Source organism: Pipistrellus kuhlii, unplaced genomic scaffold (genome assembly GCF_014108245.1).
Source record: "Pipistrellus kuhlii isolate mPipKuh1 unplaced genomic scaffold, mPipKuh1.p scaffold_m20_p_4, whole genome shotgun sequence".
NCBI lineage: Eukaryota > Metazoa > Chordata > Mammalia > Chiroptera > Vespertilionidae > Pipistrellus > Pipistrellus kuhlii.
This window is the reverse complement of record NW_023425540.1, coordinates 90,196,197-90,317,743: the sequence shown is the minus strand read 5'-3', so window position 1 is coordinate 90,317,743 and position 121,547 is coordinate 90,196,197. Positions and strand designations below refer to the sequence as shown.

The 121,547-nt window shown below is 53.4% G+C and overlaps 6 protein-coding genes, 2 long non-coding RNA genes and 1 pseudogene across 30 annotated transcripts; 6 read left to right on the top strand and 3 right to left on the bottom strand.

The window, feature by feature from the left end:
- The first annotated feature begins 4,873 nt into the window (after positions 1 to 4,873).
- Positions 4,874 to 21,841, top strand: FLYWCH2 (FLYWCH family member 2). Of its 7 annotated transcripts, none has more exons than XM_045571396.1 (4): positions 4,874 to 4,992; positions 13,624 to 14,046; positions 15,834 to 16,043; positions 16,161 to 16,426. In XM_045571396.1, exons 2-3 carry the CDS (start codon positions 13,713 to 13,715, stop codon positions 16,037 to 16,039), a joined length of 540 nt encoding a protein of 179 aa, XP_045427352.1. In that variant the 5' UTR covers positions 4,874 to 4,992; positions 13,624 to 13,712; the 3' UTR covers positions 16,040 to 16,043; positions 16,161 to 16,426. The 7 variants fall into 7 exon arrangements, with proteins under 7 accessions (XP_045427352.1, XP_045427353.1, XP_045427349.1 ...); XM_045571397.1 differs by lacking the exons at positions 4,874 to 4,992; positions 15,834 to 16,043; positions 16,161 to 16,426 and adding exons at positions 12,555 to 12,654; positions 15,498 to 15,502; positions 21,831 to 21,841 and having other exon boundaries at positions 13,624 to 14,166; XM_045571393.1 differs by lacking the exon at positions 4,874 to 4,992 and adding an exon at positions 12,555 to 12,654.
- A 1,157-nt stretch (positions 21,842 to 22,998) lies between these two features.
- On the top strand, positions 22,999 to 59,444 carry FLYWCH1 (FLYWCH-type zinc finger 1). Of its 8 annotated transcripts, none has more exons than XM_036409840.2 (11): positions 22,999 to 23,330; positions 25,504 to 25,619; positions 41,860 to 41,965; positions 42,686 to 43,115; positions 43,339 to 43,785; positions 46,904 to 47,320; positions 47,458 to 47,721; positions 51,625 to 51,888; positions 52,911 to 53,183; positions 54,265 to 54,337; positions 57,823 to 59,444. In XM_036409840.2, exons 4-11 carry the CDS (start codon positions 42,788 to 42,790, stop codon positions 57,833 to 57,835), a joined length of 2,079 nt encoding a protein of 692 aa, XP_036265733.1. In that variant the 5' UTR covers positions 22,999 to 23,330; positions 25,504 to 25,619; positions 41,860 to 41,965; positions 42,686 to 42,787; the 3' UTR covers positions 57,836 to 59,444. The 8 variants fall into 8 exon arrangements, with proteins under 8 accessions (XP_036265733.1, XP_045427338.1, XP_045427339.1 ...); XM_045571382.1 differs by having other exon boundaries at positions 41,860 to 42,021; XM_045571383.1 differs by lacking the exon at positions 25,504 to 25,619.
- Positions 32,050 to 39,418, bottom strand: LOC118703704 (annotated as a pseudogene).
- On the bottom strand, positions 42,096 to 64,555 carry LOC123651181. Its single transcript, XR_006739715.1, has 3 exons — positions 64,544 to 64,555; positions 60,400 to 60,404; positions 42,096 to 42,228 (listed from the first exon to the last, which is right to left on the bottom strand). It is a non-coding gene; the product is annotated as an uncharacterized LOC123651181 (long non-coding RNA).
- KREMEN2 (kringle containing transmembrane protein 2) lies at positions 62,781 to 67,251 on the top strand. 2 transcript variants are annotated; one of them, XM_036409875.2, is made up of 9 exons: positions 62,783 to 63,075; positions 63,339 to 63,513; positions 64,534 to 64,625; positions 64,733 to 64,857; positions 65,031 to 65,184; positions 65,594 to 65,926; positions 66,023 to 66,148; positions 66,233 to 66,329; positions 66,663 to 67,251. In XM_036409875.2, exons 1-9 carry the CDS (start codon positions 62,943 to 62,945, stop codon positions 66,871 to 66,873), a joined length of 1,446 nt encoding a protein of 481 aa, XP_036265768.1. In that variant the 5' UTR covers positions 62,783 to 62,942; the 3' UTR covers positions 66,874 to 67,251. The 2 variants fall into 2 exon arrangements, with proteins under 2 accessions (XP_036265766.1, XP_036265768.1); XM_036409873.2 differs by having other exon boundaries at positions 62,781 to 63,075; positions 65,594 to 66,148.
- Positions 67,252 to 68,189: 938 nt separating this feature from the next.
- Positions 68,190 to 82,830, top strand: PAQR4 (progestin and adipoQ receptor family member 4). 4 transcript variants are annotated; one of them, XR_004982940.2, is made up of 5 exons: positions 68,190 to 68,716; positions 70,070 to 70,291; positions 70,432 to 71,036; positions 82,637 to 82,643; positions 82,818 to 82,830. XR_004982940.2 is itself a non-coding variant. In XM_036409910.2 (3 exons), the coding sequence occupies exons 1-3, from the start codon at positions 68,551 to 68,553 to the stop codon at positions 70,863 to 70,865; spliced, it is 822 nt and encodes a 273-aa protein (XP_036265803.1). In that variant the 5' UTR covers positions 68,190 to 68,550; the 3' UTR covers positions 70,866 to 71,457. The 4 variants fall into 4 exon arrangements, 2 of the variants coding, with proteins under 2 accessions (XP_036265803.1, XP_036265804.1); XR_006739710.1 differs by lacking the exons at positions 82,637 to 82,643; positions 82,818 to 82,830 and adding an exon at positions 71,311 to 71,432 and having other exon boundaries at positions 70,432 to 71,195; XM_036409910.2 differs by lacking the exons at positions 82,637 to 82,643; positions 82,818 to 82,830 and having other exon boundaries at positions 70,432 to 71,457.
- PKMYT1 (protein kinase, membrane associated tyrosine/threonine 1) lies at positions 71,669 to 82,594 on the bottom strand. Of its 6 annotated transcripts, none has more exons than XM_045571389.1 (8): positions 82,578 to 82,594; positions 82,027 to 82,161; positions 76,069 to 76,561; positions 74,458 to 74,951; positions 73,688 to 73,794; positions 73,173 to 73,584; positions 72,017 to 72,097; positions 71,669 to 71,932 (listed from the first exon to the last, which is right to left on the bottom strand). In XM_045571389.1, the coding sequence occupies exons 3-8, from the start codon at positions 76,414 to 76,416 to the stop codon at positions 71,821 to 71,823; spliced, it is 1,554 nt and encodes a 517-aa protein (XP_045427345.1). In that variant the 5' UTR covers positions 76,417 to 76,561; positions 82,027 to 82,161; positions 82,578 to 82,594; the 3' UTR covers positions 71,669 to 71,820. The 6 variants fall into 6 exon arrangements, with proteins under 6 accessions (XP_045427345.1, XP_045427347.1, XP_036265764.1 ...); XM_045571391.1 differs by lacking the exon at positions 82,578 to 82,594 and having other exon boundaries at positions 73,173 to 73,330; positions 73,412 to 73,584; positions 82,027 to 82,261; XM_036409871.2 differs by lacking the exon at positions 82,578 to 82,594 and having other exon boundaries at positions 82,027 to 82,262.
- Positions 82,831 to 92,303: 9,473 nt separating the features above from the next.
- Positions 92,304 to 92,868, top strand: LOC123651180. The gene is made up of 4 exons (XR_006739714.1): positions 92,304 to 92,339; positions 92,442 to 92,474; positions 92,586 to 92,645; positions 92,771 to 92,868. It is a non-coding gene; the product is annotated as an uncharacterized LOC123651180 (long non-coding RNA).
- Positions 92,869 to 95,079: 2,211 nt separating this feature from the next.
- On the top strand, positions 95,080 to 116,171 carry GREP1 (glycine rich extracellular protein 1). The gene is made up of 41 exons (XM_045571388.1): positions 95,080 to 95,107; positions 96,355 to 96,387; positions 96,496 to 96,531; positions 99,032 to 99,061; positions 99,136 to 99,168; positions 99,506 to 99,535; positions 99,615 to 99,647; positions 100,182 to 100,211; positions 100,286 to 100,318; positions 100,664 to 100,693; positions 100,772 to 100,804; positions 106,243 to 106,278; positions 106,660 to 106,689; positions 106,765 to 106,797; positions 107,338 to 107,367; positions 107,447 to 107,479; positions 107,589 to 107,624; positions 108,648 to 108,677; positions 108,752 to 108,784; positions 109,132 to 109,161; positions 109,240 to 109,272; positions 109,382 to 109,417; positions 109,770 to 109,799; positions 109,876 to 109,908; positions 110,539 to 110,568; positions 110,663 to 110,695; positions 112,467 to 112,499; positions 112,582 to 112,611; positions 112,703 to 112,735; positions 112,840 to 112,875; positions 113,098 to 113,229; positions 113,489 to 113,533; positions 113,788 to 113,829; positions 114,303 to 114,335; positions 114,751 to 114,813; positions 114,912 to 114,941; positions 115,038 to 115,097; positions 115,243 to 115,356; positions 115,608 to 115,652; positions 115,742 to 115,795; positions 116,003 to 116,171. The coding sequence occupies exons 2-41, from the start codon at positions 96,369 to 96,371 to the stop codon at positions 116,026 to 116,028; spliced, it is 1,569 nt and encodes a 522-aa protein (XP_045427344.1). The 5' UTR covers positions 95,080 to 95,107; positions 96,355 to 96,368; the 3' UTR covers positions 116,029 to 116,171.
- Positions 116,172 to 121,547: the final 5,376 nt, after the last annotated feature.

Here is a 121,547-nt window from a genome sequence, read left to right as displayed (position 1 = left end):
GACAAAGGAGCTACGGGTATGAAGGGAAAGCTTCATCCATGTTCATCACTCAGGATTTGGAAACTGACTCCCCAGAGTCACGGTGTTACAGAAGACCAAAGAAAACCAAGCACATTTCCTAGAGAAAGTGTGCTTCTCTATAGACAGGCTATCTCCATGTTTTTTTCTTTCTTTCTTTCTTTTTTTAAATATATTTTATTGATTTTTTATAGAGAGGAAGAAAGAGGGGATAGTGAGTTAGAAACATTGATGGGAGAGAATCATCGATCAGCTGCTTCTTGCACACCCCCTAATGGGGATGTGCCCGCAACCAAGGTTCATGCCCTTGACCGGAATCGAACCTGGGACTGAATGGGACCTTGCAGTAAGCAGGCCGACGCTCTATCCACTGAGCCAAACCGGTTTCGGTTCTCTCCATGTTTCTTCACTCTGATTTGGAAATCACATGCAGAGAGCCTGTCTATATATGTCCTGCTGGAGGGGTCTTTGTCTTGCAGACATGCCTCCTGCCCCCTTCATGGCCCTGCAGGAAAGCCCCCAGGTGTCAGGCCACATCCAATGGCACCAGCATAAAAACCCCACCCCCACCCCACCCCACCCAGGGCAGTGCATTGTTCACAGTTCCATGGCCTCTGCATTTATTTTTTTAAATATATTTTATTGATTTTTTTACAGAGAGGAAGGTAGAGGGGTAGAGAGTTAGAAACATCGATGAGAGAGAAACATCCATCAGCTGCCTCCTGCACACCCCCCACTGGTACATGCCCCTGACTGGAATCGAACCTGGGACCCTTGAGTCCACAGGCCAACGCTCTATCCGCTGAGCCAAACTGGCCCTGGTTCTACACTCCTTTTGACCCTGAAGCCCCAGAAAATCAAATCAAGGTCCATGTAGCCTTGTAGGTCAGGCTCAGCCCAATACAAGGAGAGAGCTACAGAAGCTTGAAGGATTTGCAGGGGGAAAAATGTAACCAAGCTGACAGAAATAGCAAACAAGGTTTTCAGCATCCTAGACAGGGCACCTAAGGAGGAAACAGAGGAGAGACTGAAAAAAAAGCAACCTTGATAGCGGCGGCTATTCAGGAATCAAGCTCCCAGGCAGATAAGAAAGGGAAACTACAAGGACCCAGGCCAGAGAGGAAGAAGGGAGACGTTACACCTCCCAGTCAAAGGACTCACCATTGGGGCCTGAATTAGAGGAAGAATTCCCTGCTCCGGACGGAAGGAAATCCCCCTGGCCCGGCCAATGACCAGGCCCCAGTACTCATTGACTTGAAGCCTGGGGCATAGCCTGTCAAAATCCACCAATATCTGATTCCAAGGGACGCACTGAGCCAAACCGGTTTTGGCAGTCACGACTTTTAAACGCTTATACCCTCTGGCTGAAAAACAGCCACACCGTGGAGGTGGCAGCCTCTGCATCCAGTGGTTAACAATGTCAGGGGTTCTTGGACACACCAGAGGGGGAAATCAAGAGAGTCCACCACTCATACACACAAAATATTGCCCTAGTTCACTGGTCACAGTGTCAGCCTGAGGACAGAAGGGTCGACTGTTCGATTCCAGTCAAGGACACGTACCTCAGTTGCAGGCTCTATCTCCAATCAATCAATATGTCTCTCCACATCAATGTTTTTCTCTCTCTGTCTCTCCCCTTTCCTTCCACTCTCTTTAAAAATCTGTGGGAGCCGAAACCGGTTTGGCTCAGTGGATAGATGTTACTCTCTCATCGATGTTTCTAGCTCTCTATCCCTCTCTCTTCCTCTCTGTAAAAAATCAATAAAATATATTTAAATAATTTTTTTTAAAAAAAGAACAACTCTGCCCAGCAGGTGTGGCTCAGTGGTTGAGCATCCATCTATGAAACAGGAGGTCACAGTTCAATTCCTATTGTGCTGGTTGTGGGCTCAATCCCCAGTAGGAGGTGTGCAGAAGGCAGCCAATCAGTGAGTCTCTATCATCATTGTTTCTCTCTCTCTCTCTCTTCCTCTCTGAAATCAATAACAATTCTATTTTAAGAAAAGAAAAAATAAGAAACTCAAATTGGAAAAGACCATTAGATTCAACTCTAGAAACAAGCTGTGGACCCTGAAAAAGAAAATACCTACTAAGAAGGGCTTCTGATGGCTAACTGGGCTCAACTTTTAGAAACAGTGTCTTGCCAAAACCGGTTTGGCTCAGTGGATAGAGCGTCGACCTGTGGACTGAAAGGTCCCAGGTTCGATTCCGGTCAAGGGCAATGTACCTTGATTGCAGGCACATCCCCAGTAGGGGGTGTGCAGGAGGCAGCTGATCAATGTTTTTAGCTCTCTATCCCTCTCCCTTCCTCTGTGTAAAATATCAATAAAATATATTTAAATAAAATAATAAAAATAAAAACAGTGTCTAGCAGCCATTTCTACATGGTGGCCTCTCATGCAAACTGCCTTTCAGGGAGAAACCTGCACTGAACTACCTGCCTCTGAACCGAGTGGCCTGCCTGTACTTCGTTTCTGCCATCTGAACCAGCCCTTATAAAGGAGTTCCTGGAACCCTATTTCAACCAATAGCACTGAGGTTTTCCCCATCCAATCAGAGCTGCCCAGCTATATCCCATCAGCTTCTTCACTGACCAATCAGAATGGCTCCATTCTGACCAATCAGAACAGGGCCTTTTGGACCAATCGAACTTTGAGGATTTGGAGTATCATTTGCATGAAGATGGACCAATCAAGAGACCAGGGCAGGACTTCTATCTATATAAATTAGCTCCCCTCTAGTTCTGGGAGAAACATTGATGTGAGAGAGAGACACATTGCATGAAGTGTCTTGTTGTTGTTGTTGTTGTTTTAAATTTTATTTTATTGTCACAGTATTACAAATAGTAGTATGTCTCCCTTTCTTCCCCATTGACCTTCCCCCGGGCCTCCCCCATCCCACCCCCATCCCCGACCTCTCCAGGGAGAACACTTCCTTTTCCACTGACCACTGCCTTTCCCTGGCTAGAGCTGAATAAGAGCAGAAACACTGAAGATGAAACATTGGATCTGGAGAGGGCCTGGTCCCCGGGCCACCTTGCATCAGGGCCTCCAAGCAGCTGTGCTATTTTTACAGCTGTGCTGTGTTACAGTTGAGCTGTTTGCACTGAACAGATTTCTTTTTTGAAACGCTTATGGGTGTTGAATTAATGCCAATGACCTCCATACCTATAATTCCAAACCCCTCCACAAATGCAAATGCTATTCCCCTCACATGTGGAGTGGTAGGATTAATCTGAGTTGAATAAAAAAGATTTCTTAAATCTGTAAGGAACTGATCAACCTAGTAGAAAACTGGATAGCACAGAAGCTCTCAGTGTGGCTGCCCCCATGTGGACACAATATTGCTGCACAAGATGGCCAGCAGGGGAGGGCGGTTGGGAGGGAGGCAGAGGAAAGGGGGGTCAAGGGAGCGTGGAGTTTCCTAGAGAGGAGCTTGCCAGGCTTCCATCGTCCCCTAGTCATGTGTAAGACAACCAATCAGTGTCTCTCTCTCATCAATGTTTCTCTCTCTGTCTCTCCCCCTCCCTTCCATTCTATAAAAGTCAATGGAAAAATATTCTTGGGTGATGATTAACGACAACAAAACAAAGCAAAACAAAAAACAGGAACACAGAGGGGAAGTATCGATAATTGCTCATGCAGCTAGCAAATGCCAGGACTGGGCTATAAATCCAGGCATCTGACCCCAAGCATATGTACATCCTTTGGCAACATGGTTTAAAAGCCTTTAAAATAGTCACCTTCTTTGACCTCTTTTCGGAATTTAAAGAAAGAGATGTCAGAAGTTTACATAAAAAAATGCTTGTGAGGTGCCTGGTGGTGTGGCTCAGTGGTTGAGCTTGGACCTGTGAGCCAGGAGGTCATGGTTTGATTCCTGCTCAGGGCACATGCCCGGGTTGTGGGCTTGATCCCAGAGTTTCCTAGAGAAAAGCCACGTGGCAGTGTCTTCCCACGTCGCACACGACGAGGCCTTGCAGCCAGAAGACCCAGCCCTCCGCCCGGCGAAGGGGAGCGGGTGGATGGAGGGATTCCGCGATCCGGAGAAGGTGACCGAAAGCGGCGGGAAGGGCAGGGGACACGGAGAGCCAGAGGGAAGGCGGGCAGGGCCTTAGCGCCTGGGCGGCTAGGTGAGCGTTAACTCCGAGGATGCTGAGGCCGCCGCGCCGCCACCTGCCGGGCGTGCACGAAAGCAGCTCCATGCACCGAGCAATCCCCGCCCCCACCGCACGGGGCGGGACGGAGAATGACAGGTGTGCAGGGGCTGTGCGAGGCCCGACGGCTGGACCGAGGGTGAGGCCGGGACCTCTGAGCGACGGCTGGACCGATGGGTGATGGCCAGACCCGTGGACGAGGGCTGGGCGGATGGTGAAGGCTGGGCCGATGGGCGAGGCCCGAACTTATTGGCAAGTGCTGAACCGATGGACAGGGGTGACTAGTGGTGTGGGAGAGACCGACGTGCGAGGGCTGGACCTCTGAGCGGGGCTGGACCTCCGAGCGGGGCTGGACCAGCGGGCGAGGGAGGGACCGACCCCGAGGATGCTGCGGTGCAGGATGCTTCGCTGAGCGGAGCCGGCGGCTTCGAGGAGCGGAAGGGGAGAGGCCGGAGTGACGAGGCTGTAAGTCGGGGCTCCCGCCGCCTCGGCAGGGTCCGGGGTCACACGCTGGGGGAGGCCGGGGGTCTGGGCTCAACCCGCCCGCTCGCCGGGGGCTGTGAGTGACAGGCCGCCGCGGCCCCGCCCCGCGCGCCGATTGGCCAGGTGGCGCGGCTCGGCGTCGCCCGGAGAAAACCCGGGAAAGCGGAGTTTGCCCAGGAATGGGGGCCCGAGCGCGACTGCGCATGCTCCTGCCGTGACCCCAGCCTGAGGTGACGGCCGCCGCCGGCGGGGGCGCCGGGCGCAGGAGCGCAGGGACCCGCGGCGGCTCTGTCCCGGGGCGGAGGGTCCCGCTGCGCACGCACCGCGGCCGGTGCCTGGTAAGGACGGGCCCCAGCGGGCCGGGGAGGGTCCCGGGTCCCAGGGCGTGGATGCTCCTCTCCCCATCGCGGGGGTCTTTCCGAGTTCCTCAGGACTGCTGAGCTTGGGGTTCCCCCTGGCTGTGCATCCCCGCGCTCAGGCCACCTCCGTGTCCTTCATCAGCGATTCACCTCCTTTTTCCTCACTCCTTCACCCCATCCCCACCGACCCCGGGACTGAGCCCAGACAGACACCCTAAATCTGGGAGCCCCACAGTAGCCTGCTTCCCGTGACCCCACCCAGCGCTGCTTCCCTCCCGCACCCATCCCCAACCCCGTCCCACCTGCAGGGATGGCAGAGTCCGAAGCGGGAGGTCCTGGGTCCGGGAGACGCTCAGGGGCTCGGGCTGCGAGCGATGGACACGACTTGAGAAGAGAGGAGCAGGGGCCACTGGGGTGCAGCATCGATAGGGCTGATGTCAAACTACAACGGGGAAGGAGGAATAAAAGTAACTAATGCTCCGAGCCGTGGTGATTAGTGCTATGACATGAAATTATTAAATAACTTTGTTAATTAAATAACTTTGGGGAAGCTCTTCCCTGCAAACTATAGGGTAGCAGTTCTTGGACCATTTGGGGGTCATTGCTGCTTTGTAAACCTCCCTGTAAGGCTATGCACCGGCACAGTCATCCCACCAGTGATCCAGTCACCGCCCTCCATGAAGCGCACAGGACAGAGATTGTGGGAGGTGGGGGCAGCTGTCAGCTTTACTGGAACTTTCTAAAAAACAACCACTTCACCCTTCCCCTATCTGTTTTTAAATATATGTTGATTTCAGAGAGGAAGGAAGAGGGAGAGAGAGATATAAACATCAATGATGAGAGAGAATCATTGATTGGCTGCCTCCTGCATGCTCCCTACTGTTGTGGACCTCTGAGCGGGCTGGACCAGCACGCAGGCATGTGCCCTTGGCCAGAATGGAATCTGGGACCCTTCAGTCCGCAGGCCTACGCTCTATCCGCTGGGCCAAACTGGCTAGGGCACCCCATATCTATTTTTAAGAAGCCCTGCTAAATTCACCACTATCCCCATTACACAGGTGTGACCAGCCCAGAGAGGTGTCGGTGGGCGTTGCTGGTATTTCTCTTTCACATACATGAAGGTCATTCAGCTGCTCCATCATCAGCCGCCAGGGAGGGCTCCCAGCTTTCAGAATCTCACACAAGGGACTGGACCTCCCTTTAGTTTCCTATTGCTTCAGCCACAAATTAGCACAGATTTAGTGGCTGAAAGCAGCATAGCTTTGTAACAGTCTTACAGTTCTGGGGTTCGGAAGTCTGATACAGGCCTCGGTGGTTTCAAATCAAGGCGTATGCACAGAGCTGTATTCCTTCCTGAGGGCTCTAGAATTCCTTGGCATTCGAGCCAAGGAATTCTAGAGCCCTCAGGAAGGAATACAGCTCTGTGCACACGCCTTTTCCAGTTTCTAGAGGTCTCCAGCATTCCTTGGCTCATGGCCCCCTCCCTCCATCTTTACAGCCAGCAAGGTGGAATTTCTCTGACTCTGTTTCCATCAGCACATCTTTCCCTGACTCTCTTCAGCTTCCCTCTTCGGCTTTTTGGGATCCTTGCGATTGGCCCCACCTGGATAATCCAAGCTAATCTACTTAATTCCATCTGAAAACTTGGTTCTTCTTTGCCACGTAAGGTAACACATTCACAGGTTCCCGGGGTTGGGAGCTGGACATTGTCGGGGGCCATTATACTGCCTCCCAAAGACCTGATGATAGCTCAGAGGCTCCTGCCAGTTCCTAACGCTGTGTGAGCTGGGCCTTGCACAGGTCATCTTGACGCTGCTGGGGTTCCGTTGTGCAGACCAATCTCTTGACAGCTGGTTGGGGTAAGTGGGTGTCTGGAGGCCACAGCAATCTAAAACCACCACTTTACACAATTAGGGGAAAGGTGTAAACTGAGCCAAGTAAGGTAACTGTTAAGCTTTTTGATCTTTTCATTCATTTCTATTTCACTTTCTAAAATTATGTTTATTGATTGAACTTTTACTGAGTAAAAATTTAATTTTCAAAACGTACACATTTGGCTTAAAGTAGCTAGCTGCCTCTCAACCCTTCCCTTCACACCTAGTAGGTAAATTTCTGGAAGGGTGGGGATGAATCTGGCTGATGTGCATCCTAGTGGTGGTAAGTAGTATCTCATTGTGGCTTTGTTCTGCATTTCCCTTATGACTAATGATGTGGGACATTTCATGTGCTTACTAACCATTTGTATATCTTCTTTGCAGAAAGGCCAATTCAGAGCCTTTGCCCAATATTAAATTGGGTTGCCTTTTTATTTCAGAGTTAGAGTTCTTTATAAATTTCTGATACAAGACCCTTATCAAATATGTAATTTGCAAATTTTTCTCTCATTCTATGGGTTATCTTTTAACTTTCTTTAAAAAAAAATAATTTGATTTCCACCCCACGCATCCCCCACTGGTGTTGATCAGTGGTTAGAAGGTTGACCTGCAGACCAAGGGGTCATGGGTTCAATTCCGGTCAAGGGCGTATACCTGGGTTGCAGATTTGATCCATCCCCAGCCCTGGTTGGGGGGCATGTGGGAGGCAACCACTTAATATGTCTCTTTCACATTGCTCTCTCTCTCTCTCTCTCTTCCTCCCTCCTCTATCCCTCCTCCTTCACCCCTTTCCATTCTCTAAAAATCAATGGAAAAAATATCCTCAGGTGAGAATTAACCAAAAAAAATTTTTCTTATAAAAATAAAATCGTTTATTGACTTTTAGAGAGAAATGAAGGGAGAGGGAGAGAGAGAGAGAAACACCGATGTGAGAGCACAACATTGATCGCCTGCTTCCTGCACAACCCCTGAAACTGCGGCATGTGCCCTTGACTGGGAATCTCCTGTGCACCAAGCAACTGACCTGCACTGGCCAGGGCTCTTTTAACTTCCTTCATTTATTTTTTTATTTTTTATTTTTAAAGGTATTTCTCTCTCTTTTTTAAAAAAAATATATTTTATTGATTTTTACAGAGAGGAAGAGAGGTATAGAGAGCCAGAAACATCGATGAGAGGGAAACCAACCAGCAGCCTCCTGCACACCCCCCACCGGGGATGTGCCCGCCACCAACGTACATGCCCTTGACCGGAATCGAACCCAGGACCTTTCAGTCCGCAGACCGACGCTCTACCATTGAGCCAAACGGGTTTTGGCTTTATTTATTTTTTTAAAATAAAATCTCTGTGGGGTCTTTTTTTTTATATATATTTTATTAATTTTTTACAGAAAGGAAGGGAGAGAGATAGAGAGCTAGAAACGTCAATGAGAAACATTGACCAGCTGCCTCTTGCACACCCCCTACCAGGGATATGCCTGCAAATAACCTACATGCCCCTGACCGGAATCGAACCTGGGAGCCTTCAGTCCACAGACTGACGCTCTACCACTGAGCCAAACCGGTTTCGGCTCTGTGGGGTCTTTTTAAAAAAATATACATATTTCATTGATTGTTTTTCAAAGAGGAAGGGAGAAAAATAGAGTTAGAAACATTGATGAGAGAGAAACATCAATCAGTTTCCTCCTGCACACTTCCTACTGGGGATGTGCCTGCAACCAAGGTACATGCCTTTGACCATAATCGAACCCAGGACCCTTTGTTCTGCAGGCCGACGCTCTGTCCACTGAGCCAAATCGGTCAGGGCTCTTTTAACTTTCTTGACAGTATCCTTTGACTCACAAAAGTTTTAAATCTTTTTCAATTTATCTGATTCCTATTTGTTTGCCTGTACTTTTAGGTGTCATATTGAAGAAGAAAAAAATTGCCAATCCAAGTGCATGAAGACTTAACTGCTATCTTTTTTAAAAAGAGTTTTATAACTAGCTTTTATGATTTATTTAGAGTTAGTTTTTGTATATGCTGCGAGGAGGGGTCCGTCTTCATTCCTTTGTATTGGATACCCAGTTGTCCCAACATTCAACATCTGTGAAAAGTATATCCTTTCCCCCGTACCAAGGTCAGATTTAACCTTCACCTCCTAAAGGGGAAGTGTTTTTGAAATTCTTCAAAAGGATTTGTCCTTCCTCCCCCATTTATATCAGTGTGGGCTTACGGGTATGCGTTTTATTCTTTGGGTTATATCCCGAGGACTTACTCTGAAGTCCCGGATGCAGTTTCCTCTGTAGATGGCGTTTAGGAGTGCTGGAGGGGCAGGGTGCATATTCTCTTCCTCTCTCTCTCTAGTTTAATTGTACTCATTTTACATTCTAGTTGTTTGTATTAATCTTCGTTTTCTTATATGACATTATGCTGCATAGGAATGGAGACCTTTTTTTTTTCTAAGTAGTTGACTAAAAGGAAAATTACCAGCTCAGTAAGTGTATCTTATTTTTTAAATGTTAAATATTCTCCCATTGTAAAATTAGTTCATGCACATTATAATTTGGGGGAAATTATAAAAGAAAATGAGCAAAAATGAAATCCCTCATTCTCACCACTGCTAACAGTTTGATGAATACTTCTTAGTTAGCTTTAATGCATCCTATCTAATAAGAGCCTAATGTACTAAGTGTCTGGTCGTCTGGTGACCAGTCCACTGTTCAACCAATCAAAGCGTAATATGCTAATGATATGCTAAGGCCGCTCAACAACTATGACATGCACTGACCATCAGGGGGGCAGACAGTTGACTGGTCAACCAGTCACAATAATGTGCACTGACCACCAGGGGGCAGATGCTCTAATAGGTTAGCTTGCTGCTGAGGTCCAGTGAATCCGGGACTCAGCAAGATGGGCCGGATCTGTCCTGGAGCCCTCCCGTGGTCCCTCTCTGGCTGGCCAGGCCCAATCGGGAGTGGGCTAGAGGGGGCCAGACATGCCCTGGAGCCCTCATCAGTTCCTCCCCAGCCTAATCGTGCGCTGGTGAGTCCCTTGTCCTGGCCTGTGCCCTCTCGCAATCCGGGACCCCCTCAGGGGGTCGGAGAGCTCGTTTCAGCTGATCCTGCAGGCCACTCCCCTCGGGAGAGCACCGGTCGCAGTGCTCCCGGCTGGCCAGCCCTGCTGCAGCAGGGCGAGTCTCTCCCGGATCCGGACTGATTTGGCGTGATTTGACAGCAGCAGGCACAGTGGGGCCGGGAGCGGGAGTGGCAGGTAGGAGCTGCGGGCAGCATTGGACTGCGGGTTTGGGCCCGATCCCCTCAGGCCCCACAGAGGGGCCTCCACCCATCCACAAATTTGTGCACTGGGCCTCTAGTTTTACTATAATTCTTTGAAAACAGACTAAAAAGCACCTGCTTTCTAAGTTAAGAATGGGTCAAATAAAATTAGTAAGTGCATGATAAATATGACTGGGATGGAGAATAAATAAAAGGAGAGACAAGTGGATTAAGAGAGAAAGACACAAGACAGGGATCAAAGTTCTTGATCTTTTTTTTTTTTTTTTTTTTTTTTTTTTTTAATGCACAGTTGTTTAGCCGAGAAAAGATCGTCTTTGCTAAATGTGTTCACTGGACTTTCTAACAATGTTTTTTTTGTAAACCAAATATAAACACTTCAAAACCTTCTATCCTTTTTAAACCTGTGTCCTTTTTTTTCATCTTGGAAAAACGGTTCATTTTAAGGAGCAACATCGATATCTTGTGGCCTTCTAGAATATTGTTGCTTAAACTTTAAATGGAATTTTCTACAATTACAGGGTAAATTAAATTTTGTTCTGGCACTTCCTAGGGTTCTTTCCATCCGGCCTCTAGGCTGGTGGTTTCTACCCTGATAAATGGAAAGAAAACAGAAATATGATTATTTGAAGGCTCTGCTTGTAGCTGTGAAAAAAATGTATGTAGAAAACAGTGCAGAAATGAAAGCAGTTTGTGATAAGAAGTGCGATTATACAGATTTACTGTTATTGTTTAATGAATTCAATATTACTTTTTCAATTAAATACTTCAAAATTTAAAAACAGCCCTAACCGTTTTTGGCTCAGTGGATAGAGCGTCGGCCTGCAGATTCAAGGGTCCCTGGTTCGATTCCGGTCAGGGGCATGTATCTTGGTTGCGGGCACATCCCCGGTAGGGGGTGTGCAGGAGGCAGCTGATCAATGTTTCTCTCTCATCAATGTTTCTAACTCTCTCTCCCTCTCCCTTCCTCTCTGTAAAAAAATCAATAAAATACATTTAAAAAAATTTTTTAAATAACCTCAATATAATCTATCTCTTTGCTTTCCTTTGGTGAGAAAACTAAATCCGGGTAAATTAAGAGTGCTGCCAGCCACATAGAGGAGCTGTTTATTGTGCAGGAACATGTTTTCAAATGGGAAGATCTTGATGAAGGTGGTTTTCACAAGCATTTTTATTTTCTTTTCTTTTTTAAAATATATTTTATTGATTTTTCACAGAGAGGAAGAGAGAGGTGGGGAGAGTTAGAAACATCAATGAGAGAGAAAAATTGATCAGCTGCCTCTTACACCGCCCCCACTGAGGATGTGCCTGCAACCAAGGTTCATGCCCTTGACTGGAATCCAACCCGGGACCTTCCAGTCTGCAGGCCGACACTCTATCCACTGAGCCAAACTGGTTTCGGCACAAGCATTTTTCATATTTTTAAAATTTGGATGGTGACCTACAAGGGGGAAAAATCCATACAAGCCTATGTGGCTCCCTGCATGACAGGCAGAGCTTTTGGAACTGTGGTGGCATTTGTGCGAAGATCCAGCTGGCATGAGGGCTCCTTACTGAGAAAATCGCCTCTAGTGTCATGCACAGGCCCTGCATGCTCCTGCCTTCCCGGAGCACGCTCTGGTTTGCATGTGCATGGAAGTCTGGGGTCAGGGTATGGAGCTACCACACGCTGTGATCTACCAGGCACTCACCATGTTCGGTGCTGCTGTGGGCTGAACTGTGCCTGCCCCCAAACCCATGTGTTGAAGTTCTAGCCCTCAGGCCTCAGAATGTGACTGTGTTAGAGATAGGGCCTTTCAAGAGGTGATTAAGGTTAAATCGTGTCACATTGGTTTGGTTTGATCCAATCTGGGCAGAGTCTGTAAGAACATATTAGGCCGAAACCGGTTTGGCTCAGTGGATAGAGCGTCGGTCTGCGGATTGAAAGGTCCCAGGTTCGATTACAGTCAAGGGCATGTACCTTGGTTGTGGGCACATCCCCAGTAGGGGGTGTGCAAGAGGCAGCTGATCGATGATTCTCTCTCATCGATGTTTCTCTCTATCCCTCTCTCTTCCTCTCTGTAAAAAAAAATCGATAAAATATATTTTTTTAAAAGACCATATTAGGATGTGGACACACACAGGGACGACCACGTGAGGACACAGGAGAAAGGAGACGGTGAGAACCGAGGGTGCCAGGAGGCATGTGTGGGCTTTGCCGAAGCCTGGGCCTGGGCAGGGTGGGCAAGATGTCTCCCCAGGCTGTGGCATTATTTCTGGCTAGCACGGTAACCTGGGAAGACCTGCCATCCGCTCACCACCTACTTGCCCCCAAAACAAAAAAAGGCCACCCATGCTTATGCCCCATGGCCATGGTCTTTCCCTGTAATCTGTCCTTTCTGCTTCTCCAGGCCAGCAGCCAGGGAGCCCTCAGTGACCACGGACCCTCCGGACAGCTGCACAGCCGTCCCCGCCCCGCTGCGGCTGCGACAGAGCCAGCGCCAGCTCCAGCACAAGGTCGCTGCCTTCAGGGGGCCCTGGCCCCCCGCCTGGGGTGGGCACAGGATCCAGCTGTGAGTCCAGAGTCCCGCCTCTCAGGGCCAGGAGCGCTGTGGTCTGCAGAGCGTCAGGGCGAAGGGGCGCTGGCAACTCCGGGAAGGTCGGTGACCTGAGCTCATGTCCCCAGTGCTTGTCGCTGGTGCTGGGTGCTCAGGAACGCCAGTGGCTGTCATCCTGGACACGGTGTGCCGGGCACCGTGGGGGTGGGCTCCAGCTCCTCCCCAGCCGGCCTCCCAGCTCTGCGGCTCCCTGGCTGTGCTGGCCGCCCTGGCAGCTCTGTGCCCTCACCTGTAACCTGGGTCGGTGAGAATGGCGGACTTTCATAACATGGGGCGGGAGCTTAAATGGAAAAAACATGAAACATGTCACTTAATGCTCAGCACCCATGCACCTGGGTTTGCAGTAACAGTTATCAGTATCTTTATATATATAAATAAAATATATTTTTTTATCTTAAAATATATATATATATATTTTATTGATTTTTTCAGAGAGGAAGAGAGAGGGATAGAGAGAAACATCGATGAGAGAGAATCATCGATCAGCTGCCTCTTGCACACCCCCTATTGGGGATGTGCCCACAACCAAGGTACGTGACCTTGATCGGAATCAAACCTGGGACCCTTGAGTCCACAGGCCAACACTCTATCCTCTGAGCCAAACAGGTTTCGGCCGTTATCAGTATCTTAATCCCCAACAGCCTCCCCGCCCCCCGCCCCCCCAACGGCGGGACTTAATCGTAAAAGCACACTTACACGTGGGGAGGGGAGGTTTGGATGGAGGAGGTGATGTCTGGGAAGAGAGGAGCTGGCCCCTGCTTCTCCAGCCCCATTTGGGTCCTTGCCCATCGTGGTGCCCCAAACGGCGCCCCAGACCCATTCTCCTCCAGCCCCGGCTTCACTGATGGGGCTTTGCTTTCTCCTTTAGGACAGAGCCCCAGGACTGCCAGGAAGAAGGAGGAGAAATCCATTTCCTGGAGCCTGAGTGTGGCCTGGGGACCGGCCGTGGGTCCCAAAATGCCCCTGCCTGAGCCCAGCGAGCAGGAGGGCGAGAGCGTGAAGGCTGGCCAGGAGCCGCGCCCACAGGGCCCCGAGCCGGGCACAGATGTCGTCCCCACGGCTGCTCCCAAGAAGCCCAGGAAGTTCTCCAAGCTGGTCCTGCTGACAGCGTCCAAGGACAGCGACAAAGTGGCCGCGGCCAAGCGCAGAGGGGTGCACTGCATCATGTCTCTGGGGGTGCCCGGCCCCACCACCCTGGCCAAGGCCCTGCTCACGATCCACCCCGAGCCCCAGCGCGCCATCGAAGCGGCCCCCCAGGAGCCCGAGCAGAAACGCAGGAAGCTGGATGCAGGTGAGGCCCTCGGCCCAGCGAGCAAAACCGAGCGAAACCTCCCTGGGCTGGGGGTCCCTGACACGGCACCTCCGAGGGGACAGGCAGGCTGGGCTGCCTGTGCTGGGAGCGTGTCTGCATGTCTGCGTGTCTGTAGCCTCCATGCATGTGTGTCTAGGGTTCTATGTATTTGCCTGGGAAAGTATGTCTCCGTGTGTGTGTCTTTGTGTGTCTATGTCCTGGGCCTATTTTCTGTCTGCTCTTTTTTTTTTTTTTAATCCTCACCTTTTCCACCGATTTTTATTTTTATTATATTTTTTTAAACATTCTATTGATTTTTTACAGAGAGGAAGGGAGAGGGATAGAGTTAGAAACATCGATGAGAGAGAAACATCGACAAGCTGCCTCCTGCATACCCCCCACTGGGACTGTGCCTGCAACCAAGGTACATGCCCTTGACCAGAATCGAACCTGGGACTTTTCAGTCCACAGGTCAACGCTCTATCCACTGAGCCAAACTGGTTAAGGCTCCACTGATTTTTAGAGAATTGAAGGGAGGGAGGAGGGGGAGAGAGAGAAAAAAAAAAATTGATGTAAGAGAGTCACATTGATTGATTGCCTCCTGCACACACCCTAATCCAGACTAGGGATCGAGCCTGCAACCGAGGTATGTGCACTTGACGGGGGATCAAACCCACTGCCCATTGTCTGCTCTTGTGTATTTGTGTATTTATGGGGGTCTGTGTGTGCATATTTTTGTGCCAAAGTCTATTTGAAGCCCCAGACTTGTTGCCAGTGACTGGAACATGGGAACCTGAGGGATGCCTGGGGGAGGGGATGCCTAGTAGCTGGGAAGGAGATGCGCTGAGGTTTCTTCCCAACCAGAAATAGGGTCTGCTGTGCCCTAAGAAGATAGAGAAAAACCCGCCGCAGCTGGCCCTATTTGCTGCCTATGCACGGGCGGCCTCCTTGGAGTCAGGGCACTGGGCTTGGTAGCCAGTCCGGGAAAGGGGAACCAGAGCTTCCTGGTTTCCATCAGGTAGCTGGCAGTACAGGGACCTCTCCTCGTAGATGGGAATAGTGGTGAGTGCTCTGAAGCCAGGGGAGGGGGCCCTACTGCTTCCCCAAGGTTGAGACATTAAGGCTCCTGAGATGGGGACTCTCAGCTACAGGCCTGAGGACCCCCTCACCCTCCATCCCCTGTTGGATAGGAGCTGTAATCAGGCAATTGGGGATCCTATCTCCCCAGAACCTGGAGGCCCCTCTGCAGTGTGCCCAATGCACCCTGTGAGCACCTGTACCAGCCAGTTCTGGTTCGGGGCCTCCGTGTGCATACCTGCTTCCTCCTGCCGGCCCCAGGGGGAGGAGGGTGCTGTCCCATGACCTGTTGGGAAGCAGGATTCAGAGGCCAAGTTTCTACTCTGAGGCCACAGCGGGTCCCTGCAGAGGGTGAAGGGGGACATCGGGCTCAGAGTCTGTCTTCCCACTCAACTCAGTGGGCTGGGCCAGCTCCAGGGTCTTTCCTCCCGCTCTGAGACCTCAGCTCAGGCATCTGCCAGGTTCTGCGGCCAGATAAGCTCTACCCCATACACGCTACTGTGAGAATTCGAACCAAAGCCACCCTCCTCAGATGGAGAGATGGAGAGCAGGTACTCCTGACCCCTCCCTAGCACCCCGTGCTGCCCCTGCTGGAGGAGGAAGGGAGGAACCCCAGTTCTCCTCCCACCGGAAGTCAGGGGCCCCTGGAGGCCCCCGGCCTCAGTTGCTTCACCACAAGTGGCCCTCGGGGCTGTCTCTCTGCCCCACAGGCTCCCTTGCAGGTACTGCAGCAGGTCAACAACCCCCTCAGCTGCCATCCCACCTTCTCCCACTCTGGCTCCATCCCTGGCCAGGCCCTGGGCATAGCATCAGCTTCCTACTCCTCAGCCCAGATTTGGCCCCGAGTTTCCTGGAAGTGACTTTAGCAGCCTCTGTGGCCTTTGGGAGCGTGTGTCTGCAGTTGACAATGTTCTAAGTCGGTAGGTGGTGCCCAGATCATTGCCTGGTGGGCTGAGAGCTCAGGGAATCCGGTCTGTGCCACACCCTCACCCCTTCTTTCCCCCTGAACCCTCCTGACCCACCCCATTCTCTTCCAGAAGGAAAAGAAGACAGAAGGTTGGCAGGGGGGCCCGCTCCCAGCCCCACAGTGGGCGGGGAGGAGTCCTCCGTGGGGCCCAGCGAGACTCCGTAACCCTGGCAACGGCCGGCAGGCGTCCTTGATGGCTCAGTGAACTTGGCTGTGACTTCTCCTGCCTGGGGCCCAGCCCCAGCTGATTTTCACTGACAACATTGTGTAATGTTTTTCAGCTCAAGCTCAAGTTACTTTTGTAAGCAGAATGAAAGATTAAAATAAAATAAAATAAAATAAAATAAAATAAAATAAAATAAAATATATGCTAGATCCTATCATGAGCAGGTTGTAAAAATTCCAGGATTTTGGGTCCTTTGAGGCCCAACTCCAACCCCAGCAGCCCTCACATGGTCCTTCCCCAGGGCTGCCCGGATTGGGCTATCTTTCAGACTCAGGGGGGCTCTCAAGGGCCTCCGTCCCCCAGACCCTCACACCCCGGGGCTCCTTCGATCTGGAAACCCAGCCCCTGGCCAAGAGATCACGTGGGTCTCTGAGGTTCCCTTCCTTCTGCCTTGGTCTGAAAGGGGCAGTGGGACCTCCAGCCCTGACCCCCTAGGAAGCTGACCAGCCACCGCCCTGACTCCCTCCAGGCCTGTCCCCTCGCTGGAGCCTCAGGAGGCCCACCTCCTCCAGGCAGCCGCACTGGACTGATAGCCCCTCACACAGGGGCTCTGCCATCACCGCAGCCCCGGGTTCTGCTGAGCAGGGCCTGCAGTCTGGGGTGTGGTCCCTGATAAAGGTGTGGTGCTCCCATCATGTTCCTTCTAGGTGGGCTGGGGGCTGAGAGATGATCAGGAGCCTGAACCCCTCCCTAGCCCCTGGTGCTGCCACTGCGGGAGGAGGTGGGAGGTGAATTCCACAGTTCTCCTCCCACCGGAAGTCAGGGTCCCCGAGAGGCCCCCAGCCGCGGTTGCTTCACCACAAGTGGCCCTAGTTATTTGCAAACTGCCACTGGGCACAAGAAATGGCTTGTTTTTTAGAAAAAATTATTTTTATTGATTTCAGAGAGGAGGGGAGAGGGAGATAGGAACATCAATGATGAGAGAGAATTGTTAATTGGCTGCTTCCTGCACGCCCCCACACTGGAGATTGAGCCCACAATCCGGGCATGTGCCCTGACTGGGAATCCAACCGTGACCTCCTGGTTCATAGGTCGACGCTCAATCACTGAGCTACGCCGGCTGGGCTTACTAGTATTTGTAAAATAGGGTTTAGAGACCTTATGTTTTAGAACACCACTCTCTAAATGTAATCAATAGCTATTGCACCATCTTAGGAGAGCTAGTTGCTCAGCACGTTTTCCTTGCCAGCTCTCCACTTCGCTGTTTTATTTTTAGAGCATGTTTGTCTGTAACATTTATATTCTGCAACCATAATTTGAGATGTCCTTTTGTCTTACTGCTAGATTTAGATAGGTTCCTACCCACCAGTTCCTCCTTTCCTCCGTTCTGAGTCATCCTTTGGGGGGCAGGTTCTGTCTGATGGTAAGAACGTAGGAGGAGTTGCTCAGGACCTAACGTGTGATGGTGGAGTGCCGCCTGGGAAGCAGGAGTGCAGGAGAAGAGAGGAGAGGAGAGGGGAAGAGAGGAGAGGAGAGGAGAGGGGAGGGGAGGGAAAGGGAGGGGAGGGGAGGGGAGGGGAGGGGAGGGGAGGGAGGGGAGGGAGGGACGGGAGGGGGGCAGGCAAGGCGTGGCTTCATCCCACTCAGCCTGGTGTCTGGGCAGGCCCAGCCTGGGCGGGGAGAGAGGAATGGCCCGGCCTGCCCACTCCCTTCAGTGTGGCATCATGGACCCCTCCTGCTGCTGCCAGGGAGCTTCAGGCTGAGTGGGCACTCATGTCCCCAGTGAGGGGCCTGGCTGACTTGGGGGCCCCGGGTGAAGGCACAGCGAAGGCACAGCAAAGGCCCATCTCCCTCCCGAGTGGCCGTCATCTGCCTGGAAGATGTTCAGTGCCATGGGCTGAGCCACGCCGGGAACACACAGTCGGGCCAGCAGTGTCAAGATTTTCTTTGGTTTGAGCAGGGACCGGTTTAGCTCAATGGATAGAGCGTCGGCTTGGGGACTGAAGGGACCCGGGTTCGATTCCGGTCAAGGCATGTACCTTGGTTGCGGGCATATCCCCAGTAGGGGGTGTGCAAGAGGCAACTGATCGATGACTCTCTCTCATCGATGTTTCTAACTCTCTATCTCTCTCCCTTCCTCTCTGTACAAAATCAATAAAATATATTTAAAAAAAAAAAAAAAAGATTTTCTTTGGTTTGAAACATTTCAAGTTCCTATGCAAGTGTCAACGCTAAAGGAGCAGTGCAGGGGACCTGGTCTGACTCACCCAGGCTCAGCCTCATTTCTCCCCCCTTTCCTCTCTCTCCTACCACTTTCTGGCCCTTCCACTTCCTTAAAGTCTGTCCAGGACAGGGTGTCTGGGATCTAGTGATAAACAAGTCACAGCGCTGGCCTCCCAGGACCAGACAGGAAACACAGAACTTCCTGACCGGTAAGTCCATGAAAGCTGGGGCAAAGGGCCGCCCACGGTGTCTGGCAGGGGCCTGGCTCCATGGGCTCATGGAGGGCAGCCTGAGAAAGCCCCGAGAGGGAGTTGAAGGGGGAAGTAGTGGGGGGGAGGGTTGAGCCCAGGGCCCGGATGGAGCTGGGCAGGAAGACCAATAGGCAGGAATGGTTAGCAGAGGTGGGTGGCTCAGGGCCTGGAGGCCACAGTGCGGGTTTCAGATTCATCACAGGTGGGAGGTCGGGACGGATTCATGAAGAGAAGGGTCATGGTCGGCATCATTACACAAAACTCCCCCCGGAGCTTGAGGATGGACTGGTAGGGTCCAAAGGGGGGCTGGAAACCCACTGAGGAGGACAGGGCCTGTGGGGAGAGTACCAGCCTTCCCAGCTGAGAGGACAGTGCCACGTACCAAGGGCAATTAATCCAAGGAGAAGGTCAGGGGAAAGTGACGCATTCTGGTCCTATGGGAGGCAACCGATGGGTGTTTCTTACAGGGGTATTTCTCCTTCGTCTCTGTCTCTGTCTGTCTGTCTGTCTGTCTATCTATCTATATTTTAAATCCTCACCCAAGGATATTTTTCCATTGACTTTTAGAGAGAGCGAAAGGAGAGGGAAAGACAGAAACACACCCACGGGTTGCCTCCTGCACGGACTCCAAAGGGCCTTTGACCATGTTAACGTAAAAACCATTCAGCCCTGTGAAGAATGTTGTGAGTTTATTTGAGCCAATCTGTCGACAATTGCCAGGAAGAATCTCAACAGATTGGGATATGCTCTGGAGAATGGGGAGTTCATACTTTGTTGTTTTTTTTTTGTGTTTTTTAAATATATATTTTTATTGATTTTTAGAGAGGAAGGGAGAGGGAGAGAGAAACATCAATGAGAGAATCATTGATTAGCTGCCTCCTGCATGCCCCCTACTGGGGATGGAGCCCTCAATCCCAGACATGTGCCCTTGGCCAGAACTGAACCTGGGACCCTTCAGTCCGCAGGCCAACACTCTATCCACTGAACCAAAAAAAACGTCTAGGGCCGTACTACGTTTTTATAAATTACCATCAAAAGGAATGTTACATGAATTCATTGGTGATAGATTAGGGAGGTGGGAGAAAGCAAAGCGGGAAACCTCTGGGATAGGATAAAAAGTGAAATGATGGACTAGCTTCTTTTATGTAGATGGATACAGGGTGGTTAACACAGTTAGCAGTTGACGATTAACATGACAATAACAATGAGTGAGTGCCATTTGTTGTGCCCTGGGGGGTCCGGAAAAAGGGAAGTTACAAGTTACCCAGACATTTCACAGGTACGTTATTTTATTTTATTTTTTAAAAATATATTTTATATATTTATTTAAATATAATTTTTACAGAGAGGAACGTAGAGGGATAGAGAGCTAGAAACATTGATGAGAGAGAGAGACATCAATCAGCTGCCTCCTGCACACCCCCCACTGGGGATGTGCCTGCAACCAAGGTACATGCCCTTGATTGGAATCGAACCTGGGACCTTTCAGTCCGCAGGCCAATGCTCTATCCACTGAGCCAAACCGGTTTCGGCACAGGTATGTTATTTTAGATGCAAAAAGACAAAAGGCTCAGCAAAGGGTCTTTGTCAGGGAAAATACTGGTCCAGGACGAGACTACCCACCACAACCTGCTTATAGTTAAAGATTTAATTTTCAGACCATCCTTCGTGGTTGTTTTAGGCCTTGAGTTTACACAACCGCCATGCAGGCCTTCCCTGAGCTAGTCAGGTGAGCACATGGCCCCTTTCGTGCGCAACCAGAACCGAACCCGGGATCCTTTGATTTAGTCCGCAGGCCCAAGCTCTACTCATTGAGTAAACCCGGCTAGGGCTAAATTTTAGACACATATGTATCCATTTTTTTTCCTCGGGTGAGGATTAGAAAAACGGAAATACTAGCACCCTCCACTTGTGTGCACAGCTTATGCGTGTTTTCTCCTTGGGGTTGTATTTCCCTTGGTTGCTTTTCAGAGCTGTCCTGGGAGCCCAGGTTTCCCATCCGCCGCGACTTCGCAGGGCAGCCCGGAGCAGGCGGGGGCGGGGAGGGGCCGCTGACCCAGTGGAGACCCAGGCGCCTCCCCAGTACCCGGGCGGGCCGGGACGACCGCTGTCCTGCAGCCTCAGTCCCTCCTGCAGACCCGGGACGCCCAGGACGCACACCCGCACCCTGAGGACCGGGCAGCGGCTCTGAGAGGCCTTCCGCAGGCGGAGGGGATGGGCGATGGCCCGGCAGGTGGCCCAATCCCAGGAGAACGCGAGCGACATCCTAGCTTCTTTGTCATCTTACTACCTAAAGTCTAGCACCCATTGCAGCCACCCCTCCTCCCCGTTTTATTCCTCCCATAGCAATTAAAAAATTTTAATTTAAAATGTGTCTTTCATTTACAGTTTACATTCAATAAGCATGTACTACTAAGACCATTAACCCAGAGTTTGTGTCCACTGCGTCCTGCCCCGCCCCCATAACAGAAGCTCAATGAACACCTCCGAGGCGGGGGCTTTGTGGGCGGTGGTCTCCGAGGTGCCGGGTGAGAACAGGGAGGGCGGGCAGCGAGGGGCGTGGTGTGGGGGGCACGGGGCGCCAAGGGCAGGCGGAGGGCAGAGATCGGAGCTGGGCGGAAGACCTGGAGGTGCGGGCGGAAGGCGGAGGCCTGAAAACGTCAGGGTTGGAAAGGATGCGGGGGAGAAAGAGACGCCATGGAGCGCGCGGAGGGAGCGGAGAACATGGAAACCGGGAGCGCGCAGGAGACCCAGGGCTGGAGGGCGCCGTGCGTCCTGCACCTCCACCTGCCGGCGCCAGGGGGCGCTCCCAGCAGCTGCTTCCGAGCGACCGGAGGGAGGGGGTGTCTGAAGAGCGTGGAATTTCTTAGAAGCAGCGTCTTCAATCTGCAAACTCCGAGGCCGAGGCCGCGGCCGCGCCGCTGGAAGACTGGGGGAGGGGAGCAGAGGGAGGGAGGGGACCCAGGGAGGGGGCTGGGAGGGTTGCGATGAACGAGGGGCCGGGACACCGAGCAGAGGGGAGGGGAGGCGCGTGGGGACGACGTGCAGGAGCTTCGAGTCTGGGGCCGCTCCTGCTGCCACTCGCCAGGTGCCCACGCAGCTCCCCACGCTCGGCCAGTCCCGGTCCCCACGCACAGGGGGGTCGGAGAATGACAAGTGTCCTGTGGCTGTGCGAAGGGAGGCCGCTGGACGAATGGACAAGGTCGGGACCAAAGGGCCAAGGTTGGACCAATCGGCGAGAGAGGGTCCGATCAATGCGGAATATGTGTTTTCCTCCCCGGCATGTCGAAGGGGTGGTTATTTTTGTTTGTCTGACGTTTTATTTTGACATAATCCCACACCCAGAGAAACATTTCAAGCAGTGTACAAAGGATTCCCATGTATTCTTCACCAGATTCCCCAAATGTTAAGAATGATGCCAGCCACAGCAGCAATATATTTACATAGATTTAGAAAAGAGATGCCCGCTCAGTGGATATAGCGTCGGCCTGCGGACTGAAAGGTCCCAGGTTCGATTCCGGTCAAGGGCATGTACCTTGTTTGCGAGCACAACCCCAGTAGGGAGTGTGCAGGAGGCATCTGATCAATGATTCTCTCATCGATGTTTCTAACTCTCTATCCCTCTCTCATCCTCTCTGTAAAAAATCAATTAAATATGTTAAAAAAAAAAGAAAGAAAAAGAAACGAGATGCCCAATAGGAAAATAAATTAAGGAGGCAATCACATGTAAAATAAACTATATATATATATATATATATATATATATATATATATATATATATATATATATATATTGAAAATATATATATGTATGTGTGTATATATATATATATATATGTATGTATGTATGTATTTGGCTACCTACTACAAGCAAGAGCTTTTCTCCTCCCCATTTACTTATTTACATCGGTATTGACTCATAGATTCTTACTCTATTCAAGGTTATAATCCATTATTCCTATTCATTTTGAATCTCAAATTGGCCCAGCTTGGGGAGGAGCATAAGCACCTTCCTTCTGCTCCCCCTTTGTAAGCGCGAGGTCAAGTCCCGGGGAGGGGGGTCCGGGGTTCCCAATTAACCCCTCCGCCCCCCTCCCGCACCCACTAGTCCGAGACCCGCGAGCTTCGGACCCCCGTCTGAGGCACAAGTCCCGCTGAGGCTCCGCCCACACGCCGCCACCCAATCCCGGGATTTCCCCGCCCCTTTCGAGAGCCCTGGCCCCGCCCCCCTCGCCGATTGGCTGGGCGGCCCGCTTCGCGCAGCGCACGGAAGACCCGGAGCAGCGGATTCGGCCTCGATGGGCGCTGCCGCGCGGGCTCCCTGGGAGCTCGCCTAGGCGTCCTCCGAGGCCGGGCCCCCCACCGCCGCCCCCCGCGGCTGACGCGCTCCCCGCCACCCCTGGGCCGGCGCGCGGGCGCGGGGCTCGCCCCCGGAGAAGGCAGGTGGGGGCAGGGATCCGGAGCTCGTGCGGCGCCGGCCTGAGGGGCCTGGGCCGCAAGGTGGACGCCGCCGCGACTGCAGCGGCCGAGGCCCAAGGACCCGCCGCGGCGCGGCCCCGGAGAAAGAGGCCCCGCCGCCTCGCCACCCGGCCGGTGCCCGGTGAGGACGGGTACCAGCGGGTCGGGGAGGGTCCCCGGTGCCATGGCGCGGACGCCCCTGTCCCCGCGGCCCCCAGGGCTGCTGCTGCTGGGGGAGGGGTCCCCAGGCTTTGAGTACCGGCGCTTAGGCCGCCTCCTTGTCCTGCTCCCGGGATTCGCCTCCTTACCTCTCGCCCTTCTTTCTCCAACACTCCCCACCCTGGGGCTGAGCCCTGACACCCCAAATCTGGGAGCCCCACATTTGCCCGTCTCCCCCGGCGGTGTCCACCCCACCGCACCCTGCCTCCCTCCTGGCACCCATCTTTGCGGCTCTGGCGGTACCAGTGAGTGAGTGACCTTGCACTTTTGCTGTGGCTGCATCCCTCCTTCCCACTGTTGGTTATTTATGTATTGTAGATTGTCCACTGTGGCTTTCAACCTGTATTCAACTTACACTGAGAAATATGTTTTACACGCAGACCCTGTGCCTGTAGATGTAGACTAAGGAAAGATTACTTTTAAAGGGAGATACTTCACATTCCATTCCGTTCTATTCTATTCTGTTCTATTCTTTCCATTCCAGAAAACCATTGCTAACCCATGAAATCGATTCCAGTGCCTAATCCGTGTGACCGTGGTTCAAAATGCTTGTCTTAACCATCCGTCTTTCACTTCCGTTAGCCGCTTTGGCCTTTGGAGAATGCTGAGCTCCAATAATTAGAGAATCACGTGTAACCGTATTATTTTGACATTTCTGGTTCTCAAGGCCAAAAGCATTTCCAGGATTTGGTTTGGATTTTCTGGCTTGATTCAATCAGGTTTCTCTTGTTCCTCTTCCAAAAGCCCTTAGTCAGACGGGGATGTGGGGAAGGGGGGAGAGTGAGGGGGAGAGAAATAGTGTGTGAGGTTGGTGCTAGATTGTGGAGCTTTTATAACAGAGACAGATGACTTTTATTGGAGAGAGGAATGATTAAAGTTGAACTTTAGGAAGATTAACCAGTAGGCACTGCATTGCGTAGGGAGAATTGGAAGGACCTGGAGCCAGAGGGGAAGGCCATTGGGGCAGGGGCGGGGATTGAAGTCCTCAGAAGACATGGAAGGTGGAGAGAGAATGAGATGTGAGGACTCGTTAGGCCTGGTGAGAGAGGGCTAAAACTAGCTAAGGTTCTGACGGGGGTCGGGGGTGGGAGTACGTTGGCTGCAATCTCTCTTCCTATAGGGTGTCTCTATGTTGTTTTGGAGCAGTGTTTCCCAGGGGACATTTACAATGCTGGTTGTCGGGATTGGGAGGTGCTCCTGGCATCCAGCAGGCAGAGGCCTGGGTGCTCGTTAAATATCCTTCGTTGCCCAGGACTGCTCCCTCAACAAAGAATTATCTGGCGCAGGGAGATAAGAGATCAACCGAAGACTTGTATGCATGCATATAAGCATAACCAATGGACGCAAATTCTGGGGAGGGAGGGCATGTATGGAAGAGGGGGGGAGGGCGCAATGGTAAGATATGTACATATATAATACCTTAATTTAAAAAAAGAATTATCTGGTGCAAATACCACTGGTGCTGAGCTTGAGAAGCCTTGCCTTAGAATAGCAGTTCTTACTCTTGATCACTGCCACCTGCAAGCTCTCCCGAGAATAATGTCTATATACACCGAGAGTGGTGCCTATAGTCATAGGAGGGTTCTTGGGCCAGCCAGTGTGCACTGTAACCTGCAAAGCTCATCAGTAGGGGAAGGTGGGAGGACAGCAATTGGAATCATCCAACTGATTTTAGAGAGAGGAAAGGAAAGAGAGAAGCATCGATTTGTTATCCCACTTATGTAGTATTCACCGGTTGATTCTTGTATGTGCCCTGACCTGGGATCGAACCCAAAACCTTGGCTTATCAGAATGATGCTCCAACCAATTGAGCTACCCTGTTTCCTCAAAAATAAGACAGTGTCTTATATTAATTTTTTTTCCCCCAACGTTGCGCTAGGTCTTATTTTCGGAGGATGTCTTATTTTCGGGGAAACACGGTACCTTGCTAGGGCTCATCCAGGAGCTTTTTCAGACATCATTCTCTCTTCTCTTCCTACTCTTCAGGACCCCTATTGGGGCCTGTACAGAGAATACCTTGTTCTTGTGCAGAGGTTTACAGTTTATAGGAGAATTTGACATACACCGTCTCATCTGCCTCTTTTCCTGTTTCACAGGAGAAACCAGCTCAGAGGATTGGCGGGATTTGCCCCAGGTGTCCCACCCAGCAAGCCAGCGCCAAGGACCTGGGTGTTGGCACCTGAGGAAGTAGTTGTCGCCCTCTTGTATGAAGGTAATTCTGTTGATCCACCATCAATTGCTGAGCCAGGCTCTGCCTTTCAAGATCTTACTGATTAAGGCTTGGACGCAGGGATATCTCCTAGTGTTAGTTTTAAACAGGCCTTTGTAACCACCAGCAGGACAACATTTTCAAAGCAGGCAGTCTGAATACTGCCCTCAAATTGCTCTGTACCTTGGTTTTGGGGGAAGGGGAGAAAGGATAAGAGAGTGATCAACCATAAATTATGAAGCTCTTGAACTTTCCATTTACATCTGTCTGACTTAAAAACATTCTAGACACTCAAGAAATCCCTATTGAGTGAAAATTAAATACTACAAAATAAACATTAGGGCCCAAGTATTTACCTCAACACCATGACCATCCATAGTAAAACAAAAAAAAGTGAGTCCACTAGGATAGATATACATATGTCTAACAAATAAAAGTTTTATATGATAATGCTCATTTTTATTATATGCAGTAGAGATTGGTATGGCTGATGTAATTTTTTTAAATTGCTGACTGGTACCCAAAGATATTAAGACCAATGACCAGGGCAATCTAAAAAGCAGAGCCTTAGACCAAAACAAAGGAAATAAAACTCATAATTCCATACAGATTTGAAATGAACACTTGTGAAAGCTTTTACTCGACTCCTGAATAAAGGAAGCAGTAAGATCTTACAGCCAGTTTGCAAGAGAACCCAAGGAAGATTCTAGAAGACTACAGATCAGGAATATTGAAATGGATGTGCAGATGGAGGCAAAACTGGTTTCTTCCACAGTCGGAAAAATCATTTACATGTCCATATTTATTTATGTGGAGAGAGGGAGTTTATTGTCTGTAGACTATCAGTTCCTAGTTCTCATTATTCTCTATAATGTATAGAGTTGTAAAAATAGCTCAAAGGTACTGAAAGGCTAGATTTATATAGCCTGGAAGGATGTGTTCTAGACAATGCATAGTTTTCCACTGAAGAACAAATTTTCCTTATTCTTTCATAATCTCAAAGATATTTTTGATAATGAAATAAGGCTGGTCTCATTAGCTTTGGCTTGATTATTTGCCTATCTCAACGAAAGATATTTTTGATAATGAAATAAGGCTGGTCTCATTAGCTTTGGCTTGATTATTTGCCTATCTCAATGAAAGATATTTTTGATAATGAAATAAGGCTGGTCTCATTAGCTTTGGCTTGATTATTTGCCTAGGTGCAGTAAGTGTGTTAATTTACCATAGAGGCTTTCTTGAGTTTGCTTTGCTGGAAATCTTCATAAGGAATCTCAGATTGAATTTTTTAAAATCTGGTATTTGCTGTCCTGAGGTATGGAAGCCATTCCCAGGAAGCTCACCCCACCAGAATTTACCTGAACTACTTATAAATTTGCTCAAGTTACTCTCCTCTTAAAGTCCCCACAATACCCCAAAGTATCTGAAACTTGTTATATGATATGTTAATGGATTGTTAAAGGATCATTTTTAAATAGATGACATCATGGCTTTCCAACAGATATATAGTAAACAGATATTAATGATTTTATTTAACACATTAATGAGGAAACCTGTAGAGTATGACATATTTTTAAATGTTTTTTATTGATTTTAGAGAGAGGAAGGGAGAGGGTTAGAGGGAGAAAAATTGATGAGAAAAATTGATTGGCTGCTGCCTGCACACCCCCTACTGGGGAATTGAGCCCGCAACCTGGGCATATGCCCTGACTGAGAATCGAACCACTGATCTCTTGGTTCATGGGTCGACACTCAACTACTGAGACACACTGGCTGGGCCTGTGTGACATATTTAAATGAGATAATATATGTAAAACATTTCCCATGGTGCTGGAAGAAAGAAAACCTCGGGTCTTTCTTAAGTTGGTCACTTAGCTGTAGACCATTTACTTCTCAAGAGCATCTATCCTGTTGTGTCTGAAAGCACAGTCTACAGTCCACCAGTCCTTGTTCAAAATCCAGATTCTTGTTCAAAATCCAGATTCTTGAACCCCTCCAAAATTTTGGGTGTGGAATCTAGGCACCTGCATTTTTTTTAATTTTTTTTTTCCTTTTTGAGAGAGGATGGGGAGAGAAACATCAGGTAGTTGCCTCCTGCACTCTTCCAACCTGGGATTGAATCCACAACCTTGGGTATATGCCAGGACCAGGAATTGAACCTGGGACCTTTTGGTGTATGGGAAGATGCTCCAACCAACTGAGCCACACTGACCACCTGCACTTTTGTCAACAGCCCTAAGTAATTCTTATGGAGACACGAATTACACATACGAATAATTAAAAGTTGCATGTAAACTATACTTAGCTTCATTATGTGGATGCTCTCTTTCTATTCTATTTTTTTAAAATTAAATTTTATTGTTGAAAGTATTACATATATCCCCCTTTTCCTCCATTGATCCCTTCTAGCCTGCCCCCACCCCAGGCCTTCACCACCTTATTGTCTGTGTCCATGGGTTATGCATGTATGCATACAAGTTCTTTGGTTGATCTCTACCCACCTACCCACCCTCCCCCTTCTTCCCTCTGAGATTCCACAGTCCGTTCTATGCTTCTATGTCTTTGGATCTATTTTGTTCATCAGTTTATTTTGTTCATTAGATGCCACATATGAGTGAGATCATGTGATACTTGTCTGTCTCTGACTGGCTTATTTTGCTTAGCATAATACTTTCCAGGTTCCTCCATGCTGTCTCAAAGGATAAGAGACCCTATTTTTTCTAAACTACTGCATAGTATTCCCTGATGTAAATGTACCACAGCTTTTTTATCCACTCATCTACTGATGGGCAATTGGGCTGTTTCCAGATCGTAGCTATTATAAATTGCACTGCTATAAACGTAGAGGTGCATACATTTTTTCTGATTGGTGTTTTGGGTTTCTTAAGATATATTCCTAGAAGTGGGATCATTGGATCAGATGGCAGTGATTTTTTTCAGAAAACTCCATACTGTTTTCCTTAATGGCTGCACCAGTCTGCATTCCCACCAGCAGTGTACTAGAGTTACCTTTTCTCCACATCCTTGCCAGCACTTGTCATTTGTTGATGGTAGCCATTCTGATTGGTGTGAGGTAATACCTCATTGTCATTTTAATTTGCATCTCTCTGATGATCAGTGACTTTGAGCATTTTTCCATATGCATCTTGGCCATCTACAATATATGTCCACTTTGGAGAAGAGTCTATTTAGGTCTTTTGCCATTTTTTAAAATATATATTGAATTCAGAGAGGGAGAGGAAGAGAAATATAGAAACATCAGTGATGAATGCCCCCTACTGGGGATCAAGCCCACAACACAGGCATGTGATGTGCCCTTAACCAGAATTGAACCTGGGACCCTTCAGTTCACAGGTTTCTGCTCTCTCCACTGAGCCAAATTAGCTAGAGCTGTCCATTTTTTAATTGGATTGTTTGTCTTCCTTTTGTTAAGTTGTATAGATTTCTTATATATTTTGGATATTAAAGCTTTATCAGATGTATCATTGCCAAATATGTTCTCCTGTACAATGGGCTCCCTTTTCGTTTTGTTGTTAAGAAGCTTTTTATTTTAATGTCGTCCCATGTGTTTATTTTCTCCTTAGTTCCCATTGCCCCTAGGAGATGTACTGCAAACATATTGCTACGAGAGATGTCTGAGATTTTTCTGCCTATAATTTTTTCTAGGATTTTTATGGTTTCATAATGTACGTTTAAGTCTTTTATTACCCATTTTGAGTTTATTCTTGTGTCTGGTGTAAGTTGGTGGTCTAGTTTCTTTTTTTTCTTTTTTTGGCATGTATCTGTCCAATTTTTCCAACATAATTTATTGAAGAGACTGTCTTGACTACATTGTATGTTCTTGCCTCCTTTGTCAAATATTAATTGGGTCAATTTCTGGGGTCTCTGTTCCTTTCCATTGATTTGTATGCCTGGTCTTGTGCCAGTATCAGTGGCTTTGTTGTGTAACTTGATATCTGGTATTGTGATCCCTCCAACTTTGATCTTCTTCCTCAAGATTGCTGTGACTATTAGGGGTCTTTTTTTGGTTCCATATAAATTTTTGGAGTATTTGTTCTGGATCTGTGAAATATGCTGTTGGTATTTTAATAGGGATTGCACTGAATCTGTAGATTGCCTTGGGTAGTATGGACATTTTAATGATGTTAATCCTACCAGTCCACAATCACAGTATATTCTTCCATTTGTTTATATCTTCCTCTATCTCTTTTTCAGTGTCCTATAGTTTTCCAAGTACAAGTCTTTTACCTCCTTGGATAAGTATTCTAAGTGTCCTAACTTTTTTATTACATTGGTAAATGGGATTGTTTGTTTAGTTTCTTTTTCTGAGAACTCATTATTGGTGTATAAAAATGCCATAGATTTCTGGGTGTTAATTTTGTATCCTGCTACATTGCTGGATTCCGTTACTAAATCTAGTACTTTTCTGGTGGAGTCTTTAGGATTTTCTATGTACAATATCATGTGATCTGCGAATAATGACAGTTTTACTTCCCCCTTTACATCCAATTTGGATGCCTTTTATTTCTTCTTCTTATCTGATCGCTGTGGCAGGACTTACAGTACTGAGTTGAACAGGAGTGGTGAAAATAGACATCCTGTCTTATTCCTGTTCTTAGAAAAATTGTTTTAGTTTTTGCCCATTGAGTATGATGTCACTGTAGGTTTGTCATATATAGTCTTTATCATGTTGAGGTATGATCCCTCTATTTCCACTTTGCTGATAGTTTTTATCAAAAATGGGTGCTAGATTTTGTCTAATGCTTTTTCTGCATCTATTGATATGATCGTGTGATTTTTTTTCTTTTAGTTTGTTTAAGTTATGTATCACATTTATTGATTCCAGCCTTGCATCCCTGAAATAAATCCCACTTGGTAATGGTGTATGATTTTTTAACATATTGCTGGATCTGATTTGCTAATATTTTGCTGAGGATTTTAGCATCTATGTTCATCAGAGATAATGGCCTGTAATTCTCTTTCTTTGTAATTTTTTAAAATATTTTTTATTGATTTCAGAGAGGAAGGAAGAGGGAGAGAGAGATAGAAAGATCACTGATGAGAAAGAATCATTGATCAGCCACTTCCTGCCTGCCCCCTACCAGGGATTGAGCCCACAACCTGGGCATGTGCCCTTGACTAGAATTGAACCCAGGACCCTTTAGTCCGGAGGCCAACACTACCCACTGAGCAAACAGGCTAGGGCTTTATAGTGTCTTAATCTGGTTTTGGAATTAGGATAATGCTGGACTCATAAAAAGAGCTTGGAAGTGTTTCTTCCTCTTGGAGTTTTTGGAATAGTTTGAGGAGTATAGGAGTTAATTCTTCTTTGAATGTTTGGTAAAACTCCTCTGTGAAGCTATCAGGACTATGGCTCTTGTTTGCTGTGAGGTTTATTATTATTATTATTATTATTATTATTATTACTACTACTACTACTTCCATTTCATCAGTTGTTATTAGCCTATTTAGGTTTTCTGATTCTTCCTCATTCAGTTTTGGGAGATTGTATTTTTCTAGGAATTTGTTCATTTTATCCACCTTATCCAGCTGTTGGCATATAGTTAGCTGTTCACAGTATTTTCTTACAATCCTTTGTATTTCTGTGGTTTCAGTGATTACTTCTCCATTTTTGTGTCTGATTTTATTTATTTGGGTCCTCTCTTTGTTTCTGGATGAGTTTGGCTAATGGTTCATCAGTCTTGTTTATCTTTTCAAGAATCAGCTCTTGGTTCCATTGATTTATTTTTAGTCTCTTTGTCATTTATTTCTGCTCTAATCTTTATTATTCTCTTCCTTCTACTTACTCTGGGCTATATATATAATTTTTATTGATTTTTTTACAGAGAGGAAGAGAGAGAGAAACATCGATGAGAGAGAATCATAGATCAACTGCCTCTTGCACACCCCCTACTGGGGATGTGCCCACAACCAAGGTACATGCCCTTGACCAGAATCGAACCTGGGACCTTTCAGTCCGCAGCCCGACCCTCTATCCAAACCGGTTTCGGCCTCTCTGGGCTTTTTTTTTTTATTGTTCTCTTTCTAATTCTTTAAGTTACAGAGCTAAATAGTTTTGTTTGTTTTTTTCTTATTTTTTGAGGTTTATTTGTAGTGCTATAAACTTCCTTCTCAGGACTGCTTCTGCTGTGTCCCAAAGATTTTGGACTCTGTGTGTTCATTGTCACTTGTTTCCAGGAAGTTTTTAATTTTATTTCTTGAGTTCATTGGTAACCCATTTATTGTTTAATAACATGCTATTTAGCCTCCAGGGGTTTGAATGTTTTTGAGTGTTTTTTGTAGTTAATTTCTAATTTCATTCCACGAAGATCTGAGAAGATGCTTGATATGATTTCAATCTTCTTTTTTTTAACAAGCCAGTGATTTATTGCAAAGCATAATTATATAGCATATTCCAAGGAAGGTGAAATCATTTCAAAATCAAAATTTTAAAGTTAATGGTATAAGCCATAGTCTGTTACTTTTTGGAGATTTCAGAAATAGTAGGGGTGGAAGAATGCTTTTCCTTTTTTCTCTTCTTTTTTTCTTTTTTGTGATGTTTCCCCTTTTTTGACTTATTCTTTTTTTCTTTTTTCTTTTCTTTCTTCTGATATTTTTGTTTCTTTGGTTTTGAGGTGTCCTCTTCAGCAGAACTGGATGAATAAGACCTTTTCCTTTTTTTTTTTCAACTTGATTTTCTCTTTGCTTTTTGCTTTTTTCTTCTCCTCTTCTTCATTTATTCTTTTTTCTTGTAGTGCCTGCAATTTATTCAGTTCCTTATTCTCTTCGTCACTCTCTTCACTGCTTGTGCTGCTGACATCCAAGACTATGTCCCTCTTGGGGTCTACTCAGAGGAAATTGTGGCATTCAAAAGTCAGGTGACCAGGGTAGCCACATTTTTTACACCCTGCTCGAACACTATCCTTGTTGCAACCTGCTCCTTGTAAAGCCTCCTTCTGAAGCCCCAATGGGCGCTCCTCCTCTGATTTCAATCTTCTTGAGCTTGGAGACTTGTTTTGTGTCCTAACATGTGGCCCATCTTTGAAAATGACCCATGTGCATAGAGAAGTAGGTATATTCTACAGCTTTGTGGTGAAACATTCTATAAATATCAATTAAATATCCAATGTGTAAATTAGATTCACACATTGTTAATTTTTTCTCTGGAATATCTAACAGTGACATCATTGGGTTGTTAAAGTTCCCTACTATGACAGTATTGTTGTCTTTCTTTCCCTTTAAGTCCTCTAGAAGTTTTTTTTTTAATATATATATATTTAGGTGCTCCTATATTGGGTGCATATATGTTTACCAGGGTTATATCCTCTTGTTGGATTGATTCCTTTAGTATTATGTAGTGGCCTTTGTTGTCTTTTGTGATGGCCTTCATTTTGAAGTCTATTTTGTCAGATCTGAGTATAGCTACCACAGCTTTTTTTGGTTTTCATTACATGGGAAATTTTTTTCCATCCTTTCACTCTCATCCTTTGTGAGTCTTTTGTTTTGAGGTGAGTCTCTTTTAGACAATATATAATTGAGTCATGTTTTTGTATTCATTCAGCTACCCTATGTCTTTTGATTGGAGCATTTAATCTATTTACATTTAAGGTTATTATTATGTTTTTAAATATATTTTATTGATTTTTTACAGAGAGGAAGGGAGAGGAATAGAGAGTTAGAAACATCTATGAGAGAGAAACATCCATCAGCTACCTCCTGCACACTCCCTACTGGATATGTGCCTGCAACCAGAGTACATGCCCTTGACTGGAATCGAACTTGGAACCCTTGAGTCTGCAGGTTGATGCTTTAGCCACTGAGCCAAACTGGTTAGGGCTAAGGTTATTATTAATAGGTACTTACTGCCATTTTAATTCTGTATGTCCATGTTTCTCTCTCTTCCTGTTTTTTTCTCATTACGGCAGTCCTTTTAGCATTTCTTGAAGTGCTGGTTTGGTGATGATAAACTCTTAGTAATCTTGGTTGTTGTTTTTTTTGTATTTTTAAAAATGTATTTTATTGATTTTTCACAGAGAGGAAGGGAGAGGGATAAAAAGTCAGAAACATCGATGAGAGAGAAACCTCGATCAGCCGCCTCTTGCACACACACACACACACACCCTCCACTGGAGATGGGCCTGCAACCAAGGCACATGCCCTTGACCGGAATCGAACCTGGGACCCTTGAGTCCGCAGGCTGACGCTCTATCCACTGAGCCAAACCAGTTTCGGCAGTAATCTTGGTTTTAAATCCTTGCTTTTCATTACTTTGAATACCTCATGCCATTCCCTTCTGGCCTGTAGGATTTCTGATGAGAAATCAGCTGACGGCCTTATGGAAGTTCCTTTGTAGGTAACAAATTGTTTTTTTCTTGCTGCCTTTAAGATTCTCTCTTTGTCTGATTTTTGGCATTTTAATTATAATGTATGTGGGCATGGGCCTGTTTAGGTTTTTCTTCTTCTTTAATGTATATTTTCATTGCTTTCAGAGAGGGAAGGAGAGGGAGAGAGATAGAAACATTAATGATGAGAATCATTGATTGACTGCCTCTTGCACACCCCCTACTAGAGATAAAGCCCGCACACCCAGCATGTGCCCTTGACTGGAATCGAGCTCGGGACCCTTCAGTCCGCAGGCCAGTGCTCTATCCACTGAGCCAAATCAGCTAGGGCTGTTTGGATTTTTGTTTGGGATTCTTTGTGCCTCATTGGACTTGTGTGATTTTTTTCCTTCACCAGGTTAGGGAACTTTTCTGCCATTATTTCTTCAAACATGTTCTCTATCCCTTGCTCACTTTGTTCCCCTTTAGGCACTCTCATTATGTGAATTTTGTTACATTTTCTGTTGTCCCATAGCTTCCTTAAGCTGTCCTCCTATTTTTTCATTGTTTTTACTTTTTAGTTTCTCTAATTGAATAATTTTTTCATACCTTGTCTTCTAATTCACTGATCTGATCCTCGGCTTCCCCTAATTTGCTGTGCATTTCTTCCAATGTGTTCTTTTTAAAAATATATATATATTCGTATTGATTTCAGAGAGGAAGGAAGAGGGAGAAAGAGAAACATCAATGATGAGAAAGAATCATTGATTGGCTGCCTCCTGCACACACCCTCACTGGGGATTGAGCCCGCAACCTGGGCATGTGCCCTTGACCAGAACCGAACCTGGAACCCTTCAATCCACAGGCCAACACTGTTCACTGAGCCAAACCAGCTAGGGCTCCAAAGTGTTCTTTATTAGTGCTGTCATTCTTTATTTCCAACTTGTCTTTTTTATAGTTACTATATCTTTTCTCATGCTTTTGAGCATCTTTTCCATCATTATTCTGAACTTTATATACGATAACTTTCTTATCTCCATTTTGTTTAGCTCTTCTGGAGAATTCTCTTGTTTCATTTGGGGGTTGTTTTTTTTGTCTCCCCATTTTGGCTGCCTGTTTGTGTCTGTGTTTATGTATTAGGTATATTACAAGTGCAGGACAATGTCAGATGCTGTTTCTGACTGGCCCTGAATCCCTGTTTGGAGCTATCAGCAATCCACAGCTTGTGGCTTACTCTGCTGGGCCTGGCTGCCTTTGGAAAGGACCAAGATGTGCCCTAGGGTTTGCTTTTCCTAGCCCCAGGCCCAGAAGGAGATGAGGTAAAGACTCAAAGCTTCCAGAGATCTACCTGGGCCTGCAGTCTGATTGTATTCAAGTTTGATTAGCCTCAGGCTGTTGATTGAAGGGTGAGGCAAGAGTTCTTCCAACCGGCTGTGCCTCCCCCCCAGGCAAAAACTGCCTGGATAACAAAGACGTGAGGGAATGACTCAGCGCAGGAAACCGGGGTGGCTGCATTTCCAGCCATCTCTGAACGGTGGGCAGCAGCCTTGCTGCTTTTCACAACCAGATGTTCTGTGGGCACCTTTCTCAGTTCTGGTGCGCTGGGCTGGGAAGCCCAGCTTGGGGTTCAGACCGCAGAATTCTCAGTGGGACCCCGCACAGCTGAGATGTGCCTCCGGACCTTCAGTTGTTATCTGTGGAAGCCTGGTCAGCCCTTTCGCATCGCAGCTCTTGCCGCCGGTCTCTGCAGTTTCCCCTCGTGCCCTTGGTCGGCAGGGCTCTCTCCAGCTCGCCTTCAGTTGATTTTTCAGGGCGGTTTTTCTGTATTTTAGTTGTATTTCGTTTGGTCCTAGGAGTGTCAGTATAGCTTCCACTTACTCCACTGCCACTTTTAAGACCTCTATTTTATTTACTTATTTACTATTTTATTTTTTATTTTTAAAAATATATTTTATTGATTATTAATTTTATTTTTTATTTTTTACAGAGAGGAAGGAAGGGGGATAGAAAGTTAGAAACATTGATAAGCTGTTTCCTGCACACCCCCTATGTGGGATGTGCCCACAACCAAGGTACACGCCTTTGACTGGAATTGAACCTGGGACCCTTCAGTCTGTAGGCCGACTCTCTAGCCACTGAGCCAAACCAGTTAGGGCTACTTATTTATTTTTAAAATGTATATTTTTATTGATTTCAGAGAGGAAGGGAGAGGGAGAGAGAGAATCATTGATCAGCTGCCTACTGCATGGCCCACACTGGGGTTCAAGCCTGCAGCCCAGGCATGTGTCCTGCCTGGAAATCACACTGTGACCTCCTGGTTCATAGGTCGATGCTCAACCCTGAGCCACATTGGCTGGGCAGTCTTCATTTTCTTGTATGACATAGGAATGTTCCCTGTGAGTTATGGAGTTATAGAAAAAATTACTAAGCAAGGAAATACAGCTTATCTTTATAGCATTTAATATTTTTCCATTGTAAAAGGAGTTCGTGTACATTGAAAACAATTTTGAAATCTAAGGAAAAATAAATTGCTATTCTTACTACTTTTAACATTTTGAGATGTTTTTTCCAGTTATTTAAGGTAGTTTTTTTTTTTTAAGTTATGGGTAAATAAACTAAAATTAGTCAATAAATAAAAAATATGACTGGAGTCAAGAAGAGATGGAAGAAAAGTGGGTTGAAAGTTAGGTAATGTCATTGTCCAAATAATACTGTAGTCTTTTTATTTTTTTTTATTTTTTATTTTTTTTAATATATTTTATTGATTTTTCACAGAGAGGAAGGGAGAGGGATAGAGAGCCAGAAACATCGATGAGAGAGAAACATCGACCAGCTGCCCCCTGCAAACCCGCCACCGGGGATGTGCCTGCAACCAAGGCACACGCCCACGACCAGAATCGAACCCGGGACCCCCCCAGTCCACAGACCGATGCTCCAACCACTGAGCCAAACTGGCCTCAGCTACTGTAGTCTTTTTAAAACACATACACACACACACACACACACACACACACACACACACACAAAACCTTAGCTTGGAAAAAATAATTTTTGTTGAACTTATTAATTGGATTTTGCTTTCTAACAACTTTTGTAAATAATTTTTTTTTTAGAAATTCTTCTTGAATTATTTTTGTAACACGTTGAAACTCCCAAATTCTTGTTTTGGAAACGCTGTGCCATGCATCTAATTTCTATCATGAATGTTGCATAGTACTTTCATTTTTAAGAGGTAACATTGCCATCTTGTGGTTTTCTAGAATATTGTTGTTGAGGATTTAGATTTTGTTTTCATAACAGGGGCTAGGTTACATAATACTTTGGGACTCCATCTGGTCTGCAGGTGGGGATTCCCATTCTAATGTGGAGTAAAATAGCAAACTACATGTAGAACACAATGTGCAGCAGAAAATAAAGTGTCCAAGATACAAATACAAGAGTGTAAATAGCTGTGCATTCGAGTGGCAGGATTAGGGGTGATTTACTACTGTTTTGTTCAGATATTAGCAACATACAAAATATCTCTGCCCCTCTCCTTTGATAAAGAAACCAAGCCCACGAGTGCGAAATCTGTTTATGATGTATTAAACTGGTTTTTATTCAAGTGACTCTGGGGACCGGAGTCATACCTATAAGGATTTTTTTTAAACAGCTTCATTTGGATATGATTTATATACCACACAGTTCCCCCATCTAAAGTGTACAATTCAATGTTTTGAGTGTATTCGCAGTGGTGTGGAATACAACCATCACTACAGTCCATTTTACATTTTCATTACCCACGAAAGAACCCCCACACTCTTTAGCATCATTCCCTGATTCCTCCTCTATGTTCTATGAAACCACTAATCTGCTTTCTGTCTCTATGGATTTGTCTTTTCTGGACATTTCATATGAATGAATCACACAGTATGTGACCTTTTGTGGCAGGCTTTTTTCACGGAGCAGCATGTTTTCAAGGTTCATCCACATTGAAATATGTGTCAGAACTGTGTTCCTTTATTGCGGAATAAGTTCCGTCGTACAGATAGACCACATACGGGCATGAGCAAGTGTTTCAGAGGGAGAACATGGTTTATGGATGGAGCGAGCCAGTGCCGGTCCGCATGGTGACCAGGGCGGAGAATGGTGTCTGCAGAGTTCAGGGGCAGCCACCAGATGACCAGGGTGAAAAGGAAGGGGTATGTGGCTGTTCTTGCAAAATGAAGTCATTAATTTTGGTTCATGTTTTAAGGAGGGGGTTTTGTCAGGTTTTGTTTTAGGACACAGGAGCCCTAAAAACCTTGATCATCCAAATGCAAAGAACCAGCAGAGACAGAGACTTGGTGACCGGAGAGAGCAGAACATGATGGTGGAGAAAGGGCCCTCGGGGGGAGGGAGATGTGCCCAAGGGATGGAGACACTTCATCTTCTAAACCAGGATAAAACGGGTGTGTCCTCCTTTTCCAGAAAGTGAGGACTGATGAGAGCTTGTGAAGATCTCTCTCCCAAATGGATAAATTGTGAAACAGATAAAGTTGTAAAATTCTGAATCATGGAGGGATACCTTTATTTAATCAGATATTAGGTAAACGGGGCATTACTGCATATAATTTGTTACAGATTTATTTATTTATTTTGGCATGTGTGGTCAAATATACACACAAAAAAACCTACAGCTTAAATCATTTAAAAGTGTACAGTTCAGCCGAAACCGGTTTGGCTCAGTGGATAGAGCGTCGGTCTGCGGACTGAAAGGTTCCAGGTTCGATTCCGGTCAAGGGCATGTACCTTGGTTGGGGGCACATCCCCGGTAGGGGTTGTGCAAGAGGCAGCTGATTGATGTTTCTCTTTCATCGATGTTTCTAACTCTCTATCCCTCTCTCTTCCTCTCTGTAAAAAAAAAATAAAAAAATATATATATACACATATATATATATATATATATATGTATATATATATATAAGTGTACAGTTCAGTGCATAAAGTACTTTCACAATGTTGTGCAGCCATAACCACCATCCATCTCTGTATCATCTCAAACATCATCCAGTATCCGTTACACAACCCTCCCATCCCCTATCTCCCCACCCCTGTCAACCGCCATTTGACTTTCTCTATCTCTCTCTCTCTTTTTAGTTGGTATATTTGATTTACCCAAATATAATTATTTATCTTCTGGTTTGTTGAAGCAATAGGTCAGACAGCATTTGCTACAATAATGTCTGTCCAAGTATCTGTCATAAAAACTCCAGCAAAAGATCTGATTTTACCATTCTTGTCCACTGTGTAGTATTTCAGGACAGCCAGCTTAACCTTCTTTTTCTTACACTTATTCTTCTTGGGGGTGGCGTAAGACTTCTTCCTTTTCTAAGCAGCACCATAAAGTTTCAACACAAGGTGAAGAGTGGACTCACTGAATGCTGTAGTCAGACAATGAACATCCGCCCTCCAGTTAGTTGCTTACCAGTCTTTGCTGACCAGGAGGAATTCCTTCCTCATCCTAGTTCTTTAATTTTCTGTTGTATCCAAGGGTTTAACCTTAAAGGTGATGGTCTTACCCATTAGGATTTTCACAAAAATATTTATATTGGCAAGGATTCCACCACAGATAGCAGATCAGCATTTTATTTTCTGACTCTGTAAACTTTCATCATTCTAGCTACATCATATACTAATAAGTGGAATCATATAATATTTTTCCTTTTTTGATTGGCTTATTTCATGTTAGACGTTTTCAATATGTAATTCTCATTTGCTATCCTTTATACTAGGGGTGTCGAACTCAATCAGAGAAGGGGCCAAAATCTAAAATCCAGCCTAAATCGCGGGCCGAATGGTTTACTGAACAGTCATAAACTGTCATTGTGATGGAAACGCAGCGGAGTGCAGTGATGACAGCGCGGTGCGGGCCACATTGCAAGGCCTGGCGGGACGGATTTGGCCCGCGGGCCTTGTGTTTGACACATGTGCTTTATACTTAATATTTTTGTTCCTTTCACTGGATTACCAGCCCTTTAATGCAATCATCTGAGGGATTTAGCGTTTTTGTAGCATGGCACCTGGAGTTCAAAAGCGCTTTGATGTCAGATATTTCAGAACCATTAGTGTTATTCATCAAAAAGCTAAAATCCATGAGGTTCAGTCACTTGCCAAGAACTGCTGTGTAATAAATGATCTCTGATCTTACTAGCTTAAATAACAGTAGTTTATTGTTGATCAGGTAACAGATAAAACTGTAAAATTCTGGATCATGGGGTGGCCGGGCTGGGCCTATACTGGTTTTCTCAGGCACCTTCATATGCTTGTACCAACTGGAGGGCAGGTGGGCTGAGCAGTGCAAGATGGTCTTCCCCGTTCCTGGCAGTGCCCCTGTCCCTGCATGTGGCCTCCCCTACCGCATCCTTCCCCACCAGCCTCAGGGCCATTGTCCCCGGAGGGCAAGGCTTTCCACCCCCACAGTGAGTGCCTGGCACACTCAGGTTACACGACGAGGATCAATCTGGGCCGGAGGCCAGTCCAGATTCAAGACCACAGTGCAAAGGGCCTGCATAGCTTTCCGGGAGAATTTGTGGTCATTAAACAACCTACAGTGTAAGGGCCTTTAATGGTTGGGAATGGGAACCGTCTATCAATCCAATTAAATTCTGGTCCTTGGAGGCCTTTCCACGGCCCGATGGTCAGCCGTGGCTCAAGGTCTTTTGTCTTCCATTTCCTCTGGGACGCGAGGCCCTGGATTGAAACCGCAGTTGGAGTTGAGAGGATTGCAGTGGCTCCATGACAACGCGCTCGGTTCCACGGGAACGCGGGTCCTTGCCATGCCCCCCTCCCGCCCCCATTGGTCTTTGTTGTCATGTCCACCAGCTGGCCTGGAGGAGGGGGCTCGGCGGCTGATCCTCTGAGGCCCAGGCGTCGGTGTGGGGGCTCCCTGCAGCCTCCCTCCATCCCCCTGTGTGGCGGGACCCCCTGCCCACCCTGGGGGACGTGCCTGCTGGCCGGGCAGTGCGCGCGCCGTCTGGGGCCGGGGTGTCTGCCGGCCTGTGGGGAGGCCGTAGGGGAGGGCACGGGGAGGATTTGGGGTTGGGGACCGGCCACTTCCGTTCAGGGACCGAGAGCTTGCGAGCCCTGGGGGCGGAGTGCGGGCGGAGGGACTCGCACGGGAGCCAATCACACGCAGCGGCGGCCTGTGGGCGGGGCCTCAACTGCCGCCAGGCCTGTTCCCGGGTCTCCGCCTCCCCCCTCCCCTCTCCCCTCCTTCCTCCCCCTTCTGTCCCCCTCCCCCCTCCCCCCCTCCCCCTCTTCTCCCGCCTCCCCCCTCCTCCCTCCTCCCCTCCCCCAGCGCCTGTGGGGTAGGATGGACAGGGCGGGAAAGGCCCACATGGGAGAACCGGAGATTGGCTTGTCTGGGAGGAGCTGGACCGGGAGACGGAGGGGTGAGGGTGACGCAGGTTAGGCAGGGACTCCTACCAGATGTCCTGGTTCCTGGAGGATGTTTTCCTGGGTCCCGCCCATCCGGACCGGGCTTTGCTGCTGCCGAGGCTGGGCAAGCATGTAGCTTTGGGAAGCCCTGGGGAATGCGGGGACTCTGTGTGTGTGTGTGTGTGTGTGTGTGTGTGTGTGTGTGTCCCGGCCCTCCACACACACACTTGGGGTGACCAGGGCTTGGGGAGCTAATGTGGGCACCCGCCCAGGGAACCTCCTAGTAGGAAAGGGGAACCAGGAGGGATTGGAACCACAGGACTCGGGGTGGGATGACCGCTCACAGTGGGGAAGCCGGAATGTGAGGCGAGGCGGCAGTCTTGTTTCTGGACTGAAATGGGAAAGACCCACAAGGTGCCCACCACCCAATGCCCCGAGAAGACAGAGAGACCACCCTCCCTGATGTCCCTCTGCGGGTCTCCAGGACACCCCGGTCCCATCGTCCATTCTTTCTGCTTCTCCAGGCCAGCAGCCAGGGAGCCCTCAGTGACCACGGACCCTCCGGACAGCCACACAGCCGTCCCCGCCCCGCTGCGGCTGCGACAGAGCCAGCGCCAGCTCCAGCACAAGGTCGCTGCCTTCAGGGGGCCCTGGCCCCCCGCCTGGGGTGGGCACAGGATCCAGCTGTGAGTCCAGAGTCCTGCCTCTCAGGGCCAGGAGCGCTGTGGTCTGCAGAGCGTCAGGGCGAAGGGGCGCTGGCAACTCCGGGAAGGTCGGTGACCTGAGCTCATGTCCCCAGTGCTTGTCGCTGGTGCTGGGTGCTCAGGAACGCCAGTGGCTGTCATCCTGGACACGGTGTGCTGGGCGCCGTGGGAGTGGGCTCCCCAGCCGGCCTCCCAGCTCTGCGGCTCCCTGGCTGTGCTGGCCGCCCTGGCAGCTCCGTGCCCTCATCTGTAACCTGGGTCAGTGAGAATGGTGGACTTTCATAACATGGGGCGGGAGCTTAAATGGGGGGAAAAAAACATGAACACGGCGCCCTGTGGGCCTCAGTTCACAGTAACTCACAGTTACCAGTATCTTAGTGCCCAGACAGTCCCTCGCAAACCACCCTCCCTCCCCCCAGGAGCCTTGTATGTGGCACATCACACGTGGAGAAAGTGAGGTTTGGATGAGGGCGGTGACATACTCACTGTCGCCAAGGGAGGAACTGGCCAAGCAGAAGCACAGCCTGGGTTTCTCCAGCTCCCTTCGGGTCCTTGCCTAGCCTAGTGCCTCACTGCCCTGCCTGCCCCCCGATCCACTCCCCTGAGCCCAGGCCTCTCCGCTGACGGGGTTCTCCTCCTCCCTTAGGACAGACACCCTGGACTGCCGGCTTCCTCGCCTGGGACAGGGAGGAGAAATCCAACGACTCGGGCCTGAGTGTGGCCTGGAGGACGGGCCGTTGGTCCCAGAATGCCCCTGCCTGAGCCCAGCGAGCAGGAGAGTGAGAGGATGAAGACCGGCCAGGAGCCGTCCCCTGAGGCCGGCACAGATGCCGTCCCTGCAGACCCCACCGACCCCAACGACTCCAACGACTCCAACGAATACTTCAATCTGGTCCTGGTGACGATCTGCAGTGGGGACGAAAATGGCGTGGTCTCCCTGGCCAAAGACGTGCACATGACCCTGGAGATGCCTGGCCCCAACACCCTGGGCGGAGCCCTGCCGGCCGAGGAGCAGGGGGCGCCCGTCCAGCCAAGCCCCCAGGCCCTGGAGCAGAAACGCAGCCAGCCCGACACCGGTGAGCCCCCGGCCTGCTGACCCTGACTCTGCATGCTCAGGGAGGGGTGACTTTGCCGTCCCATCCCTGCCCCGAGCCAAGCCTCCTTGTCTTTAATTAAAACCTGTCCCCGGCTGGTATGTTCTTCATCCCTGTCCAACCTCACTCCCCCCAACCCTCACAGCCACGTACCCGGTGTCCTGTTTACTCCCCTCAGCTAACCCAGCCCTCCCCTTGCCCTCAGCGGCCCCCAAGCCCCTGGAGTTCCTGAGGACCCCGTTCGGGGGCCGCCTCCTGGTGCTGGACTCCTTCCTGTACAAGCAGGAGAAGGCCATGGGGGACAAGGTGTACTGGAAGTGCCGCGAGCACACGGAGCTGGGCTGCCGCGGCCGGGCCATCACCCGGGGCGGGCGGGCCACGGTGATGCGGGGCCACTGCCACGCCCCGGACGAGAAGAGCCTGGAGGCCCGGCGCCTGAAACAGAAGCTGCTGCGCCCGCCCGAAGGCCCGGCGGACCCCCAGGCTCCCGGGGGCCAGGGGGAGGAGCCCCTCACCGAGGCAGGCCCAGTGCCGGCCCCCGAGGAGCCGGAGGAGCCTGACCCTGAGCCGTACTTCTTGAATCGAAGCGTGACCCTGCTGACCTTGCCTCTCAGGAGTTTGCCTCTGAAGAAACGCCGACTACTGATGATTGGTGAGTGTCTCCCTGCCCCGACTCCACTCTGGGACAGGCATGCACTGGGGCCCTTTCTTATGCCCAAATAGAAATGTGAGGTCCTACACGCTTTATAGAATGTGTTCCAAGTTAAAACGACTTTTAAAAACATTCACGTGTCCCCATAGTCCTTAAGCTCATAGGATAGAAGCAGAGCTCCTAAACCAGTGGTCAGCAAACTCATTCATTAGTCAGCAGAGCCAAATATCAACAGCACAACGATTGAAAGTTCTTTTGAGAGCCAAATTTTTTAAACTTAAACTTCTTCTAACACCACTTCTTCAACATAGACTCGCCCAGGCCGTGGTATTTTGCGGAAGAGCCACACTCAAGGGCCCAAAGAGCCGCATGTGGCTTGCGAGCCACAGTTTGCCGACCACGGTCCTAAGCCAAGGCACCCAAGTCCGTGCAGAATTTCTGACATAGCAGGGTCCGGTATGAGGCCCGAATCATGAGTTTTAACGGGCTCCATGGGGTTCTGGCAACCCGGGCAGTTAGGGAAGGTCACCTGGTGGGAGAATGTTGAGCTCTGGGTCCCAAGTTCAAGTTCCAGCCCCATCTCATGTAGCTGGGTAGCCTCAGAACATTTGCTGAATTTCTGCAGTTTTGGGGCCTTTGTCCTAGGATGGATCATAGTCTAAATATCAGGGCGATTAGGTGTTTGACATGTGGGCAGTGCTCAGCACTGGCCCAGCATATGGTGGCTCTGAGGAACTTGTAGACGGAACTTTTGTGCAGTTTTTATTACCCACAACTCGGTGGTGGGCTTGGGCCCAAAGGCTGGGTGCCTCCTAACCTGGAAAGGCGTTAACTGCTGTTCAAACAACTGCTGTTCTGAGTCCCTGGGGCAGGGCGAGAGAGAGGGGCTTGTTTTTCATTGTGTATCTTATGGTACCATTTGTATTTTATGGCATGTGCAAGTATAAATCAAAAATTAGATAATATTGAAAAAAACAAGATGGTGGCCTAGGTAAGCGCCTAAACTGCCACCTCACACAACAATCTGAAAACAACAACTAAAAGACAGAACAGACATCATCCAGAACCACAGGAAAGCTGGCAGAGTGGAAAAATCTACAACTAGAAAGAAGGAAAGAGGCTCATGGATCAGGGGAGCCACAAAGCGCTGAGGTAGGGAGACGCATGCGCAGAGAGGAAGGGCAGCCGAGTGCCTGGCTGGTGAGAGGGGAAAGAAAGCCCCAGGCGAAACTCTGTGGACCCAGGCTCATATGGGTGGAATCTGGACTGTAGAGAAAGGCACATGGAGACTCAGAGACTGGGAGACTTTGGGGAGCTGGGAGCTGCAGTGGGCAGGGTCTAGAGTTGTGCGCGAGTGAGTGCGCACAGAGAGGTCACTGGAGTCTCTCCATAGTGGAAGGAGTCGGAACCTCCTGACTGCACTGAATCCCAGTTCCCACTGCACTGAGCACTAAAACCCAGTTCCGGACGAGCCCCTGGAGCACCCACACTCTTACAGGGGGAATCTGGACTGTCAGGTGGAAACTCAGGGGAGTGCAGAAGGCAGAAGTCTAAGGCGCATGCACAAGGGTAGGACTGGTGGGAAGCCAAGACTGTCAGTTCAGCCCTGAGATTCCGCTCCATCCAAGCTGAGCTCAGAGGCTTTTGCAATTTTGCAAGTCTGATCCTATAAGACTGTCTCCAATACAGAAGGTATCCTGGCGTAGACACAGCTGATAACATCCAGTTGGCCTGGAGGTCAATTCCTCCCAGTGATACCAACAACAATCAAAACTTAACTACAACAAGGCTGTATACTTAATCCACAGAGGGGAGCACCAAGAGTGTCTACCTCAGGTGACTGGGGAGGCTGACTCACCGGCCCATATAGGACACCAAACACACAAAACCACCCTACCAACTCAGGGAAGCAGTGAAAAATGCCGAGATAAGGAAACAGATCTCAAACAAAAGAAATGGAGGAGAACAAAAGACTGACTATAGAGTTCAAAACATGGTTATAAGGTTTTTTAAGAATTTCCTAGAAAAGGCCAATAAGTTTAATGAGACCCTCGAGGATATGAAAAAGGACCAACTAGAAATTAAACATACACTGACTGAAATAAAAAATACAGAGACCCAACAGCAGACTAGAAGATCGCAAGAATCAAGTAAAAGACACATCATAATTAAAATGCCAAGGGCAAAAGACTAAGAGAGAATTTTACAAGCAGCAAAAGAAAAACAGTTACCCATAAGGGAGCACCCATATGACTATCAGCTGAGTTTTCAACAGAAACTATGCAGGCCAGATGGGAGTGGCAAGAAATATTCAAAGAGATGAATAGCAAGAACCTACAACCAAGATTACTCTAACCAGCAAAGTTATCATTCAGAATTGAGGGCAAATAAAGAGCTTCACAGATAAGAAAAAGCTAAAGAAGTTCACCACCAAACCAGTATTATGTGAAATGTTGAAAGGTATTCTTTAAGAAGAGGAAGAAGAAGAAAAAAAGTAAAGATAAAAATTATGATCAGCAAATACATATATATCAACAAGTGAATCTAAAAGTCAAGTGAATCAAAAATCTGAGGAACAGAATAAACTGGTGAATATAATAGAATCAGGGGCAAAGAAAGGGAGTGGATTGATAATTATCATGGGGAAAGGGCTGTGGGGGGGTGCAGGAAGAGAATGGAATAAAATCGTACACCTATGAATGAGGACAATGGTGGGGGGAGGGTAAGGACAGAGGGTGGGGTGGGAACCAAGTGGAAGGGAGCTGGGGGGGAGGGAGAAACAGTTGTAATAATCTGAGCAATAAAGATTTATTAAATTTTTAAAAATTAGATGATATTTTCAAATAAACCCTAAGGAAAAGTATGGCCTGGAGTGAGTGAGGGCATAGGCTGTGGAGTCATGGCCAGCTTGGACCGCTGCCATCTTGGGCGTGTGATCTTGGTCGAGGCCGCCTCTCTGACCACCAGAAGAGGAACTGCAGTGCCCCCTTGAGTTGCTGGGTGGGGGTTCCGTGGGATGCATTTGGAGAGGACGCCTGGCCACACATTCCACTGGCAGCACTGCCTGACCACCCCGCTGACCCCTCTGACCCTGTGACCGCTGGTTCCTTCTCCACAGAGCGCCCGCCCTTCGAGTTCCTGAAGACCTGCTATGGGGGCAGCTTCCTGGTGCACAAGTCGTTCCTGTACAAGCGAGAGAAGGCGGTGGGAGACAAGGTGTACTGGACCTGCCGAGACCACGTGCTCCATGGCTGCCGCAGCCGGGCCATCACCCAGGGCCAGCGAGTGACCGTGATGCGTGGCCACTGCCATCCGCCCGACAAGGAGGCCCTGCAGGCCCGGCGGCAGCAGGAGAAGATCCTGGAGACACAGAGGCCCAGGCCCAGGCCCAGGGACAAGCTGCTCCAAGGGGTGGACAGCCTGCTGTACCACAGGGGGTCCGGCACCCTGACCCTCACCAGGCCCCGTCCCAAGAAGCACGCGAAGCCACAGGCCCTGCAGGAACCTCCCACCAGGGACCAGGAAAGGGGCCGGGGTGAGTCCTTCATGCCCACCGACCAGAGCTGGGCCCCCCTCACGTCCTGAGGGCCGGGGGGGATGGGAGCGGGGGGGAGGGGAGGGCAATCAGGCCTGGCTCAGTCTTGGCTGACCACCTACCCCATTTCTCATAAGGAGGCCCTGAGTTCCTGAGGACCCCTCTGGGGGGCAGCTTCCTGGTGCACGAGTCCTTCCTCTACAGGCGGGAGAAGGCCTCTGGCAACAAGGTGTACTGGACGTGCCGGGACCAGGCCCGCATGCGCTGCCGCAGCCGGGCCATCACGCAGGGCCAGAAGGTGACCGTGATGCGAGGCCACTGCCACCCGCCGGACCTGTCCGGCCTGGAGACCCTGAGGCAGCGGGAGAAGCGCCCTGGTGTCAGCCAGAGGGGGAACGCAGGTAAGAGATGGGAGCAGGCCTGGGACCGGCAGGGCTCAGCCAGCCTTTCCATTTGGGCCCTCGTGACCCTTAGTAAGCACACTCCGTACCTTACCAGGAGCCCTCTGGAAGGAGCACGGCCTCTCCCCTTGCTTTCCCCTTCCCTTGCCTCCACCCCTCCCCCCCCCCCTCCCACCTCACCACATTCCCTGGCCAGACTCACTCAGGTGGTAGTCCTTATCCTCCTGCTTAGACCAGGCCAAGCTGCCCCCAAATCTCCACAGCACATGATCAGCCCAGGCTTCCTTTCCTCTTCCTCCTCCCTTTTCTCTCTTAGAGTTCATAGAGGAGCCCTGGCTGGTTTGGCTCGGTGGATAGTGTCGGCCTTCGGACTGAAAGGTCCCAGGTTCGATTCCGGTCAAGGGAATGTGCCAGGGTCACAGTCTTGGTCCCCAGTAGGGAACGTGCAGGTGGCAGCTGATCAGTGATTCTCTCTCATCATTGATGTTTCTCCCTTCCTCTCTGAAATCAATAAAAATATATTTTAAAAAAGAATTTATAGCTAAAACTGGTTTGGCTCAGTGGATAGAGCGTCGGTCTGCAGACTGAAAGGTCCCAGCCAGGTTCGATTCTGGTCAAGGGCATGTACATTGGTTGCGGGCACGTCCCCGGTAGGGGGTTGCAGGAGGCAGCTGATAGATGTCTCTCTCTCATCGATGTTTCTAGCTCTCTATCTCTCTCCCTTCCTCTCTGTAAAAAATCAATAAAATATATATTTTAAAGAAAAAGAATTTATAGAGGAAGCTAATCATTCACTGCCAGTTTCTCACTTTTTTTTTTTTAATATATTTTATTGATTTTTTTACAGAGAGAAAGGGAGAGAGAGAGAGAGCTAGAAACGTCGATGAGAAACATCGACCAGCTGCCTCTTGCACACCCGCTAACGGGGATGTGCCCGCAACCAATGCACATGCCCTTGACCGGAATCGAACCTGGGACCTTTAAGTCCGCAGACCAACGCTCTACCACTGAGCCAAACCGGTTTCGGCCAGTTTCTCACTTTTATACTGTGATTGGATGATACAGTATTGAGTAATAAGCATATCCTACAGACCACCTGGTTTTTATGTAATTAACCAACTCCTCTCCTCCAGCTCTTCTCCATAAATACCTATCATCTGCCCTAAGGGAGCCATTGGCGAGGGTCACAGCCCCTCTCTTTCCATCTTTGTCCACTGGGCCAGCCCCAAAGGGCCTGTGTTTGGACTCTCGCAGGCATACACTGCAAATACGTAAATGTTCCCGTCCTCCTCTTGCTAAGAAGAGCAGCTTTGGCCCTGCCTTCTCTTACCCAGCTTTTCACTCCTGGGAGAGACACCTGCCTCTTTCAGAAGTTACCAGTTGTATCATTTCTGAATTAGGGACTTTTTGGCCCTAAAGTTCTCTCAGTTGAGATTTCTGATTGTATTTCTTTCTGACTCTTTCTTTTTATTCCATTTCCATGTAACTCCTGTGTACCTGGAGATGAGCTACAAGGCACATGGCAGCCCCACCCTACCCTCACTCCCAATCCCCACCCCAACTAATACTTCTGAGCTCTTCCCCTTGTTTCTTTTATATTTTATTGTTTTTTAGAGAGAGAGAAAGTGAGAGAGAGACATCAGTTGGCTGCCTCCCACTTGTGCCTGGCTAGGGATGAAACCTGCGAGCTGGGTATGCGCCCTGACTAGGAATTGAATCTGCCACCCCTTGGGTGTATTTGACAACACTTCAACCACTGAGCCACACCCGCCAGGCTACCCTATTTCTTCTTCAGTTTGCTGCTTCTTGAATCTCTGGTTGATTTCTAACAAGAGAGTGTTGGTAAAGAGAGAGAAGCATTCAGCTGTTACCTGCTGCCCCCATCCTTTCAGTGAGGTTACTGCAGTTTTTTGTTTCCACTTTATTATATAATATAAAGCTGTTCGCGCTGAGCTGGGGATTCGTTGCGATTGTTTCTTCCTCACACAGCTCTTCCTTTTCTGGGCAGTTGAGCATCTGCTTTATTTGTCCACCTAGTGTTCCGTGCCCATCACTCCTCTTCCTCACACATCTCTTCCTCGCCCGCAGCTGGCAGTCACTAGGCGTTTTGCTCCAGACTCACGGGGGCCCTGCCTGGGGTCCTGCCACCATCTCCCTGGGGTCCCCTAGCTGGACCCCATCGCTCAGTCTCTTCTTCTCTGGCTTGGCTCACCCCCTTGTCTTTGGAAGTCCCTCCTCTAGTGACTAGCCTGGCAAGTGTCCCTGGAGGCCGCACCTTGAGACCACATGTGTCTGAAGGGACCCTGATGGAGAGTGTGGCTGCTGGCAGAGCTCCAGGCTGTAAATCCTTCCTGGGTTACATGGTCTGTTACTGAGTGACCCACAGCTCTCTGAAGGGGTCCTCCCCATGCATGTGATGGGCCAGTGCCTGCAAGGAGGAGCCTCCCACCGGGTCTAAGACCGGCCGCCCCGTTCCCGGACGGGGGCGTGGAAATGAGTGAGAAGTGCCGCAGTCCCGCTGCAGACTGCCACTTCCTTCTCCCACCCCGAGAATTCCTCCTTCCCAGCGCTGACACCGTTACAGTTCTTCATACAAACAGCCCACACACAGGCCCACCTTCAGAGGAAGCCCAGCGCCCAGCCTTGGCCCCTGGACTGTTGTCAGTGGCTCCCCCTGCAGGCCGGTTTGCCCAGTCTGTGATCAAACGCCCCTGCCCCACCGCTTCCCCCAGCCTCTACCATTCTGTCAGCGTTTCTGCTCCGTGGCCTTCTCCTCCCCTTCCCCAATCTCTGTCCTGGTGCTCCTTCCTTCCTTAGAGCAGTGTTTTTCAACCTTTTTTGGGCAAAGGCACACTTGTTTCATGAAAAAAATCACGAGGCACACCACCATTAGAAAATGTTAAAAAATTTAACTCTGTGCCTATATTGACTATATATAAAGTAATTCTCTTGAATAGGAATCAAATAAACACAAAGAAAGTATTTTATAATTACTTTATTATGAAATATTAAATAAACAAAATAGTGAAAAATTATAAAATTCTTGTCTTGTCTGCACCTACGGCACACCAGGCAACATCTCGCGGCACACTAGTGTGCCGCGGAACAGCGGTTGAAAAACGCTGCCTTAGAGCACATTTTCGTCTGGTGCCAGAGGAACAGAAACATGCTCTGAGGTCACCTAGCCACATCCAGGCACCCCCACCCTCTCTCCAGGGCGTTCCCTGGTGGGGAAACAGGGGGTCTTCTCCAGCTCCTCTGCCTGGTCCCTGTCCCTGGACAGAGGGAAGGGAGCTCTCTGGGCAGAGGGTTTAGCTACCTCCGTCTCAACACATCCAACACGTTCACACTGTGGCTTACCTCCTCCTGCTGCCCTAGCATCAAGTCCCCACCTGGCCTGGCTCTCTGGAGAGTCGACTGCGTGTCACACTCTGCCTATTGTACTCTGATTACTTGTCCCCCCGAGTGGCCCTCCATTGTCCCTCGCCTCTGCAGGGACTGATGGCCAGTGTGCACCCATTGCAGCCCCTGGGATAAGCTAGGAGAGGGAGCAAAGATGCCCTTTCCTGGAGGCACCATGAGATGGAGGGACAGCCTCTGCCTTCAGGGGCCTCCACCTCACCAGCCTCTCCTCTCCCCTCCCGGCCAGGCTTTGGAAAGGGGCCCCTGGGAGCTGAGCCTGGCTGGGTTTGAGGCGGGTGGGGTGGGTGTCTGTGTCCTGGGCTCCGGGGCCCTCCAGCTGGGAGGAAGTGGGTACAGCTTGGGGTGGGGCTTGTGGAGGTCACTCCGTGAACCATGTTGACCTGGGTCTGAGAACAGGGCCCCTACCCTCCTCATTGCTCTGTTCCAAGGCCTGGGCTCCGGCCTCTCCCTCCCCTGACTGCTCCCCCCGTTTCTCCCCAGAAGACACTGAGTTCCTGAGGACCCCTCTGGGGGGCAGCTTCCTGGTGCACGAGTCCTTCATCTACAGGCGGGAGAAGGCCACAGGCGACAAGGTGTACTGGACGTGCCGGGACCAGGCCCGCCTGAGCTGCCGCAGCCGGGCCATCACGCAGGGCCAGCGGGTGATGGTGATGCGCAGACACTGCCACCCGCCGGACCTGGGGGGCCTGGAGGCCCTGAAGCAGCGGGAGCCGTTCCCCACCCAAGTCCCGCGTGAAGGCTCAGGTGTGGGCAGGCGCTGGGCCCTGGTCTCCCCCTGGCCTGGCAGCCTCTGGGCCAACCCCAAAACACAGGCTGAACTGCCTGCTAGGACCTCCCATCCACGGCCCATGTCCAGTGTGGTCCCGCCATGCATGTCAGTCTGTCCACCTGCTGAGTTCCCTGAGAGAAGAGGCTACATCTGGGTTCCTCGCTCATGTTGTAGGGCCCAGTCTGAGGTGGGCTGTCAGTAAGAGAAACCAGCTCAGACCACTGGAGGGATGCCAGTGGGCCAGGGTGGCAGTACTGTGCTCAGCACCCATGTGTGAGGCAATGTGCCTGCACCTTGGGGACCCTTTGTTTCCCCTCTCTGGGCCTCTCTTGTTTCTGTTTCTCTCTCTCTCTCTCCCTCTCTCTCTCTCTCTCTCTCTCTCTCTCTCTCTCTCTCTCTCTCTCTCCCCCCCTCCCCTCTCCCTCTCCCTCTCCCTCTCCCTCCCTCTCTCCAAACAACCCCCCCCCCCCATTCTCTTTGACCACCCAACCTCAACATGCATGACCTTTCAGCTAAGGTTCTTAAGAGTCTTAAGAGACAGGGAGTTGATTGGTTGCCAGCTGGCTAAAGGGAGGTGGACAGGGAGCTAGGAGGGCCCTGGTGCACAGGGTTCAGACCAGCCATGGGCCTCCCAGAATGTTCCAGCTCAGCCCCTCCAGAATGTTCCAGCTCAAGGCACTTGCCATCAAGTGTGGAGTCCAAGCCCAGTCAGGAGAGGCGAGCAGGAAACTCAGGATCTGGCCGGCTGCAGAGCCAGCCTCCCCGGGCAGCGCCGGAGCCCTTAGAGACAGCCCGTCCCACTAGAAGGGGTCCGCCCCGGCCCCTGCGCACAGACGGGCAGAGTGCAGGGGTCAGCGTGGCCCTGCAGGAGGATGACAGTTCCCAGGGCGCAGGCTGGTGGGAAAGAGGAAACAGCTTCCGTCTGGCACCCGGGCTCCTCTCCTTGTTTCCGAGGCCCGGCCCAGGCACCCTTCTCACCGCATGGCATTCCTTCTAGGACCCCCCCAGCCTCTGGAGTTCCTGAAGACGCCCCTCGGGGGCAAGTTCCTGGTGCACGAGTGCTTCCTCTACAGGAAGGAGAAGGCTGCCGGTGAGAAGGTGTACTGGATGTGCCGGGACCAGGCCCGGCTGGGCTGCCGCAGCCGGGCCATCACCCAGGACCAGCAGGTGACGGTGATGCGCGCCCACTGCCACATGCCTGACCTGGTGGGCCTGGAGGCCCTGAGGCGGCGCGAGCGGCTTCCCGCTGCAGCCCAGAAGGAGGACCCAGGTACCAATAGTGTGTGTGTGTGTGGGGGGGGGGGGGGTGCAGAAGGATTGAAAGCCCTGTGCGGTTTTGGTCTCTGCCAACCCAAAGTTCAGACACCTTGGGGGAGAGGCACTACCTGCCAGCGCCTTTCTGCCTTTCCAGAATTTTCTACCCTCTCTATTGGCTTCTTCTCCTGAACCTGAAAATACACCTAAATCTGTCCCGTCCTTACAAACTACAATTTTCTCTTTCTTTTATCAAAAGTGGTCTTAATTTTTTTTAAATATTTTTTTTTTTTTTTTTTTTTTTTTTTTTTTTTTTTTTTTTTTACAGAGAGGCAGAGAGAGGGATAGAGAGTTAGAAACATCGATGAGAGAGAATCATCGATCAGCTGCCTCTTGCACCCCCCACCGGGGATGTGCCCACAACCAAGGTACGTGCCCTTCACCAGAATCGAACCTGGAACCTTTCAGTCTGCAGGCCGACGCTCTATCCACTGAGCCAAACCGGTTTTGGTGAAAGAGGTCTTAATTTTTTACTGATTGAAAATCTGGTGAAAAAATAGAGACCACCCGGAAGAATGCACACACAGGCATGTAAACTTTCGCAAATAATGAACTGTGTAAACCAAAATGGGTTCTGTATACACAAACGGAATATAAAGCCAGTCTCTAGAAAGCAGTGTGAGTCTCAAATTAATTCATGTAAATATCTTATAAAAGACAGAAATGAACCCAAGTTCTATAAAATCACCAAAAGAAACTTGATTTCTACCTAAAACAAAAAAGGAGATTTCCAAGAGAAAGCCACAGTTAGGTTCAAACAGGAAGTAGACATTATGGAGTGCCTTTAGCATGGTGAGGGGTGGGTCATCTTTGATGTCTGGTTGGTTCCCAATTTCTTTGATGAGAAGGACTGCAGATTGTCTCTGAGAATCTCAAATAGCTTATTGCACTAGGCCCAAGTAATTTGGGGCTTCCCAATGACCCCCCTGGCTTTCATTATCCTCAAGGCGTTATCAGTACAAGGTGTGTGTCATTGGCTCTAGCACCTTCAACAAGAAAAAAAAAGATTAATCTGGCTTTTCAATTTTTTTCCTTAGAAAAGATAAAATTGCTGACTAAAGTTCAACTGCACTTCAAGAGTTACTCTTCTGAAAGCCAGCAGATTAATGGGTAATTATACTAGTTATCTAACGCTGTGTCACAAATTAACCCCAAACTTCAAGGCTTAAAATGACTGTCTCCCACTGTTTCCGTGGGTCATGATTTCAGGAGTGGCAGGGCTGGGTGGTTCTGGATCAGGTCTCTCACAGGCTGAAGAAGAGATGTCAGCCAGGGCTGCAGTCCTCCGAAGGCTCGAGTGGGGCTGGAGGAAGTCACTCCAAAATGGCCTGTTCACCTAAATGGCTGTGGGCTGGAGGACTCAGCTTCCCGCCATGTGGAGCCCTCCGGGGCCACTTGAATGTCCTCAAACAGGTCAGCTGTCTTCCCCCAAAGTGAGTGAGCAGAACAAGAAGAAAACTGCAACAATAGCAGAGTTCTTCTCAAACTCATATAGAACATTCTCCAGGATAGACTCCATAAATTTTAAAAGGTTTGAAATCATGCAAAGTGTGTCATCTGACCACAGTGGAGTGAAACCAGAAACCAGTAACTAGAAAGAAATGTGGGAAACTCACAAATATGTGAAAAGTAAACAATACACTCCCAAATAACCAATGATTCAAAGAAGAAATCACAAGGGAAATTAGAAAATACTTTGAAATAAACAAAATGTAGACACAGCATACTAAAACTTATGGGATACAACCAAGCAATGCTTAGAGGGAAATTTATAGCTATAAAATTTATATTAAAAAAGGAAAGCTCTCACCTCTATAACTTAAAGTTACATGTTAAATTACTGGAAAAAGAACAGAGTAGCCTGGCCAGCATGAGTCAGTCAGTAGTTGAGCATCAACCTACAAACCAGGGTACTTGCCCTGGTAACAGGCTCCACCCCAGGGAAGGGCATGCGGGACCAATGATTCTCTCTCATCATTGATGTCTCTCTCTCCCTCTCCTTTCCTCTCTGAAATCAATAAAAATATATTTAAAAACAAAAAAGAACACAGTAAACTAAAGAAAGTACAAGGAAATAATAAAGATAAGAATAGAAATTAAGCCCTTACTGGTTTGGCTCAGTGGATAGAGCATCGGCCTAACTGAAGGGTCCCAGGTTCGATTCTGGTCAAGGGCATGTACCTTGGTTGCGGGCACATCCCCAGTAGGTGGTGTGCAGGAGGCAATTAATTGATGTTTTTTTTCCTCATCAAAGTTTTCTAACTCTCTCTCCCTCTCCCTTTCTCTCTGTAAAAAATCAATTATATATATATATAAATAATTTATATATATATATAATAAATTATTTTATTTATATATATATATATATATATATATATATATATATATATATATATAAAATTAACTAAATCAAAACTTGATTCTTTGGGAGGATCAACAAAATTGACAAACCTTTAATTAAACTGACCCAAAAAGTATTTTTTTTAAATTAGAGAAAATTCAAATTCTTAAAATTATGAATGAAAGATGGGACATTACTATCTACCTCAAAGAAAAGGGGTTTTAAGGGAATACTGTGAGCAATGGCATGCCAACCAATTAGATAACAGATTAAATGAAAAAAAAAATGCTATAAAGACAAGCTATCAAAACTGACTCAAGGAAATCTACATAGGCCTAAAATAAGAGAATGAATTATTCATTTTAAAACTTCCCATAAAGAAAAGCCCAGACTCAGATGAATGACTTCATTGGTGACTTCTAAAAACAGTTAAGAGTGCCGGCCAGGGTGGCTCAGTTGGTTGACCATTGTCCCATGCACCAAAAGGTTGCCAGTTCCATTCCTAGTCAGGGCACATGCTGGGGTTGTGGACTTGTGGGAGGTTGTTACTCTCTTTCTCTCCCTTTCTCTAAAATAAAAACATATTTTAAGAAATAAAATAATATTGCCTTAAGTAAATAAATAAAAACATTTAAAGCCCTGGCCAGCCATGCTGGGCACCAAAAAGCTGCTGGGTCAGTTCCCTTCCTCTCTCCAAAAATTCAACAAAACAAAAAAATGTAAAAAAAAAAAAAAAAAAAAAAAAGAACACCAATCCTTCACAAACTCTCCCAAAAACAGAAGAGGAAGAAGAGGACTTTGTGGTAGTGAAAATGTTCTAAAAGTAATTATGATAATGGCTGCACAACTCTGTGAATTTGCTAAAACTGTCAGATTCTGTACTTAAGTGAGTGAACTATATGGTCTATGATTATAACTTAATAAAGCTGTTTGGGGAAAACAAAGAGCCTAGCTGGTGTGGCTCAGTGGGTGAGCATCAACTTATGAACCAGGAGGTCATGGTTCTGTTCCCAGTCAAGGCACAGGCCCTGGTTGCAGGCTCCATCCCCAGTAGGGGGCATGCAGGAAGCAGCCAATCAATAATTCTCTCTCATCATTTATGTTTCTCTCTCTCCTCTCCCTCTCTTTGTAATAAAAAAAAACAAAACACCATTTTAAAAAGCCAAAATTCTAGGTCACTTAAAAAAAAGAAGAAAAGAAAAAAGGAAGCCCTAACTGAGTAGCTTAGTTGGTTAGAGCATTGTCCTGATACATCAAGGTTGCGGGTTTGATCCCCAGTTCCATTCCTGGTCAGGGCACATACATGTAAGAATCAATCAATGAATGCAAAAATAAGTGGAACAACAAATAATCTCTCTACCATCCCCCTTCTTTTCTCTCTCTCTCTCTCTCTCTCTCTCTCTCTCTCTCTCTCTCTCTCGAAATCAATAACATAAATAAATACAAATTTGACCAGTCAATTATATTTCCAATAGGCTGCTTTCCTTTATTTTTATTTATTTACTTATTTAATATTTATATTGACTTCAGAGAGGAAGGGAGAGGGGAGAGTTAGATAGAAGAAACATCAATGATGTGAGAGAACCATTGATCGGCTGCCTCCTGCACGCCCCCCCTGCTAGGGATCGAGCCTGCAACCTGTGTATGTGCCCTTGACTGGAATTGAACCCTGGGCTTTTTTGTCCACAGGCCAACACTCTAGCCACTGAGCCAAACCAGTGAGGCAGGCTGTTTTCCTTTAAAAAAAAAAAAAAAAAAAAAAAGGAAGAGCCAATGTGGCTTTATGACCAGAGTCACATCCCGTCACTCTTGCTTTACTGTGTGCATTAGAAGTCAGTCACCACACCCAAAGGAGAGGAATCACGCTTTTCCTCTTGGAGTGAGGAATACCAAGGAATCTGCAAACATTTTATAAAACTATCGCAATAATAGAAGAAGACTGTCTGTCTTGAAAAGGCCCAGAGACTTCCAGAGCAGGACATGGGACTTCTTAGGCATGTCCGTGTTTCCTCCCAGGACATGCTGGTGTAGAAAGCCGGGGATTCCCAGGTTTTACGGCCATGGAGCAATCTCACGTTTTAAAGGAATTGATATGATGTGTGCATATATGCGTGTATAGAAATGGTCTAGTTGATGGCTTTTCTCTAAGGAAAAGTATTACAGGAATCCTTACCTTTCTGTGTTATCTGTTTCTGCAATGTTTGGATTTTCATAATAAACATGTGTTTCCTTGTAATCGCGTAAACCCCAACAGGGAGTCTCAGTGAGGCCAGTCTCCTTTCCCACGGGTGTCGCCAGCATCAAGGACCCCGGCATTTCCCACCAAATTAGCTGCTGCTGGAGAAACGCTCTTTTCCACTCTTTCAAACATCAACAGCCATCACACCCCTCCAGAGGCCTCCCAGGAGGAACACTCTGATGGTGACTTCAGGCAGGCAAACGAGTGCCAGGAGCTGGCAGCTTGAAGGCGTGCGTGATGTGGGGCAGGCCCGGCCTCCACAAGATCTGAAGAAGCATCTTCTCACAAAGTCTTCCCTGTTCCGCCGCCCCGAGCCACAAACACCTATCTGATTCCGCAGCGTGAGACCTTGCCAAGGACTTTCTAGTTGGGTGTGGCCCTGCTTTGGCCAGGGCACGTTTGGGGAACTTGTTGATTTTTGGAGCTTAGCTGAACTGCCCTGCCTAGCTCCGGCCACTCAGGTGTTTTCTGGGCAGGTGCCACGTGGGCCTTTGTGCCCGGGGCCACCTGCTGCTGGAGCGCAGCCATCCCTCACAGTTACTGAGCGGCCAAACCAGAGGCCCCACGACACTGTCAGACTTTTCCCCTCGCTGTCTTTCCAGATTAAACCCAATGTCCATTACCCCCATGGCAGGGGTCGTTTCTGGCCGTGGGAGCCAGCCCAATGTCCACAGGAAGTCAGCATGGACACACTGTGTCTGCCTGAGGCCGCAGTGCCCTCGGCCACCCACACACACACATCTGAGGCAGGAGGAGAGCAGAGCTGGGCGGCAGCAGAGGCGCATCTTTCTGCAGCCTGGTCACGGCAGAGAGCTGGCCTAGCCGGTCCAGGGGAGGCAGGGCTGCTGCTTGCTTAAAAGGACGTGTCTTTGACAGCAGGGCTTCAGGCCCTCATCCTGTAATTGCAGAGGGAGCACAAGCCGCAGGCTCTCTGCTCTCTCCTGGCAAGCTGGCCATGGAGCCTGCCACCCAGCCGTGGGACAGTGACATCTCAGTGTCCCCCCTGCCCCTCTGCTTGTTCATTTCCCTCAATAAACCCTATTTAATAACTCACCATGTAGAGCTGGCGTGTATATCCACATCCCCTTTGCAACAACAGAGGCCATCAAAGCCACGCCCTCCACGTATCTCAGTGGCACATGGTCGGAAAATGGAGTTTGGCCAGCGGCTTCCCTAGTCCTAAGCCCCACAGCTGTCACCTTGGCTGGGCTATCTGCACCCAGAAGCTGGGGTGCCGTGTGAGAAGAATCTAAAGAGGATGCAGGCCTCTCCTGGACATTCATATCGATGGAGCAGTACACTCACTCTTCACCACACCTGCTTTGACCTTAGAGGACAGACGGATGGTCCATGTTGCTCAGACTGAGGATGCCAGATGGACAGAAATTTGCAGTCCCATCAGCTTGTTCAGTTAGCTACTGAACTCCAGAAGTGTCTTCTAAGTCCCTTCCTCCCTGGCTCTGAAGCCAGAGCTGTCCCTTGCCCATCACTGTCACAGAGCCCAGTGCATTGGGCGGATCCCTCTCTTGAAGCTGGTGTTCCCTCCGCAGACAGCGGCATCTCAGAGGAATTGTGCTTTTCTTTCTCCCACTCTGCTGCTAGATTCCGCCAATAAACCTTATTCCATTATGGCTGCACCATGTGGTGTGGGTGGTGTGTCTGTGCCCCTTTGCATGACAGTTCGCATCGATGTCTCAATTATAACATTTAAAGTAAAATTCCCAAGGATTAGTGAAATTATCAACAAGGAACTCAAAATTTAAAAGTGGGGACCAGTGGCTGGCTGTAGGACAGTCCCTGTCCCCAAGGTTGTAAGGTGAGCGTCTTAGAAATGTTTCTCAGAACCGCACGCCCCCTTCTGGCCCCAGCCCAGCCTCCTGTCCCCATGTCCTCTGTCAGGAGGACTTCTGTGGGGTGGGGCTAAGGACCTCCTTTTCACTAAAGTCAGCGGGTGCTTCTCAGAGCTCGCCCTCTGGCACTGACCACCTCCTCCTTGATCCCTCCTCTGGGCTCACCACCCCATCCCTGCATTCCCTCCCAGCTCCCTAAAGGGGTTCTCTGCCCCTCCACCCAGCCTGGAAGCCTGGAGGTTGGTGTTCTGGAAACTGGACCACTTGCAAGGTTCATGGTTTGTCGGTCTGCAGCACCAGCTCCGCCCTCCTTTCTGCAACCCAGCCTGTGTGTCCTGCTGCCTCCAGGGCTCTGGCAGCCAAAGGGAGTGTCTACCTGCTGTCCTCCTCACCTGAAGGCCCCAGGACACAAGTAGAACCCAGAGCCGTGGTCTTGATATGGTCCTGCCTGTCCCTAAATGTGCCATCAGTTGTGTCCATCAGTGCCATCCTGCCTGTTTTTGTTTTGTTTTGTTTAGTAAAAGCTTTATTGAAATACTAGAGGCCCAGCACATGGATTCATGTACCCGTGGGGCCCCTCAGCCTGGCCTGCACCCTCTAGCAATCCGGCCCCCTCAGGGGATATCAGACTGCCAGTGTAGACTATCCCTGCAGGCCAGGCTCTGTGGGGATTGGATGTAGTAGTGCCCTAAGGGGCAGGTGGCCGTTGAGAAGCCGGAGCCCTGGCTGGGCGCTATGCCACTCCAGCTCATCCAGGCCCCACTACAGCTGCCGCCCAGCGCCTGGCACCCGAAGGTCAGCTGAGCAGCACTCCTGCTGTGGGAGGCACTGACCACAGGGGACAGCTCCTGCGTGGAGCATCTGCCCCCTCCCTGGTGGTCAGTGCACGTCATAGCGACCAGTTGTCTGGTCGCTCGGTCACTTAGGCTTTTAGATAGTCCACATAGCATACAACTCAGCCATTAGGCCGTAGCAGTTGTAATTAAGATGAGGTCATCCTGGAGCAGGAAAAGCCCTAATCCAATATGAGCGGCATCTTTATAAAAGGGGGAGTTTGGGCACAGACATGCACACAGGAAGAATGCCATGTGGAGATGAAGGCAGAGGTCAGGGCTATTGATGCTTCCGAGAGCCAAGGAACAGCAACGATGGCCAGCAAACCGCCAAAGCCAGTCCTGAGAGATGGAACAGATGCTCCCTCACAGCTCTCAGAAGACTCTGGCCTCCAGACTGGGAAACAATCCATTTCCGTTGTTTAATTCCCCGGTCTGTGGGCCCCTCAGCAGGGTCAAGGGCCCTGGCCTTCCTTTGCTGGGGCGTCCATGAGCCTCCTCTCAGAGCCTGAGTCCTGGGACTGAGCACCTGCTTCCTTACACCCCCCCTCCCCCGCCACTCTTTGCAGGAGACTGAGGCAGTAGGGAGTGGAGTGGGCGATGGAAGTGCTGGGGACCAAATGGACAGTCTTTTTTGGTCCAACCTCCCTTCAGGGAAGGGACCAGTTCCTCCTCTAACCCCCCACTGGGCCCCACTCTTCACATGGGCACCTGGTTGTCCCGTCCCACACTCACTTCCCTCGCAGGAGGCTGTGACAGTAGGTGGGGATGCTCTCAGTGCACCCCCATCGCCCTGGCCTGGGATGCTCTCCGTGATGCCACCGAGCCTTTGCAGTGACTGGTGGTGCTCATAGGCAGGAAGGAGAAGATCCAGGCCACGGGTGGCCGGCTACTGAAGTCACCAGTTACCAAACTCCTAGTCAAGTGCCTGAAACTAGGAGGGAGCCCTGGCCAGCCTGGCTGCTGACCGGGCTCCTCAGGAGGCAGCTCGGTGCCAGCCTTGCCCCTTGGCAAGCCCTCCTCCTTTGAGTGCTCCCCTGTGTGCCACCCACCCACCCACCCACCCAAGAGCCTGCATGAGTGGGAGGCATTAACTGTGAGGTCTCCTGTCTCATCACAGACAGCTGCATCTTGGCCTTTCTAGAATCTTCCCTGCGCCCCCCATCTTGGGGTGGGGAGGTGGGAGGGGGAGGAGAGGTGGTGGCGCTACTCACCTAGTGGAGACAGGGCCTCCCAGGATGGATAGCCTGGTGTGGACCTGGTGAGTGGCTGGGTGGCTAGCCTGAGGGACTAGGGTTCTGGGAGGGGCGGATCCGCTCTGAGCCTCCAGCCACCACCCATCTCCTCCCTGTCCCCTCCCTCACCCTCCAACGCACCTGCGCTGGCCGCCCCCCAAGCCCTGGGGGCAGCCGGCGGGCGGCGCTGGAAGATCAGAGGACTCGGAGGAGCTGGGCCCCGGGGAGGGGGCGGGGAATTTCCCCCCCCGCGCCTGCCCGGGCCTGTTGGCTCCCCCTCCCTCGCCGGGGGCCCGGGGTACAGCTGGGGAATTCCATCGCGCCGCGATGGCTCTGCGAGCCCGGGCCAGGGGGTCTTAGGGGAAGAAGGGGGAGGAGAGAGGGACAGGCTGGGACCGGGGCGCAGCTGCCTTCTTCCCCAGACGCCAGCTGCCCCTGCCTGTCCGGGCTGAGTGTCCACCATCCCGCTGTCTGGAGGGCTCAGGGCAGGAGCCGCACGTCCTCCGCCAGGCCGGGGGCGCAGGGGTGAGGATCTGAGAGGAGAGGGTACCCGCGTGTCTGCCCAGTGGCTGGTGCCTGGGCGGAGGGAGGGCGCGCGTTTCCGTTAAGGGTGCTTGTGAGCGGGTGTCCCGGGTAGAGCGGCTCGAGAGAGGGTCCTGTAGCTCCTTCCTTAGGGTCCTCTCCACACTCCCCCCCCCCCCCATAGAACCTGCACGCACCCTGAGAGGGGGAAGGGGAGGGGGAGAGGACAGAGAGGGGACGGGGAGAGGAGGAGGGGGAGAGGCGCGCTCCTGGACGCCGAGGGTCCCAGGCACGTGGGGAAGGCGCCCGGACCTGCTGTCTTCGCTCCCGTCTCGGGCGGGGCTTCCCGGCCTCGGGGATGGGGGGTAGGAGGGAGGGACCCAGGAGGGAGGGACCGGGAGGGACACCAGGGGGCGGGAGCAGCGCTTTGGGTACCTGGGCTGGGGAAACTCAAAGCGAGGTGCAGAGGGAGAAGGTGTGGAGCTCCCAGAGGGAGAGACGGGGAACCCTGGCCAGAGATCCCCCAGGAGGGACAGGGCAGAGAAGAGGCCTCCGGGGACAGAAACCCCCGGGGGGTATCTCCCCCCAGACGAGAGTGCTGCCCAAAGTGGGACGAGGATTCAAGGTCAGAGGACAACGCCTCCCCCCAGGTCGCCTTGGAGACCCCGACGCGACCCCGGGGTGGCGCAGGCCGTATGCAGGCCTGGGCGACCCCTCCCGGGTCGGGGGCGATGGGGGCAGGAGCCCCGCAGAGCCTCCTCCTGCTCCTCCTCCTCCTCCCAATGCCGTGGCCACGCCGGGCCTCCGCGGGGAGCCTGCACAGTCCAGGTGAGTCTCGGCCGGAGACCTGGGCCTTGGTCAGCGCTCCCGCTCCCGCCTCCCGGCCTGGCACCCGGGGCCGGGCCTGGGGCGGGTCAGAGCAGGTGGCGGGTGCAGCGGAGCCAGGCACGAGGGGCGCTGGCCTCGGAGCCAGGCAGGAGGAATTGGCCCCGGGTGGGGAGAGGGGGGCCTCGGGGAGTCGGGCGGGGAGAGGGGGGCCCTCGGGTTGTCGGACGCGGCTTCGGACCTCTGGACCTGCCGTGGCCGCGCAGGCCTGTCCGAGTGCTTCCAGGTGAACGGCGCCGACTACCGCGGCCGCCAGAACCGCACGGGCCCGCGCGGCACCGGCCGCCCCTGCCTCTTCTGGGACCAGACGCAGCAGCACAGCTACAGCAGCGCCCGCGACCCCCAGGGCCGCTGGGGGCTGGGGCCGCACAACTTCTGCCGGTGAGGGGCGGCCCGGGGCGGGGCCTGTCGGGGGCGGGGCATTTGGGGCGGGGTCTGTCGGGGAGTGCATTGGAAGGGGGCGGCCCGGGGGCGTGGTCTATCGGGAGGGTCTTGGGGTAGGGCAGGGTCTGTTGGGGGCGGGACCTTTGGGGCGGTGCGGGGGCGTGGTCTGTTAGTAGGGGCTTTTGGGCAGGGGCCAGGGCGTGGTCTATCGGGGGTGGGCCTTTGGAGTGGGGGCGTGGTCTATTGGGGACGGAACGTTTGGGGCGGGAAGGGGCGTGGTCTGTTAGTGGAGTTTTGGGGGGCGGGAGCGGAGTCTGTTGGGGGAGGGACTTTTGGGGCGGGGCCTCGTTGGAGGCGGGGCTGAGCCCCCTATTTAGGGCGTGGACCTGAGGCAGGGGCTGGGGGGCAGGTGCTGGGGGGTGGGAGAGGGTGGCGAGGAGGCTCTGTGGGGCCGGTCCAGCGGAAGGGCTCGGGGACAGGCCTTACCTGCGCTGGGCGCTCAGAACATTTCCTGACGCGGGTCCGGCCTCAGGTGCCCGACCTCTGAACCGGCCTGGGCACTGAGTGGCACTGAGTGGCACTGAGGCCTGGGCACTGAGTGGCACTGAGGGGCGCTGAGGGGCCGTGTGGGTGGGGCCAGGAAGCAATCTCCGGAGTGAGGGCCAGGCTCTCTGAGGGGCACCCACTAGGGTGACCGAGGGCCTTGGGGTTCAGAGACACAGCTGCTGTCCGGAGTGGGAGGACACGTCTCTGTGGACAGGAGTCACCACTTCTGCTTGAAAGCGGGGTGCTCAGGCCAGCCAGTGGCCGAGGCCCGGGGTGGCGGGGGCGCGGGTGGGGGAACACAGCAAAGGCACAGTCCTCAGCTGAAAACCTAAAATCTGCCCCCGGGACCCTTTCATAGCTCCCGGCCTTCCGCTCTGAGGATGGCACGCGGACGGGTTGCTGTACCCCGGGGCGGGGCGGGGCAGGGGGGGATTTTGGGGAGCAGGACCTGGACCCCCTCTCCGCCCGCAGGAACCCGGACGGCGATGTGCAGCCGTGGTGCTACGTGGCGGAGACGGAGGAGGGCATCTACTGGCGCTACTGCGACATCCCCACGTGCCACAGTGAGTGGCCCAGCGGGGCGGGGGGCGGCGGCCGCCGGGGTGCGAGGGGGCCGCCCGAGGGCCGGGCACGTCCGGAGGCGCCACACAGACCGCGTCCCGCCCCGCAGTGCCCGGGTACCTGGGCTGCTTCGTGGACTCGGGCGCGCCCCCCGCCCTCAGCGGCCCCAGCGGCACCTCCACGAAGCTCACCGTGCAGGTGTGCCTCCGCTTCTGCCGCATGAAGGGCTTCCAGGTACCGTCCACCTGACCGGGGCTGAAACCAACTCCCAGCTCTGACACCAAACCTTGATGCTGTGCCCATTGCTGGACCTCCAGCCCTCTTCCCACTCCCCAGCCCGACCCCCGGCTCCCAACACCCCACCCGCACCCCAGGCCCTGCCCGGCGTCACCCGCTCTGTCCCCCAGCTGGCGGGCGTGGAAGCTGGCTACGCCTGCTTCTGTGGCTCCGAGGGCGACTTGGCTCGGGGTCGCCCCGCGCCGGCCACCGACTGTGACCAGATCTGCTTCGGCCACCCCGGCCAGCTGTGCGGCGGCGATGGGCGCCTGGGAGTCTACGAAGGTGAGGAGTGGGCGAAATGTGGGAATGTGGGGCCCTGACCGGTTTGCTCAGTGGATAGAACGTCGACCTGCGGACTGAAAGGTCCCAGGTTCGATTCCGGTCATGTACCTTGTTTGCATGTACCTTGGTTGCAGGCACAACCCCATTGGGGGTGTGCAGGAGGCAGCTGATTGATGTTTCTCTTTCATTGATTTTTCTAACTCTCTATTCCTCTCCCTTCCTCTCTGTAAAAAATCAATAAAATTTAAATAAAATGTTTTTTTAAAAAAGAAATGTGGGGAATGTGGGAAGGGAAGGCGGAAAGGCTGGGGGCGGGGCCTGGCCGGGAGGAGGCGGGGCTTTGGCGCAGAGCTCCGCCCCGGGAAGCGGCCCGGGGGTCTCGGGTTCTGACCGCCGCCCCGCCCCGCAGTGTCGGTGGGCTCCTGCCAGGGGAACTGGACGGCGCCCCAGGGCGTCATCTACTCCCCGGGCTTCCCGGACGAGTACGGGCCGGACCAGAACTGCAGCTGGGCGCTGGGCCCGCCGGGCGCGGCCCTGGAGCTCACCTTCCGCCTCTTCGAGCTGGCCGACCCGCGCGACCGCCTGGAGCTGCGCGACGCCGCCTCGGGCAGCCTGCTCCGCGCCTTCGACGGCGCCCGCCCGCCGCCCGCCGGGCCCCTGCGCCTGCGCGCCGCCGCGCTGCTGCTCAGCTTCCGCAGCGACGCGCGCGGCCACGCGCAGGGCTTCGCGCTCAGCTACCGCGGTGAGGCCCCGCCCCCGGGTCCGCCCGGGCCCCGCCCCCCAGCCCGGTCCCGCCCCCCAGCCCGCCCCCTCACACCCCTCACGCCCCTCTCCACAGGCCTGCCGGAGGCGGCGGAGAACCCGGCGCTCCCCAGGGGCGCGGCCCAGACCCCTGCAGGGCTCCCCTACGGGACCAATGCCAGCTGCAGCCCCCGGCCTGGGGCTCCGGAGGCCACCGTGGGCGGTGAGGCTGGAGCTTGAGGAGGGTGGGAGCTGGGGAAGCAGCGCTCTCCCGAGCCCTGTCCTCACCGCCCCTGTGTGCCCACAGCCCAGGTCTTCTCAACGGTGATGGCCGTCTCCGTGCTGCTGCTGCTGTCGCTGCTGCTGTTGCTGCTGCTGTCGCTGCTGCGCCTGCTGCGCCGACGGTGCGCACGCTGGGGCAGGGCCTGCGGGTGACCCAGCTAGGCAGTGGGGCATCTGGTACTGGATGCCTCGGTGCCCAGGCGCGTGGTGGGGGCATGGAGAGAGAGAGTGTGTGTGTGTGTGTGTGTGTGTGTGTGTGTGTGTGTGTGTGTTGGGTGGAGACGGCGGTCTGGTGGGAAGCTGGGACCCAGATGAGGAATTGGAGCTGAAACTCCTAGGTTCTTGAGGGACCTTGGGTCTACACAGGAAATGCGGCCTGGGGTCGCAGGTGAAGCAGGATGGATACTGGAGGTGAGACTGGCTGGGTCTTTGGCTGATGCCTGCTCCCTTTCTAGGAGCTGTCTGCTGGCTCCAGGAAAAGGACCCCTGCCCTTGAGGCCTGCCCAGGGCTCTGGGAGAAGTTGGGCTGTGTGGTATCGCCGTCCTGGAGGGGTGGCGCTGCCCTGCCCCCCTGGGGACTCCCAGGCTGAGGGGCTAGCCTCAACTTACCGCCCGCTGAGCGCCTCCAGCCAGAGTTCCCTGCGTTCACTCATCTCTGCCCTCTGACTCAGGCCCCCCGGGGTCCATTGGATCCTCCAACAGAGTGATGGACACCCGGCACTCTGTCTCACACTCCACCGTGGCCTTCCCCCTTTTTAAGGGCAGCTCTGCCTCTGCTCTCCTCTCAGAGGTCAGACGTCGGACAAGAAGCCTCTGGTACTATTATTGGGAACTTGGCCTAACTCTAGGTGTCCAGATGGTCCAGACCCATTGGCAGGAGCAATCGGCTCCCTCCTCAGAGACCTTGACAAGGAGCTCTGATTTCAGGGTCTTTGAGCCCCTCTGGGGGTAGTCCTGCACTGCTGCCCTAAGTGAAATGTGAGAGTTCAACAAAAGTGGTCAAAAGACCAGACACAGACTTTGAATAAAGAACCTATTTTGGTATAGGGCTCTGCAAATTCTTAAGTGGTGGGAAATTATGGTGATGACACTGAAGCAAAGGGCTGGGTGTGTCCATGCAAATGAAGGGCGTTCCACGCAGTGTCTGGGCGCCAGCTGAAATGCAGAGGGCTGAGGATGGGCGGGCGGAAGGATGGGCGGGCGGGTCCTAGAGGGGGGTGGGAGGGAGAGGCAGGCTGTGAGGCTGTGAGCCAGATTAAGCGGAAGAAGCAATGCCTTCCTGGGCCCCACTTTAGCATGAACCCAGGCAGGGAGTGACCTTTCTTCCCTGGCTGCTTGCCCTCTGTCTTCCCCTTCATTTCCTGCCTGTCCTGGGCGGGGCGGAAAGTGTACATTGTGGGCGGTAATAGAGAGTGAGTTTTGTGGAGCTCAAAGAAGGCAGTCCAAAGGGTAGGGCCTCTCCCGACGGCGCCTGGAAAGTCAGGAACACCTGCAGGGGCCTGGACATCCCGGCGCGCCTTGCTGTGCCCCAGGGGAGCCAGGCCTGTGGATAGATCATCGCTGGAGCTGGAGCTGGAGTGCGGGCTCCAGGCCTGACCTGTCCGAACGGCCCGGGCTGGCAGCACCCTGGACAGAGCCCAGGCTGCCAGGGGGTGGCGTTGGGTGTTGGGCGGTGCTGGGAAGGGTGGGCGCCCAAGGGTGCGTTGACCTGGGAGCAGTTTGGAAAGCCGGGGCGCGCGCTGCGGGGCGACGCCAGGCGCTGCGGTCACTCTGGCAAAGCCGCCGGTTCCCAGGACGCTGGGTCCCAAGTCAACAGCCACTCCGTGCAAAGGAGACGGGGCGCCGCATACGTTATGCTAAAGAGGGTGCTGTCCCGGGAAGCCTCGGGGCGGGGCCTGCCCCACCAGCCACACCTATTGGCTCTCGCAGCGTCTAGATCTGGAAGCTCAGCGCGCGAAATGCTGGTGGGATGGCGGGGGTGGCTAGCTGGGGCGGAGCCTCGCGTCCCCTCCCGCGTCCGGCCGCACCCTTCCTCGGGGCTTCAGAGGACTCCCGGTCGCTGCTGCTGCTGCGGCGGGTGCTCAGTTCCTGCGGGCGCCAGCCCCGGCGGAGCGGAGCGGCCGCACTGCGCTCCGGAGGCCGGCGCGCTCCCAGCCTCCGCCCTGACGCGGGGGCGCGGGCCCGCGCTTGCGCAGCGCAGAAGGGGCGCGAGTGGGGACCCCCGGGCGGCGCGTGCGCGGACCGGGCCGCGGGCAGGCGCAGGGATGAGCCCCGCGCCGCCGCAGCCCCGCTGAAGAGGCCCGGGGTCCAGAGGGGCGCGGGCCGCCCGCGCTCGGCCAGGCCATGGCGTTCCTGGCCGGGCCGCGCCTGCTGGACTGGGCCAGCTCGCCGCCGCACCTGCAGTTCAACAAGTTCGTGTTGACCGGCTACCGGCCGGCCAGCAGCGGCTCGGGCTGCCTGCGCAGCCTCTTCTACCTGCACAACGAGCTGGGCAACATCTACACGCACGGTGAGCTGCGCCCGCACCCCGCACCCGCGGCAGCTCTGCCTGCGCCGGGCCGGGGGCCGGAAGGCCGGGGAGCGCGCCAGTGGCCAGATCCCGGGCTGCCCCTGCCCTGGCACCGCCGGGAGCCGCGGTGACAAAGCTGCCATTGTCCCGGACGGCACTCCCTGCTTCCGCTAACCCGGCGGGGGCCCCGGGCAGGCAAGGGAAGCGGAGTGGGGGATCGAGTCCACTTAATCCCTCTGAGCCCCGGGGAGAAGCAGCCCAGTGCACAGCCCCTCCGTAATCCTGGCCCCTGCGCATCTCTCCGCCCCTTCCCCCACTCCAGCCCGCACCCGTCCGGACCCGGGTGCTGGGTGTCGACTTGGGACCTGGGTGTTGAGTTGGGCAAGAAGTAGTCCAGGAGCAAAAGCCAGGCCCCGGCCCCTCCCCGCGCAGCCGCCCTAATACCCCAGCAGAGCAGCCTAGTCTTGGGGCTCCGCCTGGTGGCAACACCTCCCCCCACCCACCCCGCCCCACAGGCATGGGCCCCTCCTCCGCGCCCCGGGGAGCTGTGCTGACACAGCCTTGTACGCCCTTGGCCTGTCCTGGCCGAGGGCCCCAGAGCAGGCTGGGCCCAGCCTTGGTACCTATCCCACTGGAGGACTGTGGCCTGGCCAGGCCCTGTCTGTAGCGGGCAGTCAGCGGCCCCAGCCTGCAGTGCCTACCTTTGACCCCTGTGAGGGCAACGCTAGAGTGCCCGCAGGGAAAGGCAGGACGCCTGGGCTGGGAGGAACTGAGCTCCCAGAAGAGGTGCCTGTGGAGATGGAACAAACTGTCTGCCCCCTTTCCCTGCCTGCCTAGCCCCTTCTGACAGACAGAGGGCTCAAAGCCTTCACTCGTCTGGGCACTCTGGAGAGGACATGGGGTTGGGAGAAGCCAAGTTGCCCTGGGATCTGGTATCATTGCCCACATGTTCTTTTCAGAACTCGGCTTGAATCACGCCTCCTTCTGGCTTCTGCTGACAGAGGCGGGCTGGGGGTTTGGGCCGGTGCTTTCGGGGAGGTGATGTAATGTGGTGCAGGGGTGAGTGCCTGGGCTCTAGCCCACTCACCTGCGCGTTTACTCAGTTTTCTCACCTGCGAAGTGGGGATAATGACCTCTTCTGCTTCCAGAGCTATTGTGAGCCTGCTGCGTAAGTAAAGTCCCGAACACCCAGGCCTGCCTCTGTCCCGGCTCTGGCAATAGTTGTCTGTCACTGCTGACAAGTCCTGTCTTGCTCTCATTCCTTCCATGTTGTCTGTAGCTGTGGACACCCTGAGGGCATTGCCTGTCCTCGCTGCTGAAGCTGTGTGATGGATAACTGTTTCCCTCCCCCAGGGCTGGCCCTGCTGGGCTTCCTGGTGCTGCTGCCAATGACCATGCCCTGGGGTCAGCTGGGCAAGGATGGCTGGCTGGGGGGCACACACTGTGTGGCCTGCCTGGCACCACCTGCGGGCTCTGTGCTCTACCATCTCTTCATGTGCCACCAAGGGGGCAGCCCTGTGTACTCTCGGCTCCTGGCCCTGGATATGTGCGGGGTCTGCCTCGTCAACACCCTCGGTGAGCCAAGGGACGGGGCAGGGGGCAAGAAGAATGGAAGCTGGGGGGCAACGGGGGCGGGGGCAGCAGGGGACACTCAGGTGGAAGGGCAGGCAGTCCCCAAACTGACGTGCCCTCTCCTGCCTCTCTCCTCTGTACAGGGGCCCTGCCCATCATCCACTGCACCCTGGCCTGCAGGCCCTGGCTGCGCCCCGCCGCCCTGGTGGGCTACACCTTGCTGTCAGGTGTGGCTGGCTGGAGGGCCCTCACCGCCCCCTCCACCAGTGCCCGTCTTCGAGCGTTTGGTTGGCAGGCCGGAGCCCGCCTCCTGGTGTTTGGGGCCCGGGGAGTGGGACTGGGCTCCGGAGCTCCAGGCTCCCTGCACTGTTACCTGCGCATGGATGCCCTAGCCCTGCTCGGGGGCCTGGTGAACGTGGCCCGTCTGCCAGAGCGCTGGGGACCAGGCCGCTTCGACTACTGGGGCAACTCACACCAGATCATGCACCTGCTCAGTGTGGGCTCCATCCTGCAGCTGCATGCGGGCGTCGTGCCCGACCTGCTCTGGGCCGCCAACCACGCCTGTCCCCCAGACTGAGCCAGCCTGCCGGTCTCCTAGGGCCACCACCACCACCAGGCTCCCTCCTTCTGCTGGTCTGCAGGGGACTGGCTCCTTGGATGCCTCCCAGCTGTTCACCCACCCTTCCCTGTGGACTAGCCTCTCCTGCCCACACCTCGGAGCTCCAGCCTTCCAGGGCAGTGTCTTCCTGTGCAGCTAGGACACCGGTCCTTCTAAGGGCCAGTTTACCCTCCATGACCTGTGAGGGTGGGGCCAGAGGGACGCTGGGGTCTGTCTTGCTCTGACGGCTGGAGTCCTGCCAGCCCAGGGCCTCAGCCCCATCCTGCCCCTCTCAGACCGTTACATAAGGTACCTCATAGGTGGCTGGCCTGGCCACCAGTCCACGGCTCCTCCATCTTTTGGCCCTGCATGCCAGCCCACCCAGCAATGCCAGGCTCACCCACCCCCTCTTCCTTCTGTGCAGAATGGAGTGAGGGGTTTGGACAGCAGGACTACCCACTTATCCCAGGACCAAGGGGCAGGAGGCCTGCGGCTGCTGCTTTTCCCAGGCAATGCACAGATGTCAAGAGCCGAGTGGCCCTGCACCACTGGGCTAAGGGCCCACCCTCCACCTTGAGTGCCATGTTCTGAAGGCTCAACCAGCCCACCGGGGACACGCCTGCTCAGGAAACCTCTGGTCCACACAGCACAGGGCTCCCAGCTGCAATGTGCTGGCCAGGAGCTCTGCAGCCAGCGTCAGCCTCAGCCTCAGCCTCAGCCTCAGCCACCCCAGGGCCCTCAGACCCTGGGCGACGCCAATAAAATGGGCAGGAAGTGCTGTGTTGCCATGCAAGCAAGCTTGGGTGCTCCCAAGATTCAGGTATCTTTTATTAGACATGGCCAGGCAGAAGGGACCACTGGAGTGCCAGGGGACCTCAGCCTCCAGGAGGGGGGAAGAAGATAAAAGGTTAAAAGCACCGAGGCGGCAGTGGGCTCAGGTTGGGCCCAGCGAGTCCTCAAATAGGCTGAGGAGGTTCCGAGGCTCAAAGGAGGGGAAGGAGCCATGAGGGGACTCTGAGTCAATGTCACTGAGGTCCAGGTCATCCCTAGGGGGTAGGAAGAGAGAGAAATGACACTCAGGATTTGAAATGACCCTTCCCCCTCCCTACCTCTGACGCTGGACTACCCACCTCCGTGTCTGCCTGCTCTGGGGCGTGGAGGAGGTGCTCCTGGCAGCCCTGGCCAGAATGGCCTCTGGAGAGAACGAGGGTCTGCAGGGGTGGGTGAGACAAGCAGTGTCAAAGCGGTGGTGAGTGCATGGGAGGAGGCTGTGGGATCAGCACAGTCAACCCTGTCCCTGTGCAGGTTCCCACCTGACGGGCAATGAAGGGTGGTGCCCTTTGAAAAAATCATTCGCACAACTTTTAAAGTCTACCTGACCTCACTCAGAGGCACCTAGGCCCCTTTCAGAACCCAGGGGCTTCAGCTGAGCTGGCTCTGAAGTGAACCTGTGGTAAATGAAGCTTCTTTTGCACTTCACTTCCGCTATAAAGTGTCCCTATGACAACAGGGTAACGTTTTCTTTTTAATTCTCACTTGAGGATATGTGTGTGTTTTTATTGTTTGTTTGTTTTTGAGAGAAAGGGAAAGAGAAACTTCAATCTTCAATGTGAGAGAAACACAAATTGCCTCCCACAGGCACCCTGACAAGGGATGGAACCTGCAACCTATGTATCTGCCTTGACCAGAAATCAAAACCATGACCTTTCTGTCGGCATACAGGACCTGCTCCAACTAACTGAGCAGCCGGAGGACTACAGTGTGATGACCTTTTCATAGGGGGGTTAATGGTGTGATTTCTCCGGAGAACGGTCTGCCGGAGCATGTGGTTTCCCTTTGCCACAGTTTCTTAATTATAGCTTCTCGCTTGGCCAGCAGGCATCTGGGACTGAGGAATTCCTCCGGGATGGGGCTCGCCAGGCTCTGGGAACTGTCCCGAGAAGGACAACGCCTTGTCCTTGGGCTCCGGCGGCCTGGACTGCAGCTGGAGCTGCACCACCTGCCTCTCCCTAGAGTGGCAGTGCCAAGGTGTGAAGTTGCCATTCTGCTGCGCTCTGCACAGCAGCCGTCCCACGTTCTGAGCTCAGAAGGAACAACTGCATTCAAACCAGGCCAGGCTGTACCCCACCAGCCTTGGGGCCCTTCCCGGGCATGGTGGGGGCCAGGTTTGTGGGAGGGGTCCCCGTGCACCGCTACTCCCCCAGGAGCCTGGCCTCTGTATGGGGGTTGGCCAAGCTGGCAGCCCATCTCCCCACCCCCACCCTCCAGTCCCGGGCTCTCACCCACCCGATGCTGTCGTCATCCCAGTTGCTGGAGTGGCTGCTGTCCAGGAGGAAGCTGCAGGGGGGCGAGCCAGGCGGGGTGGCTGGAGGCCTCAGGGGCCGTAGCCAGCTGGCAGGGTGAGCCAGCCCATGCCAGAGCCAGCACAGCAGGGCAAGCAGGGCCTGTGGGGACAGGGGGCCAAGGGAGGCTGGGCAGAGTCCAGGGCCAGGAAGAGGGGAGGCCGTTACCTTTACCAGGCTTACCTGCCAAAGGGCCCACCCTCGACTCAGGGCTTCAGCAGCCATGTACCTCAGGACACTCCAGGGCTGTGGCTGCCTGAGCATAGGCAGGGCCAGCAGGGCCTCGGCTGTGGCCCGCCGCTCGGGATCGGGCTCCAGCATCATGGTGAGCACAGACCGCAGCTCAGAAGACAGGCCTGTCCACAGGGTAGGATTGTGTCAAAGGCGACCGTTCCCTCACACGAGTCTGTAGCACCATGTCCCCTCCCATCCTTGACCCTTCCCCTCGCCCCTACTCACTGGCAGTGAATTCAGGGGGCAGATAGCCCTGGCGCAGCTGCTGCCAGCCCTCTCCGCCATGGGGCAGCTCCATGTTGCATGCCACTTCCAGGATGGTGAGACCCAGACTGGGGGTGGGGAGGGAGGTGGGACAGAAGACAGACACGGTTAGCCTTGGGCCACAGATCCCAGAGCCCCAGGATCCCCTCAGAAGGGGGTGGAGAAGAGCCGGCAGGAGGGGAAGGAGTGGCGGGAGGGGAGTGGGGGGGGCTCTGAGAAGGCCTGGCAGAGCCAATGAGGGGAACACATTTATGAGGCATGGACCAGTGTTCAGTGCAGCCCACACACCACTGCGATGAGTCTGGCACCCCCGCCAGATGGACACTATGGTTACTAGTGTTACTACAGGATGCTGCAGACAGGGCTGGATAGACCGTTAGAGGCAGAGCAATGGTTACTGACACGGACCACAGAACCAGTGTCTGGTCCAGTCCCAGCTTTACCACCTGCTAACTGTGGACTCTGGGCAAGTCTCTTACCCCACTGTGCCCGTTCCCTTATAAATGGAGCAATAACAGTCCCTCTGGGGGGATGTGGTAAAGAGACAAGTGAATATAATAAAGTAACTCGAGATGATTTGCTGCTTAGCCAGCCTGACTGTAGACTACTCTCCACTGGTGGCTTCACCCTCTCAGGGCACTGTCTCCCAGCCTGACTCTGGGCTGATGGCATTTCCCTCCCTCTGCCGACTGCACCCCAGCCATGAAGGGCCTCCGTGGCCCAGCCCTTACCTGAACACATCGGCTGCTGTCCCATAGGCGCCCTGCAGCAGCTCGGGGGCCATGTAGCGGGGGTCTCCCTCCTGGGCCTCACCAGCTCCAGATCCATCCAGCTCCACCAGCAGCCCAAAGTCACCCACTTTGCAGCGGCCCCGGGGCCCCAGGAAGATGTTGGCAGGCTTGATGTCCAGGTGGACCATGCCCTGGCCGTGCAGGTGGGCCAGAGCGAGGAGGGTGTCCCGCAGGTAGCCCCAGACCTGGGCCTCAGGCAGGCCGGTGCCCCAGGCCTCGCAGTGCTGCTGCAGGCTGGGCCCACACAGCTCTGTCTGCAGGTACAGGATGCCGCCCTCCTCCCAGGCTCGCTCCAGCCGCACGCAGCATGGGTGCTGCCCCACCTTCTCGTGGCCACGGACCTCCGCCAGCTTTCGGGCCCGGTCCTTGGGGCCCCGGAAGGGGGACATGGAACGCTTTACGGCATAGAGCTGGCCGTCTTCCTTGGAGCGCACCTGGGAGGGAGAGAGTACTGAGGCGGGGCGGGAAGGAGCACAGAACGGCAGATTCTGTTACGATTTCACACGTGTGGAAGGCGCAGCGTGGCATCCACCTTAGAGACCCTTGCACACGCAATAGCGAGACCAGACAGACCTCTCCCCTGGGCACTGGCTCACTGGAGACCCAAGCACGGAAGAGACAGGGCTGACCTGTAGGCACTAATCTGGAGGGTCTCTCAGCTACTGTGAAATAAAAAAGCTGGCTTCAGAACACAGGCAGCGTGGGCCCCTGTGTAGAATATCAATGGGTTTGTTTGGAGATGTACGGAGAGAGTTCTGGAAGGAAGGACGCCCACCGGAGAAACCCAGTGGTGTGCGGTGGAAGAAGACCTAATCTAGGGGCCCACGTTGTTTGTAGTACTTGTGTAAGGAATACTGCCATTTTGAAGGAAATATTAATTAATGGAAAAAATATATATATATATTATTTTATTTTTTTAATATACCCTATTGATTTTTTACAGAGAGGAAGGGAGAGAGACAGAGAGCCAGAAACGTCGATGAGAGAGTAACATCGACCAGCTGCCTCTTGCACACCCCCTACCAGGGATGTGCCCGCAACCAATGTACATGCCCTTGACTGGAATCGAACCTGGGACCATTCAGTCCGTAGACCGATGCTCTACCACTGAGCCAAACCGGTTTCGGCGGAAAATATATTTTAAGAAAGAAAAAAAAAGGTGGTGCACAGGGTATAGTCTAAGTATCCGCGGCCTGGGGGAGGAGGGGGCAGGGGCAGGGTAAGCACTGCACTCTGGGCGCTGGCTCCGGGGACCAGGCAGAGCTTGCCAAGAGCAGCTGGCTCCAGGGTGGGAGGAGGTGGAAGCCAGGAGCCACTGCCAGGCTCCGGACAAAGGGGGAGTGTGCACCGAGGGGGCCCTCGGAGGGGCCTTGTGGGGGTTTCTGAGAAAGCAGCCAAGTCAAACCCTGAGGAGGGGTGTCTGTCAACTCAAGAGAAGTGGCTGTCAGGAGAGAAGGGGAGCAGGCTGCCCAGGATTCTATCCCATCCAGGCAGAGGGAGGGAGGCACGGCGGCCCCCCCTACAGGCCCATGGCACTGTCACTCCACTCACCTTGAAGACCTCTCCATAAGAGCCACGGCCCAGGCGGCCAAGCCTCTGGAAATTCTGTTGGAAGAAGGACTCCGGCTGGCTTGGGTCGTAACTGGGGCTCTGCAGGGTCCCAGAGTCTTTGCCTTTGAATGACACTTTCCGGGGTTGGGGCTGGTGCCAGCCTGGGGTCCGAGGGAAGAGGCGACTGATGGGGATGCTGCCCTTGGCAGGGGGCCGGGGCGGAAGGCTCTGACTGAGCCCCCTGGGCCTCTTGAGGGAAAAGCCGGGCTCTGCATGGCGGAAGTAGGCTGGGACTGGGGTGGGGGTGCCGCTCAGGGCTGGTGGGGTGCCCTCCGTGGGCACAGGCATGGCCGGCACAGGAGGCACCGAGAGGCAGAGTACAGAACAGCAAACAGTTCCTTGTCCTATGGCCCCAGAGAGGCTGCGGAAGGAAGCCGAGTCTACTCCTCACACATGTTCTCCTTTAACACGGAGGCTGTGGAGACACGAGCACCTGGTGGGACAAGGCAGAGGACAAATATACACACCTGCACACGGTCAGTCGTCTGTACCTGGAGTCCTAGAAACACGAACTGAAATGCATGGGACCATGTCCCAGAGGCCCCCACAATCCAGCAGAGGGCAAGTCAAGGCAGGTTCTGGAGCCAGATCCCTGTCTTGTCACAATGCTTTTTGACCGTAAGATACGCAATCTCTTCCAAGACTGTAAGGGGGAAATATTCACACAGGCCCACACTCCCTTATCTCTGATTTCAAAGTATTAAAAGGTCTGATTCCAAAAGTCTCTTGCTCTCTTTTTCATAGTTGTGACCCTAACACTCATGTCATGGAGCTCTACTTTCCATGTTGCAAAGGCTAAATTCCAGCCGGCTGTAGCCAGAGGCCAGGGCCCCCTCCTCCCACCAGCCCCTACGCAGAAGGCGAAAGCTCTGCCTTGGGTCCAGCAGGTGAGGAATACAGCCCCATCGCTCAAGCCCCAGCTCATTCCTAGGAAGGAGGATCCGCACTGGGCGAGGCAAGCTGAGGCCACAGGCTGCCGCCCCATCCTAAGGCAGCGGTGTCACTCAGGGAGACGGGCTTAACTTCCCTGCCTGCAGCTCCAGAGCTGTAGCTCACACGTTCTGCCTTGTGGGGGAGGTAGGTTACAAAACAGACAGCACTGAATCTCTCCCTATAAACAAAGAAACAGACTTTATTTGAAACAGAATACGGGAAGTTCAAGTTTAATGGTATTCTAAAAAAATCAGTAACAGAATGGCTACCATCAACAAATCAACAAATAACAAGTGATGGTGAGGGTGTGGAGAAAAGGGAACCCTAGTACACTGCTGGTGGAAATGCAGACTGGGGCAGCCATTATGGAAAACAGTATGACATTTTCTCAAAAAAATGGAACTGCCATTTGACCCAGTGATCCCACTTCTAGGAATATATCCTAAGAAACCCGAAATGCCAATCAGAAAGAATGTACGCACCCCTATGTTCATAGCAGCACAATTTAAAATGGCTAAGATCTGGAAACAGCCCGAGTGCCCATCAGCAGGCGAGTGGATAAAAGCTGTGGTACGTTTATACCACGGAATACTATGCAGCTGTAAAAAAAGGAAGGATCTCTCACCCCTTGAGACAGCATGGAGGAACCTGGAGAGTATTATACTAACCAAAATAAGCCAGTCAGAGAAAGACAAGTATTACATGATCTTACTCGTATGTGGAATCTAATAAACAAAATAGATCTAGAGACGTAGAAACATAAAACAGACTGGGGAATCTCAGAGGAGAGGTGGGGGAGGATGGATGGGCGGGAAGAGATCAACCAAAGAACTTGTATGCATCCATGCATAACCCATGGACACAGACAATAGGGTGGTGAAGGCCTGGGTCTGGGGGCAGGGGCAGGCTAGGAGAGGTCAATGGGGGGACTGGGCAGGGGAGAACATGCAATACTTTCAACAACAAATATTTAATTTAAAAATCAATCAAGGTTTGGGTGGTACACAAATAGGCCGAGGCTGGTGCCTCCATTATTACAACCAGGTAATTTACCAGAGAGAACCAGGTACAGAGATAGATCAAAAGAAGCTTCCTGGGGTCCGATCAAACATCAAACACTGAACTCAAAAGCTATCCTGTTAAAGGAGCTAAATTTAATTGGACCAGTCAACGGAGCAACTGATGCTCCAGGACAAAAACAACAGAGAAGACAGCTAGCAATTGGGAGAGCCCAGCAGGTGGGTGTGATTAGGGAAAGCAGTCAAAGATAGCCCCCCTTAAACTCTCAGGACCCCAGGTTGGCTGTGCAGATGTTCCAGGTTGGGTCCTCTGAGGAGCCATGTCAGAGACCTCATACTGCAGAAAGACATGTTACCACAATGGTCCAGTCAGTCACTAAACAGATAAGAAAAGAAAAGAAAAAAAATCACAAGCCCTGGGGGGGGGAGGAGCCAGTACACACAGTTGCTAAAATGTGTAAAAAAAAAAAAAAAAAAGTCCAGTGTTTGCTTGGTTGGCTTGGTTCAGTGACCTATGAACCAGGAGATCATGGTTGCAGGCTAGATCCCCAATGGCAATCAACAATTCTCTCTCATCACTGCTGCTTCTATATCTCTCTCACTATCCTTTATTCTCTGAAATCAATAAAAACATATAAAAAGTAAAATATCCAGTTTTGCTGGCTGGTGTGGTTCAGTGGTTGAGCATCAACCCGTAACCCAGGATGTCTCAGTTGGATTCCCCGTCAGGGCACATGTCCAGGTTGCAGGCTCAATCCTCAGCAGGGGAAGTGCAGGAGGCAGCCAACCAATGATTCTCTCTCATCATTGATGGTTCTATCTCCCTCTTCCTTCTAAATCAATAAAAACATATTTGTTAAAAGTTTACCAATCTTTAAAAAAAAAAAAAACCACCAGTTTTTGATAAAAAATTACAAGATGTGCAAAACATAGGAAAGTGTGACCCCCACACAGGAAAGATAAAACAAAATAAAAGGCTGGTTGGTTTACAGCTTCATCCTGATACACCAAGGCTCCAAGTTCCATTCCCAGCCAGGGCACATCCCCACGCAGGGAACATACAAACCAATGAACACAATAAGTGAACAACAAATTGATGTTTTTCTCCCCTTTTCATAAATAAAATAATGTTTAAAAAAATAAAAGTAAAAATATCTTTAAAATTTAAATAAAAATAACAGGCCACAGAAACTACCTGTAAGAAGGACTAGGTGTTAGATTTAACAAAAAAAGACTTCAAAGTAGTCTATAAATAGGCTCAAAGAACTAAGCTAATAGTTCAATTTGGCTCATGGGATAGAGTGTCAGCCTGTGGATTGAAGGGTCCTGGGTTCAATTCTGGTCAAGGGCATATGCTCGGGTTGTGGGCTCAATCCCCAGTGTGGGGTCTGCAGGTGGCACCAATCAATTATTCCCTCCCATCATTGATGTTTCTATCTCTCTCTCCCTCTCCCTTCCTCTCTGAAATCAATAAAAGTATATATATTTTTAAAAAGTAATTGTATGAAACAGTATGTGTGTATTGTATTGTTAGGCATGTAACATAAAGAAATGTGATATACTTCGAATAACGGCACAAAGGAGGCGGGAGAGAACAGAAATGACTCCACGTGGCAACTTGAACAAATGGAGAGAACCAGACACTGGAAATAAGAATGTCAATAAAGCAAACATGATGCACATAAACTTCCTTTCCTTTCTTCCCTCAGCTTCTTTAGGCAATTAAAGACAACCTAAGTAGAGGGTGGGGCAAAAGTAAGTCTACAGTTGTGAGTATGCAAAATAGTTTATTCTTTTTTTATTTTTTTAATTTCTTTATTGATTAAGGTATCACATATTTGTCCTAAAATATTTTATTATTATATTATTATTTATGAATTATTGTATTATTTTCCATACAAACTGTAATCTTATTTTTGCCCCACCTGTAAATGGAAAGATATTACATGTTCATAGATCCAAAGATTTACCATGGATAAAATGGCAATACTCTCCAAACTGATCTACAGATTCAGCACAATCCCTATTAGAATCCCAGCTGGATTCTTTGTAGAAATTGACAAGCTGATCCTAAAATTTATATGCAAATTCACTAGACCCAGAATAGTCAAAACATTCAAAATGAAGTTGGGAGGATTCTATTTCCCAATTCCAAAACTTACTACAAAGTTACAATAATCAAAACAATATTGTATTTACATAAAGATAGACATATAGATCAATGGAATAGAATTGAAAATTCCTAAATAAACCCTCACATTTATAGTCAATTGATTTTGACAGAGTGCCAAAACAATTCAGTGGGAAAGAATAGTTTTCTCAACAAATGGGACAACTAGGTAAAACTCATTTGGCAATAAATAAATAAATACCTAATTTAGCAGAAAAATATGGTCTGACCTACCTTTCCTCCCTAAGTGTGAATATTCATATATTTCTTGACAAAAATATTAATATGTTTGATTATTGAATGATGTCCCAGATCCATGGGTGGTGTTATATATAAATGTTATATGCACCCTATTAGCTTTCTAAAATCTGACACATTTTGAATTCCAAAACACTCCTGGCCTCAGGATTTGTGGACCTGTAATAATAATCTCAGGGAAGGCTCAGCCTCATGTCTGGCATGCAGATTCCTCAATAAATGCTGTTAAAAGACACACAAAGCTACTGAGGCCCCACAAGTAGCTTTGTGCATTGGGCAGAGAAGGTTTTTTGAGTTGCTATAATGTTGTAATTGAAACAAAAACAAGAACACAAAAGGAGGGGGATTTAATTTTGAGAGGAAGTCACAGTGTATCAAAAGGTGACATACCCACCATGGCCAGTGTGGCTCAGTTGGTTGGGCATCCCTCCCTGCACTGAAAGGTTGCTGGTTTGATTCAGGTCAGGATACATAACTGGTGGCAGGGTTGATCCCCTGCAGGAGGCATGCAGGAGGTAGCCAATGGATGTTTAGCTCTCATCTCACATCCATGTGTTTTTTCTTCTCTCTCTCTCCCCCTCTCCCTTCCTCTCTCTAAAAAAAAATAATAATAAAATTTAAAAATCTATTTAAAATGTATTTTTTTAACAGGATGCCATACCTAACAAGGGGGGAGAGGGGGCAGTCAGTAATTGAAACAAGAAGTGTGCCCTCCAGTCCCTGAGTGAGGCCTGAGGGAGGGTCCCCCATGGCGCCTCCCTAGAAGACTCACCCTTCCTCTGCCTCTTTCAGCTCAGGAATCCCACTCCAGGGTTCCTCAAAGTGAGGAACTGGGATGCCAGGATCCCCCGGGGCCTCCAGACCCAGTCCTGTCACATTCAGAGCCATGGACAGCCTCATCTCAAACCAGTTCTCAGACCATTCCAATGCCCCCTACATCCTAGCGCCTCTGGCCTGGCCCAACAGCTTTTGGGGTGGGGCAGGGTCCGTAGAAGGAGCCAGGCGAACCCAGGGCGGCCCAGCCTGGTTTCCGGGATCAGCCAGAGGCCGCCCCTCTCACTGGGAGGACATATTTGCTGACCGGTCTTCCGCGCTGGCCTGCGAGCCGCCCCCAGGCGGGGCCGCAGCCACCCGTCCCCGTGCGCGCCGGGCGGCCAGGCGCACAGAGCGGGGGGGACCGGCTGTCACGCAGGAGGGGCTGTGCTGCAACGTGGGTGGGGCTTTTCCTGGGGAAGGACAAGTACGGCGTGGGCAGGCACCCCTTTCCTGTGGTGCCCAGATGAAAGGGGCCAGGGGGCTGAGGAAGGGAACAGGAGCAGAGGGGGGGCCCGGAGCGGAGGGAAGGGGGGGGGCGGGGCCGCCGGGAAGGGGAGCTGGTCGGAGGGCGACGGGGGAGGAGGAGGAGGAGGAAGAGGCTGACCCCGGGGAGCCCTCAGAGGGCAGGGGGCGCCGCAGCAAAGGGAAGCAGAGGGGAGGGAGGTCCGGCCGGAGAGCGCGCCGGGCCCGGCCGGGGCTCACCTGGAGCGGGCGGGCGGGGCGCAGCTCCGCGAGGTCCCAGATTCCGGGTCCGCAGGGGCCGCGGGGAACCCTCGGGGCGGCCTGGGGGACCGGGGCTGCCGTCGACAGCTTTCCGCGCCGGGACCGGAGGACCTTCTGGCGGGGGAACGGCCCGTGAACGCCCGCGGAGCCAACTCGCGCCAAAAATTCCAAACCGGCCTCGAGTCCCCGCCCAGGAACGCCTCTTCCCCCGCCCCATCCCCGCGGAGCCCATCACAGGCTGCCAGCCTTCCGGGCCCGCCGCTCACGTCCCCGGAAGCTCCGCCGCCCCGCCCCCGAACGCCCCGCCCCTGCCCGCCCCGGTCCTCACTGCGCAGGCGCAATGACACTCGGCGCCGGCCTGGGGCGGAGGAGGTGGCAGCGCCCGGCTTCCTGGTGGCTGCGGCGGTACGGCGGGTCTGAATCCGCCCGCCTGGCTACCCGGACGCCAGCCGACCTCCAGACCCCGGCCCCGTCTCCCGTGACCCTCGCTAGGCTGACTTAATTTTCGCGACGATAAAGGGAGCGGTCACCGTGTTTTGCCCCAGACGTGCGGGCCCAGGAGGCGGTCATCTCTGGGCAGGGCAGGAAGTCCCCGCGTCCCCCCGGATCCCCACGGGGCGGTGCCAGACACGCATTCCTCTGTTCAGACTCGTGGAATGCGGGGCTTTGGCTTGGGGAACCAGAAGATGCTAGCCCTCCCTGCAGACACCTAAGCTGGAGCCTCCCATTCATTGGATTTGAAACTTGAGCTCAGCTCACCGCTCCCTCAGCTCCTTCCGGGCTGAGCGACCTTGGGAACGCACCTGGGCCTTCCCGAGCCTCCTCTGCTCTAAAAATGGAGCTGACCAAACCTTCCTCGCGGAGCTGGCGTTTCCAGTGAGATGATCCCCTTAAAGTACTTAGTAGGAGGCTGGCTAGAAGCAAGTGCTGACTCCTAACATTAGTGCGGCCGGCCGGCCGGGGCTCCTTCCCGGAGGGGACCTTTTATCCATTAAACAGAGTGGAGGGGGTCCCTCTAACAGGCCACCCCCCTAGAATGCTCTGCATCTCATCACATAACCCTTCCCACCTCACTTTCAAATTGCACTTAACTCTAAAATTCTATCCTCTCTGTTCATTGGTTTATTTGTTGACTATCCATCTCCCAAGAATCTGAAAGGCGACATGGACTTCAGGGCTCCCAACCCATCGCAGGGCTTGCCCTTCAGGGAACCTTCCCCAGTGCAGCCCAGGGTAGGCCCAGAACTTCTCTGGGGGATTCAGCCCCCTCCCCAGTCCTTGCTCTCTTCCTTTGCATTAGCATCTCTGGCAGCCACAGCCCCTATGACTCACCCTGGATTCCTGTAAAAGACCCCAGGCTTGTCCCCAGGAGGCCTGGGGAGCCAGCATGCCTCTCTCCAGCTGTCATCCCCTCTGCCAATCCCATCTCCAGGAGTCCTGGACTCTGGCCTCTTTCCAGCTGCCCATTCTTGAAAGTCTAACTCGCAATGACTTAAAAAAAAATTTATTTAAAAACATTCTTCCAACCAGCCAGCATGACTCAGTGGTTTGACCTATGAACCAGGAGGACACGGTTTGATTCCCTCCCAGTCAGGGCACATTCCTGGGTTGCAGGCTCCATTCCCATAGTGGGGCCTACATGAGGCAGCCAATTGATTATTCTCTCTCTCTCTCTCATCGTTGATGTTTCTACTCCATCTCTCTTCCTCTTTGAAATCAATAAAAATATATATTTTTAAAAATAAGTAAATAAATAATAAAAACATTCTTCCAGCCCTACCCGGTTTGGCTCAATGGATAGAGCGTCAGCCTGCAGACTCAAGGGTCCCAGGTTTGATTCCGGTCAAGGGCATGTACCTTGGTTCTAGGTACATCCGCAGTAGGGGGTGTGCAGGAGGCAGCTGATCAGTTTCTCTCTCATTGATGTTTCTAACTCTCTATCCCTCTCTCCCTTCCTCTCTGCAAAAGCAAAAAAATAAAAAATAAAAAAAATCAATAAAATATATTTTTAAAGAAACGACATTCTCCCAATGGACATTCCACTGTGTGGAAGGGGTGTGATGTAAAGTTAGGTACAGGAGCAGGTAAGAGCCTGGGCCATGCAGTCAGGGAAATTGGGCTTCTCTGCCACACAGAAGCTGATTTATGTCTCTGGGCCTGTTTTCACATGTGTAAAATGGGGATGCTAATAATAGTTCCTATCTCCTTGGGGGTTATGAGCATTAAATGAGCAAATGCATGTGAAGTGCTCAGTACAGGGCCTAGCACACAGTAGGAACTTACTCATTGTTTAATAACAGTAGCACTCCCTCATTTGCACAGTGTTTCGCCATCTTCAAAGCAGCCATCTGGGCCAAAAGGAGGAATCTGGAGGAGAGGGGTCAGGGCTTCCACACCCGCCGGGAGTCCCAGGGACAGAGGCGTGGGCCCTCAGGGTTTGAGACCAAAGCGCTTGGCTGTGGCTTGGTCCAGGAGAAAGCCCCCACGCCCTGCTCAACAGTGGGATTCCCAGCCCGACATCTAGGTGTGTCCCCGCTGTTGTCATTGTGTAACAGTACCAGGCCCACCCAGATTTTCTCTGGAAGGTCTCCAATGCGGCCACAAAGCAGGATAAAGTGGAGTAAGAAGGCAAGGAAACAGCCACAAGCGCAAATGTGGCTGCCCTGGCGGGAAAGGGGAGGGTGTGAGGGGCGCTTCCGGGGAGCTGGCTGTGCTCTGTCTCTTGGCCTCTGTGCCAGCTGCACAGGCAATTGCTGTACAGGGATTTGTTACATTGTACATGCCTGTCTTATGCACACTTCGGAGGCTACCTCTATGTCATCCTGCATACAGTGTTAGTAAACTGAGAGGTGCGTGAGGAGAGGGAGTTGCTCCAGTGCAGCTTTGCACAGAGCCAGTGCCTGGGGCTGCTGGGAAGGTGTCCCGGAGGCTCTGGCTCAGGGACCGGCTGAAGAGCTGCCACAGGAGGGTGGAGAGGGTGGCCTGAGGAGGCATTACACAGCTGCAGATTCGGAAGGTGTCTGCCCGACGGGTGCCTGGCCGCCCTTCACGCTCTTCTCCCCGGATCCCCACCCGGCCAGGCGGCGCTTCCATGAGCAGGTGGCTGGAGGCCAGGGCACGGGCTGTGTCCTTTTAGGTGATGCACTTCCTGGGCTTCTGGCTTCCACTATTATTTATGTATTTATGTATTTATGTATTTATTTATTTATTTTTAAAATATATTTTATTGATTTTTTACAGAGAGGACGGGAGAGGGATAGAGTTAGAAACATTGATGAGAGAGAAACATCAACCAGCTGCCTCCCCTCCCCCCACCTCACCCCCTCACTGGGGATGTCCCCTCAACCAAGGTACATGCCCCTGACCAGAATCGAACCTGGGACCCTTCAGTCCGCAGGCTGACGCTCTATCCACTGAGCCAAACCGGTTTCGGCAACTCATTCTGCTTTTAACACTGCAGCTGTCCCCTTGCCCTGGGCTTCTAGCTCTGGCCTCCCAGTTGCTCCTCTGTCCAGAGGCTGAGCTGTGTCCCCTCAAGCCTGGGAGCGAAGGGCAGCCCAGGCCCGGGCTCCAGCAGGAGCCCCGTCAGCCCCCCAGTGAACCATGGGCTCGCAGGCCCGCCCTGCCTGTGAGGGGCTGGGGAGAGCCGAGGGGACTAGCTGTGCCGGGGGTAGGGGTGGTCGCAGTGCAGGGTCTGCGGCTGCCCAACTGGGCTCAGCCCTGGTCCTGAGCAGCACCAAGCTGGCCCAAGGCCCTGGCTGGCTGGCATTGCCACAGGCCCACGTCAGCACCCAGACAGCCTGGCAACGGTGGTGGACGTTGGCATTCCCTCTGGCAGTGACCAAGCAGGCACCTGGCCTTTACCTCCTGCACGGCCCCTCCTGGTCTCCCGGGCCAAGCTTCCCTGGCGCCCCTCAGGGTTGCTGAGTGTCTGTGCGTCTGGGTCTGTACACAGACCCTCAGCTACCACGGGTCTAAAGCAGGGCCCAGACTGGTGTGGGGCAGGCAAAGAGTAATGCAGTGTCTCAAGTAACTGAGCCTGTGGCTGCCAAAAGTACGTGGAGTAGCGGAGAGTGGAGTTCTGTGGACTGGGGTGGGGGTGGGGGTGGGGGTAGACTGCCTGGCTTCAAATTCCAGCCCCGCTGCTCAGGAGCCAAGACCCTTCTCCACTCTGCCTCTGTTTCCCCGTCTGTAAAACGGGGTATGAAGCCCCAACACCATAGCATTGTCATTTTATTTATTTATTTTTTAATATATTTTATTGATTTTGTACAGAGAGGAAGGGAGAGAGATAGAGAGTTAGGAACATCGATGAGAGAGAGTCATGGATCAGCTGCCTCCTGCATACCCCCTACTGGAGATGTGCCCGCAACCAAGGTACATGCCCTTGACCGGAATTAAACCCGGGACCTTTCAGTCCCCAAGCCAACGCTCTATCCATTGAGCCAAACCGGTTTTGGCAGCATTGTCATTTTAGAGGAGAGTGAACAGACTCAGGGAGGTCAGGTACTTACCCTAATCTGAATCTGAATCCCTACCCAGCCTGCTGAGCCTGAGGCCGCTCAGCTGCCCTCCATGAGGAGGCCGGTGAGCCAGAGCCTGTTGCGTGGGGAGGAGCAGGGGGCAGCAGGAGAGCCCTCCCCGGGGAGCCTGAGTGAACATCCCCGCCATCCCAGGCTCCTGTGGGTGGCTGGAGCCTGGGGCCACCCCTGAGCCACTCCCAGCAGCCAGCGGAAGGTCTAGCCTCCGGGACGCCAGGGCACAGCCCTCCGCCAGGCAGGGCGGGAGGAGGGCGTGTGGGATGCTGTTCCAGGGCACTGGACTGAAGGGACCCAGCAGGAGCCTGTGCAAAGGTGAGTCTGTCGGGGGAGATGGGAGCCACAGGCATGTGTGTGTGTGTGCGTGTGCGTGTGTGTATGTGTGTGTGTGTGTGTGTGTGTGTGTGTGTGTGCAGGCATGCTCAGGTAAGCGTGATCCCTAGGAGCAGGCCCTCAGGTGTGAGGAGAGAGATCAGCCAGGGGGGTGGGAGGGGAGATGCAGGTAAAGGGAGACGAGCTGTCCTGTTAGGTGCTGTGGGCTCAAAGGCATAAGAAGCAAAACCCATTGCCCCTGCCCACTCCTCCCTGTAGCTCCTGCTTCGTTTGGCAGACTGGACTCCTTAGCCACAGACGCTGGGGAGGAGGGGGCAGGGGGCAAGCCAGCAGATAGACAAGGTGTGGGGCCCTCTGTACTAGGGTCCTGGGGTCTGAGTCCCCGCAGCCCGGTGGGGTCCACAGACGCCCTGGAGGAGGTGAGGGTGGGTGTCCAGACTCCTTGACTCCTGACCTTTCCCAGGCCTGCCTCTCCTGTCCACGCATACTCTCACCAAGCCCCCTTCCCTGGCCCGATGCCATCTGCCCGCCCCCCAGGAATGAAGTGGTCACTCGCCCCCCAGGAGCCCTTCTTGCAATTTTGCCCCCTCCACACCCTAAGAAGTGGCCCCTGAGAGTCTGTCCCCCAAAACTGGAATCAGTGCTGCTGTGTTCCGGCTGGAGATGGAGGTGAACTGGGAGGACCGCCCGCAGTGGGGGCCCTAGCAGAGCCTTCAGCAGGGAGGCCTGGCGGTGTGACTCGCTGGCTGCGCCAGAGGCTGCAGGCTTCACCTCCTGTCAGGGCGTGTGCGGGGTGCAGCCTCCGATCCCCAGCAGGGAACGTGCAGGAGGCATTGATGGATCCATCAGTGTTTCTCTCTCTGCCTCCCTTTCTCTCTCTTTAGAATAAAATTTTAAAATACATATATATATTTCAGAGAGGGAGGGAAAGGGACAAAGAGATTGAAACATCAATGATGAGCCCTAACTGGTTTGGCTCAGTGGATAGAGCGTCGACCTGTGGACTAAAGGGTCCCAGGTTCGATTCTGATTAAGGGCATGTACATTGGTTGCGGGCATATATCTATCCCCAGTGGGGGGTGTGCAGGAGGCAGCTGGTCGATGTTTCTCTCTCATCGATGTTTCTATCTCTCTCTCCCTCTTCCTTCCTCTCTGTACAAAATCAATAAAATACATTTAAAAAAAGATTAAAAATAAATAAAAAGAAACATCAATGATGAAAGAGAATCATTGATCAGCTGCCTCCTGCGTGCCCCCTACTGGGGACTGAGCCTGCAACCTGGACATGTGCTCTTGACCAGAATCGAACCCAGGACCCTTCCATCCACAGGCTGATGCTCTATCCACTGAGCCAAACCGGCTAGGACTAAAAATATTTTTTAAAAAGAAGCCCTTGGGCCTTTGGACAGGATGAGCTTGGGGTAACCCGTCCCTGTGGTCCCGTCCCCTGTGGGAAGGAGACTCAGGCCCACTCTTGCAAGCCCAGCCCCAGGTGGGGACAAAGGGCCATCGCCCAGGGTCACACCTTCCGTCCTCAGGGTCAGAGGGATAAAGTTACCTCTCTTCCGGTGGGCAGGTCTGCGTGTCACACACAGCGCACTGCATCGTCACCTGGCCACGGCCTTTGTAACACTGTGGCCTCTGCCTCCTTCCTCCTCTTTCTCCAAGTAACACAGTAACTCACTCTGAGTCCCTCCGGTCAGCCACACCCACATTTCTGGACCTGGCTTCCCCCCCACCCCCAGCAGTGTTGGGCTGGGCCTGGGTGCCCACAGCGCCTGCCTGCTCCTCACCAGCTGCTGGGGTAACATCCGAGCCCTCCAGGCCTGGCACCAGGGCCCCAGACCCTGAGGGGAGCAGAGGGGCCTCACGCGCCAGGTGGGGGCCTGTCCCAGCTGTCAGCACCCATGATGGATGAGGAGCGGGGCAGGGAGCAGGCCAAGGGCTGGCCTCCCGCTGCAGAGGGAGGTGGGGGCTGGCCCCTGGGGTGTGCCCACCGGGCCTCTGTCACTCGCAGCAGGGGGGCCTGGGTGAGGGTGTTTAAAGGCCCGAGGGGTGTGTGCCCTCCCACTCTGCCAGCAATCATGGGCACCCGGGCCTTCCCCGCGGCCCTCTTCCTGCTCTGCCTGACTTCTGAAAGCCTCCAGGGCGGTGAGGGCAGGCAGCTACGGGGTCTGGGCAGCTGGGGTTGGAGCTGGGGGTGTAGGAAGAGCATCGGGTCTGAGGCTGGGGCTCCAGGGCGGGAGGATTGGGTGTGTGAAGTCTGGGTTTGGGGGGTGTTGGGGTATATATGCATGGGTCCTGCCCCTGGGTCCCCACTGAGTCAGCAATCCCTGCTCCCCAGGGCTGCCTTCATTGTCTGCTGGTCTAGGAAAAGGTGAGTGGATCCTCCGGCACTGGGTTCAAGAAGAGGACCTGGTTTCTCTCCTCCACCCCCAGGGGTCATGCTCTCTGGGGGACAGCCCCAGATGCTCCCCAGCTCTGGGATTCGGACGTGGAGCCCAGGAGAGCACAGGGTCCCTCTGTCTTCCTGGCAGTCAGTCTTGTCCAGGGTCAGCTCACGTGTGGAAGCACAGACCCGAGCCCTGAGGACAGAGTGAGATAGGGCAGAATTTCACCTCTGGGCACGAGCACGCTGGAGCCCGGAGGAGGGGCTTGGAGCTGGGTCTGTGAGGGCAGGGGTGGGGTTATAACAGGACTGGGAGGAAATCTCTGGAACCAAGGGGGCCAAAGGCCGGGAGGATGGGAGGAGAGGAGGCTGGAGCTTGGGGAGGGGAGTAGGGGGCTGGGTGTCACAAAAGGGTCTTCATCCAGCAGCCTGTGGCATCGTGTGGGCGGGAGAAAGGGTGCCCTCCAGAGACCTCAGTGTCTAAGCTGCTGGGGAGAAACTCTGAGGGACGGGTGAGGAGGAGGACATTTCCAGGAAAGGATGGGTCCCAGATGCTCCCATAAGAGTGGAGGGAAGAGGTACACAGCCCCCTGAGGAAGAGGGATGGGGGACCTGCCACCAGGCTGTCCCCCTGGTTCTGTCCTTGCTCCTCCTGGGATCAGAGTAGAAAGTGAGTCCCAGGGAGGAGGGGGTGCACTCCTGCTCTGCAGGGTGGGAAGGGAGCATCTGGCCCTCCTTGCCCCTCCTAGTTACCCGCTTCTCCCCGACCTTGCAGGCTTAGGGAGCCGGAATGGCTACAGACCAGGTAAAGCTGGGAGGTGGGCAGCTCTGTATCCTCCCAAAGAGGCCAGAGCACCCAAGCTCCTGGTCCCTCCTGCCCCCTTAGGCCCAACACACCATTTATCCCCCCAGCTAGGCCCCCTCCCCCCCGCCCCCCGCAGTGGCCTGGGAATCGGTAGGGGATGGGTAAATAGGATTTGGGGGCGGGGGCAGCCGTCTCAGAAGCACCTGACATCCCTCAGGCGGAGACGCCCACTGAGACCCCTTCCAGCAGGTGCTCTGCCCCCCACCCACCAGGAATCCATCAAGACGGTTGTGGTGTCATCTAATGCCTGCCCCTCACTGCACGTCCCCTGGGCTTTGTGGGGATGGGGGAGGGTGAAAGGGGCCCCTGGGCCCCTGGCCTGCTCCCTGCATCTCCCCCAGGCTCCTGGGGTATTGAACTTCAGAGCCTGCCCAGCCCCCACTGTCTCTCTTCCTGTCTCCCCATCTTTCTCTCACACCCCTCACTGCTATCTGTCCTCCCAGGATTTGGAGCCAGGAATGGCCTGGGAGCCCAGCCAGGTGAGAGAGATGGAGTCTGGGGTTGGTCCTCTCCCCGCTCCCTCCCAAGCCTCAGGGATGGGGGGGTCAGTGAAGGATTCTGGGGGAAGAGGGGGGGGTTGGGCACCTGCAGGTTTGCTGTTTCTGGCTGGGTCCAGGGATCCTGCACACCCACCCCATCTAGGATCCCAAACCCCCAGATCACCTCCCCCCCCCCATAGGCCCTCCAGCTCAGAGTGGCTACAGCACTGGCGGAGGTGGGCTCCGAGTGTGTTTGGGGGAGCTGGGACCAGTGTCCTAGGGGCATACCTGAAATGGGGTCTCTTCATGTGATTTATCTCCCTCTCAGGCGTCGGAGGGGGCACAAAACCCCACCAGCCAGGTGAGCCCCTGCTTGTCTCCATCTGCATGCCCGACCCTGTGACCCCGTTGTCTCTCCTCCTCGCTGACCCTCCGCCCTGTGTCCTCAGGGTTCGGGACCGGGAACGGGCATGGAGCAGGGGCCTTCCCAGGTGCCGCAGCCCAACCAGGTGAGGGGGCGCGGGGAGAGGGCTGGGTCGGCATTAGGGGTGCTTATCCCAGCCCCCCCCCCCTTCCCCGGGGCAGCACTGGTGACTCATTGGAGGCAGAGGGAAGGACCTACGGGTTCCTGATACCTGGTTTGAGGATAGCAGAGCGGGTACCCCTGCTTCACCCTCACCCCAGCTGGGACCCCAAAATGCCCTGCCCTGCCTCTCAGCTCCGCATGGCCATGGAGCCCTAGGAGGAGACGGCCCCTGGGGTCCCCTCACCTCCCGCATCTCTGTCCTCAGGCTTTGGGAGGGGCGCGAAGCCCCAGAAGCCAGGTGAGCCTCCTCCCCACGCCCCTCCCTCTGGCCGCCTCACACCGGCGGCTCCCTCCCCCCTCCCCCCTCCGGCTGTCTCCCCAGGATAGGGAACCGGCCTGGGCGCGGTGCCTTCCCGGCCCGGGCCCAGCCAGGTGAGGACACCGGGCCCCACCCTGCGGGGCAGAGCTGGGACCCGGAACCAGCAGAGGAGAGTTGGGCTCTTGGGGGAGGATGGCGGGCTCAGCCTCGCCGCTCCTCCTCCGGCCTGGGCAGGAGGGGGGGGGGCGAGGGGGGGCGGGCGGGGGAATGGAGCCTCGGAGGCTCGGTGAGTGCAGAGCCAGCCCCGTCCCGGCTGGTGCACCCCGGTTCCTCTGTGTGCCCCAAACCTGCCCACCTCAGGCTACAGCCCCCACCCCTGTGTCCCAGGATTCGGGAGCCCAAATGGCCTGGGAACCGGCGCTTTTCCGGGGGCAGGATCCTGGCCAGGTGAGGGCGAAGGGGCAGGCAGCGGAGGGGAGGGGGCGGCAGGGTCATGTCTGCATTCCTGAGGGCAGGGGAGGTCAGTGACCTCTGTCTCTGTCTCCTCCTAGGCCTGGGAGGGGGGAAACCTCAGAAGCCAGGTGAGTGGAGGCCAAGCTCTGGCACCATCAGCCTCCCAGGGCCGCTCCCGTCACTAGGCTGGTCTTGCGGGGGTGTGTGTGTGTGTGTGTGTGTGTGTGTGTGTGTGTGTGTTCCCCGACTCCCAGGCCCTTCTCACACGGGCTCCCTGAGAACTGCCAGCGAGGGGGGCACAGAGGTCCTGGGAGAGGACAGCACGGGTGGGAGCCCACACCTTCCCTCTACCCACAGGCCCTGCCCCTCAGAATGGTGGCCAGGTACCAGGTAGGCGATGGGGTGATGGGGTGAGAGCTGGGGGCGCCCGCTTCAGTTTGGGGGGTCAAGGGCACGCCAGGCTCTTCTACCTGGTCCCCGTCTCTTTCTCAGGGGTCGGAGCGGGTGTGAAACCACCAAAGCCAGGTGAGCCCTACCCAGTGCCCAGTGCCCAGGTCCCTGTAGTCCCGTCTTCCATCTGCCCCCCCTGCCCCCTGCCTCTGGCTTAAACTTAGCTCCTCCTGCTCTGCCTCCCAGCATTTGGCAACGGGAATAAGATGGGAGCCCAGGCCTTCCCGGGAGGCGGAGCCCAGCCAGGTGAGACACCTGGGCCACCCTGGGGCCCCAGGAAGGAAGAGGGTGGAGTTGGGGGGTCAGGAGGGCAGAAATAGATTTCCGTGGGGTGGGGTCCACGCGGCTCAGTGGCTCTTGGTCTTCCCCAGGCTTGGGCGGAGGCGGGAAGCAGCAGCCACCAGGTGAGCGAGTGAGCCTGCCCGCCCGCCTGCCCACCTTCTGGATTCTGTCCCTTCCCATCCCAGACCCCTCCTCACACTGCCGCTCCCGCTAGGATCTGGCCCACTGGCTACGCGTCTGGGGGAGAGAGCTCACAGCTCCTTAACCCTGGCTCCCAGCAGTCGGGCTCATTCCTTTCACTCACCCTGAGCCAGGCCCCGCTGGGCACAGCAGACACCTCGGTCAGCCTGCACTGAGCTCACAGGCCCAGAGCTCACAGGCCCAGAGCCATCTCGAGGACGGTGGTCAGGACTGAGGGGGTGGAGCACTCGTGGGAGCTGGAAAGGGAGAAGCAGATCGTGAGGCTGGAAGGGAGCTGGAGGCCTGGGGTTAAGCAGAGAGTGAAAACCCCAGCTCTGGCTTGACTGGTTTGGCTCAGTGGATAGAGTGTTGGTCTGTGGACTCAAGGGTCCCGGGTTCAATTCCGGTCAAGGGCACATGCCTTGGTTGCAGGCACATCCCCAGTGGGGCGTGTGCAGGAGGCAGCTGATCAGTGTTTCTCCTATCGATGTAAAAAAAATCAATAAAACATACTAAAAGAAAATAAAAACCCCAGCTCCGTGAGGCTGATGCTCCCAGCGCTGGGCCCCTGGACATCTGGCCTCGAAGCAAGAAGCAGCGGGAGTTACCACCTGAGAGTGGCCCCACCTGGAGGGCGGCCGTGGGGCGGGGCCTCGGTCCCCCTAGTCCTTCCCTGACACAGGACACAGGCCCCACAGTCACCCACCGCTTTGTGAGTCTGGCCAGGCTGCATGGAGGGCAGGCCAGGGAGGCTGGGCCATTTCCCCGCCAGCAGCGCCCAGCTTTTCTGTGTCCCCTCCCCCTAGCAGGTGTGGCAGCACAGAACGGCTTTGGACCAGGTAGAGGGGCACAGCGGGGGTATGAGGGCGGAAGCAGGCCCAGAGGCGGGACTTCAGGGCCCCTCACCTGCTCTTCTCTCCCCCAGGCTACGGAGGGAATGGAAAGCCCCAGAAGCCAGGTGAGCCCGCTCTGTCTAACGGCTCCTTGTCTGTCTGCTCCACCCAAGTCCCCGCTCTCCCCTCACCCCCTCCTGCTCTGTCTCCCCAGGACTCGGGGCCTTCCCGGGAGCCGGAGTCCAGCCAGGCAAGGTCCTGGGGCTCAGGACCAGGGGTGTTGCGGGGGGTGGGGGGTGTCTGGTGTGGGTGCCTGAGCCCAGTGCTGAGGGAAGAGGAGGGGCGGGTGGACCCGCAGACTCAGGGACAGCGCCTTCTCTCCCTCAGGTCCCGGAGGACTGAAACCTCAGAAGCCAGGTGAGCCCCGCTCCGCCTCTCCCACGCGGTTTCCCACAGAAACACTCTTTGAACAAACATCCAGGGGCCAGCCAGCTGCTGGAGACAGGCCCTCCCAGAGCCTGGGGCATGTGGGCAGGCGGAGGCAGACAGGAAAGGAGTGTGCATGCAACGCAGGGGCCAGGATGCCCACTAGAGGGCGCGGCGCGCTGAGAAGTGCGGACCAGGGAGGGTGCAGGAGCTGGAAAAGGCTGGGAGGCCTTGGGGCAGGGGCACTGCTGAGAGCAGGAGAGGAGGAGGAGGCCTCACGTCCACCCTGCTGGCCGGCTGGCATGGGTGCTGGCAGTACCTACCCGCACGGCCCTGGCAGCTAGCTCTGACATTCAGGCTCTGGAGGAGGCGGGGCTCCGGGGGGAACCGAGGACCAGGTCTGGCTGAGCACCTAAGGGCCAGGCTCAGGGCAGAGCCTCAGAAACAGGCTAGTAGCCACAGCCCCCTCTCTCCTTCCACCAGGCCCTGCAGCTGAAAACAGTTATGGACCAGATAGGGACACCCAGGGGTTCTGGGGAGGCACAGACATGGGGCTCCAATCCCTCACTGCTCCCTGACTCTCCACAGGCTTTGGAGCTGGCATGCAACACCCAAAGCCAGGTGAGCCTCACCCCAGTCTTTTCTCTCCACCCCCAAAGCCTGAGCCCCCTCCCCTCATTCACACCCACACCTGGATCTGGATCCCCAGGATTTGGGAAAGGGAATGACGTTCTCTGAGCCCAGCCAGGTGATACAGGGGGTGGAAGGCAGTCTATGTCTGGGTGTCTCTTGCCTCCCTCCCTCCCGGGCCTCAGAGGGGCAGGACTGGTGAATAATTGGGGGCACTAGTTGGAAGCCTCTAGGACCCCAGCTTTCTGACTTGGCCTAAGAGGGGGCACCTTTCCCTCCACCTCAGCCAGACCCCCAGACCCTCAACTCACTCTCCCTTCCACCCAGGCCCAGCCCCCCAGAACGGCTTTGGAGCAGGTAGGAGGGAGCGGGTGGGCACCCGGGGAGGCCCTGAGAGGGGCTCTGAGTCCCTCACCTGCTGAGTCCCAATCCTTTCCAGGCTTTGGGGGAGGGATGAAGCCCCAGAAGCCAGGTGAGGCCTCAGTGATCCTGTCCCTGTTCCTGTGCCCTCTGAAGCCAGAGCCCCGCTCACACTGCTGTCCCTCCAGGCTGTGCAGCCAGCGGGGCCTTCTCTGGGGCAGAAGCCCAGGCTCCTTAGAGGGAGAGGGGTTTAGGGACTGGGGTGGGGAAGGCATGAACTAGGTGCCCTGTAGTGGGGAGATGGGGTGTTGGCCTGTGGCCTGCAGAAACCAAGTAAGGATAAGACCCCCCAAACTCTTGGCTCTTCTCTGAGGCTGCCTGACTCTATCCTGAATCTACCGCCATCCTGTCCTCATTTCTGTCAGCCTCGTTCTCACCATCCTCCTCAGCACTAATGCATGGAGTGTGTCTCACACTTCCAAGGGGGACCCTCCCTGCTTCAGGGGTGAAGGGTGTCAGGGGACCAAGGACCCAGGGAGAGAAGTGGGAGGCAAGACCAGGGGACCCCAGGGCTGGCCTCAGCCCCTCAGCCCCTCAGCCCCTCAGCCCACAGCCAGCTTGATCACCCCCACCTTCTCCCCACAGGCCCTGCAGCTCAGAATGGCCATGCACCAGGTAGGGGTGGGCCGGGGCTCTGGGAGGCACAGGAATGGGTCTGGGGTCCCTCACTGCTGCCTGTCTCTCCACAGGCTTTGGAGCAGGTGTGAAACCCCAGAAGCCAGGTGAGCCTCACCCCAGTCTTTCTCCACCCCCCCAAACCCTGAGCTCCCTCCCCTCATTCACACCCACACCTGGATCTGGATCCCCAGGATTCAGAAAAGAGAATTGGCACAGTCTCCCAGCCCAGCTAGGTGATATTAGGGGGCAAGGGACGAGGGTTAGGGTCTATGTCTGGGTACCTCCTCCCTCCCTCCCTCCCTCCCAGGCTTTGGAGGGGCAGGACTGATGAACAATTGAGGGGAATTAGTTGGAAGCCTCTAGGACCCCAGCTTTCTGACTTGGCCTAAGAGGGGGCACCTTTCCCTCCACCTCAGCCAGACCCCCAGGCCCTCAGCTCACCCTCCCTTCCCCCCAGGCCCAGCCCCGCAGAACGGCTTTGGAGCAGGTAGGAGGGAGCGGGTGGGCACCCGGGGAGGCCCTGAGAGGGGCTCTGAGTCCCTCAGCTGCTCCCACATCCTTTCCAGGCTTTGGGGGAGGCATGAAGCCCCAGAAGCCAGGTGAGGACCCCCCACACCCCGGCCTCCTCTCTGAGGCTGCCTGACTCTGTCCTGCTTCTCTGACCCTCCACACAGCGCCCCTCACGCCCCCCTGTGTTTCCTCCCCAGGATATGGTCCTGGAAATGGACTGGGAGCCCCAGCAGGTGAGGGCAGTGGGCTTGATCCTGAGGGGTTGGGGGAGGGGGGACAGGAGCAAGGACTGGCAGCCTGGCAGGGGCTGTCACTTCTCTGCCTCCCAGGCCTGGAGAGGGGTGTGCCAGTCCTGGGCCAGGGGAGGGACAGCCATCCTGTCCTCCTCATTTTTTATTGTAAATTAATCTTTATTGTTCAGATTATTACAAATGTTCCTCTTTCCCTCCACCCACCCCTAATTGCTCCCCTCCACCAGGTTCCGATTTCACCCTCTGCCCTTTTCCCACCCCACATTGTCCTCATCCATAGGTGCACAGTTTTTGTTCAGTCTCTGCCTCCCCCCGCCCCGTTTTTCCCCAGAGAATTGTCAGTCCACTCCCCTCCCATACCTCTGATTCTATTATATTCAATAGTTAATATTGTTCATCAGGTTTTTTAATTCCCTTGGCTTTTGGTTTCACTTGTTGATAGTTACGTATTTGTTGTTCATAATTTTTATCTTTATCTTCTTCCTCTTTCTAAAGAACCCCCTTCAGCAATTCATATAATTTTGGTTTGGCAGTAATGACCTCCTTTAGTTTTTTTTTTTTTTAATTTGTGAAGCTTTTTATCTGGCCTTCAATTCTGAGTGATAGCTTTGCTATGTAGAGTATTTTTGGCTGTAGGTTCTTGCCATTCATCACTTTGAATATTTCTTGCCATTCTCATCTGGCCTGCATGGTTTCTGTTGAAAAGTCAGCTGACAATTGTATAGGTGCTCCTTTATAGGTAACTACCTGCTTTTCTCTTGCTGTTTTTAATATTATCTCTTTGTCTTTTGCTCTTGGAATTTTAATTATGATGTGTCTTGATGTGGTCCTCTTTGGATTCCTTTTGTTTGGGGTTCTGTGTGCTTTCCTGTACTTGTAAGTCTATTTCTTTCACCAGGTGGGGGAAGTTTTCTGTCACTATTTCTTCCATATAGGCTTTCGGTATCTTTCTCTGTCTTTTCTTCTGGGATTCCCCATAAATTCTGATGTTGGTTTGCTTGAAGTTGTCCCAGAGGTTTCTTACACTATCTTCAACTTTCTGGATTCTCTTGTCTTCTTGCTTCTGCAGAGGAGTGTCCTCTGGCTCTTTGTGTTCCAAATCTTTGACTTGATTCTTGCGATCTTCCATTCTGTGTTTAGGACTCTGTATGATATTTTTTATTTCAGACAATGTATTCTTTATTTCTAGTTGATCCCTTTTCATATCCTCAAAGATCTTGTTTATTTTATCGACCTTTTCTAGGAAATTTTTGAAAAACCTTATAACCGTGGTTTTGGATTCTATATCCAGTCTTTTGTTCTCCATCTCTTTCTTTTGAGATCTATTTCCTTGTCTCAGCATTTTCGCTGCTTCTCTGAGTTGGTAGGGTGGCTTTGTGTGTTTGGTATCCTATATGGCCCCTCCCCAGTCACCTTTGTGTACTGCATGTACAGCCTTGTTGTAGTTAAGTCTTGATTGTTGTTGGTATCCCTGGGAGGAATTGACCTTCAGGCAATTGGATGTGGGTATCAGCTGTGTCTACTCTGGGATACCTTCTGTTTTGGAGACAGTCTTATAGGATCAGATTTGCAAAATTGCAAAAGCCTCTGTGCTTACCTTGCTGGGGCAGAGCTGACAGTCTTGGCTTCCCATCGGCCCTGCCCTTGTGCACCCCCCTGACTTTTCACCTGACCATCCTGATTCCCATGCAAGAGCGTGGGTGTCCCAGGGGCTCTCCCGGAATTGGGTTGGGTCTCTGTAGTCTGGAACTTCTGACTCCTTCCGCTATGAAGAGGCAGCGGCAACCTCCGAGGTCGGACCTCTCTGTGTGCACTCACTCACACACAACTGTAGACCCTGCCCACTGCAGCTCCCGGCTCCCCAGTCTCCCAGTCTCTGAGTCTCCAGGTGCCCTTCTCTACAGTCCAGACTGCACCTGTATGAGCCTGGGTCCATGGGGTTTCGGCCAGGGATGGGGTTCAGTGCAGTCGGAAAGGGTTCAGTGCAATCGGGGACTTCTTTTCCCCTCCCGCCAGCCATGCATTCGGCCCCACTTCCTCTCTGCACATGAGCGGCTCCCTGCCTTAGCGCTCTGTGGCTCCCAATCCCATCTGTGAACCTCTATCTTTTCTAGTTGTAGATTTCCCACTCCGCTAGCTTTTCTGTGTTTTTGGATGATGTCCGTTCTGATTTTAGTTGTTCTTCTGAAATTGTTGTGTGAGGTGGCAGCTTAGGTACTTACCTAGGGCGCCATCTTGGTTCTCTATCCTGTCCTCCTCAATTCTGTCAGCCTCGCTCTCTCACCACCTCCCTCAGCACTAAGGCATGGAGTGGGGTCTCACACCTCGAAGAAGAGGGACCCTCCCAGCTTCGGGAGTGAAGGATGTCAGGGTGTCAATGACCATGGGGAGAGAAGTGGGAGGCAAGACCAGGGGACTCCCAGAACTGGCCTCAGCCCCTCAGCCCACAGCCAGCTTGATCACCCCCACCTTCTCCCCACAGGCCCTGCAGCTCAGAATGGCCATGCACCAGGTAGGGGTGGGCCGGGGCTCTGGGAGGCACAGGGATGGGTCTGGGATCCCTCACTGCTGCCTGTCTCTCCACAGGCTTTGGAGCAGGTGTGAAACCCCAGAAGCCAGGTGAGCCTCACCCCAGTCTTTCCTCTCCACCACCCCCAAACTCTGAGCGCCCTCCCCTCATTCACACCCACACCTGGATCTGGATCCCCAGGTTACAGGAAAGGGAATAGCACAGTCTCTGAGCTCAGCCAGGTGATACTGGGGTTGGGGGAGCATCTATGTCTGGATGTCTCCTGCCTCCCTCCTGAGCCTCAGAGGGGCAGGACTGGTGAATAATTGGGGGCACTAGTTGGAAGCCTCTAGGACCCCAGCTTTCTGACTTGGCCTAAGAGGAGGCACCTTTCCCTCCACCTCAGCCAGACCCCCGGGCCCTCAACTCACCCTCCCTTCTCCTCAGGCCCAGCCCCCCAGAACGGCTTTGGAGCAGGTAGGAGGGAGCGGGTGGGCACCCGGGGAGGCCCTGAGAGGGGCTCTGAGTCCCTCAGCTGCTCCCACATCCTTTCCAGGCTTTGGGGGAGGCATGAAGCCCCAGAAGCCAGGTGAGGCCTCAGTGTTCCTGTCCCTGTTCCTGTGCCCTCTGAAGCCAGAGCCCCGCTCACACTGCTGTCCCTCCAGGCTGTGCAGCCAGTGGGGCCTTCTCTGGGGCAGGAGCCCAGGCTCCTTAGAGGGAGAGGGGCTTAGGGACTGGGGTGGGGAAGGCAGTGAACTAGGTGCCCTGAGATGGGGTGTTGGCCTGTGGCCTGCAGAAACCAAGTAAAGATAAGACCCCACACACCCTTGGCTCTTCTCTGAGGCTGCCTGAATCTCTCCTGAATCTACTGCCATCCTGTCCTCCTCATTTCTGCCAGCCTCGCTCTCACCACCCTTGTCAGCACTAATGCATGGAGCAGGGTCTCACACCTCCAGGAAGAGGGTCCCTCCCTGCTTCAAGAGTGAAGTATTTCAGGGGGCCAAGGACCATGGGGAGAGAAGTGGGAGCAAGACCAGGGGACCCCAGGGCTGGCCTCAGCCCCTCAGCCCCTCAGTCCCTCAGCCCCTCAGCCAGCTTCATCACCCCCACCTTTTCCCCACAGGCCCTGCAGCTCAGAATGGCCATGCACCAGGTAGGGGTGGGCCAGGGCTCTGGGGGGACAGGGATGGGGTCTGGGGTCTCTCACTGCTGCCTGTCTCTCCACAGGCTTTGGAGCGGGTGTGAAACCCCAGAAGCCAGGTGAGCCTCATCCCAGTCTTTCTCCACCCCCCCAAAGCCTGAGCCCCCTCTCCTCATTCACACCCACACCTGGATCTGGATCCCCAGGATTCAGGAACGGGAATGGGCACAGGATTTGAGCCCAGTAGGTTGTTACTGGGTTACAAGGTGGGTGGGTTGGGGGTTCGTTTGAGTGTCTCCTGCCTCCCTCCCGGGCCTCGGATGGGCAGGACTGGTGAATAATTGAGGGGCACTAGTTGGAAGCCTCTAGGACCTCAGCTTTCTGACTTGGCCTAAGAGGGGGCACCTTTCCCTCCACCTCAGCCAGATCCCCAGGCCCTCAGCTCACCCTTCCTTCTCCGCCAGGCCCAGCCCCGCAGAACGGCTTTGGAGCAGGTAGGAGGGGAGCGGGTGGGCATGCGGGGAGGCCCGAGAGGGGCCCTGAGTCCCTCACCTGCACCCCATCCTTTCCAGGCTTTGGGGGAGGCATGAAGCCCCAGAAGCCAGGTGAGGCCTCAGTGGTCCTTTCCCCGTTCCTGTGCCCTCTGAAGCCAGAGCCCCGCTCACACTGCTGTCCCTCCAGGCTGTGCAGCCAGCGGGGCCTTCTCTGGGGCGGGAGCCCAGGCTCCTTAGAGGGAGAGGGGGTGAGGGACTGGGGCAGGGGCTTGTTGGGGGGGAGGTAGAGAACTAGGTGCCCTGTAGTGCGGAGATGGAGGGTTGGGAGGGGCAGTGAACCCTAGAATCCAGGTGAGGGAAAGACCCCCTACACCTCTGCCTCTTCTCTGAGGCTGCCTGACTCTGTCCTGCTTCTCTGACCCCTCCACACAGCGCCCCTCACGCCCCCTTTGTTTCCTCCCCAGGATATGGTCCTGGAAACGGACTGGGGGCCCCAGCAGGTAAGCAGGTGATGGGCTTGGTCCTGAGGGGTGGGGGGAGGATAGGAGCAAGGGCTGGAGGCCTGGCAGAGGCTGTCACCTCTCTGCCTCTCAGGCCAGGAAAGGGGCGTGTCAGCCCTGTGCCAGGTGAGGAATAGCCTTCTTGTCCTCCTCATTTTTTATTTTAAATAAATCTTTATTGTTCAGATTATTATAAATGTTCCTCTTCCCTCCCCCTCCATTGCACCCCTCCACCCTCTGCCCTTTCCCCATCCCATATTGTCCTCATCCATAGGTGCACAGTTTTTGTTCAGTCTCTTTCCGCACCCCTCACTCCCCTTTTCCCCAAGAATCATCAGTCCACTCCCCTTCCATACCTCTGATTCTATTATATTCACCAGTTAATATTGTTCATCAGATTTCTTAATTCCCTTGGCTTTAGTTTCACTTGTTAATAGTTACATATTTGTTGTTCATAATTTTTATCTTTATCTTCTTCCTCTTTCTATAGAACCCCCTTCAGCAATTCATATAATTTTGGTTTGGCAGTGATGACCTCCTTTAGCTATTTATTTATTTATTTATTTATTTATTTATTAGTGAAGCTCTTTATCTGGCCTTTGATTCTGAGTGATAGCTTTGCTATGTAGAGTATTTTTGGCTGTAGGTTCTTGCCATTCATCACCTTGACTATTTCTTGCCATTCCCGTCTGGCCTGCATGATTTCTGTTGAGAAATCGGCTGACAATCGTATGGGTGCTCCTTTATAGGTAACTACCGGTTTCTCTCTTGCTGCTTTTAATATTGTCTCTTTGTCTTTTGCTCTTGGAATTTTAATTATGATGTGTCTTGATGTGGTCCTCTTTGGATTCCTTTTGTTTAGGGTTCTGTGTGCTTTCCTGTACTTGTAAGTCTATTTCTTTCACCAGGTGGGGGAAGTTTTCTGTCACTATTTCTTCCATATAGGCTTTCGGTATCTTGCTCTTTCTCTTCTTCTGGGACCCCCATAATTATAATGTTGGTTCGCTTGAAGTTGTCCCAGAGGTTTCTTACACTATCTTCAACTTTCTGGATTCTCTTCTCTTCTTGCTTCTGTGGAGGAGTTTCCTCTGGCTCTTTGTGTTTCAACATCTTTGACTTGATTCTTTGATCTTCCATTCTGTGTTTAGGACTCTGTCTAATATTTTTTATTTCAGACAATGTATTCTTTATTTCTATTTGATCTCTTTTCATATCCTCAAAGGTCTCCTTTACTTTATTGGCCTTTTCTAGGAAATTCTTGAAAAACCTTATAACTGTGGTTTTGAACTCTATATCCAGTCTTTTGTTCTCCATCTCTTTTGTTTGATATCTATTTCCTTGTCTAGGCATTTTTGCTGCTTCCCAGAGTTGGTAGGATGGGCTTTGTGTGTTTGGTGTCCTATATAGCTTGGTGGGTCCGCCTCTCCAGTTACCTGAGGTAGACACCCTTGGTGCTCCCCTTTGTGGACTCCGTGTACAGCCTTGTTGTTGTTAAGTCTTGATTGTTGTTGGTATCCCTGGGAGGAATTGACCTTCAGGCCAATTGGATGTGGATATCAGCTTGTCTGCTCTGGGATACCTTCTGTATTGGAGACAGTCTTATAGGATCAGACTTGCAAAATTGCAGAAGCCTCTGTGCTCAGCTTGGATGGGGCGAGTCTCAGGGCTGAGCTGACAGTCTTGGCTTCCCGTCAGCCCTGCCCTTGTGCGCTCACCTGAGTTTCCGCCTGACCTCTGCCTTCAGTGCCTCCCCTGACTTTCTGTCTGAACATCCTGATTCCCGTGCCAGAGTGTGGGTGCCCCAGGTGTTTGCCCGGAATTGGGTTGGTGTCTGTAGTCTGGAGCTTCTGACTCCTTCTACTACGAAGAGGCTGCAGCAACCTTCGAGGTCACAGCTCTCTGTGCACACTCAATGGCTCACGACTGTAGACCCTGCCCACTGCGGCTTCCAGCTCCCCCAGTCTCCCAGTCTCTGAGTTTCCAGGTGCCTTTATCTACAGTCCGGACTCCACCCGAATGAGTCTAGGTCCACAGGGTTTCGGCCGGGGTTGGAGTTCACTGCAGTCGGAAAGTGTTCAGTACAATTGGGGACTTCCTTTCCCCTCCTGCCAGCCAGGTATTCTGATGCCTTTCCTCTCTGTGCATGCAACACTTTACCTCAGCGCTTTTCGGCTCCCAATCCAATCTGTGAGCCTCTCTCCTTTCTAGTTGTAGATTTCCCACTACTCCAGCTTTCCTGTGTTTTTGGATGATGTACGTTCTGATTTAAGTTGTTCTTTTAAAATTGTTGCTGGGACCGGTTTGGCTCAATGGATAGAGCGTCGGCTTGGGTTCCGGGTTCGATTCCGGTCAAGGGCATGTACCTTGGTTGCGGGCATATCCCCAGTAGGGGGTGTGCAAGAAGCAGCTGATTGATGACTCTCTCTCATCGATGTTTCTAACTCTCTATCTCTCTCCCTTCCTCTCTGTATAAAATCAATAAAATGTATTTTAATAAATAAATAAATAAATAAATAAAATTGTTGTGTGAGGCAGCAGCTTAGGTGCTTACCTAGGCCATCTTGGTTCTCTCTCCTGTCCTCCTCATTTCTGTCAGCCTCGCTCTCTCACCACCTCCCTCAGCACTAATGCATGGAGCGGTTCTCACACCTCGAAGAAGAGGGACCCTCCCAGCTTCGGGAGTGAAGGATGTCAGGGTGTCAAGGACCATGGGGAGAGAAGTGGGAGGCAAGACCAGGGGACCCCAGGGCTGGCCTCAGCCCCACAGCCCACAGCCCACAGCCAGCTTCTCCCCACAGGCCCTGCAGCTCAGAATGGCCATGCACCAGGTAGGGGTGGGCCGGGGCTCTGGGGGGACAGGGATGGGTCTGGGGTCCCTCACTGCTGCCTGTCTCTCCAGCAGGCTTTGGAGCGGGTGTGAAACCCCAGAAGCCAGGTGAGCCTCACCCCAGTCTTTTCTCTCCACCCCCAAACCCTGAGGCCCCTCCCTCATTCACACCTACACCTGGATCTGGATCCCCAGGATTCGGAAAAGGGAATGGGCATAGTCTCTGAGCTCAGACAGGTGATTGGGGGATGGTAGGGAGATCTCTTGTCTTCTTCCCTCCCTTCCCAGGCCTCAGAGGGGCAGGACTGGTGAATAATTGGGAGGGCGGGGGGCACTAGTTGGAAGCCTCTAGGAACCCAGCTTTCTGACTTGGCCTAAGAGGGGACACCTTTGCCTCCACCTCAGCCAGACCCCCAGGCCCTCAGCTCACCCTCCCTTCCTCCCAGGCCCAGCCCCGCAGAACGGCTTTGGAGCAGGTAGGAGGGGAGTGGGCTTGGCCCTGAGGAGTTGGGGGAGTGGGGACAGGAGCAAGGGCTGGGGGCCTGGCAGAGGCTGTCACCACTCTGCCTCCCAGGCCTGGAAAGGGTTGTGCCAGTCCTAGGCCACGTGAGGGACAGCCATCCTGTTCTCCTCATTTCTGTCAGCCTCGCTCTCATGACCCTCCTCAGCACTAATGCATGGAGCGGTCTCACACCTCCAAGAAGAGGGACCCTCCCTTCTCCAGTGAAGGGTGTCAGGGGGCCAAAGACCATGGGGAGGCAAGTGGGAGGCAAGACCAGGGGACCCCAGGGCTGGCCTCAGCCCCTCAGCCCCTCAGCCCACAGCCAGCTTGATCTCCCCCACCTTCTCCCCACAGGCCCTGCAGCTCAGAATGGCCATGCACCAGGTAGGGGTGGGCCGGGGCTCTGGGGAGGCTCAGTGATGGGGTCTGGGGTCCCTCACTGCTGCCTGTCTCTCCCTAGGCTTTGGAGCGGGTGTGAAACCCCAGAAGCCAGGTAAGCCTCACCCCACTCTTTTCTCTCCTCCACCCCCAAACCCTAAGCCCCCTCCCCTCATTCACACCCACACCTGGATCTGGATCCCCAAGATTCAGGAAGGGGAATGGGCACAGTCTCTGAGCCCAGCCAGGTGATACTGGGGGTGGGAGGGCAGTCTATGTCTGGGTTTCTCCTGCCTCCCCCCTCCCACCTGGGCCTCGGATGGGCAGGGCTGGTGAATAATTGAGGGGGCACTAGGTTAAGGTACCAGATGTCCCGCCTTTAGCGAGACAGTCCTGATTTTGAACAATTTGTCCCGGGTTCCACGGCATTTTTAAAAAGTCCCAATTTTTGGAAAGAATACATGACAAGCTGGGGAATGACAGGAGAATGGAAAGGGAATATATGGTTTTTGGTGGCCATGTGGCTATTTAGCCAGGATACGAGTTTTATATTATTTTTGTTAATTTTATAATGTTAAACTTTAATAATAACAAATAATTGTTGAGAACTGATTATGGAGAACTGCTTATCAAAGTTCGCATTGTTGATCAGTTGTTAGAATTTGACCACCATTGTTTGGACTTAATGAACAAGGGCATTTTTTTGTTTTGGCAATGACAAAAACATTTTGTATCTGTCTCTCAGACAATACACATCGTACTGCATGCTAGTAAGCTAGTTAAACAAGTGATGTTATTACAAATCAGCTATTCAGATAATTTAGGTTATTTATTTATTTATTTCACAAATACATAAATTATCTTGAATTTAGCAGACAGTACTCGTATTATTTATATTTTATAGTGGCGGCAAAAAGTCTAGTGCCGGCCCCGACTATACATAATTTTTATTTATTTATTATATTTGTAAATTGAACTTATGTTGAAATTTTAAAAATATATTACAGTACTCTTTTTGCGTTCTATGAAAATTGTTGTTGCTCCATATGGACCAAATTTTTAATCAAGAACCCCTCCTACCCCCAGGTAATGGAGTCCCGCTTCACCAATGTTAAAATCTGGTCACCTTACACTAGTTGGAAGCCTCTAGGATCCCAGCCTCTTAGAGGGAGGGGGGTTAGGGACTGGGGCAGGGGCCTGGGGTGGGGGAGTGAAGGCCCAGAATCCAGGTGAGAGAAAGACCCCCCACACCCCGGCCTCCTCTCTGAGGCTGCCTGACTCTGTCCTGCTTCTCTGACCCTCCACACAGCGCCCCTCACGCCCCCCTGTGTTTCCTCCCCAGGATATGGTCCTGGAAATGGACTGGGAGCCCCAGCAGGTGAGGGCAGTGGGCTTTGTCCTGAGGGGTTGGGGGAGGGGGGACAGGAGCAAGGACTGGGAGCCTGGCAGGGGCTGTCACCTCTCTGCCTCCAGGCCTGGAGAGGGGTGTGCCAGTCCTGGGCCCGGGGAGGGACAGCCATCCTGTCCTCCTCATTTCTGCCAGCCTCGCTCTCACCACCCTCCTCAGCAATAATGCATGGAGCGGGTCTCACACTTTCAAGAAGGGGGACCCTCCCTGCTTTGGGAGTGAAGGGTGTCAGGGCGCCAAGTACCATGGGGAGAGAATTGGGAGGCAAGATCAGGGGACCCCAGGTCTGGCCTCAGCCCCTCAGCCCCTCAGCCCACAGCCAGCTTGATCTCCCTCACCTTCTCCCCACAGGCCCTGCAGCTCAGAATGGCCATGCACCAGGTAGGGGTGGGCCGGGGCTCTGGGGGGACAGGGATGGGGTCTGGGATCCCTCACCTGCTGCCTGTCTCTCCACAGGCTTTGGAGCGGGTGTGAAACCCCAGAAGCCAGGTGAGCCTCACCCCAGTCTTTTCTCTCCACCCCCAAACCCTGAGCTCCCTCCCCTCATTCACACCCATACCTGATCAGGATCCCCAGGTTGCAGAAAAGGGAATGGGCACAGTCTTCCAGTCCAGCCACGTGATATTAGGGGATGGGGTGAAGGTGTATGTTTTTTATTCATTCATTCATTCATTCATTCATTCAATTATTTATTGAGCAGCTAGGGAGATACAAAGGTGTTTAAAACATGGTCTAAGAGGCGAGATATATGAACAAGTCTAGAAAAGTTCACTGCATCACAGGAAAAGAAAGCTGCATTAGGAGACTAAGTGAGATTGCTTCCAGCCTGGAAGTGGGCAGGGTCTACATCTTCGTGTCTCCTGCCTCCCTCCCTCCCGGGCCTCGGAGGGGCAGGACTGGTGAATAATTGAGGGGCACTAGTTGGAAGCCTCTAGGACCCCAGCTTTCTGACTTGGCCTAAGAGGGGGCACCTTTCCCTCCACCTCAGCCAGGCCCCCGGGCCCTCAGCTCACCCTCCCTTCCCCCCAGGCCCAGCCCCGCAGAACGGCTTTGGAGCAGGTAGGAGGGAGCGGGTGGGCACCAGGGGAGGCCCTGAGAGGGGCTCCGAGTCCCTCAGCTGCTCCCACATCCTTTCCAGGCTTTGGGGGAGGCATGAAGCCCCAGAAGCCAGGTGAGGACCCCCCACACCCCGGCCTCCTCTCTGAGGCTGCCTGACTCTGTCCTGCTTCTCTGACCCCTCCACACAGCGCCCCTCACGCCCCTCTGTGCTTCCTCCCCAGGATATGGTCCTGGAAACGGACTGGGAGCCCCAGCAGGTGAGGGCAGTGGCCTTGATCCTGAGGGGCTGGGGGAGGGGGGACAGGAGCAAGGACTGGGAGCCTGGCAGGGGCTGTCACCTCTCTGCCTCCCAGGGCTGGAGAGGGGTGTGCCAGTCCTGGGCCAGGGGAGGGACAGCCATCCTGTCCTCCTCATTTCTTTCTTTCTTTTTTTTTTCTAAAGATATTACCCATCCCCCCCCGCCCCCCCCCCCCCCCGGCACTCCCATACATGCCCTCCCTCCCCAGCGTTTTTTGTCCATTGGTTATGCTTATATGCCTGCATAAAAGTCCTTAGGTTGATCTCTTCTCTCCCCCATATCTCCCTACCCTCCCTGCTGTAATTTGACAGTCTGTTTGTTTCTTTACTGTCTCTGTATCCATCTTTTTGTTCATCAGTTTATAATGTTCCTTATTATTCATTAATGAGTGAGGTCATGTGATATTTTTCTTTCATTGACTGGCTTATTTCACTCAGCATAATGTTCTCTGATTCCAACCAGGTTGCTGCAAATGATGAGAATTCCTTCTTTTTTATGGCAGCATAGTATTCCATTGTGTAGATGTACCATAGTTTTTGGATCCAATCATCTGCTGATGGGCACCTAGGCTGTTTCCAAGTCCTAGCTATTGTAGATTGTGCTGCTATGAACATAGGGCTGCATATATCCTTTCTGATTGGTGTTTCTAGTTTCCTAGGATATATTCCTAGGAGTGGGATTACTGGGTCAAATGGGAGTTCCAATTTCAATTTTTTGAGGAAACTCCATACTGTTCTCCACAGTGTGTCCTCCCCATTTCTGTCAGCCTCACTCTCTCACACCTTCCTCAGCCCTAATGTATGGAGCGGGGCCTCACAACTCGGAGAAGGGGGACCCTCCCTGCTTCTGGAGTGAAGGGTGTCAGGGTGCCAAGGACCACGGAGAGAAGTGGGAGGCAAGACCAGGGGACCCCAGGGCTGGCCTCAACCCCTCAGCCCCTCAGCCCACAGCCAGCTTGATCACCCCCACCTTCTCCCCACAGGCCCTGCAGCTCAGAATGGCCATGGACCAGGTAGGGGTGAGCTGGGGCTCTGGGAGGCACAGGGATGGGTCTGGGGTCCCTCACTGCTGCCTGTCTCTCCACAGGCTTTGGAGCGGGTATGAAACCCCAGAAGCCAGGTGAGCCTCATCCCAGTCTTTCTCCACCCCCCCAAACCCTGAGGCCCCTCCCTCATTCACACCCACACCTGGATCTGGATCCCCAGGATTCAGAAAGGGGAATTGGCACAGTCTCCCAGCCCAGCCAGGTGATATTAGGGGGCAAGGGACGAGGGTTAGGGTCTATATCTGGGTGTCTCCTGCCTCCCTCTTTCCCGGGCCTCGGAGGGGCAGGACTGGTGAATAATTGGGGGCACTAGTTGGAAGCCTCTAGGACCCCAGCTTTCTGACTTGGCCTAAGAGGGGGCACCTTTCCCTCCACCTCAGCCAGACCCCCAGGCCCTCAGCTCACCCTCCCTTCCCCCCAGGCCCAGCCCCACAGAACGGCTTTGGAGCAGGTAGGAGGGAGCGGGTGGGCACCCGGGGAGGCCCTGAGAGGGGCCTTGAGTCCCTCACCTGCACCCCATCCTTTCCAGGCTTTGGGGGAGGCATGAAGCCCCAGAAGCCAGGTGAGGACCCCCCACACCCCGGCCTCCTCTCTGAGGCTGCCTGACTCTGTCCTGCTTCTCTGACCCCTCCACACAGCGCCCCTCACACCCCCCTGTGCTTCCTCCCCAGGATATGGTCCTGGAAACGGACTGGGAGCCCCAGCAGGTGAGGGCAGTGGCCTTGATCCTGAGGGGCTGAGGTGACAGGAGCAAGGACTGGGAGCCTGGCAGAGGCTGTCACCTCTCTGCCTCCCAGGCCTGGAGAGGGGTGTGCCAGTCCTGGGCCCGGGGAGGGACAGCCATCCTGTCCTCCTCATTTCTGTCAGCCTCGCTCTCACCACCCTTCTCAGCACTAATGCATGGAGCGGGTCTCACCCCTCCAAGAAGAGGGACCCTCCCTGCTTTGGGAGTGAAGGGTGTGAGGGCACCAAGGACCATGGGGAGAGAAGTGGGAGCAAGACCAGGGGACCCCAGGGCTGGCCTCAGCCCCACTGATCACCCCCACTTTCTCCCCACAGGCCCTGCAGCTCAGAATGGCCATGCACCAGGTAGGGGTGGTCCAGGGCTCTGGGGAGGCACAGAGATGAGGTCTAGGGCCCCTCATCTGCTGCCTGTCTCCCCCAGGCTTTGGAGTGGGTATGAAGCCTCAGAAGCCAGGTGAGCCTCTCCCCTGCCTGTCTTTCATCTTTCTCTACCTCTTCAAAACTCAGAGCTCCTGGCACCTACTCACACCCCAGTTAGATATTGCTAGCTCCCCTCTCCTCCTATTCCTCCCACCCCCCTTGGCCTGGATTCCAGAATGGGCTGGGAGCCTAGTTGGGTACGACTGGTGGGGTCTAAGGTGGCCTCCGCATCTGGGTGTCCTCTCCCTCCTCCCTCCAGGCCTTTGGTGAATGATTAAAAGGTCAGGAACAACCTCCATGTTCCCTGGTTTCGGCTTGGCTCCCTGCCAGCCTTCACCCCTCCTCAGCCAGTGCCCCAAGCCTCCTGTCCATCCTTCCTGCTCCTCTGGCCCCTGCTCAGGATGGTGCGAACAGCTGGGTCCTGAGGGGCTGGGAGAGGCTGGAAAGGAGGAGAGGAGGGGCCTGTGGAGAGAGAAGGTGTCCTCACCCCGATCCAGTTCTCAGGGCCTCTCATGGGCCCCACCGGACCCGGAGCACTCAGGGTCGGCCATTGAAAGGAGGTGGCAGGAGGCAGGAGAGACCCCAGGGCTCCTGGTGCCTGAACTGGGAGGAAAGGCAGCCCAGCGGCCAGCCTCCTCCCTCTGTCCCTCTCCTGTCCCCGCAGGCCCTGCAGCTCCCATCAGCCCCGGACCAGGTAGTGGAGAGGGCCCTGGGGAGCCGCATGCTGAGTCCTAGAGGAGACGCCGTGGGTGGGCGGGGGACCTCACCTGCTCCCATCTCTTCTCTAGGCGGCGGTGAGGGCATGCAGCCTCAGAAGCCAGGTAAACCCTTTCTTTTTATCCACACTGTGATGCTGCGATTTATGGTAAGAAATATGCATTTGGCCAAAACCATTTTGGCTCAGTGGATAGAGCGTCGGCTTTCAGACTGAAAATCCCAGGTTCAATTCTGGTCAAGGGCACGTACCTTGGTTGGGGGCACATCCCCAGTAGGAGGTGTGCGGGAGGCAGCTGATCGATGTTTCTGTCTCATCAATGTTTCTAACTCTCTATCCCTCTCCCTTCCTCTCTGTAAAAGATCAATAAAATATAGAAAGAAAGAAAGAAAGAGAAAGAAAGAAAGAAAGGGAAGAAAGAAAGAAATATGCATTTGGTCTTCTCCCATTCCTGGCACAGAGTTGGCTCTCAAAAGCCTTGGAATTTGCTAAATTCTTTTGCTGTTAATGAGGCGACTTTTGGAAAGCCCCCAGGTCACCTGAGGGTGGGGACTGGTTGCCGCCTTGTGATTGGAGGGCTGCAACTTTTAATCCCTCCCCTTTACTTCCGGGAGGAGGCGGTGCTGGAGACTGAGTTCAGTCACCATCCGCCAATGACTTAACCCATCGTGCCTGTGTACTGAAGCCTCAGTAAAATCCCCAAGGACGGGGTTGGGAGAGCTTCCCTCCAGTGGGGGAAGCGGGTGGGGTGGAGAGAAGGGTGATGGGCTGGAGCCTGGGCGCTCCGAATGCCTTCTACAGACCTTACCCTGCACATTCTGCTCACCGGGCTGTTTTGGAGCTATATCCCTTCATAATATGTGGTCTGGGACCTGTTTTCCTCAGTTCTGGAAGACACTCTAGATAGAAAGTTAATTGAACCCAAAGAGGGGTCATCGGAACTTCTGACTTATATAGCTGGTGGGTCAGAAGCACAGTTGACAGCCTGGAAGAGCATCTGGCACCGGAAGTGGGAGGAGCAGTATTGTGGGACTGCGCCTGTCTCCAGAGACGGTGTCAGGATTTTAAGACACCCAGCTGGTCCCTGGAAGTCGCGGGGTGATGTTGGAAACACCCCCAGATTTAAAATTAGTGTCCGGATTGGACCCCCCTCCTCTCTACCCCCAGAAACTATCTATTCCCTCACTAACTGGTTTGGCTCAGTGGATAGAGCATCGGCTTACAGACTCGGGACTCAAGGGTCCCAGGTTCGATTCCAGTAAAGGGCATATACTTTGGTTGCAGGCACATATCCAGTAGGGAGTGTTCAGGAGGCAGCTGATTGATGATTCTAACTCTCTATCCCTCTCCCTTTCCCTCTGTAAAAAAAAAAAATCAATAGAGAATATTTTTAAAAATATTTTATTGATTTTTTACAGAGAAGATGGGAGGATAGAGAGTTAGAAACGTCCATGAGAGAAACACCGACCAGCTGCCTCTTGCACACCCCACACTGGAGATGTGCCTGCAACCAATATACATGCCCTTGATGGGAATCGAACCTGGGATCTTTCAGTCCACAGACCGACGCTCTATCCACTGAGCCAAACCGGTTTCGGCAATAAAGAATATTTTTTAAAAATAAAAATAATAAAAAAAGAAATTGTTCCCTTCATCTGTGACCCCTCAAAACTCCTGCCTGTCTCCCCCGTTTACAGAAATGTGCTGGGAGCTGGAAGGAGCCTTCCCGAGGGAAGGGGCCCAGCCGGATGAGGGAGGCAGGGCAGGCACGGAGTTCTGGGAGGCGGAGGGAAGAGGTGTCACAGGGTCCCATGGGGCAAAGAGAAGGGGCAGAATGGCGTCCACCTGTCACTCAGCCTTCATCTGTCTCTCCCCAGGCCTCGCAGGGGGCATGAGCCCTCCAAAGCCAGGTGAGCCCACCCTGCCCCCCGCCACTTCCACCTGAAGCCTCCCCCCTCCCCAGCCCAGCCCTCATGCCTGCTCTCCCTCCAGGGTACACACCGGGAAATGGGCCCCCACCTGGTGAGTACAGCGAGGGTCTCGGATCAGGTAGAGAGGGTCACCCTGGGGAGGCGCTGTCCCCTCTGAAGCTGCCTTTCTGCTTCTCCTGCAGGCCAGGAAGCGGGTGTGAAACCTCAGAAGCCAGGCAAGTGCGAAAGCCCCTGTCTCTGTCCTGTGCCTTCTCCTCTCTCTCCTTCCGGACCCCCGGGCCCTAAACACCCCTCACTCCCCTGCTTTTCCTCTCCCCAGGATATGGCAGCAGAAACGGGCTGGGCGCCCAGGCAGGTGAGGCCCCAGGGGCTGGGGGGTGGGCTGAAAGGCCTTGGGGCGAGGTGGGCAAATAGCAGAAACCGTGCCAGAGGGCTGGGTCACCTGATCCCCGGAGCAGGTTGTGAGCCACAGGAACCGGCCTTTTTCTGGCCTGGCCAACGGTCCCCCCAGAAGCTACTGTGGACTGGCCAGACCCAGGCCAGGCTGGGCCCACTGCCTCTCCCTCCTCCCTTCTAGGTCCCTGCCATGGGAAGGCTCCTCCATTGCTTCACCCCAGGCTTCCCACTCCAGGAGGCCCTGCTGATGGAGCAGGTGGCTGGGGCTCCAAGCCCCAGCCTGCTGCCCCGGGGCAGAATGGCAGGTTCCCAGGTCAGTGTGGTGTGGGTGGCAATGGGGGTATCTGGTCCCAGGAGGGGCTGGGCTGGCTGGGCTGCTCAGAAGCCCCCACGCCCGTTCTTCAGCTGAGACTGAGGCTTGTGGGCCGACTGAGGAAAAGCCTGAACTCGGGCTCTGAGACCCCTGCGACCCCCACTATGGCAGCTCCCCCGCGCCTGTCCCCCGTGGCGGGCTGGGGCGCTCCCGACCTGCCGGGCCCTGGGCTCACTCGGTCCCCTGGCTCTCCTCCCAGCACCGACGCCAGCCTTCCCGTGGGGACTGAAGCCTCAGAAAGCAGGTGTGCGTCCGCTTGCCTCTGTCCCCGTCCAGGTCAGGCTCACTCCCCATGACCCTGTTCCCAGGCCGCTCAGCTGTTCCGGCCAGGAAGGTCCCTTCCCAGTCTGCCCTCCTCCTCTCGTGCTGCTTTCTAGACGCAGTTATCCCGATTCCTCTCCCTGTGGGTAGAAGGAGTCCCTTCTTCCTCCTCAGAGTCCCTAAGATCCATCCTTGGGGAAGCGTGGGTCCTCCCCTTGACCTCGGTTCTCTCCCCAGCGTTCCGCCCCTCAAATGGCTACGGACCCGGAGCAGGACTGGGTGAGGAGGCCCTCGTCGGCATTCTTTTATTTCTATTTTTATTTCTTTATTGATTAAGGTATTATATGTGTCCTATTCTCCCATTACTCCCCCTATCCCCCCCACTCATGCCCTCACTCCCCTGTTGTCTGTGTCCATTGGTTACCCATGGTGGGCAAACTCATGCGTCCACAGAGCCACATGTCAACGGCACAACGATTGAAATTCCTTTTGAGAGCCAAATTTTTTAAACGTAAACTTCTTCTAACACCACTTCTTCCAAATAGACTCGCCCAGGCCGTGGTAGATATTTTGTGGAAGAGGCACACTCAAGGGGCCAAAGAGCTGCATGTGACTTGCGAGCCGCAGTTTGCCGACCTCGGGGCTGGGCTTATATGCATGCATGCACGTCTGAATTCTTCTTCCTCCCACCTCACACCCACCCTTGTGGCCATTTCTGACCCCATCTCTGACCCCTGTTTCCTCTCCTCTAGGCTTTGGTGGTGGCCTCAAACCTCAGACAGTTGGTGAGTTTCTCCCCCCCGCCCCCACGCCCATCCCGGGCCCTCATCTTGGGCACAACCTGGCACCTCCTTCATGATGAGCCCTCCTGGTTGCTATCTCTGTCATGTCTGTCTCTTCCCTTACTCACCCAGCTCACGTTTACTATGCTTTGGGCTGTGATGGTGGCCAGAAGCAGGCGCGATCTTATTTCAGGCGAGGGTGGGGTGACAGACGGAGGCCCGGAGGGAAGGGAGGCCGCCAGGAGGGGAGTCAGGGAAGGCTCCCGGGAGGCGAAGCAGGTTAGCTGCTGAGGGTGGGGGGATGTCACCCCTCTAGGTGACCTCCCTGTGAATCAGTCTCTCCAGAAGCTGGTCACCATAGCTTGCCCACTGCCGTCCACCCACCCCCACCCAGCCCCTCTCCATCTGTCTCCTGCAGGTCTCACTTACAGGAACCGCGGCCTGGGCGCCGGGGTCTTCACCGGGGCCCTCCTGCAGCCAGGTGCCTGGGGGGGGGGGGGGCGGGCGGCGCGGCTCCGGGAGGTTGGAGGGGCTCCTGGCTCAGGGGCTGCTCATGCCTCTGGCCTCTTCCCTCCTCAGGGTTCCCCGGGGCCGATGGCTTCAGAGACCGTGAGTTGGATGGGGGTGGGGGGGCAGAGTGCAGGCAGGGGGTGAGGGGAAGGGACCCCAAGGTCTGGTCAGGAATGAACCACATGGGCCTCGCAGGGTACGGCGAAGAAGCACTGGTGTACCCCGAAGCTGCAGCTCCAGCCTCTGAAGGAAACGGTGAGAAATGAGAGTTCAGGGAGCAGAGTGAACCCTGGCAAGGGCTGTCTGGGGGTGGGGGGCTCTGAGGCCCCGGGAGGACTGGGGCATTCTGGGTGTTCAGGACCAGTGGCCAGTGGTTCCCACAGAAGCGCTCCTCCTGCAGGTCAGACTGAGGCTTTGTGGGGCTCTCCTTGGCCCTCCCTCCAGCCTTGGGGGGCTGCCTGGAACCCCGGATATGAGGCCGGAGGTGCATATCCAGGGCTCGAAAGCCAGCCAGGTAATGGGGTGTGTGGAAGAACATTGAGGGGGTTGGAGGTGGCTGTAGGGAGCTGGTCCTGAGCCCAGGCCCACCCCATAGCCCTACGGAGATGGGGGGACATTCATGGTGGAGGAAGAATGAGGTGACGGGGATGAATGGGACTGGAGGAGGAGAGGCAGAGCAGGGGCCCTGAGCCTGGAACCTGGACTAAGAAGAGGAGGTGACAGACCAGACCAAGCAGTGCTCCTCCTTTCCGTCCCTGTCTCCAGGGCCCTATGAGCAGCTGAGGCCAGAGCCGGGCCCCGGACCCTTTGGTGAGTGGGGTTCTCCCCAGGCCTGGGATGAAGCTGGGGGGAGCTCTGGAAAGTTCTGTGACCGGGTCCCGGGCTTGATTGTACCTTAGGAGGCGCTGAGGTGCGGCGAGGCAGCAGTGGCCCGCTGGACAACGGCTATGGAGGTGAGGGGGCACATGGCCCTGTCCCCGCTCCCCATGCCACCACTGCCACCCTTTCAAAGCCCCCAGCTCCTGGGAGGGATGCCAGCTCTCAGACCCCCTAGAGTCCTCTGAGTGACCGGCCTCAGAGACCAGAGGAGGGAGGGGCTCGTTGCCCCCAGGCGGCCAGGAGGGGGCACCTCACCACAGCTCTGCCCCGCCTCTTCCCAGGCCACTGCCCTTTTGGGAAGTGCTGAGCCCCTGAGCTGATCCACGGTCATCCTGAGAGCCTCCGGACCAGAGCCCGGTCTGCTTGGCAAGGACGGCCAGGCCTTGGGCCTGGTCCCTGGCTGGGGGTCTGCTGCGGGCTGGAAGGATTAATAAAGGCGATGTGCTTCTCTGTTTGCCTGTGTGTGCCATGGCAGGGGTGAGGAGGTGGGATTGGCTGCCTGGGGTTAGAGCCCCCTGGGCCTATAGTCTCCACTTTGCACCTCATTCATTCACTCACTCACTCATTCATTCATTCATTTATTCGGCAAGCTGTGTGGCTGTGGGCTTTGCTCTGATGGGAGAGACGGAGAGAACAGAACAGACAGGCCTGCCTTTGGGGAGGGGCCATCCCTTGACAACAGTCTATTGGGGGAGCCACAGCCCTGTCAGGGAGCTTGTGTATTATTTGTGTCTTACTTTATAACAATTTATTAAACTAAAACCTCATTTTCCTTAAGGCTTGACACTGGCTTCTGAACATCATTTTACTGATTGATCGTATAATTTGGATATAAAATTCACTTTCACATTCTTTGATTGATGTTCCATTATATTATAAATCTGACAGGTTGGTGCTCTCCTAAAATATTTTACTTGCCGTACAACTCTGATTAATTCAATTCCCTTAGGTATTTCATACTATTATTTACAGATAATCTACTTGATGGAGGGTGGGGCGAATCTAATCGTAACATCTTCCTAAGCACTCCTGCAAGTTATCTCAGATTACTGAATGTTTTCAAACCTCTTACAAAGCCAGTTACTAGTCCACTATCCATGTCAGGACTACAGGATCACTTTAGTTTCTCATCTCGTGATTACACATTGACTCACCCAGGAAGGCAGCGCCAAGTTGTTCTCTGAGGCTGGGTCTGGAGTGGAGGTGGGAATCGACCCTCTATTCTGAACTTTGACCCAGTTACAGGATCAGTCTCTATGAGCCTCTGTGTTCTGAGTCTTTCCAAACCCACACCTCTTCTTGCAACCTGGTGAAGTTTTAACTGAAGAATTCAAGTTGGGCCCTGACTGGTTTGGCTCAATGGATAGAGCGTCGGCCTGTGGATTGAAAGGACCCAGGTTCGATTCCAGTCAAGGGCATGTACCTTGGTTGTGGGCACATCCCCAGTGGGGGGGTGTGCAGTAGGCAGCTGATCGATATTTTTCTCTCATCGATGTTTCTAACTCTCTATCCCTTTCCCTTCCTCTCTATAAAAATCAATAAAATATATTAATAAAAAAAATAAAAAAGAATTCAAATTGGCCCAACCAGCATGGTTCAGTGGTTGAGCATTGACTTAAGAACCAGGAGGTCACAGGTCATGACTAGATTGAGGGCTCAGTCCCCAGCGGCACCCGATCCACATCTCGCTCTCATATTGATGTTTCTGTCTCTCCTTGTCCCTTCCTCTCCCTCTAGAAATCAATAATATTTTTTAAAAGAGAAAAAAATGAATTCAAGTTGAATAGAGTTGATGGGACGTGGCACTCTAGGAGGAACTTAGTTCATCTTTACGGCCTGGTTTACGATAATTTAGGGGAGATCAAATGTTACCGCAGTATGCACAACATTTTGGGGATCAACCTTTGGGAGATTCTGTAAACATTGTTGGAATCCCAGCCTAATTTCCCTCATTTGATTTTGCTGTATTTGAGAATCATTATAGACTTTTGCTTTTTCACAGAACTACTGATTCTTTAAAATACCCAAAATGTCTCCTCATATATCTCTCTTCCCTGAGGTATGGAATAAACCACATCATCTCTTTCCTGGAGAAGAGGATTAGGAGCACCTGGGCACAGGGCCACTGAGCAGGCTGTCTCGGAGGGCAGTACCCACCTAGAAATGTCCTAATATTATAAAGGTTTCTATATAAGTAAATTGACCATTCTTTTCTTTAAATGATTTTCACCCATGTCATCTACTATTCTTAGCAATATTAACAAATGCTAAATGTCAATCAAGCTTTGCTACTGTATTAATATAGTTTTAATTTTAAAAAAATCCTCACCAGAGGATATGTTTTTCATTGATTCCAGAAAGAGAGGAAAGGAGGAAAGAGAGAGATTTGACTGCCTCCTATATGCATCCGACTAGGGATCAAACCCACAACCTGGGTGTATGCCCTGATCAGGAATTGGACCCTATGTGGTGGATGCTCTAACGGAAATCTAATCAGTAACATCTTCCTAAGCCATACCGGCCGGGACAGAATTAATATGCCTTTATCTTTCCTATAAAATAACTTAATGGAAATCTCCGAAGATCTTGACCCGCATGCTGGCAATCAGTCCGGCATTACTCAGAACGTAACCAAAAAGAGGAGAGCCACCCACTCTCCGCATGGGCAGCTGCAGGTGGGTGGACGGTGCGGGGCAAGGGGCTCGCAGCGGCTCAGTGGTCCCTCGGGCCAGGCGGGGGCGCCCGGCGTGCGTGTGCAGCGCCTGCGGTCAGGGAAAGTAGGCGGAGCGCGCGGCGCCGGGAGACACAGTGATTGGCTGGACCGGAGAGAGCGCTGCTGCCTCTGATTGGCTGCCAGGGATATTAGTGCCCTCGGGGAGAAGATGCGTAGCCCGGCGGGACACTCTCTCTTGATTGGCTGGGACGCACCGGTGCCCGGCTCTGATTGGCCAGGGAGTCCCCCATACACTCCAGCCGGAGGGAAGAAGCGCGCACGGGCTGCCAGAGCGGCGCCCCGGCACAGCGGACAACCATCAAGCTGGCGACGCGGTTCTCTCGCTCCCGCTCGCACCCGCGGCTCGCCCGCGCCCGCTCACGGCCGGGCCGGGCCCGCGCGTCGCTCTCGCTGTCCCCGCCGCCGATCCTGCCTCACCCGCCGCTGCCTGGCCTTCCTCCCGACCTCCTGCCCGGGCCGCCGCCGTCCAAGGCGCTCGCCCTGGCCCAGCTGCCCGCGCTGCCCTCGCTCCCGCTGCGGCCCGAGCCGCTGGCGCCCTGGGGCCCCGGCGCGCACCTGGCGCTGCCCGAGCTGCCGCCCGAGGCTTGCGTCCCGGCGCCGCCCGCCGCCGCGCTGGCCCTGCAGCATCTGCCCCGCCTGCCCGCGCCCGCGCCGCGCTCCGGCCACCTGCCGCTGCCGCCGCTCCCGGAGACGGCCATCGCCGCCACGCCCGGGCCCGTGGGCGCGCGCGGCCGCCCGCCGCTCATAGAGGAGGCGCCCCCGCAGCCGCTGCCGCCGCTGCCCGCGCGGCCCTCGCCCTTCAACCTGCTGGCGCCGCCCGCTCCCCGCGAGTCCTGGCCGCTGCACCCCTTCCCCCCGCTGCACCCCTTCCCCCCGCCGCTGCCGCCGCCGCTGCCGCCGCCGCACTGGTTCCTGCTGCCGCCCTACTGACCGCCCGGCCCGGCCCGCCGGCGGACGCGTGGGTACACACCCTCCCTGGACCCAGGGCCGCGCTCCTCGCCGCCTCCCACACGGGCAGAGTCAGGATGCGTGTGTCAGCGCCCAGGCTGGAGAAGAGGGGAGCGCCAGCGGAGAAGCCCGGGTTTGGGGGGGAGAAAGCAGCGTGTCTGAAAATAAAGTCATTTTTTCCATCTTCTCTTCCTACTCCACAGCAAGCCTCTTGCCTGGTTATTTGAGAATGTAACTCACTCCCTGAGCTGATAAGCTGGCTGGGGATCAGGGCGAGTGGGTCTCGGCGCCCACAGCACGTGGTTTGAGGAATGAAACAAAAGTTTAAAATGCTTTAGTAAGGTACTTAAAATGTTTCATTTTTTTCTTTCTTTTTAGCTGCAAAAAGCTTTTTTGTTTGTTTGTTTGTTTGTTTCCATTTGGTCCAATGCATGGGAGAGGGATCCAGGGTGGTTAAAAGGATGCTTGGAGGTTTCAGAGAGTGGCTCAGGCAAAAGACACCAGGGGAATGCAGAGGGCCCCAAAAGTTCCTAGTGATGCTTGAGGGGGAGCCTTTTGAAGAGATACTTCCTCAACCCAGCCTGGGGACCAGCCGGCCTGTGGAGTCAGTGAGGTGGTCACCCATCTTGGTGAGTTCCACCTCCTCATCCAGGAGGTGGTTCTCCAAGAAGTCACAGAGATGAGGGTCTGTGCAGGTAAAATGCAGGACATGCAGATCCAAAGAGCTTGGTTTGGGTTCTCCAAAACCACGGTGGCTCCCATGGCATCCCGAGTTTTGCCCATCATCTTGGGAAGGCTTCAGCACCTCCTAGAAGATAACTCAGCAACTGTACTGGTTTTGCATCTTCTAAGAGACCCTCTCACCCTAGCCGGTTTGGCTCAGTGGCTAGAGCATAGGCCCGAGGACTGAAAGGTCCCGGGTTTGACTCGAGTCAAGAGCATGTACCTTGGTTGCAGGCTCGGTCCCTGGCCTTGGTTGGGGTGTGTGCCAGAGGCAACTAATCCATGTGTCTCTCTCATATCAATGTTTCTCTCTGTCTCTCCCCCTTCCCTTCCATTCTGAAAATCAATGGAAAAATATCCTCGGGTGAGAATTAACAAACAAACAAAAAAAGAAAGGTCCCAGGTTTGATCCTCGTCAGGGCCATGTACCTGAGTTGTAGGCTTCATTCCGTGTAGGAGGCCACCCATCGATGTGTCTCATTGATGTTTCCTCTTTCTCTCTTAAAAAAAAAAAAAAAAAAAAAAAAATCAATGAAAAAATATCCTCGGGTGAGGATGAACAACAACAAAACATTAGTTTGATTAGTTTGTTTGTTTTTTTAAAGACACCCTTGAGCCGAAACTGGTTTGGCTCGGTGGATGGAACATCAGTCTGCGGACTGGAGGGTCCTGGGTTCGATTCTGGTCAAGGGCATGTGCATTGGTTGCGGGCACATCCCCGGTAGGGGGTGTGCAGGAGGCAGCTGGTCAATGTTTCTCTCTCATCAATGTTTCTAGCTCTCTATCCCTCTCCCTTCCTCTCTGTAAAAAATCAATAAAATATATTTTTTAAAAATATTCTTCTCCTCAGCCAACCCACAACTCAGGGGAGGAGGCCCACCCCTTCAAAGCCACACTGTCTGGTGAAATAGAGCCCAGGGAGAGGTAGGTGTGGGAGGCCCACAGACGCAGGTTGGCTGCAGCCTTTACCTCGGTAGAATAATTCTGACCATGGGAGCTCATGGCTGTTCAGCAATAGGCAAAAAATGGTGCTGGCTGGTCTGGTCGCTGAGGAAGCCTGAGGTGGTGACTAGAAAAGAGGTTGGAAGGTGGTCAGAGGCTGGAAGAGGCATCCCTAGTCTGTTCCGTCCAAACTGTTGAAGCAAGAGACAGATCAGAGGACTTACTAAGGGCTCTGCCTCGTTTTCTTTGACAAAATAGAGGTTTGGATGCCACTGTTAGGGCCTTGCTCTACTTAGGTGTGTATGGCTTCTGGGAAACTCAGATCTTGCTTTCCAGATCTTAAGTCATACTTTCAGCTGAAACAGATCCCCGGGTCCCAAGGGCCTGGGTGCACCAGGAAGACGGCGGTGTTGACGGACAGTCGATACTGGACGCTGGAGCAAGGCCTGTGACGTCCTCCCACGGGACAGGAGGCTCCC

Coding starts and splice junctions, on each gene's coding strand:
- FLYWCH2 (XM_045571396.1), top strand. CDS start 13,713: ATGCCCCTGCCTGAGCCCAGCGAGCAGGAGGGCGAGAGCGTGAAGGCT. Junction 14,047..15,833: donor ACGCAGGAAGCTGGATGCAG/GTGAGGCCCTCG, acceptor TCTGCCCCACAG/GCTCCCTTGCAGGTACTGCA.
- FLYWCH1 (XM_045571384.1), top strand. CDS start 42,788: ATGCCCCTGCCTGAGCCCAGCGAGCAGGAGAGTGAGAGGATGAAGACC. Junction 43,786..46,903: donor ACGCCGACTACTGATGATTG/GTGAGTGTCTCC, acceptor CCTTCTCCACAG/AGCGCCCGCCCTTCGAGTTC. Junction 51,889..52,910: donor AGTCCCGCGTGAAGGCTCAG/GTGTGGGCAGGC, acceptor CATTCCTTCTAG/GACCCCCCCAGCCTCTGGAG.
- KREMEN2 (XM_036409873.2), top strand. CDS start 62,943: ATGCAGGCCTGGGCGACCCCTCCCGGGTCGGGGGCGATGGGGGCAGGA. Junction 64,626..64,732: donor CGACATCCCCACGTGCCACA/GTGAGTGGCCCA, acceptor CCCGCCCCGCAG/TGCCCGGGTACCTGGGCTGC. Junction 66,149..66,232: donor TCCGGAGGCCACCGTGGGCG/GTGAGGCTGGAG, acceptor GTGTGCCCACAG/CCCAGGTCTTCTCAACGGTG.
- PAQR4 (XM_036409910.2), top strand. CDS start 68,551: ATGGCGTTCCTGGCCGGGCCGCGCCTGCTGGACTGGGCCAGCTCGCCG. Junction 68,717..70,069: donor GGGCAACATCTACACGCACG/GTGAGCTGCGCC, acceptor TCCCTCCCCCAG/GGCTGGCCCTGCTGGGCTTC. Junction 70,292..70,431: donor CTGCCTCGTCAACACCCTCG/GTGAGCCAAGGG, acceptor TCCTCTGTACAG/GGGCCCTGCCCATCATCCAC.
- PKMYT1 (XM_045571389.1), bottom strand. CDS start 76,416: ATGCCTGTGCCCACGGAGGGCACCCCACCAGCCCTGAGCGGCACCCCC. Junction 72,098..73,172: donor TGGGATGACGACAGCATCGG/GTGGGTGAGAGC, acceptor CCACCCCTGCAG/ACCCTCGTTCTCTCCAGAGG. Junction 71,933..72,016: donor CAGAGCAGGCAGACACGGAG/GTGGGTAGTCCA, acceptor CCTACCCCCTAG/GGATGACCTGGACCTCAGTG.
- GREP1 (XM_045571388.1), top strand. Junction 99,062..99,135: donor TCAGAATGGCCATGCACCAG/GTAGGGGTGGGC, acceptor GTCTCTCCACAG/GCTTTGGAGCAGGTGTGAAA. Junction 106,798..107,337: donor TGTGAAACCCCAGAAGCCAG/GTGAGCCTCACC, acceptor CCTTCCCCCCAG/GCCCAGCCCCGCAGAACGGC.